Source organism: Zalophus californianus, chromosome 16 (genome assembly GCF_009762305.2).
Source record: "Zalophus californianus isolate mZalCal1 chromosome 16, mZalCal1.pri.v2, whole genome shotgun sequence".
Classification (NCBI taxonomy): Eukaryota; Metazoa; Chordata; class Mammalia; order Carnivora; family Otariidae; genus Zalophus; species Zalophus californianus.
In genome coordinates, this window is record NC_045610.1 from 39,911,008 (window position 1) to 40,054,122 (window position 143,115).

Consider the following 143,115-nt stretch of genomic DNA (forward strand, 5'->3'; position numbering starts at 1 on the left):
TTGCCAGCACTTAGAAAGTGTGCTTAACAAGTATTTATAGAAGGCAGGAGGAAGATTTAAAATTTTACAGAGATGTGAAAAAGACTCCAGCCAGTTTACCTGTTAAGTTTACTCCTAACTTGTGAAGGCCACTGAATTAAACAAACAAACAAACAAACAAACAAAATCAGATTCAGCTCCCCTTGTGGGTATGTTTAAAATGCAAAGATTGACCAGAACCAGTGAAAATGACTTGCAACAGGAAGAACTTTTATTGACACACCACCATAGAGAAAGTCAAAGAAATGTTACCATTCTACAAACAGCTTGTCTTAATTCATTGGAAGAAAAGCAGAAAAATAAGAGGGCTTTTATTTAGGAACCTAGCTTCAGTTTGGTATTTTAATTTAGGGGCTCTTCTTCTGGGGCTCAGGAAGGCACCCTCTGTTCACTCTTCACGTTGTTGGCTTTGGTGGCTTTCTCTTCCACAGTGTGAACTCTGGATGAGAGAACTTTGCCACGAGGATCTATTTCTTCAACAATTGTTTTAACCATGGTGGTTTTAGATGACTCTGAAATGACACATGAATTGTTAGAATTTATCAGATCCATGAAGGGGAAATAATTAACTCATCATTTGAAACTTATACAGGTACATTTTGAATGCTCAACACAGCTTTTGTTTACCTTTTATCTGATTTCCTGGTCCTCCATAGCCTTTTGATTTAACACAAGAGCTGTAACAATATAGAGAGCTTGCATTAATTATTTCACTCTATTTTGCTAAGGAAACTGGAAAACAAGGATTTAAGATGGGAGATCTCTGGATTCTGAAATAACACTAGAAGGGGTTTAGTTATACATGATATAGGTCACCAATACTTTGTACTTGGTTTCTAAAAACCTTTAATAACCTTAAAATAAAGTATAAAGTGTTTTCTCAGTAGAAGCTGTGCTTACCCATCCTCTCCATCAATCAGGCGGCAGTAGGTCTCGATTTCCTTCTCCAGGTGGACCTTGATGTCGAGCAGCTGCTCGTACTCCAGCTTCTGGCCCTCCGTCTCGGTTCTGACCTGGTGCAGCTGCTCCTCCAGGGCCCCGATCTGAGCCTGGATCTGGGCGAGCTGTGCACAGTAGTTGCCTTCAGTCTCGCTCAGGGAGCACTCCAGGGAGTGTTTCTATGGATCAGGAAGACATAGTTTAGTAGAAAGTGTCACAGTGTTGGCAGAGCACTTAAGAGATATTTAAAAGAGTTATCTTACACGATGCAAATAACCATATTTACCCCCAAAGAGTCCCCCTTGTTCAATATTAATTGTTGCCTTTATTAGATGTCATACTGTTTTTCTGTTTGAGAATGACACAGTTGGTGGTGAATGTCACTCATATGTCCAGGAGTGTTAGCAAAGATGAACTTGTTTCTTCATAGGGCACAGTCTAAAGATCCCTCTGCCCCACCTCTGCTTTGAGAGTCTGGCACAATTTGCCACATTTCCCAGGAATAAAAGTCACCCTACAGTTTGCTACTTTGTTTCTAATCACATGACAGTCTTGTCTCATGGAGATTGTAGCTCTTCTATAAAATTAATAACCCCATAGTGAACTGGGTAAACTTTCCCAAAGTAGACTGACCCAAAGAAAAGAATGATGTTTTTAAACTTTAAATGGTTTGTGAATCCAAATGGGTTTATAAAGTGTTTCTCCTAAAGAGGGATGCTTGCTATACTTGTAGGTGGAATGAAAATAAAAGTGTCTTCCTCTTTCAGCTGCAAGAATTTTTATGCCAAGTCCTAATTTTATATACATTCATACCCTCTTTTGTGGATAAACTCTGAAGGTTTGTCTACTAGCCGTAGCGGGAGAAGTATACACGCGGGAGTTAGGTAATTTGGAGAGAAGTTCAGGTTCCTTCGTATTCAACTGTGGGGCTCTGGGAAAACTGCCTAACTTTTTTTTTTTTTTTAACTGCTTAACTTCTTTGAATCTCAGATTGTTCTTTTGAAAATAATGATAGGAATTATAAAGTCTGCCCTGCCCAAGCCCCAGGGTTATTGTGGACTCAAGTGGGAGAAAGTGCTGGGCAAAACCTTAATGAAAAGGTTACTATTATTATCAAAGGTGTTTAGCTTTAGAGGCAACATTCATGCCTCCACTTTGCTTCTTGTTTATGCCACTTAAAAAGGAACTTCTAAGTGTTCTTAATTAAAGTGGCCCAAAGGAATGCCAGATGAAGAAGATAGGAGGGGTGGGAACGCATTTTTGCATTCCAGGGAGGATGGTTTATCTTTTGACTTGGGAGAGAAGATTCAGGGTAGAAACTATTTTCTTTTCCGAGTACTTCAAAATAACTGTACTTGCTAATTTCCAATGTTTCATAATTATGAGAACCTAGGTCTACTTTTCAGGCCAAGAGGGTTCTGCTGTGAAAAATGCAAATGTGGCTTATGTCAAGTCCGGCGATTAATGGATAAAAACGAAGGTAAGTAATAAGACGTGAAAGAAATGCTCTTTACATTTCTTCCCCACTTCTGAAACCAATCTTTTTTGATACTTTTTACTGACCATTGCCAAGAGGGACTGGAGTTCGATCTCCAGGGTTTGAAGAGTACGTTTCATCTCGGTAAGCTCATTCCGAGCTGAGGTGGTGGCACCAGCATCATCAGAAATCTGCTGCTGCAGGGAAGCGCTCTGAAAGGTTGGAGAGGTGGGGGGTGTTAGGGTGCTGCCGGCCTTGCATCAGCGCCCAGGGCCACGCAGGCGTGCCCTGGTGGGGTTTTACCTTCTCATTGAACCAGGCCTCCGCGTCCCTGCGGTTCTGCTCGGCCAGGTCTTCGTACTCCGCCCGCATGTTGTTCAGCAGGACCGTGAGGTCCACCCCGGGCGCCGCGTTCATCTCCACGTTCACGTTCCCTCCAGCCGCGCACTGCAGCGCCTTCATTTCCTGAAAGAAATTTGTTTGACCACGTTAGGAGCTGAATATTTTCAGAGGAACCAGACCGACAGGATACATGAGGTTAGAAACTTTTTAAAAAAGGTTTGTTCTTTGGAGGCCTATGGATAGAAACATTTCCAAACAATCTAAGCCACGCAGAGAAACTGACGAGTTCCTTCTGGAATATTGATGGCGGACATTGTTATACCTGTCACCTGAAATTCATTTTTAAGTTTTGGGAGCAAGGCGGATTGTGGAATCGGGGGAGACAGAGGACCTACCTCCTCGTGATTCTTCTTGAGGTAAGCCAGCTCCTCGCTCAGGGTTTCCAGCTGGATCTCTAGGTCGGTTCGGCAGAGAGTCAGCTCATCCAGCACCCTGCGCAAACCGCTGACATCCGCATCAACGCTCTGGTGAAGGGCCTGTTCATTTTCAAACCTTAGAAAATATTTGACAGTTGCATCACCTTAGTCCCATCACTTTCTGGGTCATCATAAAACGCCAACCATGCATCAAGGTCAAACTGTTAAAATACACTCAAAGCTTCAGTTAGACTGCCCATAATGCAATCAGCAAATTTCTTTGAAGCAAGAGAATGGGAACACTCAAAATTCTCTTTCATATGATCTTGACATTCATTTGTCTCGGTTCCTAAATTTCCCAAGTAAAATATATCATTCAGCTGGTCATTCTTACATGCATTTGGTTTAAAGCAAATAAACAAAGTCAAACAATTGAGGTGACCTCTGATAGCTTAGATTAAAGGGGGAAATGTTGAAATAACTTCTTTAGTTTCTCTTCAGCTCTACTCACTTTAGCCTGAAGTCATCAGCCGTAAGTCTTGCATTATCATTTTGCAGGATAACATTGGCATTGCTGGTAGTTGCAGAAATGATCTGATAAATGGGAAGTTAGTTAGGAGTTAGGAAATGTCACATTTCCTTGAAAGAAAGTCACCTTTGAAATTATCGTAATCTTTCTGGCATTCTGTCTCCAACAATAAGATGATTCTTTTGCAAATGGGAAATTAAGTATAGCCTTTTTTACTCTTCACCCCACCCATAAAAAAACCCTTTCTATGGAAAAAGTTATAAATAATATAGCAGGAGATGGTGGGCAGTTTTTGATATTTTCATATTACAAAAAGCATAAACATGCATACCTCGTACCAGGTATGGGTGAGCCATGTTCAAAGATTAGGATTTGAAAAGAAATTATTTTTAATATTCATAATGCACTACGGAAAATCCGAGGCTGAGAGCAAAGCCCTGCTGTGTGTGACAGCTTACGCATTTGTGGGTGCTTGTGTGGCTGAATATTCTTAGCGGTATTAACCCTCATGACATTGTGCTTCTTACCTGGTTCCTAAGGTCATCAATTATTGGGAAGTATCTGCTGTAATCATGATCAAGACCACGGCAAGAACCAGGCCCGAATTTCTCATACCATCCCTTGATCTTCTGCTCCAGATCGGCGTTGGCCTCCTCTAGTGCTCGCACATTCTCCAGGTAGGAGGCTAAGCGGTCATTGAGGTTCTGCATGGTCACCTTCTCGTTGCCCGACAGGAGGCCGTGTTCATTCCCGGTGAAGGCAGCGCAAGAAGCACTTCCCCCACCCAGTCCCCCACCATAGCCTCCTGCAGATGAGCTGCCCCCAAAAGCGCAAGAAAAGCCACTTCCAATGCCTGGCACACCGCATGCGTTTCCAGCCCCAAAACCTGCTCCCCCGCTGGAGCCAAGCCGTCTGGATGCAGAAGAAAAGCGCACAGACATGATGTCCAGACCCAGAGAGATTGTTCCTGGAGTGAAGCTCTGATGGCAAATGTCCTGCTCAAACAGTTGAGTTTGTCTTTATATACACATTATCAGGGTGTTTCTTGATGAACCTAGCTACCCATAGCAAACTGGTGTTTGCCAGCTCATCATGAATTATTCATAATTGGGTGATTTTTTTTTTTTTAATGAATGCCTTCACCCTACTGTGTCCATTTCTGTAGGTGGATAGTTACCTTGGGGTTATTTGTTATCTCCAAAATGGGATAGGGAGGAGTATTATCAAGATTATTACAGTGATGCATTTCAAATTTAGTATGAGCAATCCTTCCTGTCTTCCAGGTTTCAGGACTACAAAACTCCTATAAGAATAAAAAAGTGTGATAGACAGATTTCTCTTTCTCTTGCTCAAACCAGCGATATTACATTTTCTCCAGCAAGTGAGCCATCATAGTCATGGGTCTCAGTGGATAATATGGTCTTTCTTTCAGATATATTGAAAATGATTTCAAGACTATGGGCTCATAGTACCAGAGGAAGGAGCCATCTTAAATGAGAAATGAGGATTTAAATGGACTCTTCTGGAGTCCATTTCTGTCTCTTTCTGGAGACAGAAAGTCTTCCTTGATCCTTATCCCTCCTGAATTACCATTTCATCTTTGCTGGTTTTCTGTCTAAGGTATAAATAAAGGTATTGGTTAATTTCTCTGGGCCCAGTTTTCTTATCTGTAAAATGAAGGGACTAAAATGGCCAGCCTGTATGTTCCATTTCTATTCCCAGATTTCTTGTATTTTTACATTTCTTCTTTTCATTATTTCTGGAAAAATTTTCTGCGTTCACTTCCCATCCTACTCACTCCCAAATTGTGGTCCCAGCACTTCATTGAAATTAACTCTCAGCTTGCTAATTATCCCACATCCAATCCAGTCTCATGTTTATTCTCCTACACCCTCTTGGACACATTTGATACTGACCAGGCTTACTGAATTTTGAACAATTGCCTTCTAAAAATACTTCTATTAGAATATTTGTTCCCTCCTCTTCTTTCTTACATTTGGTGAATCTTTGCTCTAGATCTTGTCATTCCTTATAGTTTTGTGATTTGCACTCTTGTTTTCTACACATTGTCCTTTGGTGCTGTCATCCCTTCTTGTCACTTTGACTGTAGGTGAATCGTTTCTAAATATACATCTTTAACACTGGCCTGTGTCCCAGTCTAGACCCGCGCCTCACTATGCCCACCAGACATTTCTACTGGATGATTTCTAGCTCAACACTCAATCACCTTGTCATCAAACTTTGATCTTTTGTATCTTTTTTTTCATTGCCTGTTGGTGGAATTACCCTGAGTCATGCTCAGGGTAATGCTAAGAAATATATCATTTCTATCATCTTCTACTAGCCTGCATCCAGCAAGTCACTAGGTCCAATTGAATCTACTTCTGCAGTGTCTCTTGAAGCATTTTTCTCTTTTCTATTTTTCTTCTATCATTTTTTTTTCAGCTCAATGATTGGATTTTTGGTTCAAGTCTTTTTCCTTTCCATCCTGGTCAGTAGGCAGAGCAGTAAGTTGAGGTATCATTCCTAAAATAATACACCACCATTCATGTAACTGAAAGAATGTGAGTTCTTGGATCAAACATCTCAGCATTCACATCCCAGTTCTGCAACTTTCTGACTGTGTGACCAGTGCAAAGTTCCTTCTTGCCAAGCCTCCATTTCTAAGATGGAGACATGACTTGTGTTTTTGTGAGGCTATTAAATGGTAGTTACATTTGTTTTTGTTTTTGTTTTTAATTTTTTATTGTTATGTTAATCACTATACATTACATCATTAGTTTTTGATGTAGCATTCCATGATTCATTGTTTGTGGATAACACACAGTGCTCCACGCAGAATGTGCCCTCTTTAATACCCATCACCAGGCTAACCCATCCCCCCACGCCCCTCCCCTCTAGAACCCTCAGTTTGTTTTTCAGAGTCCATCGTCTCTCATGGTTCGTCTCCCCCTCCGACTTTCTCCCCTTCATTATTCTCCTCTTGCTATCTTCTTCTTCTTCTTTTTTTTTCTTAACATATATTGCATTATTTGTTTCAGGAGTACAGATCTCTGATTCAACAGTCTTGTGCAATTCACAGCGCTCACCATAGCACATACCCTCCCCAATGTCTATCACCCAGCCACCTCATCCCTCCCACCACCCATCACTCCAGCAACCCTCAGTTAGTTTCCTGAGATTAGGAATTCCTCATATCAGTGAGGTCATATGATACATATTTTTCCATGATTGACTTATTTCACTCAGCATAACACCCTCCAGTTCCATCCACGTCATTGCAAATGGCAAGATCTCATTCCTTTTGATGGCTGCATAATATTCCATTGTGTATATATACCACCTCTTCTTTATCCATTCATCTGTCGATGGACATCTTGGCTCTTTCCACAGTTTGGCTATTGTGGACATTGCTGCTATAAACATCGGGGTGCACGTACCCCTTTGGATCCCTACATTTGTATCTTTGTGGTAAATACCCAGTAGTGCAATTGCTGGATCAGATGGTAGCTCTATTTTCAACTGTTTGAGGAACCTCCATACTGTTTTCCAGAGTGGTTGCACCAGCTTGCATTCCCACCAACAGTGTAGGAGGGTTCCCCTTTCTCCACCAACATCTGTCATTTCCTGACTTGTTAATTTTAGCCATTCTGACTGGTGTGAGGTGGTATCTCATTGAGGTTTTGATTTGGATTTCCCTGATGCTGAGTGATGTTGAGCACTTTTTCATGTGTCTGTTGGCCATTTGGACGTCTTCTTTGGAAAAATGACTGTTCATGTCTTCTGCCCATTTCTTGATTGGATTATTTGTTCTTTGGCTGTTGAGTTTGATAAGTTCTTTATAGATTTTGGATACTAGCCCTTTGTCTGATATGTCGTTTGCAAATATTTTCTCCCATTCTGTCGGTTGTCTTTTGGTTTTGTGGACTGTTTCTTTTGCTGTGCAAAAGCTTTTTATCTTGATGAGATCCCAATAGTTCATTTTTGCCCTGGCTTCCCTTGCCTTTGGTGATGTTTCTAGGAAGAAATTGTTGAGGCTGAGGTCAAAGAGGTTGCTGCCTGTGTTTAGGATGTTGATGGACTCCTGTCTCACGTTTAGGTCTTTCAACCATTTGGAGTCTATTTTTGTGTGTGGTGTAAGGAAATGGTCCAGTTTCATTCTTCTGCATGTGGCTGTCCAATTTTCCCAACACCATTTGTTGAAGAGACTGTCTTTTTTCCATTGGACATTCTTTTCTGCTTTGTCAAAGATGAGTTGACCATAGAGTTGAGGGTCCATTTCTGGGCTCTCGATTCTGTTCCATTGATCTATGTGTCTGTTTTTGTGCCAGTACCATACTGTCTTGAGGATGACAGCTTTGTAATAGAGCTGGAAGTCCGGAATTGGGATGCCGCCAGCTTTGCTTTTCTTTTTCAATATTCCTCTGGCTATCCGGGGTCTCTTCTGGTTCCATACAAATTTTAGGATTATTTGTTCCATTTCTTCGAAAAAAGTGGATGGTATTTTGATGGGGATTGCATTGAATGTGTAGATTGCTCTAAGTAGCATTGACATCTTCACAATATTTGTTCTTCCAGTCCATGAGCATGGAATGTTTTTCCATTTCTTTGTGTCTTCTTCAATTTCTTTCACGAGTATTTTATAGTTTTTTGAGTACAGATCCTTTGCCTCTTTGGTTAAATTTATTCCTAGGTATCTTATGGTTTTGGGTGCAATTGTAAATGGGATCAACTCCTTGATTTGTCTCTCTTCTGTCTTGTTGTTGGTGTATAGGAATGCCACTGATTTCTGTGCACTGATTTTATATCCTGCTACTTTACTGAATTCCTGTATGAGTTCTAGCAGTTTTGGGGTGGAGTCTTTTGGGTTTTCCACATACAGTATCATATCATCTGCAAAGAGTGAGAGTTTGACTTCCTCTTTGCCGATTTGGCTGCCTTTGATTTCTTTTTGTTGTCTGATTGCTGTGGCTAGGACTTCTAAACTATGTTGAATAGCAGTGGTGAGAGTGGACATCCCTGCCGCGTTCCTGACCTTAGGGGGAAAGCTCTCAGCATTTCCTCATTGAGAATGATATTCACTGTAGGTTTTTCATAGATGGCTTTTATGATATTGAGGTATGTACCCTCTACCCCTGTTCTCTGAAGAGTTTTGATCAAGAAAGGATGCTGTACTTTGTCAAATGCTTTTTCTGCATCTATTGAGAGGATCATATGATTCTTGTTCTTTCTTTTGTTAATGTATTGTTTCACGTTGATTGATTTGTGGATGTTGAACCAACCTTTCAGCCCAGGGATAAATCCCACTTGGTCCTGGTGAATAATCCTTTTAATGTACTGTTGGATCGTATTGGCTAGTATTTTGGTGAGAATTTTTGCATCCATGTTCATCAAGGATATTGGTCTGTAATTCTCCTTTTTGATGGGGTCTTTGTCTGGTTTTGGGATCAAGGTAATGCTGGCCTCATAAAATGAGTTTGGAAGTTTTCCTTCCATTTCTAGTTTTTGGAACAGTTTCAGGAGAATAGGTATTAATTCTTCTTTAAATGTCTGATAGAATTCCCCTGGGAAGCCATCTGGCCCTGGGCTTTTGTTTGTTGGGAGTTTTTTGATGACTGCCTCAATTTCCTTAGTGGTTATAGGTCTGTTCAGGTTTTCTATTTCTTCCTGGTTCAATTTTAGTAGTTGATACATTTCTAGGAATGCACCCATTTCTTCCAGGTTATCTAATTTGCTGGCATAGAGTTGCTCATAATATGTTCTTATAATTGTTTGTATTTCTTTGGTGTTGGTTGTGATCTCTCCTCTTTCATTCATGATTTTGTTGATTTGGGTCATTTCTCTTTTCTTTTTGATAAGTCTGGCCAGGGGTTTATCAATGTTGTTAATTCTTTCAAAGAACCAGCTCCTAGTTTCATTGATCTGTTCTACTGTTCTTTTGGTTTTTATTTCATTGATTTCTGCTCTGATCTTTATTATTTCTCTTCTCCTGCTGGGTTTAGGCTTTATTTGCTGTTTTTTCTCTAGCTCCTTTAGGTGTAGGGTTATGTTGTGTATTTGAGACCTTTCTTCTTTCTTGAGAAAGGCTTGTATTGCTATATACTTTCCTCTCAGGACTGCCTTTGCTGTATCCCAAAGATTTTGAGCAGTTGTGTTTTCATTTTTCATTTTCATCGGTTTCCATGAATTTTTTAAATTCTTCTTTAATTTCCTGGTTGACCCATTCATTCTTTAGTAGGATGCTCTTTAGCCTCCATGTATTTGAGTTCCTTTCCGACTTTCCTCTTGTGATTGAGTTCTAGTTTCAAAGCATTGTTGTCTGAAAATGTGCAGGGAATAATCCCCATCTTTTGGTACCGGTTGAGACCTGATTTGTGACCTAGGATATGATCAATTCTGGAGAATGTTCCATGGGCACTAGAGAAGAATGTGTATTCCATTGCTTTGGGATGGAATGTTCTGAATATGCCTGTGAAGTCCCTTTGGTGCAGTGTGTCATTTAAAGTCTCTATTTCCTTGTTGATCTTTTGCTTAGATGATCTGTCCATTTCAGTCAGGGGGTGTTAAAGTCCCCCACTATTATTGTATTGTTGTCAATGTGTTTCTTCGCTTTTGTTATTAATGCCTTATATAATTGGCTGCTCCCATGTTAGGGGCATAGATATTTACAATTGTTAGATCTTCTTGGTGGATAGACCCTTTAAGTAGGATATAGTGTCCTTCTTCATCTCTTATTACAGTCTTTGTTTTAAAATCTAATTTGTCTGATATAAGGATGGCCACCCCAGCTTTCTTTTGGTGTCCATTAGCATGGTAAATGGTTTTCCACCCCCTCACTTTCAATCTGGGCGTGTCTTTGGGTCTAAAATGAGTCTTTTGCAGACAGCATATTGATGGGTCTTGTTTTTTAATCCAATCTGATAGCCTGTGTCTTTTGATTGGGGCATTTAGCCCATTTACATTCAGAGTAACTATTGAAAGGTATGAATTTAGTGCCATTGTATTGCCTGTAAGGTGACTGTGACTGTATATTGTCTGTGTTCCTTTCTGGTCTATGCTGCTTTTAGGCTCTCTCTTTGCTTAGAGGACCCCTTTCAATATTTCTTATAGGGCTGGTTTTGTGTTTGCAAATTCCTTTAGTTTTTGTTTGTCCTGGAAGCTTTTTATCTCTCCTTCTATTTTCAATGACAGCCTAGCTGGATATAGTATTCTTGGCTGCATATTTTTCTCGTTTAGTGCTCTGAAGATATCCTGCCAGTCCTTTCTGGCCTGCCAGGTCTCTGTGGATAGGTCTGTTGCCAATCTAATGTTTCTACCATTGTAGGTTACATATCTCTTCTCCCGAGCTGCTTTCAAGATTTTCTCTTTGTCTCTGAGACTCGTAAGTTTTACTATTAGATGTTGGGGTGTTGACCTATTTTTATTGATTTTGAGAGGGGTTCTCTGTGCCTCCTGGATTTTGATGCCTGTTTCCTTCCCCACATTAGGGAAGTTCTCTGCTATTATTTGCTCCAATATACCTTCTGCCCCTCTCTCTCTTTCTTCTTCTTCTGGGATCCCAATTATTCTAATGTTGTTTCATCTTATCGTATCGCTTATCTCTCGAATTCTGCCCTTGTGATCCTGTAGTTGTTTATCTCTCTTTTTCTCAGCCTCTTTATTTTCCATCATTTGGTCTTCTATATTGCTGATTCTCTCTTCTGCCTCATGTATCCTAGCAGTTAGTGCCTCCATTTTTGATTGCACCTCAATAGCCTTTTTGATTTCGACTTGGTTAGATTTTAGTTCTTTTATTTCTCCAGAAAGCGTTTCTCTAATAACTTCCACGCTTTTTTCAAGCCCAGCTAGTATCTTTAAAGTCATGATTCTGAACTCTAGGTCTGACATCGTACTAATGTCCGTATTGAGTAGGTCCCTGGCTGACGGTACTATCTCTTGTTCTTTTTGCTGAGGTGATTTTTTTTGTCTTGTTTTTTTGTCCAGAGGAGAATAGATGAATGAGAGAACAAAATGCTAACAGGTTAAAAACGTCCCCAGCAAATATACTCTAAACAAATCAGAAAAGACTTGAAACCAGGGGAAAAGAAAAGGAAAGAGAGAAAAAAGAGAGAAAAAAAAAGAAAAAGATAAAAACAAATAAAAACAGAACAAAACAAAACAAAAAAACAGAAGATGATCAAATATGATCAGGCTAGTGCATAGATCAGTGCCAGACAGTAGATTTTGGGTGTAGTTTGGTCTGTTAGAAAAAAGTGCCTCCTAAAATTTTAAAGGAAGAAAGAATTATATATGTACAAAATAAGAGTTGATACAATGAAGGGATGGAAGTTGACTGTAAAGATGAAAATTATAAAAGGTTTTATAAAAGGAATTGATAAGAAGTTGTTTGAAAAAAGAAAGAAGAAGATTAAAAAAAAGGGAGACAGTGTGATTAGGCAGACTAGAACAAAGCCATACAGTAGTGATTTAGGGTATATTTTGATCTGTTCGAAGAAACTGTATCTCAAAATTTTAAAGAAAAGAACTTATATATATATGCCAATAATAAGGGGAACTACTATGAAGGGGAAAATATGACTCTAAAAATGAAAAATAAAAAACGTTTTTTTAAAAAAGGGATTGATAAGATGTTGGTTGAATAGGGGAAAAAAATTAAAAAAAAAACAGGTAAAAAAATTAACTTTGAAAAACTAATGAATCATGGTAAAAAAGCCATGAATTCTATGTGCAGTATTCCCCTAGCGCTGGAGTTCTCCCGTTCTCCTTGATCGGTAAACTTGGTCTTGGCTTGCTGGCTGTTCGTGCTGATCTTCTGGGGGAGGGGCCTGTTGCCATGGTTCCCAAACCTCTTTGCCGGAGACGGAATTGCCCCGCCCTTGTCGGTGCAGGCTAAGCCATCTGCTCGGGTTTGCTCTCAGGAGCTTTTGTTCCCTGAAAGCTCCCGGCACAGCTTTGGAGGACGAGAGTGAAAATGGTGGCCTCCCAATCTCCGCCCGGAGGAGCTGAGAACTCAGGGCCCCGCTCCTCATTGCGCTCCCAGAGAAAAGCAGTCACTCACGTGTCCCCGGTCTCTGGCTGCACTCCGTGCTCACCCAGCCTGTGACCGAGCGTTTCTGTCTCTGGCACCCGACCCCATGTGGAGTCTCCAAACCCAGCAGATCCCTGCGGTGCGCTCCCGCACTGCATCTCCCCGGGGAGGAAGGGGAGTCTCCTGGATCTGCTGCTCGTTGGGTCCCCGCTGGAGGAGCAGTGGCCCGACTGGGCTGCGGATCACAGTTTATGGCAACCCCAAGCTGATAGCCCACGCCTTGGGTCCGTCTCTGCAGCCAGCTTCCCTGCTCCGATACCAGGGAGCTCTGCCGCACTCAGGCACCCCCGATCTTTTTGTGACCCCGAGGGTCCTGAGACCACACTGTCCCGCGAGGGTTCCACCCCCTGCTTAGCCACTGGAGCGATGTCCCTCAGTGGAGCCGACTTCTAAAAGTTCTGATTTTGTGCTCCACGGCTCTATCACGTGCCAGAAGCGGCTGATGGAGGCCCCCTCCCCCACTGTCTACCCTCCCGAATATTGCCTTGGATTCACTTCTCCGCATGTCCTACCTTCCAGTAAGTGGTCGCTTCTCTGTTCAGAGAGTTGTTGCTACTCTCTTCTTCGATCTCCTGTTGAGTTCGTAGGTGTTCAGAATGGTTTGATCCCTATTCAGCTGAATTCCTGAGAGCAGACGAAATCCAGGTCTCCTACTCCTCCACCATCTTGCTCCGCCCTCTGGTAGTTACATTTGTAAAGCAACTATGCTTGTCAATAATATGTAGTCAGTAAGTATATCTTTCCTTTTCCCACTTTCCTACAGTTTAAAGTCAATGGACTATAAGCTAGATAAAGCTCCTTTGCCTGACATGTAACTTTCTTCTTGAGGGAGGTCGTACCTACCTGACTTGTTCATTCTTTCATTTTACCGTTCTTCTCCCCTCCCTCCTTTTGGTCTTTGCTCGTGTTGTTCTCTCCAGTTGAGATTATTTGAGATCTTGCATTTGCCAAGAACAATGGACATCCCTTTCAATTATATAGATTGCAAATGAAATTGCTAAAAATATAAATTTTCATGACTTAATAAGTGAATTTGCAGAAAAGCAAGCCAGAAAAATCTGTTGATCAATCAAGAAATCATATTAATAAAGCATTAGAATTTATTGTATTACACTAAATTATGACATCAAAAGTGTTATTTTTTGCAATGTATAAGATTATATTATGTGTGTATTAGTACTACCTCTACTATATGTTTTAAGTAATAAAATATTTTTAAAGAAAAAAAATGTATGGGTTAGTACTTCTAACTGAACTTCTTCCTGACTTTTGAACAAGGGACCTGATTTTTCATTTTGCACTAGGGCCCACAAATTAGGTAGCTATCTCTGGTTGTTGGGTCCTTCTCTGGGGTAGCTGAAAAGTTCTAGAGAAAACACCTGCAGATACTTGAGTGTTTCCCACAAAAGAATGCTTACTACCCATTCACCCTGGAGTGAAATACACACACACACACACACACACAGACACACACACACACAGAGGCTCCAAATATTTTTAGGGCCTTACTCTTAAAGATGAGCAGAATTTTAAAAATCACCATACATTAAAAAACACTCCAACATGAAAGACAAAGACTCAAAGAAAGAAGCAAAAAAATGGCACTTGAGAAATAGACAATAAAGGAAGCTGAAGAAAACTTAAAAAAAAAAAGAAACCAGGGATGCCTGGGTGGCTCAGTCAGTTAAGCAACTGCTTTTGGCTCAGGTCATGAACCCAGGGTCCTGGGATCGAGTCCCACATCAGGCTCCCTGCTCAGCGGAGAGTCTGCTCCTCCCTCTTTCCTGGTCGCTCCCCTTGCTTTGTGTTCTCTCTGACAAATAAATAAAATCTTAAAAAAACACAACTACCTATGATTAATGCCCTTAGAAGTAACAAAAATACTACATTTTTGAAACATGAATACAGTATCATTAAAATTAAACAGCAGAGCACAAGAATGGGCTCTAAGAATGAAAAAAATAAGTCCTAAAATAACTTCAATGGATGGGTTGGAAAATAAGCTTCAAAAAAAAAAATCTCCCTAACAGTTGAACAAAGTTCAAAAAGATGGATAAAAGATAGGATTAGAAAATTAGAGGCTTAGTCCAAGAAGAGCAACCTTAAGTAAATCTTTCAGAAAGAGAGAAAGGAGAAATGATGAAGAAATTATTTTATAAACATATCTTCTAATACTACTTGGAACTAAGGGACTGAGCTTCTAAATTGAGAGAGGCTATCAAGAACTATGAGTAATAAATGAAAAAGAATCACAGCAGAGCACGTGCTCAATTTATTTCAGAGAACCATGGAGAAAAAGAGAACTCTTAAAGTGTCAGAAGAAAAGACAACACCCATTCAGTGATGGGGAAATCCGAACAGCCCTGGACTTCTCAACTACTCTGGAAGCCATGACTCCAGTGAAGAATATTTTGAAATTCTACTTGAAAATGATGTCCAATATAAAATTCTCTACATTGACAATTGATCGTGAGTGAGGGTGGAATAAAACTATTTTCAGACATGAAAGGTCTCAAAAAATCAATTTCCCTCACACACTTTGTCAGGAAACCACTAGAGGGAAAAATGAACAAGAAAAGAGAAAGCTTAGAATCCAAGAAACGGGGTCCCAGTACAAGTGCACCAAATGCATGACCCTGATGATAGCTGGGTAGCAAGTTGGGAAATCCAATACAAGGTGGGAGGATTCGGAGTGTGAGATCTGCAGGGGATAGATGAAAATGATCAATAGTTTTGTTCATGTAGGAAAGAGGCATGAGAGATTAAGATACACAGGAAACCAAGTTAGTAAAAATGTTAGAAAAATATTGCTTGTATGAAGAACAAAAAGTTGTACAAGAAAATGTGGCAGACACTGCTCAACACAACAATGAACACTATCTACCTAGTCATAATTGTGCGAAGACTGAACATTGATTTAACCAAAGATTGTGGTATAGTTATGTTAGGAAGAGAAGAAAAGTGGTAAAGGCAAAACTCTCAACTTTCTTTTAAGAGCACAATATATGATATGTAAAACTGGTAAATCAAGAAATATTGAATAAAGCATATTATTTAAAAGTCTAGAGGTAAAGATGACAATGAATAGCTAAAAGAGTTGTAAATGGTTGCTTGTGGAGAGCAGGGCTTGAGGTAGAGGAAGGGAGAGAAAAAGACACTGTTGTTTTTTATTTTTACTTTTAGCATGATATAACTGTTAAAACAAAGTGCATTCATTACTTTGATAAAAGGTAAAAGTTTATTTAAAACTAGCCAAGAAAAATAAAATCCCAAATGCATGTTTCACTGTAAAATTTACAAATAAAGTTGATACAGAATGCAGTTTAAAAAATAGACACTATGGCTTCTCCATGTCTAGCAGTTAAATAAGACTAGATGAAATACCTAATGCTGGATAAATTATTGTAAAATGCCTTTTAAATTCATATCTAAGGTCAAAAGAAAATAAAGGAAGACATAAAAAAAAAAAAAGAAAACACAAAGAGCTGAAACGTGAGTGGTGAGCAGACACAGAAGCTTGAGCTGCTCTAGAAATATGCTCAGAACAGAAACAGATTTTTCTGGTTAAGAGCCCTAGTGAGGAATAAGATTTGGACCTGACCAAGTGTCGTAGCTGAACCTGAGACCCCACTTAAAGCTGTATGCCCCAAAGTCTATGTCATCAGTAGAAAGGATGAAGTTAGAAAAATCTCCATGCTGGCAAAGTGGAGAAATCAGCAGGTCATTCTGTTGCCAATGGAACTGACTAAGAATTCAATACAATGAATATTATTAATACTTGATAATGACTTATAATCATAGCCTTACTCTGATACAGTCTTACGATTTGAATTTATGCCCACTTAGTCTGAGAACCCCAATCCAAGAAATTCATTTAAGACATTTTCAGGTTGGGGTGTCTGGGTGGCTTGGTTGGTTAAGTGCCCAACTCTTGATATCAGGTCAGGTCTTGATCTCAGAGTTGTGAGTTCAAGTCCTGTGTTGGGGTCCACGCTGAGTGTGGAGCTTACTTAAAAATAAAAAATAAAAAATAAAAAAAATTTTTAAAAGATGTTTTCAGGTTGGTACTGCTTCATAGTACCCTGGAGAAATCATCTCAGTTCTGGCCCTGCAGGACTCCCAAAGTTAAATTCTAACCACATACACAGTCATAATAAAATAAAATAAACATGTGAAGAAACAAACATGTATGACTAAGAGCCAACACTAAACACAGTCTACAAAATAGAATGTCAAAGACCAATGATAATGAGATAACAAGAAATTGTATGCAAAAAAAGTGTGGTTTTTTGTGTGTGTGTGTGTTTAGAGAAGTGAAAGAGAGAACTGGAAGTGTTCCAAATGAATAACTCTTAAAAATGACTAGGTCAATTTTAAATGGAAAAGAAATGGATGAGGAGGATGAGGAGTGCACTTTTCTAGATGAGCACTGAGCATCCCAGAACTGTTGTATCACCATATTGTACACCTGCAACTAATATAACACTGTGTGTTAATTATACTTGAATAAGAAAAAGAAATGGGAAATATAATGACTAAAATTAAAAATTTTAACTGAGGATTAAGCAACAGATAAGACACAACTAAGGAGGATAAGTAAATTGTAGGAAAAATAAAAGGTTATTATTCTAAATGAAAGAGAATGAGACAGAGGGAGGGAGTGAGGGAAGGAGGGAAAGAGAAAGAGGGAGAGAAAGGGAGATTGGAGAGAAACTCTGACATACGTTTCATTGGAGTCTCCCTAGAGACCATACTAATGGGGCAGAGGGTAAGATTTTCTAAATAGATTAGAAACAGTCCTCCAATTGAAGAGGCAATGTGAATTTAAGAATCTACTTCTAGTCACATTGTAGTGATGTGGAAGAACACCAAAGACAAAGAGAAGACCTTAAAGCAGCCAGAGAAAATAGAGTGCATCTACAGAGGAACCATAATTAGACTGTCAGTAGCTTCCACGAGCAACAACAGTGTCTTACTGGAATGATTTCTACAAGATACATTTTTTTAAAGATTGATTTATTTATTTTAGAGAGGGGGAGGATGAGCAGAGGGAGAGAGAAACTCAAGCAGACTCTGTGCTGAGAGCAGAGCCCGATGCAGGGCTCGATCTTACATCCTATGATATCATAACCTGAGCTGAAACCAAGAGTTGGATGCTTAACCAATGGCACCACCCAGGCACCTCTCTACAAAATATTAAGAAAAAATAATTATCACATTAAAACTGAGCACCAAGCAAAGCTGTCTTTCAAGAATAAGGTATGGATTCTGGGAAATCATGGCAATGGTTGCAGAATTTTTGAATCCTCACAAAGAAATCACACAGAACATTTATATCACAAAACCAGAGACCTGTGCACAACTTTTATAACAAATCTAGGTGACAAGGTATTACCATGAAACCCAAAATGTAAGTTGGTAGAACAAATTACCATTAGCCATTAGACTTCTGTGGGAAGGAGAGGGAATCCAGAGGCATCCGAAGGGTCTGATTATTGGAGAATTATGGAAAGCCAACTGAAAAGGACACCAGGTGAATTTGAGAAGATCAGGTAAAACTATAACTTGAAACTGGGTTTGCCTCTTGGTAGGTGTGGAGCCAAGACACAACCAAGCCAAAGAATAGGAAAAGAAAGGGTTTTACTTGCAATAAGTCAGGAGAACATCCTGGATATTTTCCAAAGCTGTGTCTCCCCAAACAACAAAATTAGGGAAGTTTTAAGGTAAGGGTGCATGTGTATTCACGGATGGGGCTTGGCAAGGGAGAATTCAGTAAAGAGTTGGGGCAAAAGTCATCCTAAGGGGACAGAGTCCAGGTTCTAGTTGATTGAAGTCATGGAGGGTCAGCATCACCAATTCTCTGTTCTGGTGAGTCTGGTGTTTGAGTGCTCAAAAGGGTTTAAGTCCTGTAAAAAACAACTCAAGGATGTGCGTTAGGTCAATCTTTATTTTTGAAATAGCACTGGAAGTCTTATCGTTGATTTGTTGTCTCTGATATGGTTAGGCTATTTCCTGGCCTGGTAGAGACTTAGTTTCTGCGTTCCCATTATTCCTTTAGAATCCTTAACTCCTGAGATTTTTGCACTTTGGGTCATTCCAACGCTTCCTAGGAAGTTCTGCAAGAAATGTGCTTGGACAAGGAGTGCTGGTCAGGCATAGATCACAAAATGGCTGGTCAGGCACAGACCACAGAATGGCTGGGGGCCTAAAATGACTTCTCTTACATTAAGAAAGCTATGACTTGTTTTTCCTTTTCTGGGGATCTCTAACCCTATCTACCTACAAAACTGGGAGAGTTTTGCCCATTCAGAAGTAGGTGAGTGGAAAGAGTCTTGAATGAGCTCAGACGGAAATGGTCTAGACCTTGTGAATTCTCAAAACCGACCAGCTGTGTCTCCCTTCCAGGAGAGTGCCCCACCATGAGAAGAAACCCCTGGAAGAAGAATCGAAACTGACCAGAATAAGGTCAGTAGAGATGAAGGGAAGAGAAGGTCCAGATACAGTGGAGAAGAGGAAAGGAGACAAGAAATTTGAAATCAAGCCAATATATTTTTGAACCCTAGATGAAAAATGAGAAAAGGGATCTATGTGCAGTTAGAAAAGCCATGTGGAACTATACTCATTCTAAGGTTAAGGAACATGAATTGCCTATAAAAATGAGCAGAAGAAAAGGATTGAGGTAAAATCTCACAAAATGGTAGCACACAAAAACAAAAAAGAAATTAGGAGCTGAATTACATCTCTATAGAAAATGAGAGGAGGCCAGAAAGACATGTCCACAAAACAGATTAAGATATAACTTACCATTTCAAAGTGACCTAAAATTCATTAAAAATGATGGAAGAAAAAACAATCAACATAAACCATAATTAGGACACTTAGAAATGAGAAGACAGAACTTAGGAAAGGATTAGAAATAAAACAACAACAAAAAAATCATTACACTGAATAAGAGCCAAACACAGGCAATGAGAAGTTTAGGGGAAATCAGTTCCCAGAGAAAAGACATATTCTGGTAATACACAATCTTAAGTCAAATGTTAGCAAATATAATTCAATAGTATATTAAATAGCATATACTATTCCAAGGGAGTGATTTATAGGAAATGAGGATGGTTAAATATTACATGTATAAAATGTCATATGACAAAAATCCTATGATCATCTCAAAAGTACTAAAAGAAAAACATGGGCAATTTTACTTATCATGTTGGAATGACAAAGGCCTTTCTCAGCAGATGTAAAACTCTGAATCTATGATGGAAATTTATCTATATTTATGATAATGTATTATAAAATTCTGTGTGATGACAAAAAATATTAAAAGAGAAACAGCAATAGCAACACATTTGCAACACCCAACAACAAACGGTAATTCACTTCTTTTGTAATGAGCATCCACAAATCTTGGGTGTTTGTTAAAAGAAGGGATATCAGTTTGGGGCTTCTGCTTTAACAACCTCCTAAGCACAGTATCTGAAGTCCTTCTCCTTCAGATAGCAACCAACTCCTTGGAAGCTCCCCACAGCAAAAAGTACCCTTCAAGGATTGGAGAAAAACGTGTCATTATTAGTAGAATTCTTGAAGAACTCAGGAGCCCTAGAATTCTGCCGAGTGAAGGAAAATCATAGACCTAAAGGCCACGGTGAATTCTTACTCTCCTCGAAAGGAAGAACAGATTTAAGACTAAGTTCTGAGGATGGGATATTTGCTTTGATCCTATGAACTCAACAGAACATAAAGGAAACCCACCCAGAATTTAATTTTACAGCTGTTCCTTTGCTAAATAAATACACAGGAATTCTGGTTTGTTCTCTTGGCAAGAAATTGTTAAAAAACAAAATCCAATGGAGTAAATCTGAAGATCTAATAGGCTTTATGAGGCGATGCATGAATTGGGCAGCATCCCATTCTACAAGCAGTGAAATGCTCTGAGGAGCTGTACAAAATGAAAGGCTTTTATAGGAAGGAGGGTGGGGCCAGCAGTTATTAGCAACAGAAAAAACAAAAGGATTGTTACTTCTTCTTTTGGGGGTGGGAAGAGAAGGGCAGGGTTTTTTTTTATAATGCAGATGACCTCTCCAGTGCTGATCAGGAAATTTCAGATTGACTGTTAAAATGTCACATTCCTGGAAAAGGTTGAAACTGTAGTTAATTAAGTCCTGGTTTGCTGTTGTGGGGGCATATGACTTCATTATAGGCTTGTAATTTCTTTCTTTTTTTTAACAAAATGATGACTTAGAGCTATTTGCTTTTCTTTTGAATCTTGTCACATCAAAAGTACCGTTACCACAAAGCGCAATGTGTGCTCCCCATACTACCTACCGCCAGAGTATAGTTCTGATTTCAATTCCAGGGTGTGGGTTTTTCCCCACTACACCAAGCAATTCTTTGACACCAGCAACAATTCTCCCCCACTCAATTCTGACACTGTCTAACTGGAGGTAGGTGAAGGGTTCAGTCAGTCCTGTAAGACTGCTTACTCTACCTCCAACTAGTTCAGACCCCAATCTCAAGTCTGGAATGTCATTTACACATCTAACACTGGCTGTAGATCAAAGGTTTTCCCAGGATCCCCTCCTTGGGTTGATTAATTTGCTAGAGTGGTTCACAGAACTCAGAGAAATATTTTACTCACTAGATCACTGGTTTACTATTAAAGGATAGAACTCAGGAGCAGTCCATATGGAAGAGATGCATAGGGCATGGTATGGGGAAAGGGCGTGGAGCTTCTGTGCTCTCTCCAGGCGCACCATCTTCCCCAAATCTCCACATGTTCATCAACTTGGAAGCCCTGCAAACCCTGTCCTTTTGGGTTTTTATGGAAGTTTCCTTACATAGGTGAGGTTGATTAAATCATTGGCCTTTGGTGATTGAACTCAAACTCCACCCCCCCTCCCCTCCCAGGAGGTGGGGTTGGGGATGGGACTGAAAGTTCTAAACCTCTACTCACATGGTTGGCTCGAAGGACAGCCACCCCCCTCTTTAGTTTCTTTATAAGATTTCCAAAAGTCACCTCATTAACATCACAAAAGAACCTTGATAGCTCTGGACATCTTGGCAGTTCCAAGGGTTTTAGGAGCTCTGTGCCAGGAATGGGACAAAAATATATTTCTTATAATTCACAGTATTGCACCATGAAAAGCTGATCACCATGAAGACAGTGTTTTTTAAAGTCAATGTGTTATGAGCACACCTGATAAGCAGAGCTGGCTTCATCAAGCGTGAAACCTGTGCAGGACACGGTCTCCCGTTCAGAAGTGCCCCACACTTGGTTTAATGCTCTTCTGTTGCCATCTTGGTATTCTTTTTTTTTTTTTTTAATTTTTTATTGTTATGTTAGCCATCTTGGTATTCTTAATAATTTTATCTCCCGAGCTTGTGTCTTGTAAGTGAAGCCTGCTGGGACAAACGTTTGAGCAAAGGAGTATGGACGGAAATAACCTTTGTCTGCAGTTTTTCCTTACTGCCTCAGCAGCATGTAGCATATGCAAAGCCCAGGTGCACAGCATTCTGGTGCACCCATCCTGCGGAGTTTGCTGAAACTCAAAGCAAGTGCAAGGTAAGTATGTCTGTGACTGGGTAAGTAGGGTTTCTGACAACCCTGAGAGGTTTTCCATTCAAATGGAATTTGTTTCAAATGCAGAAAGAAGGCAATGGTGTTCTAAGGAACAAGAATTACCAAGGAACCTTATCACATACTGTTACATTCCTGTATGAGCCAACCACTCAGGCTGAAAACAGTGCTACAGAAGGATAGGGCAACCCACAGCATCTTTTCCTGTCTTTTTTTACTCATCGGTATGCCAATGGTGGGTAGTGTTGGCAGAATGTGAGCAGATAAAGGAGTGAAAGAAAACCCATTGAGTTGGTTTGATGCAGTGTTTCCACTGTTTTGGTAAGAACAAAATACATATGCATGTGTAGGGGCCAACCAAAGGCAGGCTGCCCCAAAATATGCCACCTTGGCATATTGACTATTTTATTTTTTTTAATTTTTAAAAAATATTTAATTTATTTATTTGAGAAAGAGTGAGTGAGAGAGAGAGAGAGAGCCCAAGAGTGGGCAGGGTCAGAGGGAGAAGCTGACTCCCCGCCAGGCAGGGAGCCTAATGTGGGGCTCAATCCTGGGACTCCGGGATCATGACCTGAGCTGAAGGCAGATGCTTAACCGACTGAGCCACCCAGGTGCCCCTGGCATATTGACTGTTTTAAATAAAAGCTACTTAAGTGATAGACTGTACAAGAAGGACACTCAGACCTCCTCTGTCCCCCTGAAAGCAGGAAATAAATCTCCCATGTGAAACATACCCTCCCCTCTCTATACCAAGAGGTAAAGAGACGTCCTTATTACTGAAGATGGAAAATTTAGAGCCAAGAAGGTTGTATAAACAACTCTTCTTACTTTTTACTGATTTACTACTGCAGCCTGAATTCTGTTTAGAATTCCTTACTAATTGAAGTCCCCAAAGCTACATTTTCTTTCTACTGTCAATTGCTCACAGATTTATTTTCTCTTTGTCTAAAAAGTATAAAAACTGCCTGCCTTGGTCATTCTTTGGGTCTCAAATTCATTATTGGGTCTCTGTGCACACGTAATAAGACTTTGTTTTTTTCTCCAATTAATCTGACTCATGTAAATGAATTCTTAGTCTAGATGGAAGACTTTGAAGAGTCGAGGAAGAATTTTTCCTTCCCTTCACATATATCAGCCACAAAATATGGATTGTGTTATTTTGGTGATTCTGTACACAAGTTAAATGTTCTTATATTTGAATTTAAAATGGGTATCTCCCAATATAAAAATGAATGGCAAAATTTATGCCAATAACTTAACATTTTAATTTTTATTTACTTAGAATGACATTAAATGACAAAAAAGAAAAAAACAAACCATGACAAGTAGAGTGCATGACTGCAGAAGGAAGGAAAAAACTTTATATTTTAGTGCCTTTAATGACACTTTCTCCCCCTGATTTTTGAACAAGGGACTCCACATTTTCATCCTGCCCTTAGCCCTGCAAATTATACAGCTGCTCCTGTACATGGTATATTTGGGAGATTATTTCCCCATGAATTTCTAGTATTTGCTTCATTTGATACCTTTTGGCTCAAGATTGTGTAAACATCCTATCTTTGCCACTTCTTTGAACTCCCATGTGGCGGTTGCCTTGTTGGGTAGAAGTCCCACCTTCACTGGAGCTTCTCAGAATCAGGACACATATTACAGAAATAGGAGAGCTGCTCTCCTTTTAGGGAATTTAATGTTTGTTAGGACTCCTTACCATACATTTTGATCCGAAACATAGACACAATAACCATAATGTTCATCAACCTCATGAGATTTTAAGTTCTAGACCAGGTGTTGGCGGGTTGAATCTGGTCTGTCACCTGTTTTTGTACAGCTCATGAGCTAAGAATGGTTTTCACATTTTTAAATGGGAAAAAAATCAAAAGAAGAATAATAGTTCATAATACATCAAACTTAGTTGCAATTCGAGTTTCAGTGTCCATAAATAAAGTTTTATTGGTACATGGTCATGCTCATTCATTTACCTATTGTCTGTGCTGTTTTCTGCTACAATGTCTTAGCCGAGTAGTTGAAATAGAGACCTATGGCCTGCTAAGCTTGAACTCGTTGCTATCTGGGGCTCGATGGAAAGTTTGCTCTAGGAAAAAAGTCATTCACATGAGGCTCATTGCTGTGGATCTTTCTAGAGTTAATCCTGATTATATGGGGAACAGTATACTGGGAAGTACCCAGATCTCCAGAAGAGTTTGGTAAGGTCATTGGTAAAAGACTAAGAATGCGCCATCTAGTGATGGGATTTTTCAATCACAGAGGAATTTCTGATTTTTTCCCCCAGATTATTTGCCCATGCAAGGTGAGATATTTAAAGATTATACCTGGTGAATATTAATATTTAAATGCCACGTGGTATTGACTATTATTTAAAACTAGAGTGAAAGGCAATGAAAATAGATTCCATAAATGAATGCCCGTGAATGAGATGTAGAAAAAAAATAAATCTCAAATAATTGTTTATTAGTTATGGGTGAATGGAAATGAGTGCACATCTATTTTTTTATTTATTTGAAAACAAACACCCAAGACCCTGTAAAAGTTAACTAAGAAAACAAGTATTTTTGCTAAGTAAATTATCCGTAAGGGTAGAAAGTTTTTTTTTTTTTGTAATTTCCTTGATATTTAGAATAATGCAGTTGTACAGGATCCTTTTTCCCAGATTGTTTTTTCTCGACGGTGGCTAGAATGGAACCTTTTGCTCTGTTTTGCCACTGGCCACTTTAGATGTCTTTTCTTCAAAGGCGTGAACTCTCGATGAAAGAACTTTACCACGTTGATCTATCTCTTCAACCACTGTCTTTACCAATGTGGTTTTGGATAATTCTAGAAATAAAACACCTGTGAATACACATATTCCAGCTAAAAGATTACATGAGGAAGAATTCCAGTGCTGATTATGATGTAACATATTATGTACACTTTGGTGAGAGAGCATTTTGGTGAGAGAGATTTATTATAATAGTTTGGGATAATTTATCCACTTAAAATAATACTTTAAGTTCAGAGCACTTTAGTTAAAATTACTTAAATACAGATGTTGCCACAGTATATGATTGCCATTAACGTGAAAGTAGTTACAGCAGAAACAGAACTAGATTTTATTACCTTTAGGTGAATTCCCTGAGCCTCCTGATCCAAAGCCCTTTGATTTGGAGCATGAGCTGCAAAAAACAAAAAACAAAAAACAAAAAAACCCACCCCAGTTTACTCTTTAATATTTCAGGTTATCACTTAAGAAATATTCATTGAGTCAAATGATGAACATGAACTCAAGGGAACTTTGTATGCCAATAACAGATCTTAGTTTTCTGTAAAGGAAAATATTAAAATTTTTGTGTATAGGAGGTGAAAATAATTAAATATCTTCTAAAGAGAGGATATAAAACTACTTTGTTTTCATTTGATTTTTTTAAACTCAAGAATTTAAAACCTACAGAGAATATATATACATATTCATATACATATGTAATATATTCTATATACACATATGTGAATATATACTTTTTTAAATGAAAATAATACTTTTTTTTTAGAGAGGGAGAGAGGCAGGGGAGGGGCGAAGGGAGAGGGAGAGAGAGAATCTTAAGCAGACTCCTTGTCCAGTGGGGAGCCCAGTGAGGGGCTGGATCTTACAATCCTGAGATCAGGACCTGAGCCAAAATCAAGAGTTGGACGCTTAACTGACTGAGCCACACAGGCGCACCTACTTCTTTTTTTTTTTTAAGTGTTTTATTTATTTAAGTAATCTCCACACCCATGTGGGACTCGAACTCACAACCCTGAGATCAAGAGTCGCATGCTCCTGGGGGAGCATACAGATCCTGGGGGTTTGTATAGAGTACGTTTATTTCAGAGCAGCGATGATATTAGGAACAGAGTGAAAGATGGGTAAAGCCTGGTGGGGGGTAATCTTGAGACCTAAAATGATGAACATGGATACCGAATGGGATCTTCTGCAGGGACGACTGGGGTCATCCAAAGCAGATGAGGAAGGGGCTGTGATATATAAAATATGGAAGGGATGACTGCAGAGGGAAGAGGTAGACACACGTCTCTGCGGTGGGAATGAAGAAGAAGCGGCTTGGAGGCATGGAACATGGATGGACAGTCCACGGTTGTGGCTTAAAATAGGTAAAAACCTATCTGGTAAAATACCAGATTTTCAAATGGTGTTACTTACTTCCCGTCTCCATCAATCAGGCGGCAGTAGGTCTCGATTTCCTTCTCCAGGTGGACCTTGATGTCGAGCAGCTGCTCGTACTCCAGCTTCTGGCCCTCCGTCTCGGTTCTGACCTGGTGCAGCTGCTCCTCCAGGGCCCCGATCTGAGCCTGGATCTGGGCGAGCTGTGCACAGTAGTTGCCTTCAGTCTCGCTCAGGGAGCACTCCAGGGAGTGTTTCTGAGGACAGGGGATGTCACAGCAAGGATGAAGCCACTTTGAGGACTATGCAGACCAGAGCTTCTTAGCAAATGGCAGCACGGCTTCCTAGGTGAGTTTTGGAGATCTGTGGGCTCGTCACAACAACAGCGGAGGTGCAGAGGAAGGGGAAGTCACAGGCATTTCCCCAGGTGGGGGCCCGGCACGCTGGGGGACCTGATGTGGCATAAATGACCCTTGCCCACGAGACTTTTGACCGTTCCAATGGACTTTCTTGATATTTAGGTAATATTTCCTATCATGGTCAACCTACACATTAAAACTTTTTGGAGGACAGCGCAGTAAGAAATCATATTGGAAATTTTATAGATTGAAGTTACATACTTATTTTTGGGTTCGTTTTTGTTTTTCAATCTCATTCGGCCCCTGTCTCCAGAGACCTGCCCCACCACTGCTCCAAGGCCTTGCACGCTGCTTTTTGTTTTTCTGATCTGTCCGGGATTTGCTTGTTGTTATTCAGAGGCCTTTTCACGAAGCACTAGAGATAGAATGAATGCCTTACCAGGGGTGGGCTTTCAACACCACAGATATATTTCACAGCATGCTCCAGGTCGTTATTTCCCCACTACTCTTATGAATATTATACCTCCTCATTTCCTCTTGCATAGCCTGTCATCTGTCTCATCATGTGGTGTCTACTTCAATTAAAGTAATTTTCCTCTCCCCTTATCATAGGTAAGTACCTCTGGGTGGTTATTACTTCTCCTGATATTAGTTATTATCTGAAGGTCCAGCCCCATTCGCACTCTTTCATTTTCCTGTCCTTCTTGTGTGGAGCCACTCCTGATCTTACCTTGTTTAACATAAAAATTTATTTATCAAGGGAAGGGTAAGCCTCTGTCTCTCTCATTACATGTCCTGGGGTAGTTGGGCCCAGGTGTTTACATATTAAATAGATTTTATTTAAAAATACTTTTAGTTTTCCTTTTTATTGCAGTTATGGCATTATAGTGGTTTTAAAAATTTTTTTGTATTGCTAAATATATCCTCTATTGACTTCATTCTAGGATAAAGAGGGAGCTATAAAATATTCATCATAACAGGTGGACATGGGGTTTGATGGGGCTAAGAACCACTGACTTAATAAATAGGCCGACTGGTGCATCCCATGGGTGGTGCTGGGCTCTCCAGGGCAAAGGAGTGGAACGTGACCAGGATGGTGATGGGGAGGAGCAGGCACCAAGTGGCAAGACATCAGTGAGGTGTGTGCTCAGCTGTTCAAAACTTTAATTTCCCTGATGATGTATTCTCCAGGGATGAATACCATTCATATGGTATTCATTTTATTTCCATTTTTTTTTTTTTTTTGAGAGGAAGAGAGAGGGGGCGGGGTAAAGGGAGAGGGAGAGAGAGAATCTCAGGCCAGCTCCCCACCCAGTGCAGAGCCTGATGAGGGGCTGGATCTCACAACCCTGAGATCATGACCTGAGCCAAAATTAAGAGTCGGATGCTTAACCGACTGAGCCACCCAGGTGCCCCTGGCATCCCTTTTTAAGGTTGCTAATACTCTTCTTAATCAGAGGGCACAGCATCCCTATCTCTACAGCTGTTCACTGTAAAGGTTAGCTTGTAGATAAGGAAGGAGGACAGGATGAACTTGCGAGTTTGCATACTACAGGAAGCATAGGAAAAGTTTACATATTTAGACCAGTCCCAACTTACAGGTGATTTGTGTACTAAACTATAGAAGATCCTGCTTAGAATCCATCTATGACAAAAGAATCTCAAGCATGGTAGTTAGGTTCTACACCACCGTTATTCTAGAATTCAGTTACGTTGTGTGGATTATCTCTGGAGCCCAAACTATGGTACTCCCGGTTGCACAGAATTAACTACTTTCTAACATCATCTCCTATGTGAAAATGCTTCCATTTTGATCTGGGAACTCAGGAGTTCATTTGCTTCAACGTAGCTCAGAAATGCGAGGGCAGATTGGTGCTCAGGGATATAGCAGCTGGCACAGGTCCTCGGGGTCCTAGTTGCAAGGATGAAGGGAACGGGGCAGAGAGCAGGGCTCTGGGAGCCCAGAGTGGCAGCGGGAGGGTTGGATTACCAGCCAGCTGTGGGGACCAGGGTCAGGACGAGAGGGGTACCCTGGTTAAATTGGGGGTTAGTCAGTGGTCAAAATAAGTCTCTAATCTAAACCTCATAATGGTGAGAGAGCACTGTACCTTTTTAGGGTGGCTAAATCCAAATGGTCTTCCTGTAGTTTTGAGTCATCCTTACCTTCTCTGCTCACTGCACTCATTTTTATAATAATGGCTCTTTTCTTTGGGTTACAACTTCCTGTCCTCAGGAAGCATGAAACCTCTGATGAGGATGGGAACCCTTGGGTCACAAGTATGTGGTAATTCTCAAAATCAAGCTTTTTGGGTGTTGCCAGCTCATACACCAGAAGGGGAGCCATTTTTAGTCCTGGATTGTTTCCATGGTAACCTCTGAAATAATTGGCAGTGGGCGCCAAGGTGGCTGAATGCCCAGCTCTGTGAGGTGGGTGGGGATAAAGGGGCTGACCGGGCTCATAGCAATTCAGATATGTACCCTCTTTTCCTCTGCCTGATGACAAGCACCAAGTAGCTTTAATTGGCCTTCATCAGTACTAGGAGATGCTGATGATGCTAGGTCTACCTGTGTGGCCACCTGACATTGGCGTGACACTTAATTTTCAGGTGGGGTAATACCCCTGCTTCTTGCTCTTTGGCCTGAGGAAGGGACTGTGAAACGTGAGCCATTTTCATGAAAGGGACACTGAGCAGAGGCCTGGAAGGAAATCCTCAGTGACCTCAGGGAGGAAGAAACGCTCTGTCTGTCTCTCTGAGTGTCTGTGTCTGTCTTCCCTGTTCTCTTTTTGGAGGTAAAGCTCTAACTGGGAAGAAGAGGAGGGTTTCCACGAGAGTCACAAAATGCACGCTGACCCACGCGCTCTCGCCTACCATTGCCAGGAGGGACTGCAGCTCGATCTCCAGGGTCTGCAAGGTGCGCTTCACGTCGGTCAGCTCGTTCCTGGCCGAGGTGGCCGCGCCCGCGTGGTCGGAGATCTGCTGCTGCAGGGTGGCGCTCTGCAAGGTGGGGTGCAGAGGGGTGAGAGGGCCTGTACCCACCGGGCGGGCCGGGGGAGGCGGGGGCTGGGTGCGTGTCCTCACCTTCTCGTTGAACCTGGCCTCCGCGTCCCTGCGGTTCTGCTCGGCCAGGTCTTCGTACTCCGCCCGCATGTTGTTCAGCAGGACCGTGAGGTCCACCCCGGGCGCCGCGTTCATCTCCACGTTCACGTTCCCTCCGGCCGCGCACTGCAGCGCCTTCATTTCCTGCAGGGAAACGTGAGCAGGACTCGAGGGGCAGGTTATGGTCAGTGCACAGAATCGCTCTGCCTCGTTCCTGCCTTTCCAGCCCTCTGCCCTTTTTCTCTTTTCACGTTTCCTGGCCTTTCTGTCCCCCATAATTCTCTCCTTGGGGGCAAGTAGAGCTGGTGTTTTAGGCTTTTCTAACCTGTCTTAGAGTGTTTTCCGAAAATTTTTCATCCATTGTTTTGGAGACTATTTTGGGGATAGGCACTTTTTTTCCCCCTAGGGGGTTTGAAGCTGGCTGGTATAACATGTCAGGTAATGGGTTTATTATTGTGCAGGGTTCATCATTCAAGCAAAGCCAGGCTCGTTAAGTGGAGAAAACACATGTTTTCCTAGTCAGAGACGTCCTTAGGAGAAGGTGGACCTCAGGATAGGCTTTTATGAATGAAAGAAATAATCTAGTGCAAACAAAGACGGGTGTATCAATGCAAAAGCAATGCACCATTTTCAAAAGGATAGGCTGTTCTATCCGCCTAAAAAATGGAAGGGTACAGATCAAATGGTTAACATTTACAGCCTTGGGGGATGAGATTAGAAGGGCAGAGAGCAGGAGAAAGGAAATTCTTTCTCTGTATGCCTTGGCATTGTTTAAATTATTATAATGAGCACGAAATACTATTATAATTTAAGGTCCCCCCCAAAGTATTTAAAATGTACAGAATCACGATTTGACTAGAAGTATAGCTTCTCCTACCTCTTCATGGTTCTTCTTGAGGTACCTCATCCCTTCGCTCAGGGATTCATACTGCAGCTCCTGGTCGGTTCTGCAGAGTGTTAGTTCATCCAGGACGCGCCGCAGCCCGTTGATGTCAGCCTCCGTGTTTTGGTGAAGGGCGAGCTCATTTTCGTACCTTGGCGGGCATTAAATGAATTTCAGCACAAGTTAGACAACCTCAAGAGGCGGAAAAATAAAACCTCAGTCGCTTTAAGCAGCACATTGGAAATTGAAATGGGACTCAGAATGTTATAAAAGTATACAGTGAATGCCTTCCTCCACTTCTTTTACCCAGTTCTGTGCAGTTATTTAGTGACACAAATTCTGATAAAGGATCCCAGTTAACTAAAAATATGCCATTTTAGATTTTTTTAAAAAGATTTTATTTATTAGAGAGAGAGATTGAGAAAGACAGAGATAGTGAAAGAGAGAACAAGCCAGGAAGAGAGGGAGATGCAGGCTCCCCGCTGAGCAGGGAGCCTGTATCTGGGGCTCAATCCCAGGACCCTGGGATCATGACCTGAGCCGAAGGCAGGCGCTTAACTGACTGAGCCACCCAGGTGCCCCCCATTTTAGAATTTTATCTCAGTGACTATTTTTCCTTACCTGATGCATATTTATGAGCTACTACTTTGTGCTTGGCACTATTCCAGGCAGGCATAGAAATACAGTGATATTTTGTCCCAAGAATGTAATAAATATATATAAATTGCGAGTGTAGCTGATTGTAAGAACATGCCTTGTGTCAGGATATTGTCGTATTATAACATGCATTACTTCCTTTAATCTTTTATAGTTTATTCTACTTGGGATGAAATTGAAATTTTATTTAGCATATTAAAATAGACAGGAAACTTCTTCTAGAGAGTGACTGTTTTCTATCACTTACTTTAGCCGGAAATCATCAGCGGCCAGTCTGGCATTGTCAATGTGCAGAATTACATTAGCGTTAGCAGTAGTAGACGAGATAATCTAGAAGAAACCAAAAGGGAGGACACAACAAATAAGCCCACTCTCATAATTTATCTCGGGGAAATAAAAAATGTGACACGATTCACTTTTGCATAAAAATTTTATTTCCTTAAGTGACAACCAACATATTTAAAATGTTCATTTTTAAAAATTACAAATGTGGTTATTTCTTCTCATCTACTCACTTAACTTTTAGAATGCAACATTTTCTTATCAACAAATATATTTCAAAACCAGTAACATTTAAACTACTTGAAATTCATGCATCAAAGTGCCTATTTTGGACTAAGAGAAAGAATGATTTATGAAAATAAATCATAAATAAATATGAACATAAATGACAGATAATAGTTATGAAGCATTTCCTGTTCACGTTCTGTGTCTTTTGCTACGTCAATCTTAGTTTTAAATACTTTGAGTATCTTCAGGTTTGTGATTTCTCACCTTATTCTTAAGATCCTCGATGATTAGGTGGTATCTGCTATAATCTTGATCAAGTCCACGGCAAGATCCTGGTCCATATTTATCATACCAACCCTTGATTTTCCTCTCTAGTTCAGCATTTGCTTCCTCCAGAGCTTGCACGTTATCCAGGTAGGATGCCAAGCGGTCATTAAGATTCTGCATGGTCACCTTCTCGTTCCCAGACAGAAGTCCCCCTTCACTTCCAGCAAAGCCAGAACAAGCGGCGTTTCCAAGGACACCACCAGCATGGCTCCCCCCAGGAACACTGCCCAGGCCCCCTCCCAAGGCACAGGAAAATCCACTTCCAGCAACAGAGCTGCCACATGCATTGCTGCCTGCAAAGCCCGAGCCTCCACTGGATGGTCTGACAGATCCAGTTCCAGACCATAAGCAAATATGCCTGGACCCACTAGAAAATCGGAGAGACATGATAGAATGAGCAACGTTCACCTTGTCTGTAACAAGATAGCTGTAACTTCAAGGGAGAACAGAATATCATGGGCTGATGGTTTCTTTGAGCTTTTATACACAATTATTGGGGTGTTTCTATTTGAGTTATGCATGCCAGAAGAAAAATGGCATCATTCCGATTAGCATGAAATTATGTATAATTAGGTGATTTTTTTTTTTTTTTGTAAATTGATGTCTAACATCTCTGGCTGTTGCTTCAGGATATTTGTTATCTTAAATATAACAGGGTTCATTCTATATTAAGTTCATTATTTTAACTTCTAATTTTGGGTGAGTAATCCTTTACTTTCATCTAGACCCTAGGAATATACCGTCATTATCTGGCACCAGATATTATAAAGTTTTAAAAGTTAAGTAAGATTGTGATAGGGTACCTTCAGCTAGCTACAGTAGGGTCTTAATTACCAGAGAGGTATATAAAGAACCATTTACTAAAGAAACACATATTTTATCCTGCCACGGAAAAAAAAAATTGTGTTATTTAAAAAAATATGATCCTGGTAACTTCTCTGGTCTTACCATGATTGTGACATCTATGTATTACCTTGAACAATAACAGTAAGTATTAACTGATTCCTTTATTGAACATATATGGCCACTATGTCTGGTGTTCAAAGCTAAATGCAAAAATGAAGACATGGTGGTAAATAAATGCAAAGATGAAAAAGATATGGGTCCAGTCTTTAAGAAATGTATGGTCAGGATCAGGCAGAAGCTGGATCATGTTTAGCCTTCTGTGTCAAAGAGTTTGGAATGACTGGGTATGTGTGTGGAAGGGAGCGGGGGCGGGGGCGTCCCACCTGAGAGGGCAGGAGAGGTGAGCCGGAAGTGACCTGAGGAGCCTCCTCGTGAGGCAGTGGCCAGGAAGGTGCGGGTCAAGAAGGTGGAGAGGACAGGAAAAAGAGAGAGAGAGGAGGGATTTGGTCGGGCTTGACTGGTTCCTGGTTCTGTGGAGAAGACAGGTATAAAATTGTTTTGCCTCCAGATCAGTCAGGTGTCTCCTGGAACTGGGCTGGCACAAGCATTCTGAAGCCTGGCTAGCTGGCTCTGTGGCTGTCATCCGCATGGTCTTTAAATGCATTTTCTGGGCAAAGTTGTAGGATTTTTTTTTTTAGAGCAGCAAGGGGTCTTAGACATTACCCAATTCAGCCTCTTTGTCAGATGAGGCCACTGAGACCCACAAATGTTAAATGATTTGTACAGTCACCAGGAACATGCCGGGTGAAGACTTGGCATATGTTCTAGATAGCCTAGAGATTCTGTCACCATGAGTGTATTTTAGATACAAATAATTTCTCTAAATGATCCATGCCCATATAAATACCTATTTTATATATTGCCCTCAACAGTCTTAACATGTTATATTAATTGTGAAATTATTCTCTTAAGTTATTGAATTATTGACATTGAAATAGGAATTAGAATATTAAAATATCTGAAGAATTGTAAATTGTCAGTGCCTGATTAACTGTAAATAGTAATTAGACAAGTTATTGGTGTAATGTGTATGCATCCTGCATATGTAAAAAAATTTTTCCAAAGGACATTTTATGGCAAAAAAAAGGGAAAGAAGCTGTTTTTTAAGCAAATTTAAATTGAAATAACTTGTTTCCCCGGTTAGCTTCGCCCCTGGTGATCCCACACTGTTCACCGCAATTGTCCCTGCCCCTCTATTTCCACCAGGGGGCAGGACTCACCTGCAAATGGACGTTGCTTGGGGCTGAATCGCCACTTGAGCCTGGGTTCTCCAAGCCCTCAGCTGGAAATTACTAAGCCCCTAGTAAGAAGCAACCTCAACATTTATCTTCTCAAAGTTCCAGAGCACGATGAGTATAAAGACAAGATTTCCTTACATTTATATGGTGCTTTACAGCTTCCAAAGGGATTTCTTGTACATTATCTCGTTTGAACCTTATAAAGAATCTGGGAATTTGGAAGAGAGATTTCCTTCTTCTGATTTAAGGATGAGAAAATGGAGGACAAGGACTGTTCAGGGACACACAGCATGAAGCAGGGTGAGTCAGGCCAGAATGGGCCTTGGGATTCAGTGTGGCGGTCCTTTTGTTAAATACAGTTATCTTAAAGTCAGATAGAAAAGCAACTTCAGTGATGCCAAAATCTCTTTAATGAAAAACATAAGCATATTTCTTACAAAATTCTTTTCAGAATTTCTAGTCAATAGCAAAATGAAACTTGTGACTACAGTTATGCTGCCTATCAGGTGTCATTCATTCATTTTTTTGTTCATTCAAGAAGTATTTAATGAGCACCTACTATGCATAGGGCACTGTTTTAGTAGCGGGGCATACAGAGTGGAAGAAAACAAATGCCTTCCAAGTTTTTACTGTGGAAAATGCCGCTGTGAACATGACACATACAGATATTGCTTCTAGACCTTAGTATCAGCAGTGAAGCTTCTGGATCATATGGAACTTTTGTTTTTAATTTTCTGAGGAATCATCATACTGGTTTCTGCAGCATCTGTACCGTTTATTTCCACCAAGAGGGCACAGAGATTCCAGTTTCTCCACAACCTTTCCAAAACTTGCTGTTTTCTATTATTATTACTATTATTATTAATGGTAGCTTTCCTAATGGGTGTGAGGTGGTATCTCACAGTTTTGATTTGCATTTCCCTAATGATTAGTGATGTTGAGCATCTTTTTGTGTGCTTATTAGCATACCCCCTTGCTTTTATCTTTACAACTGTTTTCAATCTACTGAGATGCATTTGGTACCATTTTGTTTTCTAGTCTTCCCTTCAAATTTCTTACTTTAGAAAACCTTCCAGAGGCTCTATAGATCAAAACTTGAATGAGAGTTCTTCTTCCAGAAAGGTCATTAGCTTTGTCATGGCTCAGGTAGCCTGTGAACCTATTTATTCATGCTTTTCAAGCATTTCTCCTGAAGTGACTTATTCAGAGTAGGAAATTAGAAGCTTAAGTATGAGATTTTTTTTCTTTGCTAAAACCCTGAAAGACAAACCTATTTTCAGAGCACTACTCACATTCTTCCCCTAGGTAATATCTAATATTTGTACTAACTCACAGTAATGCCTTTTCTAACTGGTACTAGGCTGCAAAGATCTTTTATTCAGTGTTGGGGTGTGAGATTTTTTTTTTTTTTTTTTTAGAGACACTGAAAAGCAGTGTGATAACTCAGAGTCCTTCCTCCTTTGGCATGAATTTCTGTGGGACAATCTGGTTCAAAAAGTATCCTTAAAAAAAAAATATCCTTCGGGGCGCCTGGGTGGCTCAGTTGGTTAAGCAACTGCCTTCGGCTCAGGTCATGATCCTGGAGTCCCGGGATCGAGTCCCATATCGGGCTCCCTGCTTGGCAGGGAGTCTGCTTCTCCCTCTGACCCTCTTCCCTCTCGTGCTCTTTATCTCTCATTCTCTCTCTCTCAAATAAATAAATAAAATCTTAAAAAAAAAAATATCCTTCATACCTGGTTTCCAGACTGGACTTATTTTTGTTGTGATAACTTGTTTCTCTTTGTCACTCAAAGATGCAGCATAGGTCATTTGCCTCATGATGAGGGTGACCACAGCTGTAGCTTTTAGGGATGGTCAACTCTCTCAAACCTTTGGGACAATCATCTGGTCCTTCCCACTTACCTTCACCTCTGGCTCTGTTTTATTGAACCTCAGGTTCATAGGACTACATTCGTCCGAATCCCCTTTGTGACACTCTCACCACTATTCCTACTGTCTGGAATTTTGTTTTGCAGCCCCAGGACAGCAACCTGACCTTGATCTCTACCCCATGGCAGACCATGTTAATGATCACCTACTCTAAAAACCTATTGTTATGCTCCTGTCCATCTTTGGAGAAACTAGATTATTTAGTCAACAAAATACTGTTAGTTTTTTTTTTTTTGGCTTGTTTTATAAAACCCTCATTTATTTGGATTTATTTAATACATACCAAAAGCACACATTATAAAGGCAGAATAAAAGCAGATGTATTGAAGGAACAGAATTAAAAATTTATAGCAATTACCAAATTTCAGGACTTTTCCACTTTTTTGATAATATTTTGAAAATATTTTTCAAAATATATAGTATTTTTTTGTTTTTTAATTGAAGTATAGTTGGCACACAATATTATGTTAGTTTCAAGTATACAACGTAGCAATTTGACAACTCAATACTTAGGCTGTGCTCATAAGTGCAGCTACCATCTGCCACCATGCAATGCCATTACAATAGCATTGACTATATTCCCTATGCAGTACCTTTCATCCCTGTGACTTATTCATTCCATAACTGGGAATCCTGTATCTCCTATTCCCCTTCACTCAGTATACCCATCTCCCCACTGCCCTCCCCTCCGGCAACCATCAGTTTGTTCTCTGTATTTATGGGTCTGTTTCTTTTTGTTTTTTAGATTCCACATATAAGTGAAACTATATGGTATTTGCATTTCTGTCTGACTTACTCACTTAGCATAATACCCTCTAGGTCCATCAATGTTGTTGCAAATGGCAAGATAGCTCATCCTTTTTCATGGCCGAGTAATATTCCAGTAGTGGAATTACTGGATCATATGGTTTTCCTATGATTATTTTTTGAGGAAACCCCATACTGTTTTCCACAGTGATTGTACCAACTTACATTCCTGCAAATGGTGCACAAGGGTTCTCTTTCCCCACACCCTTGCCAGCACTGATTATTTCTTTTTCCTTCTAGCCATTCTGACAGGTGTAAAATGCTATCTCACTATGGTTTTGATTTGTATTTCCTTGATAATTAGTGATGTCAAGCACCTTCTCATATGTCTTTGGAGAATGGTCTATTCATGTCTTCTCCCACTTTTAGTTGGATTTTTTGTGTGTTTTGAGTTGTATAAGTTCTTTATATATTTTGGACATTAGTTCCCATTAGATATATCATTTGCAAGTATCTTCTCCATTTGGTAGGTTGCCTTTTCATTTTGTTGATGGTTTTCCTCGCTGTGCAAAATAGCATACTGTTTCTTCAGTGTCTACTCCATGGTGGGCATTTTTTTAAGGGTTTTATAGGCATTAACTCATTTTATCCCCACAATAATCTCTAAGTAGCTGTTGTCCCCATTGTATAGATAAGAAAACTGAGACTCAGAAGGATTGAAGTAACTTGTCCAAACGTTACATGATTTGTAAATGCCAGTGCCAGGATATGAAGAACGGGAACCGTTGATTTTGAAATGGATGCTTAAAGCCAGAAATGACCTCTTTCCCTAATTCTCACTCTCCAGATGCAATGTAGATGGGATACTGGGTGGACCTTATTTAGTTAACCTTACTCAAGCTATTTCCCTTATAAACCTGACCATAACTAAGTTACTTCACCATGCCCTAGCAAAATTGAGCCATCACAGACATCAGACTCATTGTGCAAAGCTTTAAGCAGCATGACGCAAAGTCTTCTGGCGAGACAAGCTTTTGCTGTTTAGTAGGATTCCACGTGAGTGCCAGAATTGGCTCTGCTAGTCTCACTGGACACTGTCCTGCTTAAAAACAACTTTAGAATTTGTAGGAATGTGTACAGGATTTTTTAAGCGGCTACATGATAAATCCATGTTGTAAGAATAGTGATCTGTATAGTTATAACAGTAATTTTTTTAAACTATAAATACCAATGTCCTTGTTAAAATTAAACTTGTTTAGACAGACTGTCTTTATTAAACTGTAGTTTAAGTCCAGTTCAGAAAGTTCTATTTAAAATTTTTTCAGTTCTATTGATATAATTGACATATTACACTGTTTAAGGTGTATAATGACTTACCTATACAGAGAAATGATTACTGCAGTAAGTTTACATTCAAAGAGTAGTTTTTTTTTTTTAAGATTTTATTTATTTGAGAGAGAGTGAGAGAGAACATGAGAGGGAAAGGGTCAGAGGGAGCAACAGACTCCCCACTGAACAGGGAGCCTGTTGCAGGACTTGATCCTGGGACTCCGGGATCATGACCTGAGCAAAAGGCAGTTGCTTAACCAACTAAGCCACCCAGGTGCCCAAAAAAGTAGTTCTTTATCAGAGAAAATGTAATATAAATAATTGTTTAAGAAGGTATTGGAAGACGGAACAGGTAAGAAGCAGGACTAGCAGGATTTAGACCTTTCAGGAATGGAGGTTTGGGTTACCACCCAACCAGATGAAGAACTGTGACCAACTGAGATCCTGGCTTGGGGTGGGGGGTCAGGTAGGTGGTGTTGGTGGGAATGGGTGAAAAAAGACAAAGTTTAATAACAAACACAACTATCTCATAGTAACATATTTATATTTGTGTCATTGAATATGTAACTACTTATTTCTTCAGAATAAGGAGAACGGCCATCTCAGATTATTAATGCTACTCTAAATCCTAGGACTTGGCTAACTTTGTTAGATATTTTAAAAGGTAGTGTTTCTGAACGGCAGTCAGTATATACACAGTGGCAGCTCAGAGGCCTTACCCAGCAACATCTCTGTTTTAGGGTTTTGCAGTGTGGCATGTTGGGACTTCAACAGTGAAGCTTAGGAGACTGGCATCCACATAAAAAGACACGCCAACTACAGTGAACAGTTTCTAAACTACGGTAATATTTGGTGCTAGATGGGCCACGGAGCCTTGACTATACGGAAGTCCATTCATTTTGAAATATGGCTTTGGTCATCAGTCTGGAGTAGAGGGTAGGGTTTACCCAGGAATCCCAAGTAAATGACTGGGGACCAAGGCTCAGGTCTTGGGGGAAACAAGCTCAAATCAGTAAGGATACACAGGAAGGCTGCTATTTGGTAGACATGGGTAATCTAGGAACTTACCAGGGAACACAAGGTAATCTTAGGGGCAACAAATAAATACAGCCTTTAATAAATCCACCTATTCCATATACTAGCAGAGTACCAAGTAATGTCAGTTGGGTTCTTAGTGGCTGAAGGATGCGACTGGGTTGACAAGTACCAGGTCTTTAGCCCTTATCACTAGACAGAGTTTGGCAAAGGCAGGGACCTTAGTTGTCCCTTTGGTAAAACTGGCATCATCACGTCTTGACAGTGTTTCTCCTGTTCATCTGATATACACCAAATAATTTTGTTGGGGTGATACGATTTTACTGGCCTGGTAAGTGGTGGATGATATCTCTTAAGCTATATAGCAACTGGGCAGAAATGAATGGGAAGAAAACGAGGGTAGGTAAATGTGAGAAGCCAAGTAATCAGAAAATGTGAAACTTCCGATAACTGCCTTTGGGGTCTGAGACATTTTAGAATTTTCAGGATTGAAATAATTCAAAGCCAGAGCACTAGGTGTTTTCCATATATTGTGTATCTTTAAGAAACAGTAAGACTGTCTCAGAGACTTTCCACTCTGTGAGATTACTGATCAACATACCCACTGATCCAACATACCCACAAGATTAAAACGTTTACTCAAGAGAAATCATAATGATAATTCTGTCTTCAGAATTTCTGGATGAATCAAACTTCAAAGGCTATGGTTCATCAATCTTTAAGGTTAAAAATATCAATTAATTTAAATAAAGACAATTCTGACCAAATTGGATCGCTTGCATCAGTAAGAAAGTTTATTGAAATTCATTAGTGAATGAGAATAGAAAAGTTTTTTTCATTAAAGAACACTTTCTGGTAAAGTGAAAAGAAGAAATACAGAAACCACAAAACACCTTTTAGACACCTTATTTTCAAGGAGTGAACCTATTTCCATAGACCATTAGGACTGAAGTGTTTTGGTGATTTTTTTTTCATGCATCTGTACATAATGATCTGTGTGAAGGAAGACTCTTTCCTCTTGATGCGGCTTAATAGTAGTGTTTCCTGGTTTCCGATTCAACAATAGATGAAAGGACTCTACCATCAGGTGCCACCTCTTCAATAATTGTCTTGATTACTCTGGGTTTGTTAGTATCTGTAGGTGAATCATGAAAAAAAGAATTCAGACTAAGCGATTTGTGGGGTCCTTACTAATTAATCAAAATTTCTAAAAAAAACCAAAAAAACCTACATAAAAAAAGAAAATTCATTTTTTAAGTTCTTAAAAAAAATCCTAACAATGTTTAAGCAACAGCATCTTGGACTATCACATTTTTCCTTCAAGATGGATGTCAAGAGTACAGTTTGCTAAAAAATGCAAGTGGGAATCTTGGAATTTATTTTAAAAAGCTCTAGAGCGTAAAAAAACAAAACCATCACAGAAAGTTAAAACTAATTCTGATTACCCCAGCTAGTTTCTGCTGACCTTGGTCCCTTAGAAGATGATTCTCCAACCGACCCAGAAGACGAGGATTTGTGACCTCCGCTGGAGCTGCCGCCACCGTAGCCGCCGCCGGAACTGCCGCCGTGGCCGCCGCCGCCGCTGGAGCTGCCCCCGCCGTAGCCGCCGCCGTGACTGCCGCCGCCGGAGCTTCCGCCACCGTGGCCGCCACCGCTGGAGCTTCCGCCGCCGTAGCCACCCCCGTGGCTGCCGCCGGAACTTCCGCCGCCGTAGCCGCCGCCGGAACTTCCGCCGCCGTAGCCGCCGCCGGAACTTCCGCCGCCGTAGCCGCCGCCGGAACTTCCGCCGCCGTAGCCGCCGCCGCGCCCGCCTCCGTAGCCGCCGCCGCCGGAACTATCAGGAGGAAGGGTCCCGTTCGGTTAACTCTAACTTTTTGAAAAAGGGTGGGTCACTTTCCACTTTACTGTTACTTTAAAAATAAGCAAAACGTGTTTCAAGAGAAAAAAAAGAAAGGAAAAAAAAAAAAAACCCTGTCAAGTATGGATTCTAAAACCCATTACTTAAAAACAGTTTTATGTTGCACACGACCCTAAGAATCATATCCATGGGAAGCGGAAGCTGTGGTTGCATACGCCTTTTTCTTGCTTTCTCCCTTCTCCTACCTTTCTCCCATCCTCTGGCACTTCTTTGGGTCTTGGAACAACCTGGCGATTTAGAACATTCAATAAAACTAATTGGGATAATTTAAACATGTTAATGATTCACCTTCCTTCTCCTTCTAGCAGGCTGCGGTAGGTTTGAATTTCATTCTCCAGTCGGATCTTAATGTCCAGGAGTTGTTGGTACTCAGCATTCTGGCACTCGGTTTCAGCTCGAATCTGTTGGAGTTGTTCCTCCAGAGAGGAGATCTGGGCCTGAATCTGTGAGAGCTGCACACAATAGCGACCTTCTGTTTCTGCCAACGAGGATTCCAGGGATTGTTTCTGAAAAAGGAGAGAAGGTGACTTAGCGACCTCACTGTTTAATTAAATACAGTGAAGATTATTTAATCATTTAATAAGACATCAAATAGAATAAAGAAAATGAATAGAATTTGTGTTTTATGTTTAATGGCAACATTTTAACTTAAGCACGTTTAGAGCAGGGCCGCTAAGACTTTTCTCCTGTTAACAAAGAGCTCCAATTTTATTTCTACTTTCTTACCCCCTCTTTTCTCTTGAGTTACATATTCTTATGTGGGCATGAAACTTTATGTGACAAAGTTGAAGTTATTTCAAGAGAGGGAATTATTAACATACCAGGGCTAGTTGGGACTGTAGTTCGATTTCCAGACCTTGAACCGTGCGTCTCAATTCAGTAATCTCAGATTTGTGGCTGGACATTTGTTCAATGTTACTATTGATTTCTGTAGTCAGTTCCTTGCTCTAGAGTTTTAAAAACAGGGGAAAAGATGAGAAAAGTCTGAAATGATAACCAAACGTCCACTGGCCTCATTGTGAAGAAATATGAATTACCTTTTCATTGAACCAGGCTTCAGCATCTTTGCGGTTTTGTTCAGCAAGTTGTTCATATTGGTTTCTCATGTTATTCAGAAGTTCGGTCAGATCAACACCCGGGGCAGCATTCATTTCTACGTTTACATCACCAGTGGACACATTTTGAAGGTCTTTCATTTCCTGTTTGAGGAACAGAAAAATTTAATGACTGCAACATGACCACAATGAACCCTTTTCTTGGCTGGGGGAAGTATAACTTTTTGCATCACCTCTTCATGGTTCTTCTTCAGGTAGGCCAGCTCTTCAGTCAGGCTCTCGATCTGCATCTCCAGGTCGGCCTTGGTCAGGGTCAGCTCGTCCAGCACCCTGCGCAAGCCGTTGATGTCAGCATCCACGCTTTGGCGCAGGGCTACCTCGTTCTCATACCTGAAACAGACATAGTACAAATAGTGGATATAACTTACATATGGGAGGTATACTTGGGCTGAGACTGTTTAAGAAGCAAATATAGAGTTGAGTTCATATCATGGCAACATTTCTTGTATACCAATTCACGTAGGGATATCAGTGGTTTAATGCAGAGAAGCTTAGCAGTTACTTTAAAATGCATTTTTTTCTTTTAATATTGCCCAAAAGGTAATATTGCCCCAAAGGTAAGATTGAAAAATTTTCTGACGACTCCCGTACTGTTTAACTTTGCATGAACTCAAGAAAATGTAAACACTGTTGTGGGCGTCCAAAGTCATTGTTAAAAGCAACTCATGTATCTGTTACAACAGTGTTGTGCCACGTTCACTTAGCTTACTTTAATCTGAAGTCATCAGCTGCCAGCCTGGCGTTGTCGATCTGAAGCAGGATATTGGCATTATCAGTTGTTAGATTGAGGATCTGGAGGGAGAGGCAAAGAAATCAGATACAGATATGGTTTTTATGGTGGCATAGATGACCTGCATTTTTATGTTCTCTTACAAAATCTTACAAAATATAAAATATTGCAGGATTACCCAGATACTTAAATTTGAGTCATTCGTTCTCTTGAAGTTTCTATACTTTGCTATTTATGTATTGTCCTTTTCTGAAAACTAACTGCAATTATAAGCTGTGTTCCTGCATGTGTGTCCCCCACTTTTATCCTGGGTGATTTCCATGTATTTCAGCCAACTTTTGACTGACTCATATCTTTCGGTTTAAAACTTGTTTTAAATATATATTCTAAAGGAATACACTCTGGGCTGGCTCATAGTAGGTAGAACTCACAAATTCTCTAGGGGCAGACTATCCCATTTCCATCCTGGAGAATTTATGTTACTTGTCATTGGTAATGAATATTTTTTTTTGTTATCAATCTGAATAATATTTTGTTTTGATTCACTTAATAATTCTTTTAGTTCCTGAATTTGTAAATGATCTAGTATTTTAGCTATGGACTCATATACTCATTAAAACTTAAAAAATTCTCAGTAATCCGCCATCCTGTAAGATACGCAACACATGTGTTGAAGATTTCAGTGACCATCTCGTCACAAATATTTACCTTTGATAAGACTAGATTGTTTTTGGAAGCAAGAAAGTAATATAGGCAAACACAGTGAATAGCTACATTGTGGTTAATTTAGATTAATCTGTTTGAATTACATGGATAAAAAATAGGCTTAAAGTTGGATTTTTAATATGAACCTTACCTGATTTTTAAGATCTTCGATGGTTTGGTAGTATTTGCTGTAGTTACGGGGCTGTCTCTGGCTTGAGTTGCCATGCTTTTCATACCACTCCTTGATTTTGCCTTCTAGCTCGTAGTTTGATTCTTCCAGAGCCCGAACTTTGTCCAAGTAGGAAGCCAGGCGGTCGTTCAGATTCTGCATGGTTACTTTTTCATTTCCGGAGAGAAGTCCACCATCTCCTCCAAATCCGCCCCCATAGCCTCCAAAGCTGCCTCCACCAAAGCCGCCCCCACCAAAACCGCCCCCTCCAAAGCTACCCCCTCCAAAGCTGCCTCCTCCATAGCCCCCACCAAAGCTGCTTCCATAGCCTCCACCAAAGTTACCTCCACCAAAACCTCCTCCTAATCCTCCATAGCCACCTGATGAGCCCCCAAAGCAGCCTCCACCAGAGCTCCCACGGCTAAAAGAGCCACCACTGAACCCCCCTGAGCTAAATCCTCCACCAATGGAGCCTTTGCTGCTCGAAATTCTGTAGGATGATCCTCCTCCTCCACCTCCTCCTCCCCCACTGCGGGAGGAAGAGTATTGCTTGCTTGAGCTGTATCGAACAGACATGGTGATGCTGTTTAGCCCAGGGAGTGCTTGCTACCAAGGACAGTGACAAGCCTTTATATACTGAGAGGGTGTGTCCCACATGTGTTAGAGTTTGCTTACTTGCATGGTTTTCTTTTTGCCAATTTAGCATCTTTACTTATGATTGCATACATTATCTTCAGTAATAACCAATTCCAATATGTATGGTTTTGAATTTGCCCTAAGAACAAATAGGAGTTTTACTATGTTGAAATTGAAAATGGGTGTTGTTCAGATGAGCTTATGTTTCATTATGCTTTTTCACCTTTTGAAGAACATTGAGCAACCTAAATCCAGTTTTTTTCTCAGCACTAATCTAGATTGCACAGAATGTTTGCAAAGTTTAGAAAAAGAATTTTAGCTACAGAATTATAGTTAAAATAAGATTTTTTTTCAAATTCATGTTTTAAACAGTTTTAATGAATTGGAACAGCAATTAACATGAAGTCTGCCAGAATCATGCTCTAATGGAGATCTTGTAGAAAATTGCAAGCAACCAAAAAGAAAAGAAAAAAAACATATGCTACACAATTTCAAAAGTTGCCACATATAAAAAGTTAAAGCCATAAAAACACAATTAGGAAATGTGTGTGTATATATTTATAGGGAATCTTTTAATTTATTTGGAGAAGGAAAGTATATTGATACTTTGCTTAGGGAGTTGGAAGTGAGTAATGATTTAGGAATCTGCTAATTTAATGGTGCTATTCTTTTTTAACCTTAAAAAAATCTAAAATCATGAAGTTATTCCAGATTTTTTTTAACTTTTAAATTCATCATAGTGAAGGCTTATTTGAAGACCATAATGCAGAAATTCTTAGCATGAAAAACTAACCTCCAGTACTTTCTTTACTCTTAAGTTTGATTGATCCCAAAAGGGAGAGTTTAGGTATGTTATGATTGTGATTAAAAATTTGCTTGCAAGAATATAAATCCAGATTTTTAAAAATTTAAATTAATGTATTAGTTTCAGGGGTCGACTTTAGTGATTTATCAGTTGCGTATAACACACAGTGCTCATTACATCAAGTGCCCTCCTCAATGCCCATCAGATTGGAGAATGATACTTGCTCCAAAAATTATGAACTGGACTGTGAACATATGTATCCAAGTTAGATTCTGTTTCTCAAAAAAAAAATTTCCTTGGATACACCATATGTAGAATTTGTCTAATGAAGTATTTAATTAGGACTTTAATACATGATATAATATTATTTTTTATCTACCCATAGGCTATGACATTGCTATTATTCAAAAATATGTTCATGTATATCATACACACATTTTATAATTACACAGTGCCATTTGTGGTCCTGTGATTTTATAATCTCTGAAACAAGCTGCTGAAATAGGGACGGTGATTATTATCTCTAATATATAAAAGAGGATGTTGAAGCTGTGAGAGGTTATGGTTTTGCCTAACAATATAAAATAGGTGGTTGAACTGAGATTAGAAACTTGGTCTTTTGATGCCTGGCTTTTGGCTCTTTCCTCCTCTACCAAAGTGTCTATATACTCTCTACTCTGGTGGATTTGATCTGATGGAATTGAATGCCTCTGTTTCTTACCATAAGCTTCTCCATAGGGGAAAAAAACAAAACAAAACAAAAAGTACTTGGAAGCAAGAAAATACTGAAATCGTGTAGTATTTGGCACATGCTCTTCTCTTACTAATTGCTTTTTCATATTAGATTTACAGTTGCACAGTCTATGAAAACTGTAGAAATAGTTTCTTCAGGGAAAGGGAATGTGGTTGGGAGTGTTAATGAAGAGCCAATTGTTAGAGGTTACTACCCAGCACACTGCAGCTCCTCCAACTTGTTAGCACATGCAAGTGGGGCAGTAGTTAAAAGAAATAATGAAACCCAACCATGGGAATTGATGCCTGTTAAAGATAGCCTATGGTAGAGGAAGAATCAGGATAGAAAAAAAAGCATTCCAATAAGTTCAGAAAGGATGTTGAAGCTTTGATATTAATGAAAGCAATTCAGAAAGAAACCATTTTAATTAAAGAGAGATTTTGATAGATTTTACCTGCAATTATCACAAATTTTGAATCTTGATCTTACCAGTTTTGCTTGAGTATTAGCTTTTACTTTTTTTTTTTTTTAACCTTGGTAGGGAAATACAAAATTTCAATCTATTTTCAGTTATTTAACAAGTGGTATGAAGAAATCTGTTACAATCATATTAAAGAGTAAGGGAAAGGAAACAGTTGCATAAAAGTACATGGGGACAAATACATGTGTAGAGACTCTTCTAATACCAACTGTAATATTTAATTTAAATCACCTTTAAGGTTATTATAGAAGATTACTTACTAACCTGCATACTCTAGAAAATGATCTGTTTTAATTTGTACCGTCATTTGTTGAAATCTGCCCTTGGCAGGAGTGAAATTACAGAGGTGCCATGTAACAATTTTACAGCTAAATTGGGTGAAAATTTATGACTGTCAGTTCTAGTCTTGGCACCATTTACACTTGATTGCCACAATCCACTGTAACTGTAATTTTGTTGCTGTTGATTTTTATTTTGTCTCTGTAAGGCACATTGATAGGTATTTAGCAGACAGAGAGATGAGTGAGATTCAGCTCTTACCCTTAAGGATTTTGCTAATCCTTACAATCTAATTGAGGAGACAAAACATAACGTTATCAACCTAAACACCATGTGAATGGTAAATGACGTGAAAGGGAGGTGGGGTGGAGAAAAGGAGTTAACATTTCCTGAACATCTCCTGTGTTCGAGATGGTTTACTCTTCTTTAATCCTCCCCAAATTCTCTATGATAGGTATCATTTACCTCATTTTATAGCTGAAAAAAAATTAAGCTTTAGAAGGCTTTAGGAATTTGCCCAGAGTAGCATATGCTAGAGCCTGGTTTTGAACCAGACCTATGTAGCTTCAAAGATCCTGTTTTCATGACACTGAACTGTCGTTGTAAGACTGATGAGCAAGGAGTCTTATTGGAATAGGGTCATCTGACGAGATTTCATGGTGCCAGTGGAATTTAAGCTGAGTCTTGTAAAGGATTGATAGGATTTTTCCATGGGTGCAGCAGCGGAGAGAGGACACTTCTGGGGAGTGGGGACTATGAAAATGCCAAACAGGTGGAGACTCTTAATGGACCAGTTTGGCCGGAACAGATCATCTATATTTATTTATTTCTCTTAACAGATATTATTGAGCGCCTGTAATATTCCCTGGGGATACACAGGTGATTAAGATACATTTCCTGCCCCTTAAGGACTTTGCAGTCTACTTGGGAGAGGGAAGCAAACATACCCACAAATCAGAGATTATAATCTAGGGTAATCTGGGCTACACTTGAGGCATGGACAGGTTGTTGAAGTAGTGTAGGGAGGGGTTCCAGCAGTCTGGTGTGTGTGTGTATGTGATGTGTGATGTATGTGAGGGCATAATGAAAGAAGAGTGAAGTTTGAGAAGTTAGTTTTAAGATGGGAATTTGAATTAATACCAGGATATTCATGTAAAAATGTCTTTCAGCAGTTAGGCTCGTAGGACTACAGTTCAGGAGAGAGATCCAAGCAGACTTCAGGATAGGTAGGAAGGAATTTAGAAAGAAATGAGCAGAAGGTCTAAGCCTGAACTTTGAGGGATGGCCACTTTAGGGGCTAGGAAGAAGAGCTAGAGAATAATACTGAGAAGGAGGGCACCTGTAATAGGGAAAGAGGAAGGATCATGGAAGCCAAGGAAGGAGGGAACCCAGATAAGTGGGCTGGTCTGCAGAGTGGTCAAGGAGAAAGGAGATTGAAGAAAGACCTGATTTGGCAGTTAGGAACCACTGGCATCCTTCCATGGGGGAGGTTTAGTGGAGTTTGGTGGGGTAGTCCACAATGTATACCCAATGTTAGAATTGATCACTTTGCTTATTGTATTTTGTTTTCATGTAATCCAGTGTATTAATTTCTTCTTTAATTGTTTCTGGATTTGGGATCATGGTTATCGCGGGCATAAATGCTATGCTCATAGGGTTAATTTGGTTGGGGCTCTTAAAGCATGTTGTTGATTCAGCTGTGTTACCAGCTTGACTTGTCTCACGGTTGGGATTTGGGTCTTTCTTATTTCTTCCTTATTTTGCTTCAAGTAAAATTCTCTTTAGAAGTTTCTAGTTGAAAATTCTATTTGCAAGTTTCTTTCTCTGATTGAGATATAATGAGTAATTTAGGTAGTTACAGAAAGATGACTCTAGTAATGCAGATTATGTCTCAAGATGGCAGGATTGATGAGCTAAATGTTTAGAATTTTCTATTGTTTATCACATAAAGTTTGAAAGTTAGGCATATTTTGCTTGAATGATCTCTGACTTTGTGTAAATTGCTGAATGTGCCTTTGTGATTACCACCCACAGAGTCAAAGCCAAGTGGAAAGTTGTACAACTGTCTGATGGATTTGGTACCCTCCTCCCAGAGGGCCAAGTAACTAGGCAGTAATTAGTAATTAGCTAAGATATTGGTAAAGCCCATGGCCTCTCATTGGAAAACATCTAAAATTCAGGGCTCTAAAATCTGCAGACACTCCCATATCACACAATTTTCCTGAAACTTCTGGGACTGCACTGTGATGGAAGCCACAAAAATATGGCCACTGCATGCAGGCTTTTCAGTGAATGTAGCAGAGTGGTTAAGTGGGTGGGCTCTGGAGCCAGACTGCTGGGGTTATAACTCATGCCCCACAACTCACTGTGTGGCTTTATGTCAGTTTCTTCATTTCTAAAGAAGGAATGATAATTTTGCTTACCCTGCAGTGTTGTAGTGGGAGTTAAATGAGTTAAAAAATGTAAAGCATTTAGAACAGTGTTTGATAGACATAGAATAAGTGCTTAAGACATGTGTTTTTATTATTGTTACTGTGATCTGCTTCTCAGAGCCTAAGCTGCTGTCTAACCCACAATAGGCCAGCAAAACATGAGAGAATGAAAGGATAAGGTTAGAAGTTGGAAAATGTCTACCGAAGAGGAAAAAATGGCCAGGCAGAGTGTGGACAAAGGAAAGGTGTTTTTTTTTTTTTTTTTTTTAATGTTATGTTAGTCACCATACAGTACATCATTAGTTTTTGATGTGGTGATCCACGATCCATCGTTTTGGTATAACACCCAGTGCTCCATGCAGTACGTGCCCTCCTTAATACCCATCACCGGGCTAGCCCATCCCCCCACCCCCCTCCCTCTAAAACCCTGTTTGTTTCTCGGAGTCCATAGTCTCTCATGGTTCATCTCTCCCTCTGATTTCCCCCCTTCATTTTTCCCTTCCTTCTCCTAATGTCCTCCATGCTGTTCCTTATGTTCCACAAATAAGTGAAACCATATGATAATTGACTTTCTCTGCTTGATTTCTTTCACTTAGCATAATCTCCTCCAGTCCCATCGTGTTGAGGTAAAAGTTGGGTATTCATCCTTTCTGATGGCTGAGTAATATTCCCGTGTATATATGGACCACATCTTCTTTATCCATTGGTCTGTTGAAGGGCATCTCAGCTCTTTCCACAGTTTGGCTATTGTGGACATTGCTGCTATGAACATTGGGGTGCATATGGCCCTTCTTTTCACTACATCTGTGTCTTTGGGGTAAATACCCAGGAGTGCAATTGCTGGGTCATGGAGTAGCTCTTTTTTTAATTTTTTGAGGAACCTCCACACTGTTTTCCAAAATGGCTGTACCAACTTGCATTCCCACCAACAGTGTAAGAGGGTTCCCCTTTCTCCACAACCTCTCCAACATTTCTTGTTTCTTGCCTTGTCCATTTTTGCCATTCTAACTGGTGTAAGGTGGTATCTCAATGTGGTTTTGATTTGAATTTCCCTGATGGCTAATGATGATGAACATTTTTTCATGTGTCTGTTAGCCGTTTGTATGTCTTCTTCAGAGAAGTGTCTTTTCATGTCTTCTGCCCATTTTTTGACTTGATTAATATTTTTTGGGTGTTGAGTTTGAGGACTTCTTTATAGATCTTGGATACCAGCCCTTTATCTGTATGTCATTTGCAAATATCTTTTCCCATTCTGTGGGTTGTCTCTTTGTTTTGTTGACTGTTTCCTTTGCTGTGCAGAAGCTTTTTATCTTGATGAAGTCCCAAACGCTCATTTTTGCTTTTGTTTCACTAGCTTTTGGAGATGTATCTTGAAAGAAGTTGCTGTGGCCGATGTCAAAGAGATTACTGCCTATGTTCTCCTCTAGGATTTTGATGGATTCCTGTCTCATATTGAGGTCTTTCATCTGTTTTGAGGTTATCTTTGTGTATGGTGTTAGAGAGTGGTCAAGTTTCATTCTTCTGCGTGTGGCTGTCCAATTTCCCCAGCACCATTTATTGAAGAGACTGTCTTTTTTCCATTGCATATTTTTTCCTGCTTTGTCGAAGATTATTTGGAAAGGTGTGTTTTATTGATAACTTCGTGATAAATTTTGTCATCTGTTTTTCTCTACAGGATATGTGCTTTCATCTTTAACTTCATTCTTTTCTTTACTTCCGACACCCACCAAATCGCGTTTTGTCACTATTTCTTTTATCATAGCTGATGTATTTGTTTCTTTCTGTCTGGTCCCACTGCAGCTGCCCTCATCCAGGCTTTCAGCACTTCTGTCATGGATATTACATCACCAGCTTTTGATGACGTTTTCTTGGCTCAGTGCTATGTTACTTAAGATCTTTCCTGTTTACCGCTGTAGGATTAATGTTCTTGAAAAAGTATTGTCATGACTTCATCAACGTACTCAAGCACCTATGATGGATTTCTCTTGTGGTTGGATTAAGTCTTCTCAACAGCCTTGCCTGACTCTGTCCAACTTAATGCTCCCTGCGGTGAGTAAGCATGGCGACATGGAAGGAGAGTTGCATTCTCCTCATGATGTAATTATGTGGCCTTGGGCAAGACACTCAGACTGTCTGTGTCTCATTTTACTATCCTATAAAATATGGGTAATAATGTAGGTTTCCCTGCTATTTGAAAGTAGAGTGTTCCTGTGAAGCAAAGAAGCAATTACTGTTAATTTATATGAAAAAAATTTGAGCATCCCCAGATCCCCAAAATAACCTCTTATAGACTTTTCTGATACTCGGGGATACATCTTGCTAACGGGTACACAAAACAGATTGAGATAAAGCACAGGTGCTCACAGATCCAGTTCAAAGCTGTGGCAGCTTGATGCTGAGATGCTGAACGTAGTTCTCAGGGAAGGAGCTTGATGGTACCATTCTTGCTACCACAATAATGGCTCACTTCAGGAAACACTGAGTGCTATTTTTGCTTTGTGCCTTTTGTTGTAAAAGTGAAAATCCTCTTCGGATTTTTTCCAGTTGATGAAAATAGGTACTAATGTAGATCTTTTGTAAAAGCAAAATCGCAGAGAGGTGCCTGGGTGATCAGTCAGTTAAGTGTCTGACTCTTGGTTTCGGCTCAGGTCATGATCTCAGGGTTGTGAGATTAAGCCCCCAGTCGGGCTCTGCGCTCAGCGTAGAGTCTGCTTGAGATTCACTCTCCCTCTCCCTCCTCCTTTGCTCCTCCCCCTGTTTGCTGTCTCTCTAAAATAAATAAGTAAGTAAGTAAATAAATAAGATCTTAAAAAAAGCAAAATTACATAAAGGTGAACTTTCGAAAAGCAGGGGATGCCTGTACTAGTAAATATTAAAATATGTATAATAATCCATGATCCAATGAAAAGCATTTCCATTAAAAATTTTTTTAATTATAAGCAAGCCTTTCTTTTAAATCTTGGCCAACATACCATGCTTTAATCTGTAAATTTAAGTTTGGTTTGGAATGTCTTTCTTCCACTTGACTGCTTATTCAAACATTCTACCTCAACTCTAAGCTCTGACTTAAATGCCCTCTCTTTCATGAGGTTTCTCACCATTAATATAGTCATGCCTGTCTCTTTCATTTCCTGTGTGTGTAACCTAGTATTTTATAATATGCTATGTTATTATTGTTCCCAATGAGATAAGGCATTTAAGTCCCTTTAGAGAAGGGAGGGTACTTTATACCCATTTGGTACCTGGCAGATACTTACTGTTCTTGGAATGTTTTCATATCACCCCAGGCCTTTTTCTGCTTTCTTTTCTTTGACTTCATTTTGTTCTCGAAACTCTTTCCATATGTTTTGGCAATGGTGCAAGTTCACAATAAAATAAAGGCTAATTGAAGACAACTAATTTTTCTTTAAAGTAATTTATAATACTTTTAGATGTGAGAATGTTGCATAAGAATGATAAGATATCCACTATTCTGCATAGAAGTTTTAAGATATCTTAAAACATATAAAGATATATACCTTAGACTATATATATATTTAATATATATTAAGAAAACATTTTGGCCCTCACTTTTTCCTCTTCATTAAAGATCACCTTTTTGGTTTTGGATCTGTTGAGATGATCTTGACATTGGCAAACTGCTAAAAATATATTTGTACTTTTAGTCTAAAATTTCAAAATTTTATGAGGAGAATTGGCTATTTTAGTTGGTTTTCTAGTTAGATAGCCCATGAATTTGGTGCTATGTAAGGATTAAATGTTATGTGACTTAGCTTTTATGTTTTGTTAGCATGGCATAGGTTTCTTTCTTTTGACTTCATTCCATGAAAGACAATTGGTCACTATGAATTACCTGCATTAGGAGGAGAATTTACCGATGTAGAACAGAAAACAGAAACATAATAATCCCTTTTGGTTTTCATAAAAAGTAGTAAAGATTAAAGTACAAGCCAACCAACAAACCAACCAACCTCTACAGGCTCCAGTCTGAAGATGTCAAAACAACACTGTAAAAAATACAGTGGCTGTTTTTTTCCTCATTCCTAAATCCAAGAAAATTCCTTTAGGTCCACTTGTGGTAGTTTATCAAAATTGATCATCTCAAAGATGGCTGGTAATGAGGGAAAGTAACTTTATTATCAAGTCTTGTTAATGTTTACTTAGGGAATCTGGGCAGATCCCGAAAAAATAGAGAACATTTTGAATTCAAAATGGTACACACAGAGGTTAAAAATATAATAAACAGTAATCCCCCACTCTAGTAATTTTAAATGAATATATGTAATGTACTTAAATTTAAAAAATCTTATGAAGTTAATCTCTTAATTTTATTGCTTAGAGATTTTTAAAATACTTTATTTTTTTCTTTTAAAGATTTTATTTGTTTATTTGACAGAGAGAGCGAGAGCACAAGCAGGGGAACAGTAGAGGGAGAGGGAGAAGCAGGCTCCCTGCTGAGCAGGGAACCCGATATGGGGTTCGATCCCAGGACCTGGAGATCATGACCTGAGCGGAAGGCAGACGCTTAACCGTCTGAGCCACCCAGGTGCCCTTAAAATACTTTAAAGAATCGAACAGTTTGGGGCGCTTGGGTGGCTCAGTCGTTAAGCATCTGCCTTCGGCTCAGGTCATGATCCCAGGGTCCTGGGATCAAGCCCCATATCGGGCTCCCTGCTCAGCAGGAAGCCTGCTTCTCCCTCTTCCACTCTCCCTGCTTGTGTTCCTTCTCTTGTTTTGTCTCTTTCTGTCAAATAAATAAATAAAATCTTAAAAAAAAAAATCGAACAGTTTGTCAGTTTCATAACAAACAGAATAGCTCTTTGTCTAAATTACTTTGTGTGTGTGTGTGTGTGTGTGTGTGTGTGTGTGTGTGTGTGTGGTGGGAATGGTAAGGAATAGATTTAAATTATTATTTAAATGTAACACAGAATAGTAATGGAGAAAATTTACCATGACCACTCTGTGGCCTCCCTCTACAAGGTTGATGAGAGATAACACCCAAAGAACTTTAATTTCTTGGATTAAATTTATTAAATAAATGTGTAAGTAACATTTGCAAAGTCAGTCCTCAGATAATTAAAGCTTATTGAGACTTATTCTAGGTTCCAGAACTCGTGCCAAGCACTTGACCTGAATTTTTGTCTCATCAAATCCTGACAGCAATTGTGTGAGGTAGCTTTTAACTGAAAAATTAAGTAGCTTGCCCAGAATTGTTCAGTGAAAGGACTCAGCTGGGATTTGAATACAGATCTATTTTTAGAGTTTTGCTTTAATGTAGCAAGTAACTTAAAACTCGAGGTGACCTAGAATTGTATATTCCAGTCTTGTAACTTAGAAAAGTAACAAGAATATAGGGATTCTATTTTCTTTCTCAGATTAGATAAGCCTTCTTTAATATAATTTCATTTGTGATGGAAAAAACAGACGAATAAAGAATTAATGGGGCAAGAATTCTGCTCTTGAAGGGTCAGACTTGTCTTGTACCCTGGCTAGACTCAGCCTTAACTTTCTGAGGGTCCTTCCTCTTGGGTTTCTGGAGGTTCCTACTTCTTTCCGGGATTGTCCTCAGCGCCAGACCAGTCATTAAAATAACAAATCAGAGCAATTAGCCACCATGCATAATTGCAGTGCTAATCCTTTTATTATGCTGGCTTTTCTGGACAGCTAACACCCATTATGGAGATTAACTGCTTTTAATAAGGTTTTTACTCTAAGTCTTGAGCAAGTGGTATATTATCTAAATTAATTTGAAAGTAAACTGTGCCATGAAGGGATTCTGTTGCTTTGGGATTTTCCAACTGCCATAATCCAAAAGGTACCACATTTTTTGGTGACTCACTAATATTTCCTATAGTGATCATTTTGGTTAAAATATGGAGCTAAGGTTAGAATTTTTTAGTCCTAGAGCTTACATATAAATGAGTGGATATTTATAGAACCGTAAGATGTTGTATTTTTTTTTTTTGACATTTAGAATATAAATGCTATAATCTAAATATAATCTAGTAGAATTGTTTTAAAAAAACAAAAACAAAAACAAACATGAACTATCCAGTAGCATGGACTCTGTAACCCTATGGGGATAACTGCTATAATAGTCACACTGATAGCCATCAAGCTGCTAAGCATAAGAATATTATGAATAGCAAGAATTTTCATCACTAACATTTATTTAACATTTACTCTGTGCCAGACACTGTTAAGGGCTCTATGTACATTTTCTCATGGAACAACCCTGTATGGCAGGTACTATTTTTAGACCCTTTTTAACAGAGGAGGAAACTGAGACATATGTATGGTGCTTACATGTCGGGCACAGGGTGATACAGCTATTGGTATCTGAGCCGGAATTGAAACCGACTCTTGTCTTCTCTAGACCCTGCACTCTTAACCCCTACCTTTCACTGTCGGATATTCAATTAAACTTTGCTTTGTGGTTTCAAAGACCGTCCCAGAAACTGTGGTGAGGAGGGGACCTTTTTATTGTAACCAGGCCTGTTTTAGGATGGGCTTACATGTCCTACTTGTAAATGAGCTAAATGGAATTTTAAAAAAGTAAGCAGATTTGAAGAACATTCCTTTTTGTTTAAGTGATTTTAAAATATTATTTTCACAGGTGTTCTGCAGACACCTTGTGATGTGGTATGTTTTGAGGGGAATGGATTTGATTATGTAGGAGTGGGTCAGTCACAGTGGTAAATTATTTCATGGCAAGTGCTGTTTGGCCTGATATTTTAGGTTTTAGTATATATACACAAGCAATTTAAGAACTGAGTATTTAATAGAGGGCTAGGGTTTTAGTGGATTATTTTATCACTTACCTAGACATTCTATTCATTAGTTTATAGTACTTCTCAATCTCATTCACCGGTCAAATCTCAGGAGTTGTTCATAGTCAACATCTGGCTCTCTACTTGAGTCCTGATTTGTTGAACTTGACCCTCCAGATTGCTCATCAGTTCTTGCATTTGTGAAAGCTGACCATAGTAGTTGGTTACTTTCAGTTTTTGTCAAACTGGATTCAAAGGATTGTTCCTGCAGGAATGGACAATAAAAGTGAAAAGATGATTCACTAAAAATTACAGTGGAGAAAAACAGAGCATTGTAGAAAAACAGAGCAATGTGGAAAAACAGAACATAATCTAAAACTACTACCAGACAGAACTTGATTTGTAATTTTAAATAAACTGTTCTTGGCACCGTGCCTTCCTCTCTTTTTCTGATTTACTGTTCCTCTATTGTTTAACCTTAAACAGAATCGCTTTTAGTTTTTACAGTGAAGAGATTATTCTATGGAGACCTAAAATGGTTTGAGAAATCTGTGATCAGTCTTGTAACTTGTCATATATGGAGAACAATTTGGACTTTCAGAATAACACATTGCAACATTCTTACTAGATGGTTGGGCCTGAAGCTTTAATTCCAGTGTCTGGAGGGTTTGCTGCAACTCAGCCATCTTATTCCTGCTGGTACTTGTCAGCAGAAGCCAGTGCATGCCCATTCAGTTCTTTACTCTGAAGCCTGAGAGTGGAATAAAAGTATAAACACTTGGTATCAGCTTAGTGCTGGATGATTGTTTTTTCATGTTGATTGGCTAACCTTTCCATAAACCAGGCCTCAGCCTTTCTATGGCTTTGTTCGGCCAAGACCTCATACTGCCTCCTCATCTGGTCCAGCAGGGCAGTCCTGTCCACTCCTGCGACACTGATTTCTACATTAACTTCAACATGAGATACTTTTCATGGTACCCTTCATGTACTGATCCAAAATAAAATAATTTGAAATGTCACAGGTTACTTGGTTTTTGCATCTGGAATATGATAATGCAAATAGATTAAAAAGATAAAACTGGAAATGTAGATTTTAGAGATCATTGTTAAGGTTTTAAAAAATTTCCAGGAGATTACAAAATTACCAGTGTTATCAGATTTAGTAAATAAAGGTACAGAATGCCTAAGTAAATTTAAATTTCAGATAAACAATGAATACTTTTTTAAAAAAAGATTTTATTTATTTATTTGAGAGAGAGAGAGAGAGAGCACAGTGAGAGAGGGAGAAGCAGACTCCCTGCTGAAAAGAGAGCCTAATGCCCTCTAATTCTCTGAGCTCCCTACAATGTCATAGCTTCCCCCAGGGCCTTAACAGACCATAGCCACTTCCAGCCCTGCTGTGCTGTCAGAACCCAGAGCCATAAGCCATTGTGTGCAAATGTAGCAGAGGTCTAAGGTCAAAGTATATAGCCTCAAAGTCAGTGCACTGTGGAGATGTTGCAGAGCTTTATATATGTAACAGTGTAACATTGCATCATCTTTAAAGAACAGTGTGTAAAAAATATCTAGTTTTTGGGCATCAGCTTAATTTCTCTACTTAATTTAGAGCTTGATGGGCCATATATGCTCAAATGGTGCCTCCCCAGGGTGTTGGTTATGTATGACAGGAAACTATGTGAGGCTGGGAAAAACAGAGTTCATTTCATGACTGGGTTTGAACCATGATAAATGATCATTTTTTACTGAAACCCTGCAGGCATGCCTCTCGCAGAAAAGCTTTGTTTCCTTCTGACCCCTGTATTCGTAACGTTCTCATGCTTGTGTTCATAACGTTCTCATGCTCTTGAGCCTTGCTCTGTTTCCTTTCTTCTTTGTGTAGCTTTGCAAGCCAACTACCAGTCCCCTTCCAGGGAGTCTGTGCCCGGTAGTGTATATACTTAGGAATCAAACAGATGTGTGTTCCCTGTTTTCCAGGCTGGATAAAGTTACTTATGAGGTTGTCTCAGTTTCCTCATCTGTACAACTTCCAAAAGATGTTGGAAAAACAAATGAGAAACAAGTATTAATGCCTGGTACACAGTAGGCACTCAGTAAGTGCTTGTTCTCTCCCTTACCCTCTTCTCCTCCCTACCCCCCCCCACGTTAATCCAGAGTGGTCTTTAAAACTCATAACCCTAATTATATCACACATTTACTCAAGACATACTTATTGAATGCTGAAGTATGTGCCAGGGGCCCTCACGGGACAGTTATGGGCTTTAGATTTTTGATGGTTGTTGTGCATGCCTCTTGACCAGAGTTCCTCCTAAGTTCAGCAACTGAGCATGTGCCGATTCTAGATATCCATGCATATCTCACACTCCTTTGGACAGAACTGTGGAGTTGCTAAATTTTGTCATTGGCTGTCTTTCTTCTTCACCCTTTCTTCTCTGGGTTGAAATCTCTCTGCCCTTCATCCGAAGCCAAGGGCTTTCTTTCTTTCTTTTAAAAAAATTTAAAAAAAGATTTTATTTATTTATTTCAGAGAGAGAGAGCACACAAGCAGGGGGAGTGGCAGGCAGAGGAGAAGCAGGCTTCCCGCCAAGCAGGGAACCCGACGCGGGGCTCCATCCCAGGACCCTGGGATCATGACCTGAGCCGAAGGCAGATGCTTAACCGATTGAGCCACCCAGGTGCCCAGCCATAGGCTTTCTTGTGTTTTCACCCCTTTTTCTGTCTAAGGAAAAGATATGATAGTGTTCATTTACACAAGTAGAAATAGAGCCTTATTCACTGTGCTATTCCAGATACCCAAGCCTTTGCATTTTGAGCTTGTTCTTCAATTGAGAAATGAGAAATTGTTCCCCATGATAGGATTTTCAGTTCTTGGTAAGGAGAAGAGAGGTTATTTTGGGCAGAAATCTGTTGAAAGCACAGTTTTGCACTTAAAAGGGCAGCCTTAAGCAAAAATGTGATTTAATCTGTCAGGATGTGTGTGGGGAAATAGACTGACGAGAAGGCACAAATTTTCTTACTTCTTAATGTATGCACGGATCTCTTCCTGCTTCCATGCCCATTTCTCAGAGTTCTGTTCCAGATGTCTGCTCCTAATTTCTGGAAGTCACCTCTTCTTCCGACTTTCTCTCTGGCACTTCTTCCTTCCTTATGTCCTGGTCCGTCCTAAGCATCCCAAATGTCTGCAAGGGGCAGCTCTGTGCCAGCCCACTCCCTCATGCCGTGATCTCCATGTCTGTCTATTGCACCCCCTTCCCAGAGCATGGGGATTGTTCTGCCTTCTCATGTCTTCCCCTAAGGGCCCGTGATTTTGTTACACTTAGGTGCACAGGAGGGAGGGGGTGAGAATGCAGGGAAAGACAGAAGAGTCTGAGCCTTCTTCAGGGTTTCAAGAGTGGATGCTGATTATTGGGAAGTTAGATTCAAGGCAATTGTCTTTTTTTTGACAATTGTCTTTTTAATGTAGGTATATATATTTCTGTAGCAGGGAGGAAGAAGAGAATTAAACTTGTGTGTATCAGGAAAACTGTCAAGTAAGACACTAATGTAGCTACTTGAGAACTAATAAGAGAAAAGCGAACCTAGAAATTGTCTGCATACATGTAGTAGTAATCATCTAATTCAGCAAACGTGTACTGAGTGCCAACCCTGCAAAGCCATTTGCCCCTCTGGATCCACCTTCTCCCTTTTATCTCCTGCTCTCCTGCTCCAGGAAGAGAGCTGCTCTCAGGCTTTCATTAGGTTTGGCCAGTGGGGACCCAATCAGTAGATGGGAGGAAGAGAGGGAGGAGAATGAGTTTGGGGTCTTTATTCCCCTGGCCCCTACCAGTTGGGTGTGGCCTTTCATTAAAAGCCACAGCTCCTTTCAAGATGACGCTCTTTATTTGACTTTCCCATTCTGAATGCCTTTCCTTTGTCTTTTTGGGCATGGGCGTAATAATAGCTTAATAATAGCTACTGGTGGTTTCCCTACACCATGCCCACACTTTTGCAAACAGTCCATGTATTAGACTCTCCTTAGTTTTTCCTAACGCCAGTGTGCCTGCTGTTTCCTGCTTGGGTTCTACTGTATGGCAGGCCAGGAGGTTAATAGGAAAGTGAATGATTGCAATACCATGAAATACATGCTTATCAGAGTATAGGCTCTTTGAAAGCAGAGACCATATATTATTCATATTTCTTTCCTGACAGCATAATTCTAGGTAGAGAACAGGGTGGTAGATTTATGCCTAGAGTATGGGGAATGGAGGATGGAACTGAGCATCTGTTCCAGGAGGATCCAGGTAAGCTTCACAGTGTAGCTAATCGTGGCAATCAGAAACAGAGTGGTCGCATCAAGCAAGGGAATTCACTGGAAGAATATCAATGCCTTCTAGAATCAAAGGAAGGCAGAGAACAGGGCTCGGAGGATAGGAACTGGGGTGCTCTGGAAGGCTAGTTTACCGAAACCCCGACAAAAGTCATACAGTCAGTATGAATCGGGCATCCTCCCATACAGCTCTTGGCTTTTAGTTTCTTTAAGGTATGTTGACACACGCTACGTAGCACTGAAAATGTTCCTGGTTACTTGTTACGTTTGCTCTGTGGAAACACTCTGGGCTTCTTCCTTCCAACCTTCCTCTCGGAAACCCTGCTTGATGCTGCAGGTAAGGGAGGAGAAAAGAGAAGGTCTCAGGTCATAGAATCAAATGAGATCTGATCCGCTGTGGCAGCCTAGGTCTTGAGACAACAGAAACCGGCTCACCCCTCCGTGCCTCACCTCCTCCCTAGATGAAAGGCAGGATAAGGGGGGCAGTAGGTGGGAACAGTACTCAGGTTACAAGAGTTAGCAGGAGTGATGTAACAATGGAAGGTGAGTTCTTTCCCTGAAGAGCCAAACCTGCGTTCACAGGTGGGGCTGCTTTTGCTGAGTGTGGGAGAGGGTGTTTCCCCCATCCCTGGGGAGGAGTGGAAGAACGAGTACCTACTGAAGTTTCTGTCACTGAATTTGGATTTTTGTTTTGCTGCTCTCTTCTTCTCAGCAGCCCTCCACCTCCAGCTCCCTGGCGTCCCATGCTCTGGAGGGGCCCCCGGCATATGCTAAAGCCTCGTCCCAGTTAATTTGTCCTCGCCTGATATGCTCCATTTCCCTGTTTCCTTCTCCTTCTCTTTGAGACTTTTCAGCCTGCTGTGGGAATAGGTTCTAGGAGGATAACCATCTGGTTAGTCTAATGCATCTAAGGTGTGACTTACTGACAAAGGTGGGTAGGGGTGGAGCGGTGTTCACCAAAGCTATTTACATTTAAAAAATGTATCTTTTACCTAAGTGGAATTTCAGGCATTGTGGTGGTAAAAATTTTGCAGGAAGGACTTTTCTGTATTCTCTCAGTTAGTACAACTGACTGTTACATCAGGTGAAGCAGAAAAGAGGGTAAAGAGGGTTCTTTTTTTGTCTCTAGGCCTTTCCCTTCACCCTCTGCAGGGAAGGGTCACCGGCACTTCGGCTCTGATTTCCCCATTTTTATACAAGTCACTCACTGAATATATATTATGTACCAGAAGCCCTTTATGGGGTTCTGAAGATGCAAAGATAAGTAAGATGTGGTCCTTGGTCTCAAAGAAACCATATCTTAGGGGGTAGAGGGTAGGGGATAAGATACAAATAATTACGGAATAGGATGATTTTAATAATAAAGATTTATGTAAGTATATGAAACACCAAGAAAGAGAAGCCAGTCTCTGGAGGACATAGGAGATGCCATTTGAATGATATCTTAAAAAAATGAGTGTGGGGGGGGAAATTTCGAGGCAGAGGGACCCGTGTGTATAAAGGAGGTGTGAATATGCATGTCATATTTGAAGAACTGAAAAGTTTGGTTTGGCTGAGGCATAAAGTTTGTATGAGTGACTTCCAAGAGATAAGACTGGAAAAATAGGTTGGAACCAGTTGGGGAAGGGCCTTTAATACTATCTTAAGGAATTTGGACTTGGTCCTATAATCAGGGGGTGGACCAATAAAAGTTGCTAAGCAGAGGATGAACATGACCCTAATTTTTAGAAAGATAACATTGTTGCCAGCAAACTAGATGGATCATAGGGAAACTGGAGGCAGGGAGATGAGATAGGAGGATTTGCAAGAGTCTGCGGGGAGGGGAAGAGACAATGAGAACTTCAAGAAAGTAGTGGGGTGGCAGGAAGGGGAAGATAGAAGATAGGAATGGTTGCATTTGATTATTGCTTAGTTTGGGGTTGATGAAGGAGAAGGAGGGAGTGTCAAATGACAAGAGGTTTCCAATTTTGGACTTTGAGAATTACCATTAACTGATGTGGGAATGCAAAGGAGGAACAGGTTTTGTAGGAAAGATAATTAGTTCAGGATAGGGAAGATTGGAGGTGAAACACCTGTCAGCACCAGGTATAGACATTCCAAAGGCCGTTGCAGTGTGGGTCTGGGATTCAGAAATTGTGGCTAGATTTGGAAGTTACTGGCAAAGAGAAACCATGAACCTGGATGAGATTTTGCAGGGAGAATTGGTAGAGATGAGGACCAAGGATAAAACCTTGAGGAACTGTAACATTTAAGGAGAAACCAAAGAGGTTGAAAGGTAACACAAAGGGAAAAGGAGAGAGCTAGGAGACAGAAGTTTCAAGAAAGCCAAGGGAGAGAATTTCAAGAAGGCGGAGTGCTCAGCAAATTGGAAGATTTCAGTAGTTCAGAGATGGCAAGGAGGACAAGGACTGCAAAGTCACTTTTCAGTTTGGCCGCTGGAAAGATCATGCAAGCATTGGGGAGTGGGTTCTCTCAAAGCTACTAGCTAAAATACATACATATTCTCAGTCTTTATAGTTTGCCGATTGTATAACATGACCATTTGCTCAAATTAAAGGAAAATTTAAGTTCCCTTTAAAAAGAGAATTAACAGAAGAATTTAGGCGAGTGCATGAGGCTAGGTGTCATCCCTATCAGGGTGATAGTTGAAGCCTTGAGAACAACTGAGTTTTTTAAGGGAGAGAAGAGTAGAAGGTTAAGACTGAATGATGAGGAAACCCTCAAAGTTAGGCTTAGCATAGAGGGAAAAGTAACTACCTGGTAAAGGGAGCGAATAAGGAGTGATCTGGAAAGCTAGAAGAGCCCCCAGAAGTCACATCATGGATTGAAGCATGAATGATTCACCTGCTGGGGTTTCTAGAACCTCCCAGGGGTTCTTCCAAGTCTTGAGTTTCAAAATCTGCAAGAGAGATCAGGGAGAATGAGGGCTACAACAATGTCCATGATATTGCCACAAGATGCTTGGGGTCTGAAAGCCAGAATTTTCCGGACAATGTAGGGCACAGAAGCCAGACCGTCTGTCATCAGGGAAGAAAGGATGGAGATGGAATGAAGACATCTGTGTCTTGTATTGCTGCAGCATCGTGAGTGGGCATAGAAGACAGAAGAATTGTGAGGAGGGAAACAAGGGTGGAGTGAAGATTGTTGGGTGTGGAATGCACTTGAGAACAGAAGCAAGTAGAATTTTATAGCTCCTTAGGGCATCTGGGGAAAGCAAGAAAAGGGTAACACGCAAAGAACCAAGAAGTGGTACTTAGGTACCTGGAAGGAAAGAGTGATCAGAAACAATAGTGATCCTGTTGAATCACTCTATTGTGCACCTGTAACTAATGTTACGTTGTATGTTAACTATATTGGAATTAAGATTTAAAACTTTTCTAAAAAGGATTTATTTGGGGGGCAGAGAGAGAAAAAGTAGGGGGGCAGAGGGAGAAAATGTTCAGGCAGACTCCCCACTGAGCGCAGAGCCTGACTTGGGTCTTGATCCCATGAGCCCCAAGATCATTACCTGAGCTGAAACCAGGGGTCATATGCTTAACCAACTGAGCTACCCAGGTGCCCCTAAAATTTAAAACTTAATAAAGAAATAATAGTGATCCAAGACACAGTGAAGCCTCAATGATGTAGGAAATGACCTGTTGGATGACTAATTTAAGCTTCATCACAGGGAACCTTTAAAGAACAGACACATGGTATTAAAAAAAATGACTGGAAAAATTCTATGTTTTAGGAGAGTCATGGTGGTAAATATACATGGAGCCTATAAGTTATGAATCTCTTTTGTACTTTTAAAATAATAAGGCTTCATTCTTATGTACAGTGGACCAAGGGGCTGCCCTTTGCTACTTGAAAGAGGTAGTCTCAGCTATAAATATGGATGTGACAGTGAGGTATCCCCATGAACTTGGGAGAAAAGGAAATATAGTTGCCTTCCTAACTGAACTAATAAAACCAAAATATAATCTATCTCCCAGGGCCAACAACTGGGTAAGGAGTGTGGTCAGCAAGGGATATCAAAAGGGGAGTCTGGGAAGCTTCCTTTGGCCTCATCTTAAGGAGAGAGATGCTGAATTTGGTTACATAGTCCAGCCACTAGAGGGGAGTTACCTAACATGTGGCAGAGATATCTTACCTGGCCTTGGGGGGATCTGGAGGAAATGTCCCTCAAGTCTTTCTGTTAACTTCTGTTCAAATTCTGTGCGTATGCAGCAACTTCCTGATTCCTAATTCATCCTGTCAGGTACATGTACAGCAGGAAAGTCAGTGTTCTGAGTGGCCTTGAATACCTGGAAAGACATGTCCCGTATTGTTAATTAATTAGCTGGCATTCTAATCTGTACATTAGTGTTGTGTGAATACACTCATTTTAAGTCGTCATGAAGTTCCACGTCACGTCTGAATATACTGGTAAAGTCCAGTTTCTGGACATGAAAGGCTGAGAGGAACAGATTCTGGACCAGGGTAAGCTTTCCATAATTCTAATTTATATTTTTTAAAAAGTACTTTGATAATCAGTCTTGTGGGCTGCTTTCTGTCTGCCTCATTATATATTCCTATACCCTCCATTAATGGTTTTAGGAATAATAGCAGGAAGCATTACTAAAAAGTGGAGCTTGTATCCATTCAAGAATTGAGGATGGAAAATAGAAAATAGTTTAAGAAATGTGTAGATTAGAAATGACAAAAACAAAATATTCATGCTGCTACTCTTCTGTAGTCATAGCAGACATTACTAATTGATAATGACACTCTTTCCTGCTGACTCTAGACTGGCTGTGTAACTCTTATTAATAACCTTAATCCAAGAAGCCGCAACCAGTTGCCTGGATTGGATCCATGTGAGCTAAAACTCTCTGCCCTTTCTAGTTTAGATGCGTTGTTAGGGATTCTGGTCATCAAAATTATAGAATTCATCTGGAAAGGACCTAAAGGATGGTTTATCTTTTGAGTTTGATGTCATGGGGAAAACTACTATGCCCTTTGACCAAAAGCCTCTAGATATTCTGACAGAAATAATATCAGACTAGAAAGATTGACAGAAATGATCAGAATAGAATCATCTAGGTCACTAACACATTGACTGTCATGGTGTCAACCAAGACACAATTTGCGAGGGACCTTAGATGTTCCCAGGTTGCAAATCCTAGCTCTGTCTCTTCGTGGGTGTGTGGTAAGTTACTTAACATCTCTGAGCCCTAGTATCCTCATGTGGGAAATAATACAAAAAATTAATTAGGTAGAGACTGCCCATTTAGATAACACATGCAAAGTGTCTTGCAAATGGTAGGTACCTACAAATGTTAGTTCCCTTCTTGCTTCTCTTGTTGATGATATTCAACACCAAGCAGAACTCCCTTAATCAAATATCTCCCATCTCTCCTTAAATATTCCTAGTGAAGAGAAGCTCATTATCTCATTGGGCATTCCATTTCTGAGCTGCTCTAACTACTAAAAACTCTCTCATTACATTGAACTGAAATCTGCCACACAGAATATAGTGTGCTCTCTGCCACCTAAAACTTAGCTTTGGAGTCTTTTGGATATTTAAAGAGTGTTACTCTACCCTCCTAAATTGTTTCTTTCCTAAGCTAAGGGGTCATCAGTTCATTCAATTGCTCCTTGGAGGACATGGTTTTCACTTCCATTATCATCTGGGTTACCGTTACTTGGATCACCTCTAAATACGGAGGATTGGTTGAACTTCTTTTTTTCTGTCTCTAAGTGTTAAAGAAATATATTTTTTTAAGGAATGCATGCTGTGTTTTATTACATTGCAATCAGTCTCCAGCATAACAGTACTTCCAGAGATAGAATACAGCACAGAATTTCTTGTTTTCCTCTTAGAGAAATTATTTAAATTTAATATATTAGTCATTAGTAACCTAACACCCTTGCCTCCCCCCCCCTGCCCCCACCTTGGTTTCAGGATGGCTCAGGTGTCTTGAACACATTTGTAATGGAAGCTTGTTTCATTCACATTTTGGGTTCACCCTCTTGGGTGTGAGGCCAAGGCTTGTCACTCAGACATTTCTGATTGTAGTGTTGATTAGCTAGTTGGCTCCTAAGCTATAATTATCTTCCTCCTTTAGTTAAAATCATATTTCTGTATTACAACATGAGCTATTGCAAAATCTCATAATACACATTGGATTTTTATTTCACTCTAAGCAGACTTTCCCTGACAATACATATTTTTTCTTCCAGGTGTGTTTAGCTGTTAGGTGTTACTGTTACAGCACTGCTGAGTAGGACTTTCTTCCTAAAACAAATTGATCAGTGGGCGCTTTGCAGTATTGTTGGTTTTGTTTTCCTGTGTCCTCACTTGCTGTAATGTAGTGATTAAAATACACTGATTATTATTCCCAGATTACAGAATTTTGAGTGACTCATAACTAGAACCATACCTGTGTGACAGCATAATTGGTGCCAAAATGAAAAATTCAGTCAACATATGCTTTATTTTAAACTGTGCTAAATGATGGGCTTAACAAATAGTTTTCTTTGGATTTCAGCACATCTTTTCCCCTAAATTTTTCAGTCGTTTTGACAAGGTATAGACTGAATGTGATGTTCCTAAACCTCACTCCAACCAACATGTTTGGCATATCTACATTCTGCCAGATGCTGCATTAAGTGCTGGGAATGTATTTCTGGATGGTCAATAATACATAGCCCTGCCTTTGAAGAGGAATCAGACACGCAAACTCATCTATAATATAAAGTTCAGACCACCATGGTCAAAGAACATAGGATTCTCAGAAGAAGGTCACTTAGTCTTGTGGGAAAGCATTCCGAGGGAGGTGCTTTTTGGTTCTGTTCCTGCCTGCCCATTTCCATTTAACACCATACGTTGAGATTTTTATATCCTCAAATGCTTTTCTGCCATAAGAGTGCCCCTGGTCTTCATGCCCCAGCCCTATATATTCTCTCCCTCACCAACTTCTGTAGCACCTCATCTGCATTTTCTTTCTGGTCTAGGCAGGTGTCTTTATACGTCAAGGTAATGTTATTTGCATATATGTCTATGTTTGCTCACAGTTGCTTCTGTAATGGCCAGTAAATATTTGAGAGAAAAATCTATTTTAGATAGACCACCTTGGTTAACGAAGGAGGAACTAGTTCTATTTTGGTCTAGATTGCCAGGAGTATTATAAGGATACAGTTTTTGTTTTTTTACACGGAAAGCCAATCTGTCTTCCGTCAGTTGCTTTAAGAGAACTCAGTTTTGTATCCATAGTGAGTTGATTGCCTGTATACAAAGCACACTCTAATGATGAATAAGAGGACTCTGGGGTTGCTTCATAAGTGAACTTTAATGGATACAGTTTTTGTTTTTTTTCTTATGAAGACTTCATAGAGACCGAGGTACTGTATTTTGTGAAAACAACTGCTGGCACTCCTTAGATATATGGGAAAAAGTCCTCAGGTTAATTTCCTAAAAAAAAAAACCCAAAAACAAAAACAGCATCATTAATGTAAAGACTGCTTATTGAAACTGAAGATCACTTTCTACTGAGTCATCAGATACTGTGTTGAGCAATATGATTTATATCAACATGCCTTGTGAAATTACCAAGTGGGAATTTGTGTATTCTAGTCTAGATAAAAAAGTTATGTCTCCATAAAGTGACAAGTATCCTGAAGGTTTTCTGCAAATATTAATTGAATTCACCACATTTCTCAGTAAAATGCAGGCAACTTCTTCATGGTGTTTTAGTCTCTGACAGTCTAATTTTTTTTATTAAGATTTAAGGAGAATAAAATAAGTGGAATTCCTTTCCATGTGACTCATACATTTTAAAAAAATAACGAAAATCAATAGATTCAGATTAAATATATTCAAAGCATCCTCTTTATTTATTCAAGTATAATTAATACATGGTATTCTATTAGTTTCAGGTATACAATATAATGATTCAACAATTCTGTACATTTTTCAGTGTTCATCAAGATAATCCCCTAAATCTATTTCCCCCTATTCACCTCCCCTCTGGCAGCCACTAGATTGTTCTCTGTATTTGAGTCTGGTTTTTTTTTTATCTCTTTTTTTGTTTGTTTGCTTGTTTGTTTCTTAAACCCCACATATGAGTGAAATCATCTGGTATTTGTCTTTCTCTGACTGCCTTATTTCATTTAGCATTGTGCCCTCTAGGTCCATGTTAGAGGGGATGTTGCAAATTGCGAGATTGCATTCTTTTTTTTTTTTTTTGGTGGCTGAGGGATATTCCAGTGTAGATATATACTACATCTTCTTTATCCATTCATCTGTCGATCGACACTTGGGTTGCTTCCATATCTTGGCTATTGTAAATAATCCTGCAAAGCATTCTCTTAATGCCTCTCATATCATGGATACTGCTTAGCTGCTGTGCATTGATAAATTTGGGTTTGTTTATTCAGTCTTACCAAAGGTAAGTTGTGGAAAATTTGAGTTAATAAATAAATTTTAGAGTTAATAAATAGAGACAAATCTGTTGAATGTTTCAAGAAATAATAGAAGAAATATATCAACACTTTTCAGTATTCATGCGACAAATGTTTATTGAGTGCCTCTTATGTGGTAGTCCAGTGCTGAGTCCTGGGGATCCCACAGTAGTGTTGTTCCACCTTTTATTGAGTGAATAGTCTAGCACTTGTACACAATTCCATGCACACATATTCAACAAATACTGATTTTTTCCTATACAGTGGGCTAGATTGTTCTATATACTGGGCTGGACACCAGGGCTACAGTAGAAGGCAAAACAGTAGAGAGCTTAGAGATCTTACAGTGGGAGAAGCAGGCATTAATTGAGTAGTCATGCAAATAAATACATAAGAAGACTACAGTGTACTATGAGAGCACATCGTAGGAGAACCTAATGTGGTTATCAGCGTGGGGGAAGGGGGAGGGATAGAGACTTTCAAGGCGTCTCAGAGGAGGTGATATCTGAATTCAGACCTGGCAAGGTGAGTAGGAGTTAGGCCAACATGGAGAGGAAGCACATTCAAGGCAATGAGGGGAAAGCCAGTGGGAAGGAGCAGGGTATAGAAAAGCTGAACTAGGCCAGCACGGGGAGGTGAAGGCAGGGGGAGGCACACAATTTGAGAGAAGGGAAAGGGGGCCAGGCCAGACCTTGCTAGATTTTGGTCCAAGGACTATAGGAAGCCTTCAAAGGGTTTTAAGCAATAGGGTGACAGGATCAGGTTTGTCTTTTCAAAACAATCTCTCCCTGACTGTGGCAGGAGGAATAGAAGGGAGGGAGGTGCACGTGGAAGCTGTGTGGTTTTCAGGCGAGGGGTGATGAGCGGTGGCCTGGACCAGGGCGGTGGTGGTGGTGGGGATGGAGGAAAGCAACTGGATCATAGATATTTAGGGGGAAGAATGCCAGATGTGGCCAGGATGTGCTTAGAATATTTGTTGAATGAATAAATAAATTGATGGACCCAGGAGACACGGAGCTTGACCTAGTTAAGTTATAATGGAAGGATTTTTAGACCAATATTGATGGAATAACTTTTCCTGGCTTGTACACTTTAGCCAAAGTACACTTTGACTTAAATGTATAAACTTGTTAAAATAACCCTTATTTCATGATTTTTCTGACTAAACCAAACATAAATGACCCACAAACATTCTAAACATAGACAAGTTATGATGATGTAGGGTGTTTGGATATATTTTTGTATAGCAAGTGTTTTGTGACACATAGCATGCATTTTTGGAATGTGGTTTTTATATGATTAGGTTTTCTGAATGCTGATGCTTTGGAAAATGCAGCTAAACGATCTCCCTCTGGAGAAATCAGGAAAGAATTGTGTAACCTGCTGCTTTAGCTTTTTATCTGGGCAATTGCAACGTTATATCGTTCTTTAACTCCTCAGAAATTATCTCCTCTGACATACACCCTTTGCTGTGTACCCTGGAGGTGACAAATGTTGATGATAATGATGACTAAAATGTTCATCGGGCTCTCCTCCCTGCTGAGACCTACCTTCCCCTAGAGCGATTCTCATCTTCCCACTGGTTAGCATTCAGTTCTTGCTCCTTCCTGCTCTGCAAGCTGTAAAAAACAAAAAACAAAAAACAAAAAACAACACACACACAAAAACCACCTTCCAGAGTCACGTAGAGGAAGCTACTACTGAAGGCTCCGCTGGGGAACCGAGTCAGATTCTCCCACCGTCCTCATCCCTTGGGCGACTTTTCCTTGCCCCCAACCTCTGTTTAATGAGATAGGGAAACTGGACTTCATTGTTCTGCTTTATCTATAGCACAGTGACAGTGAATTCTGTGTTAGTCTTGATCTAGTTCTGCAGTATTTGTTGCAGGATTCTCTCTTGATTAGATGCTATTCTATATGTTTGTTTTTTAAAACCATGATGAAAATTTACCTTATTATTTATCAACTACTGAGTTACTTATCAGTTAAGATAGGGAAGTTTAAGATTAAAATTACTCTGTCATTCCAGAATCAGCACATGAGGTTGTGTAAAATGGGTGTCCAGTGAAAACATCTTAAAGTACCTTGAAAGTACTTAAAATAATGGAAAATGTAATGTAAAATATAATTAAATATTTAAGAGTATCATAATTTTAAAAATATACCCCGACACCTGGCTGGCTCAGTTGGTAGAGCATACGACTCTTGATCTCGGGGTTGTAAGTTCAAGCCCCACGTTTTGGGTGTAGAGATTACTTAAAATATAAATATTTAAAAAATACTCTGAAAATACCTCTTTAACAGTGTAAGCTACCCCTTAAAAAAACTTATAAAACTCCTAAAAATGAATGAAGAGGTGTCCTATCTTCCAACAGGAATTGGCTAAGTCTCTTCATACTTCTGTTAAATAATCACATTTACTGTGTATGGAGCAATGACACTTTTGCCAATTAAGTTGAAGGCAACTTGCCTTATTCTGTTTGCACCAATGCGACCAAGGAGAATAATGTATGAAACTTTATCATGTATTTACCTTTAGTTCATAAAAGCTGGGTATTTTCAATATATTAAAACTTACATATAGTTGGTGCTAAATAAATATTGGTTGAATGAATGAATATATAAATAAAAATATGTGATTCCCTGCCTGTATACATAAATATACCAACTGATCATTGTTTAAAAAATTAAAAATTATACAACTGGTTAAAAAAGTTGTATTTGCAGCTCTGTTCATTTGAAATATGAAATTGCAGCCTTAATGATTAAAAAAAAAAATCCCATGGTATTTGCAAATAAATGAAATATCCCCAGATGGATGCACTTAGCAGAAACTTAATGTGTATATAACTTTAGGAGGTGTGTTCCAAGCTGACACCTTAAATGCACATATTCTGACCAGCCAAGTTCAGCCCGGGAAGTGGCATGGGATGAAGAGGATATATTCAGTTAGGACACTGATATTTTTTAGTTTGATTTTGAGTTTATGATACTAAAATTAAATGACATTTAAATCTTAGGTCCAGCTCCAAGTCTTAAGAAACATTTATTAGCCCATTAAAAAGTCATTTTCTCAGCTATGTGAATATATTTTTCAGTTGATGTTTGAGTGTGTTTTTAAAAGCTTGAGTAGTTCAGATTGTCTGTCTGGTTCTGAATAATCACTACCTTTCTTCTTTATGCCTTGAGACAACTTGCCTCCTTACTGGTGGACTTTCGGGAAACTAAAGCCACTCGTTATTTAAGTAAGAGCGTTTTAATTTATTAAGTTGATGCTTATAAAAAAATTTGCTTTTTTGTCTTTTCTTTACCTCTCTATTTTTTTTTTTTTAAGTGAAATTCCTAGGGACCCCTGGGTGGCTCAGTAGGTTAAGCATCCAACTCTTGGTTTCAGCTCAGGTCATGATTTCAGGGTTGTGAGATCTAACATGTGTCGGGCTCTGCGCTGACCATGGAACGTGCTTGAGCTTCTCTCTCTCTTCTCCCTCTGTCCTTCCCACCCCCCCCTTAAACAACAACAACAACAACAACAACAACAACAAAAACTTTCTAGTATCAAACATACCTCAAGTGGCTTGAAAAGCAGGGTTAATTTCTTTTAAAAGTTCAGTTCCTAAAATTCCAGTAGGTGGCACTCTTACAAAGCCTAAAGAAGTGACTGCTTTGGCAACCTAGGATGTTTTCTAGATGGTTTCCTTCCTGCTGGGACATACTTGCAAACCCATTTGTTCTGGATAACTAAAATTCATGGTTTCCCTAATATCAGAGTTATACATGTTCTTTGTTAAGCATTTTAAGAAATGTACATAAGAAAAAATAAAATAGTCTTCAGAGTCGTTGGTAATTTCCAGATTACCACTGTAACAACTTAGTATATACAATATTTTCCAGACCTTTCTGTGGCCTGTATGTACAACAAATGCATATAAAAAGTAAACATTTTAATTTGTGAAGGTTTAGATTTTAAAATGATCATGAACAATATGCTTGTCTTTGGTTGTCTGATCCTGTACTTGGAATTTTTCTTATAAGTTATTTTCTCTAAAGATAGACCTTTTACTTCTTCAGTTCATTAATTCCTGAGTCCAAAAGGACTTTTTATGTCTGTGTTGAATTAGGGCTTGTGGTCTAGTGAATGAGGGCTGGAATCTCATGATAAGGATGCTGTGCTAATTGGATTTCTTAACAGTGAGAATAGGGCAGAATGCACTTAAATAATAAACCTAATGTGTCCTTTGCCAACTGAAGACTACGGAATATTCTGAGATATTACCAGAAAAGGACTGCAATTTTGGATTTGATGGCTGTTCCATGAGATCCTCACCACTGGAGCTTAAGTGGGAAATTTTGTGATATCACTGATTTTTTTCAGGTAGTTCCCCCCCCCGCCATAATATAACTTTAAGGCCAGCTGACTTCCCCCAGAGTGAGCAATCCAAGAGACCAAGCCAGAATTGAAATGCTTTTTTTTTTTTTTAAGATTTTCTTTATTTATTTGGCACACACAGAGAGAAAGATAGCAAATGAGAGAGAGAGAGCACAAGCAGGGGGAGTGGCAGGCAGAGATAGAGGGAGAAGCAGGCTCCCTGCTGAGCAAGGACCCCCAATGCAGGGCTTGATCCCAGGACCCTGGGATCATGACCTGAGCTGAAGGCAGATGCTTCACTGACTGAGCCACCCAGGCTCCCCTTCTTCTTCTTCTTTTTAAAAAAGATTTATTTATTTTGAGAGAGAGAGCCCAGGTGTGGATGGGGTGGGGAGGAGAAGGGAAAGAGAGAATCTCAAGCAGACTCCACCCCGAGCGCAGACCCCAACATGGGGCTTGATCTCACCACCCTGAGATCATGACCTGAGCTGAAACCAAGAGTCAGATGTTTAATCGACTGAGTCACCCAGGCGCCCCACGGTTGGAATGCTTTTTGTGACCTAACCTTGGAAATCACACACGGTCACTTCTTCAGTAGATCTGTTCTGTTCATTGTGGGAGGGGACTATAGCTAAGGGCATGAGTACCAGGAGGTGGGAATCCCTGGGACCATCTTGGATGCTACCACAGAAGTCATGCATAGGTTACTTTGTTTTTTTACTGAGGTATAATTGACGCATAACGTTTATTAGTTTCAAGTGTACAACGTAATGAATCAATATTTGTGTATATTGTGAAATGATCACCACAATAAGGCTATAGATGGTTATTTTAGAACGACAGGATTAGTTAAGATCACCTAGGGAACGAGTCTAGAGAGAAAGGACAGGAAGATTGGGCCAACATTCAGAGGTCACAAAGAAGAGTCTGAGAAAAGTGGCAGGTGAGGTATTGTCTAAGGGAGCCCAGTGGAGAAATGCTTCCAAAAGAAAGGAATGCTGAGAAACTAGGATAGTAACTAAGAACCAATAAACTGGGTTTATCCTTGTGCAAAACCCCTTTCTCCTTTGAGTCTCACACAATTCAAATGTAGTTATAAGGAAAACAGATGTTATTTGAAATGGTAACTATTACGGCCACTTTTGAGGACCAGAAAAGGGGCATCCTATATTACTTGGGGGCTGTGGACCTTGTTGAGGAAAAGACCTTGATAATCTCTTTGGGTCTAAAAGGTAAAGTTGTCCACTGGGTATTTACCCCAAAGATACAAATGTAGGGACCCAAAGGGGTACGTGCACCCCAATGTTTATAGCAGCAATGTCCAACCATAGCCAAACTGTGGAAAGAGCCAAGATGTCCATCAACAGATGAATGGATAAAGAAGAGGTGGTATATATACACAATGGAATATTATGCAGCCATCAAAAGGAATGAGATCTTGCCATTTGCAACGACGTGGATGGAACTGGAGGGTGTTATGCTGAGTGAAATAAGTCAATCAGAGAAAGACATGTATCATATGACCTCACTGATATGAGGAATTCTTAATCTCAGGAACAAACTAAGGGTTGCTGGAGTGGTGGGGGGTGAGAGGGATGGGGTGGCAGGGTGATAGACATTGGGGAGGGTATGTGCTATGGTGAGCGCTGTGAATTGTGCAAGACTGTTGAATCACAGATCTGTACTTCTGAAACAAATAACGCAACATATTTTAAGAAAAAAGGAAAAGAAGAAGATAGCAGGAGAGGAAGAATGAAGGGGAGTAAGTCAGAGGGGGAGACGAACCAGGAGAGATGATGGACTCTGAAAAACAAACTGAGGGTTCTAGAGGGGAGGAGGGTAGGGGGATGGGTTAGCCTGGTGATGGGTATTAAAGAGGGCACATTCTGCATGGAGCACTGGGTGTTATGAACAAACAATGAATCATGGAACACTACACCAAAACAAATTATGTAATATATGGTGATTAACATAACAATAAAAAAATTAAAAGATAAAAAAAATAAAAGGTAACGTTGTCCTATGACATGTTCTAGAAGGGGAGAGCTAGGCAGAGAGTTGAATTGCTGTGCACAGTACAGGGAGATAAATGGAGCACTGGAAACCACTAGCAAACATTAAAAGGAAGTGTGACTTCAGAAAGCCGCATGCTGAAGCAAGTCAGCTAAAATGGCATAATAACCTTCCATGGGCTTTTGCATTCTACAAGGGAATTCCTCCAGGCTTGTGTGACTCTTCCCTCTCCCTTCTGCTCCCCTTGACACTCTGTGCTCATCAGTTCCCCTGGTTTCTGCATCCCATTTTGGTTCCATACACTAATAATAATAGAATGCAAATACTGAGTACTTGTTAGGTGCCAGAGAGTGCTCCTAGTGCTTTATGTATGTTATCTCATTTAATCTCCACAAAACCCACCCTCTTCAAAGATCAGGAAACTGAGACACACAGAGATTAGGTTACTTGCTATGAAGTGGCAGAGCCCGTCTGGCTTCAGAGCCCAGGCTCTTAATCATTAAATCCTGCTCTATTTTTCCTTTTAGGGTTTTGAATTTGGCATTCGAGATTGAATCCCCATCTACTCAGGCTTAGACTTTGGCCACCTCCTGCCACAACCCAGAACATGATATCTGTTGTGGACTTGTGGGTCTGATCCACCCCAAAAGAAACCCCACTCCGGGCCTCCCCGGTGCCAGACAGGAGAAAGGACATCGAAGCAATGTTCGTTTATACCCTTGTGTTTTTTCACATGTGTTCCTCTGTTCCCTTTTTCCCTTCTCTGCCTGGTTGATTTATTTTCTTTTTTAAAATTAATTAATTTGAGAGAGAGAGAGAGAGAGAGAGAGTGTGAGGGGAGGGGCAGAGTGAGAAGGAAAAAGAGAATCTCAAGTAGACGCTGCTCTGAGCACAGAGTCCAATTCGGGGCTCGATTCCACGACCCCGAGATCACAACCTGAGTCAAAATCAAGAGTCGGATGACCACCCTACTAAGCCATCCAGGCACCCCTGCCTGGTTGATTGTTGTACGAAGCAATTAGTGGCCCCCTGACAAATTGTTCACTTCTTCCTCCATGTGTCCTTTGAACTTCCATGTGCCCTATATCTATGTACCACCATCCCTAGTAGATGTCTGTCTCTGCCCTCAATTGTGAGCTCCTCCAGGGAGGGACCCTATCTTACTCGTCTTTGAGTCTCCAGCCTTGCACACTGTAGGGGTTCCATAAGTGTTTCTTGACTGAATGAAAGAAGGTCCTAGGAAATGAACAGGACAACTGTTATCCCCCATAGTGGACAACGTAATTTTGCTATAACCTTGATGTAAAAAGGACAGAACTTCTGAAAGAAACTTCTTAACTTAATTTCCAACCTCCACATCTTCATCCCAGTGTTTGTCTACTTTACTAGTAGTATTTTACAAACCTCTCTCTATGCTCTTGACATTATTGTTGGAATCAAGAAGGTACATATTTCACAACATTACCATTTATCTTTTATTTGATTCTATTAAAACAATACTACTTGATCAAAATCCTGTGATTAAAGTATGTTCCAGGTCACCAAAAGAAAGTTTATTAGAAGACTACACCAGGTCCAGAAAGATATAAGGTGATTTTGGCTTGTTATAAAGACCAACATGGCCATAGTGACTTGTAATTAAAGAGCAAAAGGGACTCAAAGTGAATAGGGAATCCAAGGAAAATGAAGCAGACTAAAGTAGAATTGAACTAATATAGTATCTTACTCAGAAAGGGATAATTTCTACTTGTAAATTTCCTGTTCCTAAGGAACAACTATGGGGCAGATCTTGTGAAATTTTACATTAGTTCTTCCTGAACTTGAGATGAGACCACTTCACCGTTCACCACTTCCTGCACAATTGTCTTGATTTTCCGCAATTTAGTTTGGTCTAAAGATAAAAATGGAATAAAGGGGCAAGAGTTAGTGTTTCACATATTCATCCAAAGTTGGTTGTTGTTTAACTTAAACCTTAAATGAGATATTGGCAGATAGAGTCCATCTAATTTAAACTTTCAAAAGTGACTTTTGCATTCTAAAACAATGCATTTTATTCAGTGAAAATGAAATGTATTCAATAGTGTCATCTTATGCACAAATGAAAATATTTTTCTTTTTAAAAATTTAAAAAGTGGTTATGATGTTCATAACACTTCTTCGTAGAGTAGATTGTTTTCCTTCTGGGCTTGCCAGAAGTTTTTTTTTTATAAATCTGTATTGAGATTTTTTTTTTAAAGATTTTATTTATTCATGAGAGAGAGAGAGAGAGAGAGAGAGAGAAGCAGAGGGAGAAGCAGGCTCCCAAGGAGCAGGGAGCCCGATATGGGACCCGATCCCAGGAATTCATGACCTGAGCTGAAGGCAGACGCTTAACCATCTGAGCCACCCAGGCGCCCATTGCCAGAAGTTTTAATACAATATAATCTACTCATTTTTCTGCAGGAATGCATAAATATTTTTCCTTGGCTCAGAATGCAAATATACTTTAAATTATTAATAATACTGCTGTATTCAAGTGATCTCATCATTTTAGTCATTAATAAGTGTGATTCTGACTTATTCTAAGTGATTCTTAGGGAATCTACATACCTTTAGAGGAGTCGACTGATTGTGTTTGAGGTTTGGGTTCTGTCACAGGTAAAGTTTCATCGACACCGTCACTGTAAAGAAAACAAGAGATGATACCACATGATGCTTTCTGGGAGGAGGAGAAATAAAGAGTTAGCTATTTAAGCTAAAAATGTACATAAAACTATGGCTAAATAGAGAAGGTAGTCTAAATTTCTTGATGAACAACGATTGAATAATGCACCCTGAGAGTAATCAGTTAGTGCAGTGGACTTTTTATCTTCAAACCCTGCCTAAAACAGGCTCTCAAAGTAAGCAAACTGGCAGAACTTAGATTTCCTGATTTACAGCCCTGGGCTCTTCCCACTAGTCCAGGCTGCTGCTTTTGGAAAGTTCACTGCAGTAGGGTCGTGAGGTGATTTGGGTGGCTGTTGTTTGATGTGTCATTCTTTGCACTGGGGCATTGATATCAGAACTCTAATGGGTGACTTCTCTAGTGCTTGTTTGCGGTATGCCTCTGTCTGTGGTGCCATTATCCCAGCATTTTATGAATGATCAAGTAAGATAATGCATGATAACACTTTGCAAAGTGTAGAACATTGAATAAATCCAAGGCACGCTGTTAGGAGATGTGGTGTTTCCCATCAACGAAAGAACCCTTCCTTCTATTGCCCCAAGTGCATCAGGTGGCCACTGTTGGTCAGCCACCGAGGTTATTTTCAACCTGTTTGAACCTGTCTATTCACCCTTGGGCCTCGCCATCTAGGAGGCAACGGTAGGTCTCGATCTCCAGCTCCAGGCGGGCCTTGGCGTTCAGCAGCCTCTGGTGGTCGGTGTTCTGGTGCTCAGTGTCGGCGCGCACCTGGAGCAGCTGCTCCTCCAGGCTGCCGATGAGCTGCTGCACCTGGGACAGCTGGCCGCAGTAGTCACCCTCCACTTGGGCCAGCGAGACCTCCAGGGATTTCTTCTGCACGTGGGAGGGAAATGGCAGAGACAGAACAATGGAGGGGGCCGTTCAGAGGAAGGCAGCCGGCCAATGACCTTACCAACGCGGATGCCACGTTTTCTTTGGAAGTAGAAATGATGCTGCGTATGCAAGCCCTACCGTGGCTAGCTGGGACTGGAGCTCGATCTCCAGGTTTTGAACTGCGCGCCTCAGGTCGGTGACCTCATTCTTGCTGGACCGAAGTTGCTCGGTGTTGGTGCTGATCTCCTTCCTGAGCTCCCCACTCTGCCAACGGCAAAGAGGGATGAAGGGACATGAGCGTGTGTTGCTCCTGTGGATCTTTTCTGCAAATGTGGCAAAGCCTTTTTTTTTGTTTGTGGTACCTTTTCAATGAACCAGGCCTCTGCATCCTTACGATTCTGCTCAGCGATGGCTTCGTACTGCTCCCTCATGTTGTTGAGGAGCCTGGTGAGGTCCACCGCTGGAGCAGCGTCCATTTCCACGCTGATCTCCCCTGGGCCATCTGCCCGGAAGCTTTGGAGCTCCTGGGGACAGCGAATGAGAAGAGGGGCACAGAGGCCTGTTATAACTTTCGTGGGTCTCTTCCAACAGAGAAGACATTAAACGTTATACTTTATGACCACGTTGGTGACCGAAATAATACAATATATTAAAACTTTTTTTTAACCTACAGATTCATATTTTTCTTTTAACTTAAAAGAACTTAAGACCTTGTCTTGGGTCCCTAAACTTACCATGGGCCCTCGGGGCTGTGCCTACCATGGCAAATGGATGAGTTGGCCCTGCTTCTTGGGGGTCCAGGGCCTTTACAAAGAAGGGAAGGCTTGGCGGAAAAGGTATAGTGGGGTTTCAACCACAAGCTGCCAAACTGGGGCTACAGACAGTGCCAAGGCTTGTGCACTGTTTGTACCATAGTCAGTGATTTCCAATAGAAAGCTCTTTGGAAGCCATTGCCAGGGTCCTGATTAATGTCTGTTTATACACCAGCTTTTGATATACTATGTGGCATACCAGAGTTTATTGTGTGTTTTACACTGGTCATAACCAGTTTCTCAAACGTATATAACATTATGTATTATTGGCAGACTTTTGTTTTTGAAAAATACTATATTTTTAAAAATCACTAAATTAGGACAATTAAAATTCTGGTTGTCCTTATCTAATGATGAAAATGACAAAATCAGAAAGCACCTCTAATCTGTTAAACTTTAACAGGAACCACCATCAATCCCACCACCACCACCACACATACATACATCCTGAAATTCAAAACAAATGGCCCACTTAACAGGGGTATCATGTATCATCCATATCTGTTCTAACTCTGGATTTGTAAATTTGAAATCGTAATTTTTGGATTCAGGAGGAAAAAAAGCAGCTTAGAAATCTGCCTACCTCTTCATGGTTCTTTTTCAGGTAGGCCAGGTCTTCTGTTAGGTTCTCGATCTGCATCTCCAGGTCGGCTCTGGCCAGGGTCAGCTCGTCCAGCACCCGGCGCAGGCCGTTGATGTCGGCCTCCACGCTCTGGTGCAGGGCCAGCTCATTCTCATACCTGAAAACCAAATGCAAAACAGTTTCCGGAGTCAACGTACCCATTTGAATAAGGCCCCTGCCATCATCTACAGGGTTGTTTTGTGTCCTGGTGGAAGTGATTATGTAGAAGGGGCAGCATTGTAATGTATGATGCTCTGTTTCCTTTTTAACATTTTTCTTTCCTTTTTTTTTCATAATAGTTTACTGCTCAGTTGGAAAGAAGTGAGAAAATTGTGAGGTGAGACTTTTCTCCCAGCAATGAACCTCAGTGACCCTGCATCCCAGGGAACAGTTTCCCCTTTTGGATGGCTGCCCTGGCTATAAACAGTAGTAGCCCCTCTCCAGGTGGAGTTTCTGATGGAATCCTAAAAGCAGTTGAAAATTAAAAAGTAATTTTTTTTTGCTTACGTTTTATTCATGATTTAATTTAAGACACTGATACTTCTATAATAGCTTTTATCAAGGTTTTACAGGTTGAGGATCATTCACCACTGCAACATCCTGCATGGAGATTTCATGGAGCAAAACGAGCGTTAGTGTTTCTTGTGTGTGGGAGGGTGGAATATGGGAAAAGAGGAAAGAATATAAAAATAGGTGTGTGGTTAATATTTTAGTGGTATGTGTCATTAGGAAAAAGATAATTTCACTTCTAGGTAAAAACATTATTAATTCATTTTGATACATGGAAGATTGAGGTTTAGGACATTGGTGTAAATATCAGGTTGCATTAAGAGCCAAAAGCAAATTACAAGCATGGTGGTGATTGTAGCGCTAGGTTTAAGTAGCTTATAATTAAGGATGTGAATGTGAATTGTGTTTGAATCTGCCTTCTTCCTAGAATGCCCAGTGTAAATTTACCAAACAACAAATGTGTGGAGCATGCGTACTGCAGAGGGATTGAAACATTTGCCATCAACAAAGGCAGGGAAATAGGGAGTAAGAAGAAATGATGAGGCATATCAATTATCATTAGTCTTTCTTTTGTTGTACTCACTTCATTCTGAAGTCTTCGGCAGCCAGTCTTGCATTGTCGATCTGCAAGATGAGCTGGGCATTTCCAATGCTGGCAGAAATGATCTGGCAAAATAGGGGAAAACACAAAAAATGAAGTTGTAAAATACTAGTATTATGCGAGTGCATTTCTAAAAAGCTTTTTAGGTGATGTTAACATGCTATTTTATTAAGAGTTTAAGGCAGTTTAACTTTTTAAAAGAAAACATGTTTATATCATTTTATTTAAAAATTGAGAAACATTTTTTTTTGCAGAAAGGTAGTGGAAATACAGTCACTTTTTATGATAAACGATAAAATGAAACTAAGTATCTTGAGATGAGAAATTGCTCCCAATACAGTCAAATTGAAAAGTACCTTAAGTTTTAGGCAGTTTGTCATTGTAAAATCTTATAATAGCAAAAAAGAAAAATAAAAAATAATTCCCAAAGCCCCTTCAAAAACCATATTGTTACCTCATTCCTGAGGTCTTCGATCAATAGATAATATTTACTGTAATCACTCTGTGACCCGGCGTCTCCAGTCCCAGATTCTCGTGTTTCATACCATTCTCTAATTTTGTTTTCTAGCTCAGTATTAGCCTCTTCTAGAGCTCGAACCTTATCCAGATAGGAAGCCAATCTATCATTAAGATTTTGCATGGTTTCCTTTTCAGATCCGGAAAGAAGGCCTCCATCATTGCCAGAGAGAATACCTCCAAAGCCACCTCCTGCGCTTCCCCCAAATCCAATTCCCAGGCCACCAAAGCCACCTCCCAGACCTCCAAAGCCACCTCCCAGACCTCCAGAGCCACCTCCCAGGGCTCCCCCATAAGCAGTGCCCAGTCCTCCTGCAAGGGAAATTCCAGAGCCACCACCAAAGCCAGAACTAGGACCAAACATGGAAGCAGTAGAAAAGCCTCCCCCAAAGCTGTCTCCAAAGCCAAAGGTGCTCCCCCCATAGCTACTGCCAACAATGGAAGCAGACGCGCCCCTGGCTCTGCTCTGGGAAGACAGCCGCCGGGGCAGCCCGGAGGTGGGCACTGAGAGAGACATGGTGTTGCTGGAAAGATCCACAGCCCTGGGAAGGGGGCCACAACCTGAGAAGAAGCAGTGTCAGTAAGGCAGAAAGGTTGGCCTTTTATAGGTCATGAAATGGGTGTTGCAGTTGAAAAGTTCACTCTCTTCACTCAAAATATCATGGCCCCCCTTTTTTGACCAGCTCAACCAGTAAATGATTTATGCATACTGAAAACTCATTAGTATAGAAATAATTGAATAATTGTGCTCATTACATATTTGTTATACGAAAAAGAAATCTGGGTGGAGTGGAGATAGGTTGTCACAAGATATTTTCTCTTCCAGATTATTCCATTGCTTGGATTCTCTGCACTGTCCAGTGTTTTATGCACTGTGTAGGAAAGCAATGAGTGATTGTTGAGTGGATAAATTAATCGTTCGTCACCCTCAGCCTTGAGCTTCTTAAAGTTCTTCACTTATATTTCCTACTTGTTTCCTTTAGAAAACTAAATGTAAACCATCTGACCATGATCTAGTCTATCTTCTAGTGGAATATAGTTTCAAAGCAGTTGTGAAATGCACTGGTGGAGGGTGGGGAATAAATGCATTTTCCAGGGGGCGCCTGGGTGGCTCAGTCAGTTGAGTGTCTGTCTTTGGGTCAGGTCATGATCCCAGGGTCCTGGGATTGAGCCCCGCATTGGGCTCCCTGCTCAGTGGGGAGCATGCTTCTCCCTCTCCCGCTCCCCCTGCTTGTGCACTCTCTATCTCTCTGTCTCCGTCAAATAAATAAAATCTTTAAAATAAAAATGCGTTTTCCAGATTGATACAGTAATTTGAACTCTCAAGGCTTTTAAAATCTCAGATTAGGATTGGGATGTTACATGGTTTCTTTCTTTGTAATTCAGAAAAAGGACCCCTTAAACATTGAAAAGTGCTATTTTTGAGTAGAGTGTTATAGTATTTTCAGCAGCTCTTCCTTTGCATAAGAATTACCTTCTTAGGAAACTCTGTGGAATCAGGAGCCTTGTCTGATTGTTTGCTGCTCAACCTCCAGCATTGCTAATGTATCAAAGTACAATTGATCTTTTGTATATTAAAATTCTGTCACTGCTTGCACTCTCAACCCCTGCCCCCCACTCTAATATCGATATTCTCTGCCTTGACTCTAGCTTCCCAGAAAGTGAGGTTCTCTAAGCCTGTGAACAGTCTTGAGCTGGAGCCAGCAGTGCCCCCTGGTGTGTGGGGGCAAATGCAGAGGACTTCACCCGAAGCCCATGTCAGGCCCCTATAGGGAATACTCAGTGTCAATTCTGGCAAGGAGAAGGACTGTGTGACCCTATTTATTTATTTATTTATTTATTTATTTATTTATTTATTTTCCCAGGGACAGGAATGATGAACCCAGGGTGAAATCCAATTCCAGCATTCCAGCTTCCTTTTACCTTACTGTAGAAGGGACACATGTGAAGGGACATATTTTTCCCCAGCCTATACATGTCACAAGGAGCAGGCCAATGGGATTTCTTTTCTTTCTTTCTTTTTTTTTTTAAGATTATTTATTTATTTATTTGACAGAGAGAGACACAGCGAGAGAGGGAACATAAGCAGGGGGAGTGGGAGAGGGAGAAGCAGGCTTCCCACCGAGCAGGGAGCCAGATGCAGGGCTCGATCCCAGGACCCTGGGACCATGACCTGAGGCAAAGGCAGATGCCCAACGACTGAGTCACCCAAGTGCCTCACCAATGGGATTTCTTTTTTTTTTTTAATTTTTTTATTATTATGTTAATCACCATAAATTACATCATTAGTTTTTGATGTAGTGTTCCATGATTCATTGTTTGTGCATAACACCCAGTGCTCCATGCAGAATGTGCCTTCTTTAATACCCATCACCAGGCTAACCCATCCCCCTACCCTCCTCCCCTCTAGAACCCTCAGTTTGTTTTTCAGAGTCCATCATCTCTCCTGGTTCGTCTCCCCCTCTGACTTACTCTCCTTCGTTCTTCCTCTCCTGCTATCTTCTTCTTTTTCTTTTTTCTTAAAATATGTTGCGTTATTTGTTTCAGAAGTACAGATCTGTGATTGAACAGTCTTGCACAATTCACAGCGCTCACCATAGCACATACCCTCCCCAATGTCTATCACCCAGCCGCCCCAACCAATGGGATTTCTAAATAAAGGGGTCTTGAGCAAGACATTTACAGAAACTATGTATTCTCACTCACAATAGATATAGAAAGGATGCAGCAATCAAATGCAGACTCAGCTTGATGAGAGATGCTGTAATCCATTTTTTCATTTCTTGAGAGGATGGAAATGTGTTAGGTGGGAATGCCAGGGACCTCGGCCTCATATGGAAATTTTTAGCAAGGATCCCTTTAATGTATATTACAAGCATTTTGTCTGAGCTTGTCCTTGTTCCAATTGTTGATAGTGATAGTGTGCTTACTATGTTGTAGACACCGGGTCAGATAAACTGCAGACATTATTTTTAACCCTTGTGGCAACCTCTTAAGTTGGATACTTTTGTCCCAGTTTTCCAAATGAGCAATCTGAGGGTCACAATGTTAAGTGACTTATACAAGACCACACAGCCAGGAGGTGGCAAAGATAGGATTCAGGTTGCAGTGCCTTTTACAGACAACACAGCCCTGCTTTTTACAGTGAAAACAGAAAGGGCAGAGCGTCACTCTGACCCCCCAGTGGTGAGACTGGGTTTCTGCCCTACACATCAACCAGGAGCTTTAGCTTTTCTCCTTGAATTTCATTTCTCAGTATACAGGCTGAGACCCAGAGAATGACACCACACATGAAATCCTGCAGACACATGGACAAATGTAGTTTTATTATATTTTTTAAAATTTAATTTAACTTTATTATGTTAGTCTCCATACAGTATGTCATTAGTTTTTGATGTAGTGTTCCATGATTCATTGTTTTTGTATAACACCCAGTGCTCCATGCAGTACATGCCCTTCTTAATACCCATCACCGGGCTAACCCATCCCCCATCCCCCTCCCCTCTAAAACCCTCAGTTTGTTTCTCGGAATCTGTAGTCTCTCATGGTTCTTCTCCCCCTCTGATTCCCCCCTTCATTTTTCCCTTCCTTCTCCTAATGTCCTCCACGCTATTCCTTATGTTCCACAAATAAGTGAAACCATATGATAATTGACTTTCTCTGCTTGACTTCTTTCACTTGGCATAATCTCCTCCAGTCCCAACCATGTTGAGGTAAAAGTTGGGTATTCATCCTTTCTGATGGCTGAGTAATATTCCATTGTATATATGGACCACATCTTCTTTATCCATTCATCTGTCGAAGGGCATCTCGGCTCTTTCCACAATTTGGCTTTTACTGACATTGCTGCTAGGAACATTGGGGTGCATACAGCCCTCCTTTTCACTACATCTATGTCTTTGGGGTAAATACCCAGGAGTGCAATTACTGGGTCATAGGATAGCTCTATTTTTAATTTTTTGAGGAACCTCCACACTTTTCCAAAGTGGCTGTACCAACTTGCATTCCCACCAACAGTGTAAGAGGGTTCCCCTTTCTCTACATCCTCGCCTACATTTGTTTCTTGCCTTGTCAGTTTTTGCCATTCTAACTGGTATAAGGCGGTATCTCAATGTGGTTTTGATTTGAATTTCCCTGATGGCTAATGATGATGAACATTTTTTCATGTGTCTGTTAGCCGTTTGTATATCTTCTTCGGAGAAGTGTCTGTTCATGTCTTCTGCCCATTTTTTGACTTGATTATTTGTTTTTTTGGGTGTTGAGTTTGAGAAGTTCTTTATAGGTCTTGGATATCAGCCCTTTGTCTGTAGTGTCATTTGCAAATATCTTCTCCCATTCTGTGGGTTGCCTCTTTGTTTTGTTGACTGTTTCCTTTGCTGTGCAGAAGCTTTTTATCTTGATGAAGTCCCAAAAGTTCATTTTTGTTTCTGAGGAAGATATTTGCTGTGGGATTTTCATAGATGGATTTTATGAACTTGAGGAATGTTCCTCTATCCCTATACTCTGAAGAGTTTTAATCAGGAAAGGATGCTGTTTTTTGTCAAATGCTTTTTCTGCATCAATTGAGAGGACCATATCGTTCTTCTTTCTCCTCTGAATAATGTGTTCTATCACATTGATTTGCGAATGTTGAACCATCCTTGCATCCTAGGGATAAATCCCACTTGGTCGTAGTGGATGATCCTTTTAATGTATTGTTGGATCCTATTAGCTAGGATTTTATTGAGGATTTTGGAATCCATAGTCATCAGGGATATTGGTCTGAAATTCTCCTCTTTGATGGGGTCTTTGCCTGGTTTGGGAATTAAGGTAATACTGGCCTCATAGAATGAGTCTGGAAGTTTTCCTTCTGTTTCTATTTTTTGAAACAGCTTCAGGAGAATAGGTATTATTTCTTCTTTGAATGTTTGGTAGAATTCCCCAGGGAATCCATCAGGCCCTGGACCCTTGTTTTTTGGGAGGCTTTTGATCACTGCTTCAATCTCATTACTGGTTATTGGCCTATTCAGGTTGTCAATTTCTTCCTGTTTCAGGTTTCCAGGAAGGCATTGATTTCTTCCAGGTTGCTTAATTTATTGGCATATAGTTATTGATAGTAATTTCTAATAATTATTTCTATTTCCTTGGTGTTAGTCGTGATCTCTCCCCTTTCATTCATAATTTTATTAGTTTGGGTCCTTTCTCTTTTCTTTTGGATAAGTCTGGCCAGTGGTTTACCGATCTTAATAATTCTTTCAAAGAACCAGCTTCTAGTTTCGTTGATCTGATCTACTGTGTTTCTGGTTTCTAATCCATTGATCTCTGCTCTAATCTTAATTATTTCTCTCTAATGCATGGCTTAGGCATCATTTGTTGCTTTTTCTCTAGTTCTTTAAGGTGTAAAGTTAGTTAGTGAATTTGGGATTTTTCTGTTTTTTTGAGTGAGCCTTGGATGGCTATGTATTTCCTCCTTAGGACCGCCTTTGCAGTATCCCATAGGTTTTGGACCGATGTGTTTTTGTTCTCATTGGTTTCCATGAATTGTTTAAGTTCTTTGACTTCCTGGTTGACCCAGACATTCTTGAGCAGAGTGGTCTTTAGCTTCTAAGTGTTTGAATTTCTTCCAATTTTTTTTCTTGTGATTGAGTTCTAGTTTTAAAGCATAATGGTCTGAGAATATGCAGGGAATAATCTCAATCTTTTGGTATCGGTTGAGACCTGATTTGTGACCCAGTATGTGGTCTATTCTGGAGAAAGTTCCATGTGCACTCAAGAAGAATGAATATTCTGTTATTTTAGGGTGGAATGTTCTGTGTATATCTCTGAGGTCCGTCTGGTCCAGTGTGTCATTCAAAGCTCTTGTTTCTTTGTTGATTTTCTGCTTAGATGATCTGTCTATTGCTGAGAGTGGAGTATTGAGGTCTCCTACAATTAACATATTGTTATCAATATGACTCTTTATTTTGGTTAACAGTTGGCTTATGTAGTTGGCTGCTCCCATGTTGGGGGCATCGATATTTACAGTTGTTAGATCTTCTTGTTGGATAGACCCTTTAAGAACAATACAGTGTCCTTCTGTGTCTCTAACTACAGTCTTTAGCTTACAATCTAATTTGTCTGAGATAAGAATTGCTACCCCAGCTTTCTTTCGAGGTCCGTTGGCATGAAAGATGGATCTCCATCCCTTCACTTTCAGTCTGGATGTATCTTTAGGTTCAAAATGAGTCTCTTGTAGACAGCATCTGGATGGGTCCTGTCTTTTTATCCAATCTGCAACCCTCTGCCATTTTATGGGAGCATTTAGGCCGTTCACGTTGAGGTGATTATTGAAAGATATGAATTTATTATCATCATGTTGCCTGTGAAGTCCTTGTTTCTATAGATTGTCTCTGTAAATTTCTGTTCTCTAGCACTCTTGGGGTCTTTCTCCTTTTATAGAACCCCCCTTAATACTTCTTGCAGGACCGGCTTAGTGGTCACATATTCTTTTAGTTTCTGCCGGTCTTGGAAGCTCTGCATCTCTCCATCCATTCTAAGTGACAGCCTTGCCAGATGTAGCATTCTTGGCTGCATGTTCTTCTCATTTAGCACCCTACAAATGTAGTTTTAGTTATACTTTTGACATGTAACCACAATGTCAGAGATCATGTAAAATACTAGTTCAACTTGCACTTCCTACACAGGAATTTGACATTATGGTCATTAATAATTAGTTATAAGCGGCATTTCCCCCCTTCCCCTGCCTTCAAGGGTGATTCCATTATTATTGCCATAGAAATGAAACAGGCTATTCATTGCTTACAGACTTGAGGGGATGTGCCAAATGCAGACTTGTAGCTTAGTGATATGATCACATAATATGGGAATATGATTAACTTGAATTCTTGAATTTGGAACCATGCTGAATTTTGTGCTGAAATGTATACTTTCCATCTCTAATGCCTATATGTAAATTTTTAAATAATTTTGCTCAGTGCCTATACATTATGTTTACATATTATACCTTCGTGTTTCTATATATATTATTTATTTTCCTAGACTGCATGTTTCTCAGCTGGGGACTATGTCTAATTTTTTATCCTTAGTCTTAGCCTAGTGTTTGCCTAGGCTTCATCCTTGCACTTCTGGAGTTATTTCACTTGAAAGAACTTAATCCTTGTTTGAATATGTCACTTAAAATTCATTTCATCTGAGAGTGACTTTGCTCTAATTTGCTGGTATGCTTTGACCAAGATTTATTCTGAATCCAATTATGAATGGGGAGGAACTTCAGAAGTTGAAAAGAGAGTTATTTCTTCTTCAGTGGCTGTTTTTTGGGAGGGAGGGCTAAGTTAAATAATAAAGCATGTACTTTAGAGGTTTTAGAAGTAAAAATAATTTTCTCTGACAGCTATGAAAATATAGGAGGGTGGGAATATAGAAAACAGAAACAATCTTGGGCTTTGGTGGCAAAGTGATTATGTAAGTTGAGGCACAGAGGAAAATGATGAGAAAGGGGGAACTGCTCAAAAGAGTCATGACTGCCTTTTCTGTAGAGTTTAGGGAATACTCAAGATAGAGACAGTTATTTATGTGGTATTTGTAAGTCTTTTGATTTATTAAGTAAAACTTATGCCCATCTTCTCATGTCACATTGGTTAGTTTCCTGCTCTTTGATTGCAGGGTTTTCCACCTGAGTTCTTTCCATTAAAGACAGACCTTCCACTTCCTGCAATTCACTGATCACTGGGTCCCTAACACCTTTCACTTTTGCTTTGAATAACATTTGAAGATCCTGTGAGTGACTAAAAGAATATTGGGCTACTGACATTGTATGTTGTGATTTTGAAATGAGAATGAAAAAAGACCTTGGTGGTCATGCTTGAGGGTGAGTTCTGGACTCCAGAGCTCAGTGTTCTCAAAGGCAGGGAGGGTTGCCTATGGTGAGAGAGAGGAGAAGGAATCTTGGAATCTTCCCTTGCCTGGGAAGGCAAGTCTTAGAAGTGAGTCTAGGGGAGAGAAGACAAATGTTTGAAGGGAAATTAAAAAAAATAGAAATCACTAGCCAGTGCTTTAAGTTGGAATTGTTATTTGAGACTGCCCCCAAGTTAGTGAGGGTGAGAGCGGAGGGTGTCCACTGGTCAAGTTTTGATTTTATATCATTCCATGGCATTCTTTTTAGATGTTATAAAGCTCTGTGTAGATGTAATTCCCCAAGGCCAGAAAAAGTCGTTCTCTCCAACCTAGCATAACCTCTAGGGTTTCTCTCTGAGTTTGATGGGTCCACTTGGATACTGATGATTTTGTATAAGGTCATGAAATTTATTGATAATGATTCTGTGTGTGATAAAGAGACCTATACTTAAGGACTATGAATCTTCTCTGGATCTGTATGCCTGCCAGAAATAGGATCATGCTGTTCTGTTTCTTAGCTCGTATAAGAAATATAGATACGGAGATTAACACTTTACTTTCACACAGTCACTACTGGTAGAACCGGTGGTATATACATAAATACATCTGGTTCCACATGTATATATGTTCTCTCCTACTTTCTTTGAAAGATTGCTTGGAAGAAACTAGAGATTGACCAAAAGGCAAGGATTAGTTTTCATTTTTTATGATAGGAAATTCGGTTAAAAATAACCTACTTTTGAACAAAGTGTCATTATTGTCTATGGCAAAAGGCAACAATTGTCATACTGACAATGGCCATGCCTAGTGAATTTCAAACCCACCTCCTGCGAGTTTTTTACTAATCAGACTCAGTCTTTGGCATTTGCATGTTGAAGTTACATACTGTTCTGGAATGTATTTTAGTAGGAGAAAAATAATTTACTTCTAAAAGTTCTTAACATCTTTAAAAGCAATTTACTAACCCGAGTGACTTGGAAGGAAATTAAGAAAAAAATGAGAGTGAACCTCTTTACTTTGAGGAAAGGAATGAGAATAGGTGAAGATAATATTTTTTTCTAACAAAAGTTGTGGTAAATCCAGTCATGTGGGATGCTGGCTGGTCCACATTTGTGACATTTGGCTGTTCTAAATGTCTGGCTAGTGAAAATGGCAGAAAAGAGCAAAACAAGTAAGAACAGGCAAATGCTCATTTCAGGTGTGACTCCGCAATTGTTTGTCATGTAATTTATTGCTTAAAAGAGTGTCGTGACTTCAGACAAACAGTCCTAAGGTTCTGTCCTGCTCCATTACTTGGTAACTGTGACTTTGGGAGAGTACCTATTTCATGTCTTCATATATAATCCTCATTTGTAAAATGGGGAGAATAGAATAAGATCAAACCAGATGAAATTGCTATTTTTTTAAAGGTAAAAAATGATTACCTATTGGCAAGTTCATATGATTCAACCTAATAGCTTCTACTTCATGGGGTTATTGTGAGGATTAAATGAGAAATGCATATAAAATGCCTGGCACACTGCTTAGCTCATAGTAAGTGCTCAATAGATGGTGGATATTATTATCCTTAAGCGAATCACATTATTATTTTCAATATAATCACACTCAAAATCCTATTTACTTACAAACTTATATATCAAAATTTAAATCCAAGCTATTGATTTACTAGAATACAATGAGAGAGGGCAAAATGATTTTTTCTTGTAAACATTTGCAAGGCAGTTAATGGGTGAGAATATAGTCTGTGTCTTTTTGTGTCTGACTTCCCTCAGTAAGCATAGTGTTTTCAAGGTTCATCCCTGTTGCATTATGTATCAGTACCTTGTTCTTTCTATTGCCAGATAATATTCTATTGTATGGACATACCCCGTTTTGTTTATCCTTTGATCAGTTGATGGACGTTTGAGTTGTTTCCGCTTTGGGGCTATTATGAATAATGCTGCTATGAACATTTCTGCACAAAAGAACACATTGTATGATTCCATTTGTAGGAAATGTCTGGAGTAGGCAAATTCATAGAGAGAGGAAGTGGATTAGTGGTAGCCAGTGCTGGGGGGGAAGGGAAATGGAGGGATGACTCCTGCTGGGTTTCTTTTCTCAGTGATGAAAACATTCTAAAACTAGGCAGTGTGATGGTTGCCCAATCCTGTGCATATGTTGAAGACCACTGAATTTTGCACTTTACAAGGATGAATTTTACGGTGTGTGAATTATATCTCATTAAAGTTGTTTTAAAAAAAGGTGAGAAACATTTCATAACACGTTTACCCCATAAAGAAAGAGAACACCTGATGATTTATGCAGTTTATTGTCATAAGGAGAGGCATTCTGCCTTGAGAAGGGTTTCACTAATTTTACATTTCATCTACTCCCACTTCAAGCATAATGTGCTTCATTCTTATTCTGCTCAGCATTTGTGTTTGGAGCCTGACTCAAATTATTCGAAGAGCTGAGCTGAGTTTTAAAAGACAGAGGAGACAATGGAAAAAATGCAGATATAACTTAAAGCTAGCAGGATTGTACCAATATCAAAAATCCAATGAAATTAACCAAGAAATTGGCTCATTTAAGAATCCAAGGGCCCCTGAAAGGAGATTTTGCAATTCAGAAACAGGAAAAATTAGAGAGAGCAGTTTATTTGCAATTTTCAGGGATTTTTCTGCTTTGTGAGATTTAGTGTAATTCAAATGTGCTGTAATTTTCAGGAACATTAACGAATTGGTATTAGGTGGTCTCTAACTTATAATTAATGTGGTTCATCGTAAAGAGATGGTGGTAATGATATTTTAAATGTCCTAGTGCTCGTTGGATTTCATTTTTGTAGGTGATTTGCAGCTCCTCTGAGTTAAACAATTTATATTCAATTACAGAGACTGATAAATGGGCTTTTGTCCCCTTCTGATTACCACAAAGCACTAATGGTGCTGTCTGATGGCTGCTTTCTTATAGGGAGCAAAAATTATAGCTACATTTCTTTCAAACCCTCAGCAGCATCTCCAGGTAGCTGTTTACAAATCTTCTTCCATCTCTTCGGTTTTACTTGACACAACCTTGCCGTCTACCACTTCTTTCACGACTGTCATAATCTTCCTTTTTCTCTTTATATCTGAGTTTAGATTTAAGTATGAAATATTAACTCAGGAACATGACTCTGCTGGTCTATAACATTCAACTCTAAATCATTATTATTTTATACATATTTTTCCTAAAAGAAAAAGAAACCCATTCTTTTTCTTAAATAATCTTGTCCAATTTATAAACAAATGCAGAAAATATGCCACTGTCCCCAAATTCACAAATTTTCTATGCCCACCCCCAAAGAGAAATATACAATATTGAATTAAGCCAAATGCACTTTTTCATCTTATTTTTTTTCTTTTCAGGATCCCGTGATGTCTCAGGACAGCAATAGCTTGGGCCAAGAAAATCACCCTGTTGTGGGAGTGTGACAAACTTTCCATGTTGGGCGTTTCTTTATGTAATGCGCCTGATTTTCAGAACCCCTAGGGTAGTATGTGCTCCCTTGAGAACTGATCTCTATTTACTTTTCAACAGTGGCATTGAATAAGTGGTAAGTTACTGAGTGAGGAGTCAGTCTCACAGGAAACACGTGAAATTAGAACACTTACCTTTCTGCTCTGGGATGCTTATCGCATGTTCTGGAATTCTGTTTTTTTTTTTTTTTTTTTTTTTTTAAGAAAAGAAAAAGAAACAGGAAAAGGTGTTATTGCCATGTTGAAAATGAAGGGCTGTCCTGCATTTTCTGTTTCAAAATAAAGTCTGTGTGATGTGTGTATTAATGCTGTGTTTGTATTTTTTCTGCTTTTACCATGCTTGTTACTTTGAACTTGAGTTTCTTACTTTTCAACTTGACATATTATTTTATATCTATCATCTATCTATCTATATCTTCAGAACTGACCTATTTCCTCTGTACTAGAAGCTTTTGTAATTAAAGTAACAAAATTACAGTGGAAGTTTAAATCTTGTGTTCTCTTACTGAGTTTCTTGGGTGTAGTAGTTGAAGACAGTTTCTGTGGCAATAGTGATGATTCTCAAACTGGTTCCCACAGACCTCTGTGGCCTGTTCATTTCATGACCTCTCAAGGAGAATTTCTAAAAGTTATTGTACTTCCAATTATGTATTAATCATAAATATTAGCAAAAGCATAATCTGTATCGTTTACTGTATAACCATCTTCTAAGTCAGCCCTACACATGACCTCAAGTACAAAGGCTGTACCTGGTATTTTGGAGATGGGCATACTTTTGGTATATTTTTGTTTTGTTGGTGGTGGTTGGTGTGTGTAATTGCTTTTGTGCTAGGGATTGCATTGGTGCTGGGGAATGAGTGACAGGGTTTAATGCACAGCATGTAGACACTGGCACATATTCCTTGATTCTAAGAGCCTTACTTGACGTCATCTCCTTCCAGAAGGCGGCGGTAAGTATCAATTTCCTGCTCAAGCAGGGTTTTTATGTCAAGGAGGATATTGTATTCGTTGCTCTGGCGTTCTGTTTCCGTCCTAATCTGTGTCAGTTGGCCTTCTAGGTTGTCCAGTACTGCCTGGATGGTGACCAATTTGCCACTGTAACGATCTTTGGTGTCCTCTAGTGTACGCTCCAAAGTTTCTTTCTATAAGCACAAGAAAAAGTGGATGTTTCTTAGTTGAAGACTTAAGAGGTGGTTCACTTTTAATTTCTTTTGAGGAGAATTCCCACAGCTAGTCACTGTGGGCATAATTTATATTTCTAGCTTTATCTCCCACTCTTTCCATCTAGGCGACCTCAGCCAGCTACTAGGACCACTAGCTCCTGAGCCCCAGCCAGCTGCTATGACCTCTAAGGGTCTTTTGTTTGTTTTTAGCTTCACACTCATTGTTCTCTTACTGTGGTATATTGTATTCTAGTTCTCCGTATTTACCTCCTCTCCCTGTGATTTGTGGTGCCCCTCCAAGGGGAGGATTAGATTTCCTCATCCCATTGATACCAGATTTGGTCATGTGACTTTCTTGGCTAATGAAAGGTAGGTAAAACTGACAAGTACCTTTTCTGAGAAGCTTTAGGAACTGTCAGATGGTCTGGCTATTGCTCTTTTCTTTCTGCTACAACACTGGCATGCCCTGGCCAGGGTCTCCTCCCTTAGCCTTACCCCTGGAGTGGAATGTCATGGAGCAGAGCTGCAGCCGATGGATGGATGATGGATGTAGTGTTGTAGTGTTGTTGTAAGCCATTGCAATTGGGGGGTTGTTAACACAGCATAGTTTTGTCAGGAGCTGACTGATTTGTTTAGCCTGCAGACTGATTTGTTTACCCCTATTCTCCCAACTACAAATTCATCTCGAGTTTTCTGATCTAGCTGAAATGCCACTTTCTGTGTGAAGTCTTCCAGATCTACTTGTTCCTCTGCATCCTTACAGCACATTGCTCTTGTCCTGGATTTCTTTCTGTATTTTAATTATAGTCAGTGGCTTGGCCTGTCTCCCTGCCAGCTCTGCAGGGATGAGGGGTTATTTCCTAGAGGTTTCTGTATTTCCAGAATTCCTCACACAGGCACTTAGTAAACACACACTGCGTTGAGAGTAGGAAGTTAGACGTGTTTTACCAGACTGAGGAGGGACTGGAGTTCTATCTCCAGGTTCTGGTAGGTGCGTCTCAGCTCCTTTATTCGAGCCTCATTTTCTTTTAACTCTTCATTGCTCACTGTGACTTGTTGCTGCAGAGTTTGAGTCTAAAGTTCCAAAAATGAAAAAAATAAATGAGTAAGGAGAAAGAGAAAGGAAAGAAAATGAGTTATCTTTTTTTGAAGGACAGCTTCTACACCTTTGCTTGCCCTTCAGAATTATGTTATTACCTGTTTCTCAAACTGTTCTTTGGCCTTCTGAAGGTTCTCCTGGGCTATTACTTCATACTTCTGCCTCATTTCATTCATGGTGGTGCCAAGATTCAGACCTGGAGCAGCATCCAATTCTACACTGACAGTATTGCCCAGGTGTCTGTATAGGCTGTCCACTTCCTACAAGAGTGAAAATCCTGATTATAGTCTGAAGCACGTTCTCACATGAGGCTAGGCAGAAAAGACATAGGTTTTAATGGCTTTTTTCAGTGGGGATGAGTAAAAAAGAAAGACAGTAACTTAGGTAGGGCTTATTCTAGTCTAGGTACTGCTCTGTCATTGAACCCTGACTGCTCACACCATTATTATTGTCATTTTCTTTACCAGCCTCCGCCCCCCCATTATCATTATTAGAGTCATTCTGTCATTCCCAACACCACTTCTGAATATTTCCTCACCTCCTGATGTTCTTTTTTGAGGATATCCAGGTCTTTACTCAGTTCTTTAAGTTGAATCTCCAAGTCTGTTCTAGTTATGGATAGATCACCCAAGACCTTATTCAGGCCTTGGATATCAGTCTCCACTGTTAGGCGTAGCTCCCTTTCAGTCTCATACCTGTGAATTAATTGGTATGCAGAGATAATTGAGTCCTTTTGAAGCCATTATAGAAGACAGAGTCTTAATATAATGAGATGTTTTTATGTGGTATAGGAGGATCTATTTCAATACACTGTGTCCCTCTCTATTTTTTTAAAATTCTACCAGATATTTATTTATTTATTTATATTATATTCAGTTAGCCACTGTATAGTACATCATTAGTTTTTGATGTAGAGTCCGCCAGAAAGGATGAATACCTATCATTTGCATCGACATAGATGGAACTGGAGGGGTTTATGCTAATTCAAATAAGTCAAGCAGAGAAAGACAATTATCATATGGTTTCACTCATATATGGAACTTAAGTAATAGCACGGAGGACCATAGGGGAAGGGAGGGAAATCTGAAGGGAGAGAAATGAGAGAGGGAGATGAACCATGAGAGACTATGGACCCCAGGAAATAAACTGAGGGTTTCAGAGGGGAGGGGGTAACAGGGTGATGGGTATTAAGGAGGGCACCTGTTGTGATGAGCACTGGCTGTTGTACGTAACTAATGAATCATTGAACACTACATCAAAAACTAATGATGTGTCCCTCTTTATACATTCCAAAAATGTTCATGAGAACCTAGGAATCAGATAATTTGCTCCATAATATAATCTTTGTAATTTGGAGTGATTGGTAAAAAAGCAGTCTGAAATAACTCTTAAATGTTTCTAAATTCTAAAATATATTTTAAAAGAAATAAAAAATATTTTGCTTTACTTAATGTGTCAGCAAAGGATTCTCATTATTGATATTAAATAATGGTTAGATTTACTTAATGCACATGATCTATTTATTTTTATTACTTTCTAAGCAGATGCATCAAAAGTGGATTATCTTAAAGAATTTATGATTCTCCCCTACAATCTTATATACTCTCATTTTTATTAAAGTAGCAAAACTTTAAAAAATGATAATGCAGTGGAATATCCAGGTGCTGACTTAGTAAAATTGGAATTAATGAATGTTTACTGCTTTAATCTTCAGATCTGCTTTCCTATTTCCTTCTTTTTGATCCCTCGTAGCATTCAAATGCTACCCTTCTAAACCACAAAAGACTTTTTAGTACCAACGCATTGTACACATTCAGAATGAGAAAGCCCTAGCATAGGGGCCATTTATGAGGAACAGCTGTGATCACATGTGGTGTGATATGGTTACAAGAGAGTGAACACAATCTGAGCTGGTTTAATCATAGTCTTAGTTCTTTGGTTTGTCAGACTCTATTATAAAACACCAGCAAACTCAGAAGCGTCAAAGGTCGCCCTCTGGAAGTTGGGCCATACAATTGGCAGGCACTTGAAGGAGCATGGATGACTCACTTGGAGAATCACCACACGTAGACACATGGCTCGCTTTAGATAACAGAAGGGCATACTGCAAAAGGGGATTGTATATCGCTTTGGTGTTACTCCAAAGGGCAGAATTAGGTTCAGTGGGCGAAAAGGTAGGTGTGAGGTTACTAAAAAAGAGTGGTCTAGCAGCCAGAGCTAACCAGCGAAAACAGTAGTAGTTACTGGAGGTGTTCAGTTACACGCTGGGTGGCAAAATGTTAGGAATGTGGGAGAGGAAAGTGTACCCCTGAGTGCTGGGCTAGACCAGATAGCTCCTAACAGCCTTCAAACTCCCAGATTCTGAAATTACTTAAGGTAGCTCCTTTACCAACAAGAATGTGGAAAGCTGAGTGTCATGAAGGACTACTACAGGGAATCCCTTTTCAGGAAGGTTTACCATGGTGTTAGAACCTACTTCAGCTTGAAGTCCTCAGCAGCCAGTCTGGTATTATCAATTTGCAGGACACAACGTGTATTTTCCAGTTGTGCGTTTTTAATCTGGAAAATATATGAGAAAGAATGACATTTTCAACTGGACAGGAGTTTCAAATGATTGAGTGTATCCTCAGATATAAACATTATTCTATCAAAGATGATATTCATTACAAGAATTTCCACATGAAAATAGAAAGAGTGATGATACGGCCATTTAACATATTGAGTCGTAAAATGTAACACTGTTCTCCAGGGTTTGGTGAGCTTTCTTATGGTTTTACAAAAGGAAAATTTCATTCAACTTGAGCCATCAAACTCTATTGAGTGCCTTCCCTTTGATGTTCCTGCTTAGAATATTCTTGTTAGCCCTTCTTGCTTGGTGAACTACTTCTCTTCCACATTTTGCCTTAGATATCTGCTTCAAGGAAACCTCAGTGATTTCCTCAAGGCAGAACTGGATGAACTGCCTGTGTTTTCAGTGCTCTACACAGCCTTCCTTGCTAGAATTTATCCCTCTGTGTGGGAGGTATGTTGCCTTTGTACCTATTTCACCCCTAAATCACATTATGTTCACCATCATACTCCCCAATGCCCAGCATGGGGCCCAGCACGTGGTATGTACTAAATATTGGCTGAGTGAATGGACAACTGTTATGTGAGAGTTGTGCTAGGCACTGGAGCTGTCAGGATGGATAAGCTCTCCATCTTAAAAACAGGGTTATCTAAGGGTGAGTTCTCTATGATGTATATGGATCTTTGCTTGTAGAAGATATTACAATGACATGTCTCTTTCAGCAGATCCAGTCCCAGAGAGAGCTGCCTTCATATACTGAGTCTGCCCTGCTAAATGGAATAGATGGCTGTGTCTATGTGTTTGGGCTGATCCAAAGTAGATTCAGAAACATGAATCATGAGACAGGTAGGGAAGAATAGTTTGCTGATTTTGAATGTAAATTTTAGTGGGAGCCTGAGAAGAATGACCTTTTGGCAGAAAGACAATTTAGACACCTTTGCCTCACCTCCCCATAGTTCCTGAAACCCCTAAAGTAACTTCCAGTGGAATCTGGTTCAAATTGCATTGATGTCTAATAAAAATGCAAGAAAAAGAGACTTGCTGGTAAGGAGGTGGCCTTTGCTCTAAAGGAATATGAATGTTAAAATAGAAATGAAAATGAAAGGGATTCTTTCCTTGATAAGAATTTGAAAGCAGAACAAGTGCTCCTGTCATATCTGAACTTTTCAATTAGGAACAAAGTCCACTTCCTTTATTGCACATAACTGATAAAACAGAACTCCACCTTCTGGTGGGAGTGGGTTGTGATATGACTGCAACAAATTTGAATTGGGGGCAATAGAACATTTTGTTACTGTAGAAGTGGTTTGTGAACTGCTTGTGATGATGATGATGAGATCATTAAACAGGGCATTTAAAAATCTGGATGTCATTGAGGCATGTGAGTGGCTTAGTTGGTTAAGCAGCTGACTCTTTAATTTTGGCTCAGGTCATGATCTCAGGGCCCTGGGATTGAGCCCTGCATAGGGATCCAAGTTCAGCAGAGAGTCTTCTTGATATTCTCTCTCTTCCTTTGCCCCTCCCCCTGCTCTCTCTCTCTCTCTCTCACACACACAAGTAGGCGGAGTGGCAGGCAGAGGGAGAGGAAGAAGCAGACTTCCTGCTGAGCAGAGAGCCCGATGTGGGGATCGATCCCAGGACTCCGGGATCATGACCTGAGGCGAAGGCAGATGCTTAACCAACTAAGCCACCTAAGTGCCCCTTAAATAAATAAATCTTTAAAAAAATCTGGGTGCCATTAATACTTACATCCCTTCCCCTTATTTCCATGCTGACTCACTTTGTCATTGAAATTTATGATAGTTTCTTAATACTTATATTACAATGTTTACATAAATTAAAGGAGGAATATCTCTAAGTTGACTGGGAATTCAAAAGTTAATGAGAACCAGGTGAAAAAAACCTGAGATTTATAATCACATAAAAATTTTAGCTCTTTTCAGAGAAAAAAATATTTACTATCCAATTAGACTTGTCCTGGTAAACTGACAAAAATACAGATTATATTTTCATATTTTCCATGTAATTAGATTTTTAAAAGTGAAAAAATATTTACAGTCATCTAATTATGTAGTCAGCTACTCTAGCACTAAGGATAGATGATAGAATGTACCATTTTATAGATGTAGCATTTCAGCCTAATTGCTTTATAACAACCGTTTGGACCCACCTAACGTATATGCCCTCTTGGTATATATCCTGCAGCTCAACAGTGGTGTAGAAAACACAGGTGTCATCCCTTACCTGCTTTTGCAGCTCTTCTATTTGTTGGTAATATGCACTGTAGTCCCTGGTGCTGGGCATGTTTGTTTCATACCACTGCTTGATCTGCAATTCAAGTTTGGAGTTGGACTGTTCCAGGGACTGCACTTTTTCTAGGTAGCTTGCTAGGCGTTCATTTAGGTTCTGCATGGTCATCTTCCCATCACCAACAAACAGGTCTCCTTTGGTGAGATCACTCCCGTAGCTCATCATGTGTCTGGAGTTCGAGATGCGGATGCCCTGACCTCCAGCTCCCCCATAGACGCTGGGTGCAGCTGCGAAGTGCTGTGTGCCCCCCTTCCTATACATGGAGCCACTCATGCTGAGTGCAGAGCCCTGCGAGGAGGAACTCAAGCCTCTACGGAGGCTTCTGCGAGTGAATTCCATTGAGGATTTTAGGAGGGAGCACCTGTAGCTTCTGGATGGCTGGAGCAGTCTGTCTCCCAGTGGTGGATGAGCTGTCTTTTATAGAGTTCATAGGAAAGAAACACCTCCTCTGCTGACATCTCACCTTTGGATTGACACCACTGTCCACCGTGCCTTGCTTTGTTTTTTTCTTCTTCCCCTTTGTACAGCAGTCTGTTTAGTTTCATTCTAGAAATTACCACTAGAGGCATTTCTTAGAGGCTTTTCTCAGGGGCAATTCCTTTTTTTAAACAGGCAACAAAAGGAAACAGGAGGATGTATTCTTTTAGCCCTTGCACCTGCCTTGGCAGATTTTTTTTCATCCTAATATACAGATAAAGAATATTGGCAAATCAGCCCTTCTCTGAGTTGTGAGCCTCTGATTTCCAGTTCCCAGCCCCCTGCCCTTTCCCATTCCACTGAGAGGCTAGGTGAGGTGCTTCCATGTTGCTGGGGCGCTGTCATTAAAGTCAAGGCTGGTTAGGGAACAGGAAGCCTGACTGTCTTCTCTCCACTACCTCCCTGTGCTGTTACACAGTGTCATTGTTGATGTTAAATTAATGTTCTTGTTTCTCTCCAAAAAAAAAAAAAAAAACAATATTGGCAAATGCTGTGAATAATTTAGGTACCTAAAAAGATAGACGTGGGTGCATAATAGTTACACTGGTGATCAAGAACAATGTTTTAAAAAACTTTTTTAGTTTATCTTTTTCTTTTTGATGAGAACATTTAAGTTCTATTCTTTTAGTAAATTCTTAGTGTACAGTGTAGCATTATCAACTATAGTCACCATAGTTTACGTTAGATCCTCAGACCTTATTCATCTTAAAGCTGAAAGTTTGTATCCTTTTATCTCTCCCTATTTCTCCTACCCCCCCCAGGCCCTGGCAACCACTGTTTCTATGAGTTTGATGTTTTTTTCTTATCTTAAGATTCCTCATGTAAGTGGTATCATGTAGTATTTGTCTTTCTCTCTCTGGCTTATTTCATGTAGCATAATGCCCCTGGGGATCTATCTATGTTGTTGCAAATGGCAGGGTTCCCTTCTTTTTTGTGACACAATAATATTTCAGTGTGTGTGTGTGTGTGTGTGTGTGTGTGTGTGTGTGTGAGATCTTTATCCTTTCGTCCTTTTGTGGACCCTTAGGTTGTTTCTATATCTTGGCTATTGTGAATAATGCCACAATGAACATAGGAGTGCAGATACCTTTGAGATAGTGACTTTATCTCCTTTGGATATATACCTAGAAGTGGGATTGCTGGATCATATGGTAATTCTATATTTAATTTTTGAGGAACCTCCATATTATTTTCCATAGTGGCTGTACCACTTAACATTCCCACCAGTAGTGCACAGGGGTTCCCTTTTCTCCACATCCTCAACAATATTTGTTATCTCTTGTGTTTTTGATGATGACCACTCTAACGCAATGAGGTAATATCTCATTGTGGTTTTGATTTGCATAAGAACAGTGGTTTTTAAGTATGGATAATCAGTCTTCAGAATCTGTTTTATGCTTTTTTTTGTTTTTAAGTTTATCCCTATTTAGAGGTTGTATTTTATAAAACTATTAAAATATTTTGTACAAACACAAAGCTTCAGGTATTTAAAACAGGAATGAAACATTTATACATTTGGAGATGTAGTTTGGGGAAGTGAATTAAGTGAATTTAGATGAGTGGTGGATAGATGATTTTGAATTTTTCCCCCCTAATTCTAATGTTTTAAGGCCAGATAATTCATTTAAATTTTTCAGTCACTACCTGGCTTTAGGTCTTTTTCCCTGCAAACGGAAAAAATAGCATAGTGCTTTGCACCTGACCTGGTGCATGGAGGAGTCTCTCTCCCCTGTTATAAGGTCAGCTCAGCACCCACCATGAGACAGATTACTTGCTCCATCCATTCTGAAACTATAGCTGCTCCCTTCTAGAATCCCCAGTGGATTTCCCTGGCAGAAGTTTTCACAGAAGCCTGATCTTCCCTACGGGTCCACAGGCTCATGGCATCAGCGGAGCAATGTATAGGCAGGGTGTGTGTGTAGTGCCTTGGGATTACACCCAGCCTCCGTGATTGGGCTGGAAGCCTCTGCAGGTGTGTAGACATCCAGACGTATGGTGAGCTCTGGGTGTGACCTCACCAGTGGAGCTCTGATAAACATTGTCGAACCTATGGAATGGAATCTATTCATTTGTTCTTCCTCATTCAAACCCCTTGGCCAAGAAATTCACTGTAACATTTAAATCGTTTCCTTAATCAGGTTACGTATTTCAAAGGATTGGAGAAGTTACTGAAAACACCTCAAATTAATTTTCATTTTGATATTTTGAGGTTTGTATATGATTAAAGCAAGCAAGCAAACAAACAAAAAAAAATAAAGAAGAGGAAATCTAAAACAAGGCATATCCAAAATCTCTGCACATTCTTTCTGAAGAATTTGGAATTTACTTTTTTAGTGCCTCAGTTTGTTGTCGTTCTTCCACTGAAAACCAATGGCTTTTTACTTTTGAGTTTGAGTTTTTTTGGTTACTTTTTTTTTTTTTACAAACATCTTTCTTCTAAAATAACGTGACTATATTATTTCTCTCTTATAAACAATGTACTTTATTTATTTTAAAGATTTTATTTATTCATTTGAGAGAGAGAGAATGAGAGATAGCACGAGAGGAAAGAGGGTCAGAGGGAGAAGCAGACTTCCTGCCAAGCAGGGAGCCCGATGCGGGACTTGATCCCGGGACTCCAGGATTATGACCTGAGCCGAAGGCAGTCGCTCAACCAACTGAGCCACCCAGGCGCCCAAACAGTGTATTTTTTTAAAAAATTTTCATTGTTATGTTAATCACCATACATTACATCATTAGTTTTTGATGTAGTGTTCCATGATTCATTGTTTGTGCATAACACCCAGTGCTCCATGCAGAATGTGCCCTCTTTAATACCCATCACCAGGCTAACCCGTCCCCCACCCCCCTCCCCTCTAGAACCCTCAGTTTGTTTTTCAGAGTCCATCGTCTCTCATGGTTTGTCCCCCCCTCCGACTTACTCCCCTTCATTCTTCTGCTCCTGCTATCTTCTTTTTTTTTTTCTTAACATATATTGCATTATTTGTTTCAGAAGTACAGATCTGTAATTCAACAGTCTTGCACAATTGGCAGCGCTCACCATAGCACATACCCTCCGCAGTGTCTATCACCCAGCCACCCCATCCCTCCCACCCCCCACCACTCCAGCAACCCTCAGTTTGTTTCCTGAGATTAAGAAATTCCTCATATCAGTGAGGTCATATGATACATGTCTTTCTCTGATTAACTTATTTCACTCAGCATAACACCCTCCAGTTCCATCCACGTCATTGCAAATGGCAAGATCTCATTCCTTTTGATGGCTGCATAATATTCCATTGTGTATATATACCACAGCTTCTTTATCCATTCATCTGTTGATGGACATCTTGGCTCTTTCCACAGTTTGGCTATTGTGGACATTGCCCAAACAGTGTATTTTAAAATATACTTTATGTTAGACTTTGCTTCAGTTACATTATAAAAGTAAAAATTGGGAGAGTTAAACCTACTTCATGCTCTTTATGATATATGTGCGGATAGCTCTTACTTATGTTTTCATCCATTCATATTCGCATCAGCCAATACTCACTGAGTGTTCACCACCAGTAACTGAGCATGTAATAAGCAGACCTTGCTATTTGTTACAAAGCTTTAAATTACTTTGTAAATAGTTGTCACAGCTAAAATCTTCAATGGACCTTTTATAATAAACACATGAACTGTGTTCTTTTATATATGTGTTTCCACAAAATTAATGTCTGCTGTTGTTGCTTAATGGGGGAGAAGGTCTTTTTTTTGTTATTATGTTATGTTAGTCACCATACAGTACTTCATTAGTTTTTGATGTAGTGTTCCATGATTCATTGTGGAGAAGGAGGTCTTTTGATTAAAGTCATTGGAAAATTGTACTGTTTAAATTACACAAGTTTTGCAGTGAATTAGTTTCAGCTAAGAGTTTAATACATTAACACATATGATCAAGGTGTGTAGAAGCATTATTTAAATCAAGAGTTAGCTTTCTAAGAGCTAGGAATATTAGTGCAGTTATTAAACATGATAATTTTTCTTTTCTTCTTTAGCCTAATTATTCCTTCTGGATAGACCCAGTTATGTTTAAATGAAACAGTTAAAGTCTCATTAAAATCATTAATATCATTTTTTAACTTTTTGGAAAAATAACTGTTATTCCAGTAGTTTTTGGCTAGTATTTGTATGTTTTTTGAGATTTCAAATTTAAACTAAAATATGATATAATAAGGCTATTCTTATTTTTAATTGAAGTATAATTAACATACAGTGTTATATTAGTTTCAGGTGTACAATATAATGATTCGACAATTCTGTTATTATGGGGTTCAGTCATCCACCTTAGAAAAATTCTTGTGAAGATTTCCACATGTTTTTTTCAGGGCAGGAGAATTTCCCAGCTCCTCTGCTGCACTGAGTTTTATGCTCTGGTAGATTATTATAACTTGTAATGTGACCAGAGGAAACCAGGCTTGTATTTCATAGCTATTAATTTTTCTGAATTATACCTGAGGACTAGATACAGATCCTGTTGACTCTTGTTCATATACAAGTCATTTAGAATTTAGAGCCCCTGCTATTCCAGGTTGTTGGATGACAGCATCTCAAATAAATATTTATTAGATTCGCACTTCCTTATAGCTAATAGGAAGTACATTTTGACCTCTGAGACAGACTCCGCTGAGGGTGTTAGTGATTAATATTAAGTATGGCCAGTAATTTGGAAAGTTATTATAAGCACTACATAGCCAGAGGATTTTCAACTCTTTTCCCCCCAATATGGACCGATGTGATACATATAGAATCTGCAGTCTTTGGCGGGGCGTGGGGGTCATTTTGCCCAGACATCTCAGGGTATATTGCTCTCATTGGTTGAGGAGGATGGCATATAGGAACTGTGGGTGTTTGTGGGCGTTGTAGTTCTAGATACCATACAAAGTTAATTCAGAAAAAAATCATGGCCTCTGTGTTTAAAACCTGTTGTATTTAATGAAATAGTTACAAGTGAAATGATATGGAAAGGAATAAAGTATTTCCATATTTATGAAGATGACTGTTGAATGCTCCGATCTGGAAAGAACTGGGTTGGTGGTGTATAATGAAGTAGTAGGAAAGGTTTCTCCACTCTCTTGGTTCTCACATTATCCCTCATATACAAATTACCACCATAACTCTAGTTCACTTGGTCTTTTCAGAACTCCAGAGTCAAACCTCTGCACAGATAATTTATTTATGTATGTATTTATGAATTTATGTATTTATGTATGTATGTATGTATTTATTTCATGGTGCTTATTTTTAAATACAAAGAACTGTAGGCTCTCATGTCTGGAAGAGACCTTGAAAATTGTGTAGGTCATGTTTCTCATTTTTTTAAAAAATATTTTATTTATTTATTTGACAGAGAGAGATAGCAAGAGCAGGAACACATGCAGGGGGAATGGGAGTGGGAGAAGCAGGCTTCCCGCTGAGCAGGGAGCCGGATGTGGGGCTCGATCCCAGGACGCTGAGATCATGACCTGAGCCAAAGGCAGATGCTTAACGACTGAAACACTCAGATGCCCCTGTTTCTCATTTTATAAACAAAAAAGCTGGGGTGTTCATAGTTAATTGTTGGGACATCTGTTGCCTATAGCAACAATACAAATATAGAAAGTTGGTCAACTTGATCAACATAATGTTTGCTCTCTAAATTGGTTTTCAGTAAATTTGCCTGACCCAGGAAAACTGCCTTGCAAACAGCATCCTGATAAATAAACAAAACTCTCACTGATTGAATTACTGCTTAAGAGACCAGTAATATAAGTTATATGCCCCATAGGTTCTAGTTTCCACCCTGGGCCTAAAGACCTGCTCTTTCAATATCTTCCCTCATTTGCTCCTAATAGCACAAAGCTGAAGTAGATGCTCTACAATGTGGCAGTGATCACTGGCCCCAGAATATTCCTCAAACAAGGCACAGTATAATATGGATACATCAAACCAGATGAGGAGATGTATTATTAATTAGTCTTTTGGAACACAAACAGCATATGTGTTCATATTTCAGGTTGGTTGGGTATGTCATTACTTTTTAATGTGCACACATTTAAGTTAAAAAAAAAAACTATATTGGGGAGGGTATGTGCTATGGTGAGCGCTGTGAATTGTGCAAGATTGTTGAATCACAGACCTGTACCTCTGAAACAAATAATACAATATATGTTAAAAAAAAAAGAAGAAGAAGATAACAGGAGGGGAAGAATGAAGGGGGGGAAGTCGGAGGGGGAGACGAACCATGAGAGACGATGGACTCTGAAAAACAAACAGGGTTCTAGAGGGGAGGGGGTGGGAGGAAGGGTTAGCCTGGTGATGGGTATTAAAGAGGGCACGTTCTGCGTGGAGCACTGGGTGTTATGCATAAACAATGAATCATGGAACACTACATCAAAAACTAATGATGTAATGTATGGTGATTAACATAACAATAACAAAAAATTAAAATAAAAAAACTATAGAAATCAGATTGTTGATTAAAAGAGAAGCTCTAGATGCTTATATTGAAAATATGTTGTAAGGAATAGGATAGAACTTGAAATGAGGGAGAGAGAGAAATAGAGATAGAGCAAGAGAGCAAGAGAGGCAGATTAAGAGTGAGCTTTTTCAACATCTAATTTTGGAAGGAGTTGTAAACAAGTCTTAGGAAAATGTCTATAAAGATCAATATTTTGTGAGCTAGGCAGTTGGCAAAGCACGAAAATGGCTTTTGAAAATAGAAAAAGAGGCCGCCTGGGTGGCTCAGTCACTAAGTGTCTGCCATTGGCTCAGGTCATGATCCCAGGGTCCTGGGATCGAGCCCCGCATCGGGCTCCCTGCTCGGCGGGAAGTCTGTTTCTCCCTCTTCCACTCCCTCTGCTTGTGTTCCCTCTCTTGCTGTGTCTTTCTCTGTCAAATAAATAAATAAAATCTTAAAAAAAAGAAAATAGAAAAAGAAATTAATCAAATCATTTTTTCTTTGTTGGATAAATGAATGGTGTATTCAGTCTCCAGTTATGTTTTTTTATTTTTTAAATTTTTAAATTTTAAAATTTTTTTATTGTTATGTTAATCACCATACATTACATCATTAGTTCTTGATGTAGTGTTCCATGATTCATTGTTTGTGCATAACACCCAGTGCTCCACACAGAACGTGCCCTCCTTAATACCCATCACCAGGCGAACCCATCCCCCCACCCCCATCCCCTCTAGAACCTGTTTTTTTATTTTTTATTTTTAATTTTTAAAAAATTTTTTTACTGTTATATTAATCACCATATATTACATCATTAGTTTTTGATGTAGTGTTCCATGATTCACTGTTTGTGCATAACACCCAGTGCTCCATGCAGAACGTGCCCTCCTTAATACCCATCACCAGGCTAACCCATCCCCCTACTCTCCTCCCCTCTAGAACCCTCAGTTTGTTTTTCAGAGTCCATCGTCTCTCATGGTTCGTCTCCCCCTCTGACTTACTCCCCTTCATTCTTCCCCTCCTGCTGTCTTCTTCTTTTTCTTTTTTCTTAACATATGTTGCATTATTTGTTTCAGAAGTACAGATCTCTGATTCAACAGTCTTGCACAATTCACAGCGCTCACCATAGCACATACCCTCCCCAATGTCTATCACCCAGCCACCCCATCCCTCCCACCCCCCTCACTCCAGCAACACTCAGTTTGTTTCCTGAGATTAAGAATTCCTCATATCAGTGAGGTCATATGATACATGTCTTTCTCTGATTGACTTATTTCACTCAGCATAACACCCTCCAGTTCCATCCACGTCATTGCAAATGGCAAGATCTCATTCCTTTTGATGGCTGCATAATATTCCATTGTGCATATATACCACCTCTTCTTTATCCATTCATCTGTTGATGGACATCTTGGCTCTTTCCACATTTTGGCTATTGTGGACATTGCTGCTATAAACATTGGGGTGCACGTACCCCTTCGGATCCCTACATTTGTATCTTTGGGGTAAATACCCAGTAGTGCAATTGCTGGGTCGTATGGTAGCTCTATTTTCAACTGTTTGAGGAACCTCCATACTGTTTTCCAGAGGGGTTGCACCAGCTTGCATTCCCACCAACAGTGTAGGAGGGTTCCCCTTTCTCCGCATCCCCACCAACATCTGTTGTTTCCTGACTTGTTAATTTTAGCCATTCTGACTGGTGTGAGGTGGTATCTCATTGAGGTTTTGATTTGGATTTCACTGATGCCGAGCGATATTGAGCACTTTTTCATGTGTCTGTTGGCCATTTGGATGTCTTCTTTGGAAAGATGTCTGTTCATGTCTTCTGCCCATTTCTTGATTGGATTATTTGTTCTTTGGCTGTTGAGTTTGATAAGTTCTTTATAGATTTTGGATACTAGCCCTTTATCGGGTGTCATTTGCAAATATCTTCTCCCATTCTGTCGGTTGTCTTTTGGTTTTGTGGACTGTTTCTTTTGCTGTGCAAAAGCTTTTCATCTTGATGAAATCCCAATAGTTCATTTTTGCCCTTGCTTCCCTTGCCTTTGGCGATGTTTCTAGGAAGAAATTGCTGCGGCTGAGGTCGAAGAGGTTGCTACCTGTGTTCTCCTTTAGGATGTTGATGGACTCCTGTCTCACGTTTAGGTCTTTCAACCATTTGGAGTCTATTTTTGTGTGCGGTGTAAGGAAATGGTCCAGTTTCATTCTTCTGCATGTGGCTGTCCAATTTTCCCAACACCATTTGTTGAAGAGAGTGTCCTTTTTCCACTGGACATTCTTTCCTGCTTTGTCAAAGATAAGTTGACCATAGAGTTGAGGGTCCATTTCTGGGCTCTCGATTCTGTTCCATTGATCTATGTGTCTGTTTTTGTGCCAGTACCATACTGTCTTGAGGATGACAGCATTGTAATAGAGCTGGAAGTCCGGAATTGTGATGCCGCCAGCTTTGCTTTTCTTTTTCAACATTCCTCTGGCTATCCGGGGTCTCTTCTGGTTCCATACAAATTTTAGGATTATTTGTTCCATTTCTTTGAAAAAAGTGGATAGTATTTTGATGGGGATTGCATTGAATGTGTAGATTGCTCTAGGTAGCATTGACATCTTCACAATGTTGATTCTCCCAATCCATGAGCATGGAACGTTTTTCCATTTCTTTGTGGCTTCTTCAATTTCTTTCCTGAGTATTTTGTAGTTTTCTGAGTACAGATCCTTTGCCTCTTTGGTTAAATTTATTCCTAGGTATCTTATGGTTTTGGGTGCAATTGTGAATGGGATCGACTCCTTGATTTGTCTCTCTTCTGTCTTGTTGTTGGTGTATAGGAATGCCACTGATTTCTGTGCATTGATTTTATTTCCTGCTACTTTACTGAATTCCTGTATGAGTTCTAGCAGTTTTGGGGTGGAGTCTTTTGGGTTTTCCACATACAGTATCATAACATCTGCAAAGAGTGAGAGTTTGACTTCCTCTTTGCCAATTTGGATGCCTTTGATTTCTTTTTGTTGTCTGATTGCTGTGGCTAGGACTTCTAATACTATGTTGAATTGCAGTGGTGAGAGTGGACATCCCTGCCGCGTTCCTGACCTTAGGGGAAGAGCTCTCAGCTTTTCCCCGTTGAGAATGATATTCGCTACAGGTTTTTCATAAGTGAGTTTTATGATATTGAGGTATGTACCCTCTATCCCTATACTCTGAAGAGTTTGATCAAGAAAGGATGCTGTACTTTGTCAAAAGCTTTTTCTGCATCTATTGAGAGGATCATATGATTCTTGTTCTTTCTTTGTTAATGTATTGTATCACGTTGATGGATTTGCAGATGTTGAACCATCCTTGCAGCCCAGGGATAAATCCCACTTGGTCATGGTGAATAATCCTTTTAATGTACTGTTGGATTCTATTGGCTAGTATTTTGGTGAGAATTTTTGCATCCATGTTCATCAAGGATATTGGTCTGTAATTCTCCTTTTTGATGGGGTCTTTGTCTGGTTTTAGGATCAATGTAATGCTGGCCTCATAAAATGAGTTTGGAAGTTTTCCTTCCATTTCTAGTTTTTGGAACAGTTTCAGGAGAATAGGTATTAATTCTTCTTTAAAATCTGAGAGAATTCCCCTGGGAAGCCATCTGGCCCTGGGCTTTTGTTTGTTGGGAGATTTTTGATGACTGCTTCAATTTCCTTAGTGGCTATAGGTCTGTTCAGGTTTTCTATTTCTTCCTGGTTTAGTTTTGGTAGTTGATACATCTCTAGGAATGCATCCATTTCTTCCAGGTTATCTAATTTGCTGGCATAGAGTTGCTCAAAATATGTTCTTAAAATTGTTTTTATTTCTTTGGTGTTGGTTGTGATCTCTCCTGTTTCATTCATGATTTTGTTGTTTTGGGTCATTTCTCTTTTCCTTTTGATAAGTCTGGCCAGGGATTTATCAATGTTGTTCATTCTTTCAAAGAACCAGCTCCTAGTTTCGTTGATCTGTTCTACTGTTCTTTTAGTTTCTAGTTCATTGATTTCTGCCTGATCTTTAGTATTCCTCTTCTCCTGCTGGGTTTAGGCTTTATTTGCTGTTCTTTCTCCAGCTCCTTTAGGTGTAGGGTTAGGTTGTGTATTTGAGACCTTTCTTGTTTCTTGAGAAAGGCTTGTATTGCTACATACTTTCCTCTCAGGACTGCCTTTGCTGTATCCCAAAGATTTTGAACATTGTGTTGTTATTTTCATGGTTTCCATGAATTTTTTAAATTCTTCTTTAATTTCCTGGTTGACCCATTCATTCTTTAGTAGGATGCTCTTTAGCCTCCATGTATTGGAATTCTTTCCGACTTTCCTCTTGTGATTGAGTTCTAGTTTCAAAGCATTGTGGTTTGAAAATATGCAGGGAATAATCCCAGTCTTTTGGTACCAGTTGAGACCTGATTTGTGACCTAGGATGTGATCAATACTGGAGAATGTTCCATGGGCACTAGAGAAGAATGTGTATTCCATTGCTTTGGGATGGAATGTTCTGAATACGTCTGTGAAGTCCATTTGGTCCAGTGTGTCATTTAAAGTCTTTATTTCCTTGTTGATCTTTTGCTTAGATGATCTGTGCATTTCAGTCAGGGGGGTGTTAAAGTCCCCCACTTTTATTGTATTGTTGTCAATGTGTTTCTTCGCTTTTGTTATTAATTGCCTTATATAATTGGCTGCTCCCATGTTAGGGGCATAGATATTTACAATTTTAGATCTTCTTGTTGGATAGACCCTTTACATAGGATATAGTGTCCTTCTTCATCTCTTATTACAGTCTTTGTTTTAAAATCTAATTTGTCTGATATAAGGATTGCCACCCCAGCTTTCTTTTGGTGTCCATTAGCATGGTAAATTGTTTTCCACCCCCTCACTTTCAATGTGGGGGTGTCTTTGGGTCTAAAATGAGTCTCTTGCAGACAGAATATCCATGGGTCTTGTTTTTTAATCCAATCTGATAGCCTGTGTCTTTTGATTGGGGCATTTAGCCCATTTACATTCAGGGTAACTATTGAAAGGTATGAATTTGGTGCCATTGTATTGCCTGTAAGGTGACTCTTAGTGTTTATTGTCTGTGTTCCTTTCTGGTCTATGCTGCTTTTAGGCTCTCTCTTTGCTTAGAGGACCCCTTTCAATATTTCTTGGAGGGCTGATTTCGTGTTTGCAAATTCCTTTAGTGTTTGTTTGTCCTGGAAGCTTTTTATCTCTCCTTCAATTTTCAATGACAGCCTAGCTGGATATAGTATTCTTGGCTGCATATTTTTCTCATTTAGTGCTCTGAAGATATCCTGCCAGTCCTTTCTGGCCTGCCAGGTCTCTGTGGATAGGTCTGTTGCCAATCTAATGTTTCTACCATTGTAGGTTACACATCTCTTCTCCCGAGCTGCTTTCAGGATTTTCTCTTTGTCTCTGAGACTCGTAAGTTTTAGTATTAGATTTCAGGGTGTTGACCTATTATTATTGATTTTGAGAGGGGTTCTCTGTGCCTCCTGGATTTTGATGCCTGTTTCCTTCCTCTCATTAGGGAAGTTCTCTGCTATTATTTGCTCCAATATACCTTCTGCCCCTCTCTCTCTTTCTTCTTCTTCTGGGATCCCAATTATTCTAATGTTGTTTCGTCTTATCGTATCGCTTATCTCTCGAATTCTGCCCTCGTGATCCTGTAGTTGTTTATCTCTCTTTTTCTCAGCCTCTTTATTTTCCATCATTTGGTCTTCTATATCGCTGATTCTCTCTTCTGCCTCATGTATCCTAGCAGTTAGTGCCCCCATTTTTGATTGCACCTCATCAATAGCCTTTTTGATTTCGACTTCGTTAGATTTTAGTTCTTTTATTTCTCCAGGAAGCCTTTCTCTAATACCTTTCACGCTTTTTTCAAGCCCAGCTAGTATCTTTAAAGTCATGATTCTGAACTCTAGGTCCGACATCGTACTAATGTCTGTATTGAGTAGGTCCCTGGCAGACGGTTCTACCTCTTCTTCTTTTTGCTGAGGTGATTTTTTCGTCTTGTCATTTTGTCCAGAGGAGAATAGATGAATGAGAGAACAAAATGCTAACAGGTTAACAATGTCCCCAGCAAATATACTCTAAACAAATCAGAAAAGACCTGAAACCAGAGGAAAAGAAAGGGAAAGAAGAAAAAAGAAAGAGAAAAAAACAAACAAAAAGAAAAAGATAAAAACAAAAACAGAACAATACAAAAAAAGCAGAAGATGATCAAATATGATCAGGCTAGTGCATAGATCAATGCCACACACTAGATTTTGGGCGTATTTTGGTCTGTTAGAAAAAAGTGCCTCCTAAAATTTTAAAGGAAGAAAGACATATATGTACAAAATAAGGGTTGATACAATGAAGGGATAGAAGATGACTGTAAAGATGAAAATTATAAAAGATTTTATAAAAGGAATTGATAAGTTGTTTGAAAAAAGAAAGAAGATTTAAAAAAAAAAAGAAAAAAGGGAGAGAATGTGATCAGACAGGAGACTAGAACAAAGCCATACACTAGTGATTTAGGGTATATTTTGATCTGTTAGAAGAAACTGTATCTCAAAATTTTAAGGAGAGAACAACTTATATATATATGCCAAAAATAAGGGTAACTACTATGAAGGGATAAAATATGACTCTAAAAATGAAAAATAAAAAATGTTTTTTTTAAAAAAGGGATTGATAAGATGTTGGTTGAAAAAGGGAAATAGAAAAATTAAAAAAAAACAGTTAAAAAAATTAACTTTGATGAACTAATGAATCATGATAAAAAAAAAGCCATGAATTCTACGTGCAGTATTCCCCTAGCGCTGGAGTTCTCCCATTCTCCTTGTTTGGTAAACTTGGTCTTGGCTTGCTGGCTGTTCGCGCTGATCTTCTGGGGGAGGGGCCTGTTGCCGTGGTTTCCACAAGTCTTTGCTGGAGGCTGAATTGCCCCGCCCTTGTCGGTCTGGGCTAAGCAATCTGCTCCGGTTTGCTCTCAGGAGATTTGTTCCCTGCAAGCTCTCGGTACAGCTTTGGAGGACCAGGGCGAAAATGGCGGCCTCCCAATCTCCACCCGGAGGAGCTAAGAACTCGGGTCCCGGCTCCTCAGTGCGCCCCCAGAGAAAAGCAGTCACTCCTGTCTCCCTGGTCTCCGGCCGCACTCCGTGCTCACCTGGCCTGTGACCGAGCATTTCTATCTCTGGCACCTGACCCCATGTGGAGTCTCCAAACCCCGCAGATCCCTGTGGTCCATTCCCGTGCCGCTCCTCCCTGGGGAGAAAGGGGAGTCTCCCCGCCTCTGCCGCTTGTTGGGTCCCTGCTGGAGGATCAGTGGCCCGACTGTCACCGATCACAGTTTATGGCAACCCCGAGCTGAGAGTCCGCGCCTCAGCTCCGTCTCTGCAGCCGGCTTCCCTGCTCCAATACCTGGGAGCTCTGCCGCACTCAGGCACCCCCGGTCTTTCTGTGACCCTGAGGGTCCTGAGACCACACTGTCCCGGGAGGATTCCACCCCCCGCTTAGCCACTGCAGCGACGTCCCTCCGCGGAGCCGACTTCTAAAAGTTTCGATTTTGTGCTCCGCGGCTCTATCACTTGCCAGAAGCGGTGGACGGAGGCCCCCTCCCCCGCCATCTATCCTCCCGAAGATCACCTTGGATTCACTTCTCCGCACGTCCTACCTTCCATTAAGTGATCGCTTCTCTGTTCAGAGAGTTGTTGCTACTCTCCTCTTCGATCTCCTGTTGAGTTAGTAGGTGTTCAGAATGGTTTGATCCCCATTCAGCTGAATTCCTGAGACCAGACGAAATCTAGGTCTCCTACTCCTCTGCCATCTTGCTCCGTCCCAACCCTCAGTTTGTTTTTCAGAGTCCATCGTCTCTCATGGTTCGTCTCCCCCTCCGACTTACTCCCCTTCATTCTTCCCCTCCTGCTATCTTCTTTTTCTTTTTTCTTAACATATCTTGCATTATTTGTTTCAGAAGTACAGATCTGTGATTCAACAGTCTTGCACAATTCACAGCGCTCACCATAGCACATACTCTACCCAATGTCTATCACCCAGCCACCCCATCCCTCCCACCCCCCATCCAGTTATGTTTATTGAATGTAATAAATATGACATTTGACTAGAAGTCAGGTTTTTAATCTCTAATTCAGATCTTTTTCCCTCCCCTAGACCCCACAGACAGGGTCTTAGCATTGTCAAAATGGAAGTACCATATAGCAAAATTGGCCCTTGAAACAATGATCAATTAGTCAGACACTGCTCTCAAGCAATGCATCTAGCAGAGGAAATACTGACATGGATTTTAATTTTAACTTTAGATTTTTTTTAAGATTTATTTATTCAGGGGCACCAGGGTTGCTCAGTCAGTTAAATGTCTGCTTTCCACTCAGGTCATGATCCCGGAGTCCCGGATCAAGCCCTGCCTTGGGCTCCCTGCTTAGCAGAGAGTCTGCTTCTCCTCATGCTCCCTTGATCTCTCTCAAATAAATGAATAAATAAATCTTTAAAAAAAAGATTTCTTTATTTATTTTTAGAGGGGGGAGGGGCAGAAGGAAAGGGAAAGGGAGTCCTTAAGCAGACTCCCTGCTGAGTGGGGTGCCAGACGCAGGGCTCGATTCTAGGACCCCGAGATCATGACCTGAGCTGAAATGAAGAGTCAGCTGCCTGACTGACTGAGCCACTGAGGTGCCCCTTAATTTTAACTTGAATTTTAATTTTAATGTGGGTGGGTAAGAAAGATGAACAAGGGTGGGATGGGAGAATAGAACATGGAGACCCGAGGGGCCCTGAAGATAAAGAATTGGATGAGTTAAGTCAGCTTTCGGGCTCTGGGGGTCCAGGTTATATATTAATTTTTGAGTTGGGATGCTAGCATATGGTAAAGTAATAAATCCTTAGGTAATTCGGCTTGGGCGTCAGAGGCTCAGGAGGAAACAACCCCACCATTTAACCTGATTTAGAAAAGCGAAGGCAGAGAACCACCATCATTGCAACAAGATTCACTAGAGACAATACCCAGTGCACATAGTAGAGCTTTTTTACAGTTTTGCGTTTTGTTCCTGTGCTGTGTTCCTAGCCTTGTAACCAGGGGCTTTACACCTTTCTGGGGGCTTCCTAGGTGTCAGTGGAGACCTGGTTTATTCCTATTTTTTTCCAAGAACGAGTTGCCACCATTCAGCTCTCACAACGCTACTAATATTTTTGATGCCTCATGTTCCACAAAGGCCTCCTTGTTTGGTGTTTTCTACTTTTTTAAGCATTGGAAAGCCTGGAGCAATTTCTTATATGTTTGACACATATGTTGAGGGATAGTTAGTAATTGCTGTCCAGGGCAAAACATAACAGGATTTTATGGCCAAGTCTTATGTTGATAGAGTGGATAGGCTGGTAGCTACCAGCTACACACACTTCTTCAAAATAAATCTGTCTCTGTGAAATGAGCTGTCAGGAGGACTACGGGTTTTGGAAGCCCTGAGTAATTAAGGAGCAATTAATTGGTTCTGAGGAACTGACATTAATGTTGACACATGAGGTTTCTGGGCAATTTGATTTGTAGCAATAATTCATTTTGTTCCCTACTGCAGGACTCATTTTGTTCTTAAGTCATTGGAGGCTTTATTAAAGATTTACCTGGTGGCTTTTTAAAGGCACAGGATTTACTGTGGTTTGTGTTCAGTCACCAGTTATGTTTATTGAACATAGTAAGTATGACATTCAGCCAGAGGTCAGGTTTTTAATCTCTAACTCATCCTCTGCCCCGACACCCCAGATTCATACCAACATAAGGCCTTCGCATTGTCAACATGGAAATACCAGACAGCAAAATTGGCCCTGGAAACAATGATCAATTAGTCATAGATTAAAATGGAAACCAATTATTCTGGCCTGCCACGCTCTCATGTTAGAGCCACTATCCTTAATCCACTTTGTCACGATGATTACATTTTGTCTCCATCGTTTTGCATTGTAGAATTCCAGAAATTTTAGCTCACGTTCTTAGTGTGGCCACTTGAATGAAATCTTTTGTTAGAACTATGAGAAATCTTTAAGGACTTTGTCCTTTTTACAGGTCTGTCAAAATGGATTCAGCAGGTAGTTTGCATATTATTTCATAGCTTTGGAGTTTTAAAATTGTACTAAGAGGGGCGCCTGGGTGGCACAGTCAGTTGTGTCCAGGTCTTGGTTTTAGCTTAGGTCGTGATCTCAGGGTCATGAGACACCTCCCTCTCCCTTCCCCCATGTGCTTTCTCTCTCAAATAAATAAGTCTTTAAAATTGTACTAAGATATTTATATACACCGGTGATAATCTCCAAGGTAAAATTACCATCGTAAAATCTACCTTTTGGGATGAACCAGCTCTCTCTCTCTTTTTTTAAAGATTTTATTTATTTATTTGAGAGAGAATGAGAGAGAGAGCATGAGGGGGGGAGGGGCAGAGGGAGAAGCAGACTCCCCGCGGAGCAGGGAGCCCAATGTGGGACTCAATCCTGGGACTCCAGGATCATGACCTGAGCTGAAGGCAGACACTTAGCCAACTGAGCCACCCAGGCACCCCGAACCAGTTCTCTTGATGAGGAAAGAATAAAGTCAGAAAAAAAAAATGGCTGCAAACCTGAAATCACTCAAAAATTTTAAATCCATCTTTCAAAGATCATCCCAGAACTTGTGCCTTCATCATAAAACAATTCATTATAATCAATTTGAGTTTATTCTTCCATATTTTTCTTTAGAAGCCTATTTACTCAGTGTTGCTCTGCTATGCCTCATATTAAAACTTGAAATGCTGTGTATGTGTATACACACATATCGTACACAATTCATAAATGTGTATACACATGTGCTTACAACATTTGGCTATAAAGGAAATGTCAGATTTACATATTCCCTGATTTGGAGGAATAAAAGATTGATGACAGCTTTCTACTGAAAAACATACATTTAAAAAATAGACTCAGTAAAAGAGTTAAAAAAGGGGCGCCTGGGTGGCTCAGTTGGTTAAGTGTCTGCCTTTGGCTCAGGTCATGATCCCAGGGTCCTGGGATCGAGCCCCGCATTGGGCTCCCTGCTCCGCGGAAGCCTCCTTCTCCCTCTCCCACTCCCCCTGCTTGTGTTCCCTCTCTCGCTGTGTCTCTCTCTGTCAAATAAATAAATAAAATCTTAAAAAAAAGAATTAAAGAATATCTTTGTCTTGGTGTGGATATTGAAAATCACTATTCAAAACCATCCAACATCACTTTTGCCTTTTTACTGCTCTCTGATCCAGAATCTGCTGCTAGTAATAGCCTAGATACCAAGGGTTGAAAGCACAGACTTTGGAGATCTAGATTTGAATCCTCTCTCTGCCACCTACTTGCTGTGTGACTGTGGGTAAGGTTCTTAACCTCTCTGAGCCTTACTTTCCTCTTATGTAAAGTGTGGGATGGTTAATGATGACTAGCATGGCATTGTTGTGAGAATTAAATGAAGTGATGTATTTGAAATGCTTAGCACAACACCTGACATGTAGCAAGCTCTCAGTGAGTTGTAGCTACTAGTAGCAGCAGTGAGCCTAGTAGAAGTGCAATAATTGTAAACTTGGTGATGGAAACAAGAAAATGGCCACTAACATTTACCACTCAGTGTGCACTAGACTAGCAGCATTGTGTCACTGATACTGATTGAGCCCCTGTGGCTAGTATTAGGTACGCTGAAGGACAGCCTTCTGGATGAAAATGTAATTGAGACAGCATGTGATAACTTTGAAATATGTACAGCGGCCCAGAAGTATTATAAGTGGGAGGAGCTATGAATGATTTACATAGAGCACCAATACATCAGATATTCTTGTGCTGGGCACTGAGGACGGAAAGATGCATAAGAAAAGGTCCTGTCCTCAAGTCTGGTCCACTGGTGTGGTGTGTGTGTGTGTGTGCGTGTGCGTGTGCGTGTGCGTGTGTTGGGGTGGAGGGAACCAGAGAAGCAAACTTAGTGTGGTGAGAAGTTGAGGGATAAACTCAGCTATCAGGTTGTTCCCTCCTTGGATGATGTCCAGGGCTGGTCTCATGTTCCCACTCCAGGAAGTTTATAATCAAATGGAGAGGATGGATAAAGGAAGCTCCATTAGCGCTCCTAGAACAGTGCTGTTCAACAGCAACCACAGATCTAAGTTAAAATTTTCTAGGGCCACATTTCAAAAGGTAAAAAAAAGAAAAAAGGTAAGATTAATTTTAATAATGTATTTTGTTTAAGCCGGTATATCCAAAACATATAATCTATAAAATTATTAACAAGATACTTTACTTTTTTCTTTAACTTTAAAAAAAAATTCATTTATTTGAGAGAGAGATAGAGCACAAGCCGGCGGGGTGGGGGGCAGAGGGAGAGGGAGAAACACTCCCCGCTGAACAGGGGGCCTGGTGTGGGGCTCTATCCCAGGACCCAGGGGTCATGACCTGAGCCAAAGGCAGACGCTTAACCGACTGAGCCACCCAGGCACCCCCTTTCTGAACTGTCTTTGAGATGTGGTATCCACTTAAACTCACAGCATATCTCCATTTAGACAAGCCCTCAGTAGGTCCATGAGGTTAGTGGCTGCCTACTGGCAGTTCTAGAGCTCAGCTACTCAGTCTCACAGTATAGGTGTGCCCTGGGTCCCATACTTACCTCCTGAATCAGGATCTATGTTTTAACAAGATCCTTGGTGATTCACTGATGCTTGAGATGTGCTGCCTGATGACTTGAAAAGCTGATTATTTGAGATCACACACACCCTCACCTCTAATCATACTCATGCTGTACATTTCCTTATCAGCGATTAGGTAAACTATCTTATCATAACCAGGCCAAAGGTAGGGTTCATTTTAGCTCTTGTTGGAATCAGTGGCATCTCATTAGGTTTTTCTAAATCAGAAGGTTGAGATATTTTAGTGAATAATGAAGGGTAGGGCCAAAGATGAGAGAGGGTCAACTTTTTATTCAACAATGATGCTACTATTTGTCATCATGGCTATTCTTTTCAGACATATGAAGTGTTTTGAGAGGGAGAAAGAGGAGGAGAGGGATTGAGAGGGTCTGGTTAGTTTCCTAATTCATGGGTTTTTCATTATGTCAGAGTCCTTCCCCCCAGGGTTGGTTTCATGGGCATATGACCTTAGAAGGGTCTGGTGCTTTTTAAAAATTTTAATTTAATTTAGTTTATTTATTTGAGTTAGAGAGAGAGAGTGTGTGCGTGCATGTGAGAGCATGCATGGGCTGGGGAGAGGGAGAGGGAAAAGCAGACTCCCTGCCAAGCATGAAGGCTGAAGTGGGCCTAGATCCCAGGACTCTGAGATCATGACCTGAGCTGAAGGCAGATGCTTAACCCACTGTCTGGTGCCCCTGTCTAGCCCTTGTTTTAATGCTCTGCTGTCGCAGTGTGGAAATTCTTAATAATTTTGAACAAGAGGTCCTGAATTTTCATTTTGCACTGGGCCCTGCACATTATGTACCTTGTTCTGTTCTCCCCTAAATGTGTTCTTAATATTCACCTGTATGCAGCTGTAAGAGAGTAAGTAGGGTTTGGGAGGAGCTGAAGATCTCTTTCACTTCCCCATCACCACAATCTCTTTATAGCCCAAGAAATTAAAAGAGATAACCCAGGCCTTGGGGGCAACTAGGCTCAATAATGCATGACATAATGATGTTTTAGAACCTGACGTCAGTGAAGGCTAAATGCCGTGACTATATAACAAAACACCATTCACCAAGGAACAAAGATTAAGTTCCTAAATCAACATGTATAAATAGCCCCACCCTCCCAACCATCTCCACCAAGTTTACTATTATTCATCCACACTGTTTGTACAGAGCTCAGGTCCATCTGGGCAATGCCAGTGAGTCAGCTGGGTCCATCCGTGTTGAAAGTCATATATGGGTGAAAGTTAAAAGGTTGACTTGCTTCTGTTTTGTCAGAATTTTAATAATAAAGTGAAATGATAAAGTATAAAAGCTTATTGGTAGTTTTAGTGCTTAGACCCAAAATCAGATGCTTTGAGCCAACTCAAAACTTTGAGACCTAAGAAATTCATTCAATTTTTAATGCTAATCTACTTGGTATAATTTGTAATGCTTAAACTCAGCGTTTGGTCCATGGATCTGCAACATTGGCCTCACCTGAGCTGGATATGAAAGACCCACAGTGAATATTATCCCCAGTGGGGAAGAACTGAGAGCTTTTCCCTAAGGTCAGGAACAAGACAGGGATGTCCACTCTCACCACTGTATGTTGTTCAACATAGTACTGGAAGTCCTAGCCTCAGCAATCAGACAACAAAAAGAAATAAAAGGCATCCAAGTTGGCAAAGAAGTTAAGTTTTCACTCTTGGCAGACATGATACTCAATGTAGAAAACCCAAAAGACTCCTCCAAAAAATTGCTAGAACTGATAACAGGATTTCAAGGAAAGTCGCAGGATATAAAATCAATGCACAGAAGTCAGTTGCATTTCTATACACTAACAATGAAGCAGAAGAAAGAGAAATTAAGGAATTGATCCCATTTACAATTACCAAAGGCTGTAAGATACCTAGGAATAAACCTAACCAAAGAGGTAAAGAATCTGTACTCTGAAAACTATAGAGCACTTATGAAAGGAATTGAGGAAGACACAAAGAAATGGAAAAACATTCCATGCTCATGGATCAGAAGAACAAATATTGTTAAAATGTCTATGCTACCCAAAGCAATCTACAAATTCAATGCAATCCCTATCAAAATACTATCAGCATTTTTCACAGAGCTGGAACCAACAATCCTAAAATTTGTATGGAACCAGAAAAGACCCCGAATAGCCAGAGTAATGTTGAAAAAGAAAACTAAAGCTGGAGGCATCACAATTCTGGACTTTAAACTTTATTACAAAGCTGTAAGCATCAAGACAGTACAGTACTGGCACAAAAACAGACACATAGATCAATGGAACAGAATAAAGAACCCAGAAATAGTCCCTCAACTCTATGGTCAACTAATCTTTGACAAAGCAGGAAAGAATATCCAATGGAAAAAAGATAATCTTTTTAACAAGTGATGTATTGGGAACATTGGACAGCCACATGCAGAAGAATGAAACTGGATCACTTTTTTATACCATACACAAAAATAGACTCAAAATGAATGAAAGACCTAAATGTAAGATAGGAATCTATTAAAATCCTAGAGGAGAAAACAGGCAGCAACCTGTTTGACCTCGACCACAACAACTTCTTGCCAGACACATCTCCAAAGTCCAGGGAAACAAAACAAAAATGAACTATTGGGACTTCATTAAGATAAAGCGCTTTTGCACAGCAAAGTAAACAGCCAATAAAACTAAAAGGCAACCAGATGCCTGGGTGGCTCAGATGGTTAAGCTTCTGCCTTCAGCTCAGGTCATGATCTCAGGGTCCTGTGATTGAGTCCCACATCGGGCTCCCTGCTCAGCGGGGAGCCTGCTTCTTCCTCTGCCGCTAAGTATATAAGGTGCAGGGGCTCTGGAATGCTCCTCCAGAAATATTCTGTCCACCTTCCGCACTGTGAGTACAAATGTACAAGTGTACCCCTACAGCCACGAATGTGACCCTGACAGCCACATAAGGACCTGGCACAATGATACCCAGCACTGTATCCCACGAAGTGGGCTATCTGAAGAAGGGGCTAAAGTATCCCCAGCTTCAACATAAGGCTGTGCAGAGATCTTAGGTGAAGTCTGGATACAAAGTCTAACATAGTATGTGCACAGTTGATAGTTAATAAATGAATGAATGAATTAGCATGAGGGGTCCAATTTATCTGTTTTAAAGAGGAAGGCAATTCTTTGTATTTTTCTTTAAACTCTTTCCTGTTTTTATGGTATCTACCACCAATTAAAATGTATTTTACTATGTTCCTTATTCAGTGAAAGAATTTTGATTGCATGAAACAATCATTTCATGTTAGCTTTATCGTGGGAAAGAACACAGAACTCTGAGTTAAGAGATGTAGGATTTTACTCTCTCTTTGCTGTGACCAAGTTTTTTTACTTTTCAGGAATTAGTATCATTGAAGATAAAATGAATCATTTGGGCTCCAAAGTCTTAAATTCCACGTTGCAATTTTATTTTTTTCCCAAAGGTTTATTTATTCATTTTAGAGAGAGTGAGAGAGTGAGAAAGAGCATGCGGGTGCGCACAAGCCGGGGTGGGGGGGAGGTTGGGGCAGAGGGAGAGGGAGAGAATCATACTCCCCGCTGAGGGTGGAGCCCCACATGGGCTTGCTCTCAAGACCCTGATATCATGACCTGAGCCAAAATCAAGAGTCCAATGCTTAACCAACTGAGCCACCCAGGCAGCCCTCCGTGTTGCAACTTTATTATTATTATTATTTTTTATTTTGAGTTGCCGTTTATTCAGTAGTTCTGTTTTAAGGTCAAATAATTTTCACGGATGAACTATAGAGAAACTTGAATTTGTATTGTAGGAATTTGAGGTGTTAAGACAGTATCTCTAAGAAATACAGGAATCTATTTTGAGGACATGCTAAAACATATCAATAACTTTTTTGTTAAAGATTTTATTTATTTATTTGGCAGAGAGAGACACGCGAGAGAGGGAACACAAGCAGGGGGAATGGGAGACGGAGAAGCAGGCTTCTGCTGAGAAGGGAGCCCGACGCGGGGCTTGATCCCAGGACCCTGGGATCATGACCTGAGCCGAAGGCAGTCGCTTAACGACTGAGCCACCCAGGCGCCCCTATCAATAACTTTTTATTTAAATAGAAAAATTAAAACTTTAAAGTTGCACTTAAAAAAATCATCATTCATGGAATTAAAACAAAATTTTACAGATTCTAAAATCTCTTATGAAACACCACACTAATATTTCTGCCAATATCATAAGCATTTTGAAGATTTTGCCACTGACTTCCATGTCAAGTGTTTGACATGATTAGCAATATTAACTATCATTATGAGACCTCTGAAAATTAAATCTATGCAACTCCCTATTGCCAAAGTTGTTATATTTTTTGGTTCTAAAATAGAATAAGAGACTAACCTCAAGCTAGCAACTTGATTACTTCACATCTTCTGAGATAGTGATTCTCATTTTCCACAGTCATGTCAGTTTTCACAGCAGAAAAATGATTTGGCAGAGAAAAGTTTAGAAATAACTCCCCGCCCACTTTTTTTGAGGCTTTCAACAGTGGATGCTAGATTTAATTCAAACAGTAGCAAGGGATGCGGAAAGAGTAGTCCTGGTCGTTTGAACTTCTCAAATTCATTAGAATGGTGAAGGAAAAATAAAATGAACGTTTTGTTCTTCCAAATCCCAACTTGAAATAGGATCGCTCGAAGTGTCCAAAATAAAAAAAAATCTAATGCCGAAGACTATGTGCTAAAATTTACTTGTTAAAAAAAATCTCCTGCACTGAAGGAAAATAGTATAAATTACATTACCAACCTTCAAAAGTTAGCATGTAAAGAGTATTCTAGCTTCAAACCATTGCCTCTCTAAAGTTTTCTATAGGAAATTGGTAGATCAAAAACGAATTATTTCTGATTTGAATATTTTTGTACATTTTTATCAATTATTAAACCTTCTCTTCTAGCGTGTACTAGTATTTATTTCTACTTAAACTACTCAGCTCTAAAAAAAAAATTGTATGATCATTTAAATATACTAAGTCCTTGAAATTTTGCTTCATCGTGTTGCAACTTTAAAAGTAGTTATCTCTTGCTCCCTCTGCTGGATGATTGGCTTTGTGCTTTGTTCTGATAATGAATCTATTGAATTACGGCTGTGGGATTTTCTTTCTTTTTGTACTTAAAAATTCCCAAGCTTATATTGAACTATAATTAGATTCGAGAAATCCTTTAACTCAGTGGTTCCTGTCATTAAGCTGCACACTGGAATCTCCAAGGGGTTTGACGTTATAGGCTAAGGATATAATTCAGGCTTTTACTGTGTTCAGTGTTTTTGTCCTGGAGGATGGCATTTGGCCACAGTTTTCAAATTTAAGAAATCAGAAGCCATGACCCTTTGTGTTTTTAACCTAGGGACCATTGCTTTAAATCATCACAGACATTTTAAGGAATGCATCAAAATATCGAACTAGCTCAGGGTATGGGCATTCATATTTCTCCTGACTTGATCCTTCAAATAAGTCTACTTGGAACTTGCCTTCAAGGTCCTACCAGGTTCTTTTAAGAGTATTGTGTGACTGAGTTGCTTTTCTATCTGTCTTCTTTCACTGTTATTTTTACTTCAGATAACTCAGATTACTTCCTATACCTCTTATTATGGTTTTTGTAGCTAACAGCAAACCCTGAAAAATGGTTGTTGTTTCAGCCACTGTGGTGAAGTAATCCAGATCCACATCGATTTTATTGCAAAACTCAGATGCATTAATGAGTCCACATTCTTATTTGCTTGGTATTCAGACCTTTTGTTTATTTATTTTTTTTAAGATTTATTTATTTATTTGAGAGAGCGAGAATACATGAGAGGGGGGAGGGTTAGAGGGAGAAGCAGGCTCCCCGCTGAGCAGGGAGCCCGATGCGGGACTCCATCCCGGGACTCCAGGATCATGACCTGAGCTGAAGGCAGTTGCTTAACCAACTGAGCCACCCAGGCGCCCGGTATTCAGACCTTTTAAATGTTTGCTTCCCAGATTCTCTTTTTTCAAATCAGAAGTCCCTGCCCTCTTAACGCTTGGTCTTTGGCACTGTCTGTGTCTGTCCTGGCCCCAGTGCTTGACTGCTCCAGGTCTGCATGGCATAGACACCACTGTGGTCCCACGGTCATGGTCAGTGGGGGTTTCACTTCACTTCACTGACTGGCTGACGTTCCCGTTCCTGTAGAGCCTCAGAGAGCGAGGCGATGCTGAGACCACGATTTTAAAATCTCCTCTTCCCTGAAGCTCTTTAATTAGGACACTTGTGTTAAAAAGAGAAGACTAACTTAAAAAAATCCTTATGTATCATGTGGAGCAGAGTTGCCTAAAGGACAAGAAAGATACTTTAAAATCCCAGCCTCTATTTTTACTGGTCAGAGGAATTCTGAGGATGTCCCAGGGGAGAATTGTGAGGCCTGTATGTCCTGTATTCCCAGCCTCTAACCACTGTGTTTGTCTGTCAAGAAGGGAAATCTGCCCCCTGACTTCCTACCTGCGGGCTCTCTTGTGTATCTTTGTCAATTGTTGATGGACTCATTACATTCAGTCTGAACCATATGAAATTGCCGTTTTTTTGTGGGTCAAACAAGTGGAATATCAGCAGTTTGGTATGGTTTGGCCTATTTTGAACGAAACCCTTTTGATTTCAAATAAGGAGTTAAATTCTTTGTTGTTAAAGGAATTTGTGTTCAATGAGCTGTTGTAGAAGGCTGTATTTTTATTTTTATGTTTAGTGGAGAGGGAAGCTTAGGAAGAGAAGGGAACATCTGGTGATTCTGTTTTGGTGGTCTTTTTTTTTTTTTTTTTTGCTACCGTACATGTTATGCAAACTACTGAGATTTAAAGTTGCCTTGGGCATTAATTGTGAACGTTTGGTATCCCTTTATTCCCTCAGGGGGCTATGTGGATATTGATCCTTGTCCAACCTGAGAGCCCTGATGAGGAAAAAGAATATTGAGTTGCCTAAGTTGAGAGGCCTAAGTTGCCTCTCTGGGCAGCAGGGGGCACTCTTGCCCTTCTTATCTAATAAAGGCTACTACACCCTTTCCGAGGCTCCTGGGAAGGCAGCGCGGGGCGGGAGCCTAAGCTTGTGAGTCACCATTCCCATCCTTCCCACTCTGTGCAAACGGGCATTTTGCAAAGAACAGCATTGTTCGTTGGTAAGCAACAGTTGACCGGTCATCCTGAAAAACCTTGGGGAAACTCTACAACTTTAAAAGTAAAAAACAAAATATATCCTTTATATTATTTTTGCCATTAAGCATGAATCACCTGGGGGAAGAGCAGATACTTTTCAATCTCTTCAGTTATTACACCAGCCCTAAATTATTCAGGTGTTCTTTAAGTTAGCCGTGTTCATGTTTAGCAGTGTGCAAAGGGTCAAAAGCAATCTCAATTGTCAAAAAGGTACAATAGTCTTCCCCCTTTCCCTGGCAGAGATGTTGTCATAGTTGGGCCTGTTTCTGCTCTAATTTCAACTCATTTTCTGCTGGTCTAATGTCTATAGACGAGGTTGGCAGATTTCTTTCTGTAAAGGCCAGATGGTAAATATTTTAAGCTTTGTGGGCCAGAGAAACTCAGTTGTAACTATTCAGATCAGCTGCTGTAGCATAAGCAGCCATAGACAATGTGCAAACAAGTGGTTGTGGCTGTGTCCTAATGAAACTTTATTTTATAATTTGGCCAACCTATAGGCATCTGTAGATATTTAAAAACCCGCTAATATCTTCCATATACCTGTTATTTTATGTTCTTTATAAGTGCAAACTCTTTTCTAATGAACAAGAGAATAATCAGAATTTTTTTTTAAACTTTTAATTTAAATTCCAGTTAACATACACTGTAATATTAGTTTCAGGAACAAGAGACTAATCAAATCTGAATGTCTGCCATGTGGTTCCACTCCTGTTTAGAATTGATGCCTGGTCCCCCTTACAACATTCCTGACCAGCATCGTTGCCCTCTGCTTGGAAAGCTCAGAGTTTCTGTTTTCCCTGTAAGCAAGGCAGTGCCCCGAAGAGCAGAGAAGGTGATAAAAACCCACGGAAGTTTATAAGGAGATGATACAGCAGTTTAGAAGCCAGCACTGCTGGATCTGTGAACTTCTAATCTGTTCATTTGTCACGCCATTTAATCCATATTTTAAAAGAAAAAAATGCCACAGTATAGAACAACAGGCACTGACTGGCCTGAAAGATCCCAGGAAAATCTGGTTTAAGGTTTTTTTAGGAGTTGAGCCAAGAGCATTTTTCTTTCTACCTTTTGATCTGTTGAAAGATACACGAGATACTTGGATGCCTTGAGGACACAGATGCCCATATGGAAATAAAGTCTGACAAGCTGTCTTGCAGAGGGAGCCAGCACTCAGAGAAGGGTCATTGTGAGGGCAGAAGCTGGAACTTTTGTGTCTACTGCCTGATCTCAAACCCATCGTTGTACTTTTTCTTTGAATGATTCTGCCTCTCTTGAGTTTGAGTGGGTTTGGGGGAAACTGAGGTAATATAATGGCTGCCTGTGGTTTTAGTCCTTTTTCACCTCCTCTTAAACTCCCCCTTCCCCTCCTGGCTTCTGATAGCTACATACCCCTCTCCCACCCTGCAAAGAAACCTTCATCTGGGGCCTCTGCAGAGGGGAAGCTAGAGGCCACCAAGAGCAAGAGAAGCTTTTATATCAAGACGATTTTATGTAAATACATAAATGCCAGAGATTTGCTTCGAGGCACCAACACACAGCTGGCGGGCAGGGAGGAATATCTGAGAGGCCTCCAAGCCTCCCCCTGCTGTGGGACTCACACAAACACGGGAGGGCCTTCTAGTTATCTTTTGGACACTTTAAGCATAGCAGAGCCACTTAGAAAGTTTTATTTCTGGAGGATTATGGGGGTGGGCCTTATGTGCTCCTGGTGGGTGAGGTAGGGAGGGTTCCATTCCAAGGACTACCAGGAAGAAACTGGCAGATCATATTTGTGTATCAAAGCCTTGAACTCAGCTTCTGACCCTACCCTCCATCATTCCCCCACTTCAGGTGTCCTGTGGGTCCCTCCCACCCAGCCTGCCCAGTGTCTGGACCCCAGATTGGTGTCTGGCTTGCCCAGAGGTGCTTCCTTCTGCCAGTTGCCTGAAGACATTGCAGGCATCTTACTGGAGGCTGTGGTTTTAACCCTTTGCCTGCTGTAAAGATAGCAGGCCTGTGTTTGTCACTAGGTGGGGGGGGGCTTATTTCTATCTTCTGCTTCCTGTGATCAGGAAGGGAACATGTTCTGGACATCTGCTATTCAAAGGTGGCCCCAGTATGGTTTGATACAGAATCTGTTCCTGGTCACTCTGACCTCTGGCTGGCCTAGGAACAGTGTGGCTGGGGTGGAAAAGAGAAGACTTGAATGCTGTCATCTCCTCTCTTGCCTATTGGCCTCAGGTGCATCCATATTAGAGGTGGGGGCAGAGGAGGAAGACAGATGATAATGCCTTGTCTCCTATAGAGAGGCTTCTTCCAGAACTTTCTAACCACCTAACATTGTAGAGGGAAGACGAGAGGACAGAGTGAGAAATGGAATTACCCATGTCCCCGTAACATGGCTCAGCCTGCTGTCCATGTAGGAATGATTAAAGGTGCTACCTCCTTCACCAGAGCTGCCAGCCCATACGTGTGTAACTTCTCCCAACTCTCAGCATTGTAGCGGGTGTAGTTCGTAAACTTGTAGGTGACTATTATCGCTATGTGTATGTTAGACCTTTCTTTGAATAACTGAAAGATAAATAAATTTAGATTTTCCATGGCTTCTCCAAACACTTGAATTAATGAGTTTTCTTGGAATGCCCTTTTTTGGTCTGCCAGCTGATTATTATTTTCAGAGGACACTAATGACAACCCAGGCGTGATGTCTACAAAGCCCTACATTAAGGCAGCTTGTGTCGAAAACCTGCCATTCAGGTAATGACTGCCGCCCTCTGGAAAAACAAGCTGGGCCTCACGAGGGGAAGGCCACGTGGTAATGCCTTGATACTTGAGAAGGGTGTGAGGCCCAGTCATAGGAGTTGACTTGGAAATGGGCGGAAAGGTCATGGATGACTTTACAAAGTTTTTGTTGAGTGTGGGAGAAAATTTCAAGAGGGTAAAAAGAACTTTACTGGAGAGACATGCTTTCTTTTTGTCTCTCAGCTCAAATCAATTTCCTTATCATAACACCAGCAAAGGTGTAATTATTATGACTACTTACTATGATTATGGGTGACAGGAATTACAGTTGGGCAGAGGGATGGTTTTGTGTATTTTAATTTCCTTCTCAGAAGTTCTGACTTCATGAACTTCCTTATTTTGTCTTCCTAATAGTGACTGGCTTCCTAGCAGACATGTGTTAGAAGCTTAATAAATGTGTCCTGATTGGTTCTTAATTCCAACTCATATGTGGATTTCTTGAAAAAAAAAAGAATGATAGAATTAATAACAATAATGAAAGTCACCAGGTCCAGCTGGTTTTGTGGAACAGGACATAATTTCACAGAGTTATTGTTTGGGAACTTCAGCCATTGGTTGGTTCACTGAATAACAAAATGATCCTTGAAGAGAATTTAGGAAGAATTTTATAGGTGAATACTCCTATGTAAATAGTGGCATACTTTTTAGTGCTGTGTAAGAAGCATGATAGACAACTTCTGACAGGTGTTTTTCACCCTCTCCAGTGAGTCTGGTTAGTAGTGAACTTTTCATATCATGGACTCATGCAACGAGGCCAGTAGTAATCAATCTTCTTGGTTTCCTGACTTCATTCTGTTTTCCACTCTTGACCAGAACGAAGAAACCCCTTCTTCAAGGCTTTCCTTAATCGGTGAGTACTCTTGCAAGCCTCACTTGCCTTGAGCAAGACAGTGCTAATTGGATTCTAATGATGCCACCTTTCCTACTATATTTTTCATCCAGTTCAATCTATAGTTACTGGCTTGTGGATAAGACATTCAGTCTAGGGGATTTATCAATGGCTAATGGATTGAACTCATCTTGCTACTTAAAGTGTGGTCCCTGGATCATCTGGGAGCTTGTTAGTAATACAGAATCTTGGACCTCCAACCCAGACCTACCAGAAACCCAGAATCTGCAATTTTAATAAGATCATCAGATTTTATATGTACATGTATATGTATATGTATATATACACATACACATACACATACACACACACACACATTAAGATTTCAGAAGCACTGATATACATTTTAGTCTTGGGATTAGATGGTGACCCCAAACTACTGCTTCCCAGAATGTTGGAAATGATAAATGGAAATCTTCACAATATGTTTTTATGATGACACTCTGGATAAAATATTTCCAATTGATGACTCTCGAGCATATTTTGTGTAACTACGGCTCATCCATCATTACCATCTTCTCTTTGTCCTTCTTTTTCTTTCTTATTCTCTAAGTGTATGGGAGAGATAACTTTGATAGAAGTGAGTGTAAGGTCTAACTGGACAGACTAAGGGGCGAGTTTTGGAACTTGCTAAGCCCTTCCCTGGTGTTGACCTCTGTGCACAGAGGATTGAATGCTTTGAGGTTTGGGTAATGGGAAGGTAGCTTTTAGTCATAAAAGCCTGTCCCTCTCTAGTCCTGAGTGTGTATTTCTGACTCCTTTGTATTATTCTAGTACAGTGTACATTCAGATTTCACACTACATTCTGGACTCTCACCTTAGATAAAGACCATCAGCAACAGTTCATCAAAACATGTTGCCTGTGTTAAGGTTTTATATAACTTTTTAGCAACCATTTTTTTGACTGCAAGATACAATAAGAAGAGCAAGTACATTGGGTACAAATTCTGGTTCCATATTTCTAGCTATATGACCACAGGTCACTTAATTCATTTAGCCCCAATTTCCTCAGCCTGAAATAAGGATAATAATACCTTGCAGGGTTGTGACAGGTGTTAAATGAGATTGTGAATGTAAAGGTCAGTCAAGAATAGTTGTTATTGTTAAAGTTTCTTCTAGTATATGTGTGTAAATAATGTTACATGCATGAGTTTACACTGTGTATGCGTACTTAAAAATTAGCATAAATTGACACATAGTTTTGATTCAGTGACTTATAATATTTTTAGATGATTTCTAATTTAAATTTTAAAGAGAAGTTTTGGTGCATAGGAAAGTCCATATACTGGTATAACAAACACACACACAAACACATATACTCAGAGTTCTTCAGTAAAACTCCTAAGTCTCTTTAGGTCAGATCATGAAGTATGTCAGAGACACTGTCATCTTTTCCTTTTTGCATGACCTCACTGCAAATATATTTTAGAAACCCTCTAATCCTCTTAAGAAAGAAGGTGACATGTAGATGTTGTGATAGAATAAATGAGATGGGGAATGAGTCACCCACATGGGAATGATCTCAGTCATGTAGTAAGGCGGAGAAACCAACATTGTTACGATACACAAATAACCAACAAAACACTTCAGAGGGTATAAACAAACACCAAAAATCTTGAAAGCATTTATTGATATAAGAGTATAGCATAGTGAAGAGACATGCCTAGAACAAATGGACAATATTTAAGGGTCTTAATGACTTAAAAACTTAAACATTATAACTAAGAGCTACCTGATAATCATGATCATCTTAATCTGTAAGAGGCTTTATAGTTTCTAGGTGAAGGAGAACATTGTTTGCCTACATTGAAAACAGATCACCTTTCCGCGAAGCTCTTGATCTGCATGATACTTACTGTTAGCATATTCATAGAGAAGTTGTTAATGTCCCTGGAATGAGGAACTTAAAGACAGAGTCAGAAGGAATCAAAACTGAAAGATAAGGAGAATTTACGTGGGCATCCCGGCATGCTCAAGTGAAGAGCAGGGATGTCCCTTCTTCTGGGTTGGAGTTACACTGCTTGGTCCCCATTTGTGAAGAGGAGAGCTGTAAACATACACACATGGGCAATGGCTTTACCCTCTGCTGTCTCTGAAGAGCGAAGATCTTGACTTTTCTCTTGGATCCTTGGTGTTTCATCTATGGTTATTGGACCAGGACTTCCATAGAGATCCATTTCACTGTTAAAATGACTAAAATCCTGGTTGAAAGGTTTGGACTAGACTTAAATCAGCTATTGTCATATAGCAATAATAGAGCAAATAATAAACTCTTATTTAAATACTCTGTTTTGTTATCCATGGTCACATGAAAAACTACTCCCAAACAACCATTTTATTCATAATTTCATGGGTCAGAATTTCAGATTCAGAATATTGGGTCTGGCTTCCCTCTGCTCCATGATGTCTGGGGCCTTAGCCTGTTTGGCTTGAATGGCTGGGAACCAGCTGCAATGGGCTGGAGCAGAGTCATATGTCTGGAACTTCAGTTATGGCTGTTGGCTGGGTTCCTCGGTTTTCCATGGGGCCTCTCTGTGAGGCTAGCCTAGACTTCCTCCCAGCATGGTGGTCTCAGGGTAAATGAGCTTCTCATATGGCAGCTGGCTTCCTAGAGGGAAATTCTAAGAAGATATAAGCCCCAATGTGTAAGCATTTATTAAACCTCTGCTTGTGTCTTGCTTGCTGATGTTCCATTGGCCAAATCAAGTCACAGAGTCAAGCTCAGCATCTGTGTGGGAAAGACTACAGAAAGGCCTGAGACCTGGTGGTGTGGGTTCACTGGGGCCACCAGTATCTACTACATGGCCAGAAAATGATGCTATTATTTAGTATCCATTTTCTATTGTGAAAGGCTACATGGGTGTATATGTAACTATGGTACAGCGTTGCTTAATGTCCATAAAATGTATTTTTAGAATTATGTTATTTTTTATCCCAAAGAAATGGTATGCTATATCCTTTGACACAAGGTAAACTTTAAAAAATCTCCATGCTACATAAAGCTGTAATTAAATAATTTATATGTAAGACCATCTGTACAGAAAAGAAAAAAATTCCAACCTTACTTAGTACCTATTGCAGGCTTACTTTTCTGTGGCAATTATTGGCATTTTTACAAATTGGTTCTGGCTTAAAAGCTCATACCTTAATTATTTTGGTTTTTCAATCATTCATACATTTAGGATTATTATTTTTAATTTGCTATGAGTTTTAAAAATTATATGGTGCTTTTTTCAATTCTGATGTTTCCGTATGTCAGGGATGCTACATATAGGTAAGAATGAGATCTGAGTCCCAGGAGAGCTGGGCTAACCTTTCTAGACTTTAGCTTCCTCATCTCTTTAACAAGAGGGTTCAATCAATTGATTGCGTTTTCTTCTAATGCTACTATTTTTTTGTTCGGACTCTGTGTGATGCCTGATTAACTATTAGAGAAATGTAAAATATGCTTTGGGAAATACTAAAACAATCTGATATTACCTTAAGGAAGGATTTACTTAGGTGTTCCTGAAATTAAATTTTTTAGTCACTTGGCTTAGGGATGTTTTCCCCATGAATCTCTTACCTGCATATGTTACTATTTTGCTTTGCTATATAAAAAAAATGTAAGAGGTAAAGGAAATGAAGAAGCTAAAGTAACACGGCAAATTTTCATTATAGAAACGCATTATAGGAGCATAACACTCTGGGGAAATATTTGATTAAGCAACTGAAAGGGATTTTACTAAGATTATGTGGAAGTAAGTTTGCCGAGTTTTGTGAAATACATTTTAGTATTTGTCTTACCTTTAAGTTTTTATTCAGCTATCCTTCCTGGAAGGACCTTCCAATCTGGTAAAATGAAACTCTATCTTCACAAGCATTTGGAACCTTTTATTTTTCTATTAGCTGTCATTCATTCTTATGAGAGTATTCAACAATTAGTAATATGGGAAATGTACAAACAAATACAGAAGTACTCACCTGAAGCTACAGAAGCAGTAGGTTCTCAACCTTGTCTATATGTTGTAATTACTTGGGGATCTTTCAAATGTAGTGATGCCTGGGTCCCAACCTTCCAAAACCATGATTTAATTGATCTATAATGGTCTGGCCATTAGAATTTTTAAATCTCCCCAGAAGATCCTGAAATGCAGCCGAGTTTGAGAACCTCTACCCTAGAGAAACTTTCTTGGATCTCTTGCTCTTACCATTTTTTCCCTACAGTCCTTGCACTCTTCTCAACTTTACGACCAACATACAATTGCTACATTGCTCAATAATGAATTTTTATAAGTTTAGTTCCCAATTTCACACATGATTAACAGGGTAGGTGTATAAGAGTATTATTGGAAAAATAAACCTTTAGTAAAGGCATGTATTCCATTGGATGGACACATATTAGATGGATCTAGCCACTCAACCATGTTATGGTACTGTTGGAAAATATGTTGCCATAAATATTAAATTCCAAAGTAATAATATTTTGTATCTCTCTGGGTTAGCCAACTATCTGTTTAGTTGGGTCTTGGGTAATGCAATAGGTGCTATTTGCTCAAAATGTTTCTGGAATGAAAACAATATAACTTACTGCCAACTCCTTTATGTGGTTTGGGTGTGTGTTGGTCAAAACCAAACACAAATGAAAACTTCTGTGGTTAGTAACTCACCTAAACATGCAGGCACTAATCAATTTGTAATGGGTATTTTGAAATATTTTTGGGATGATTTAGATGCAGGGGAGAAGTTATTCTATGTTGCCCTGCATATAATTGTCTTTTTTTTATTTTAAGATTACTTATTTATTTGAGAGAGAGAGAGTGAGTGGGGGGAGGTGTAGAGGGAGAAGAAAAGGGAGAGAATCTCCAGCAGACTCCATGCTGAGCATGGAGCCTGACATGGGGCTCGATCCCACGACCCTGAGATCATAACCTGAGCTGAAACCAAGAGTCAGATGCTCAACCAGCTGAGCTACTCAGGTGCCCCACCATTGTCTCTTTATTCAGGCAAATGGTTTAATTTTTCTGCTTGTCTCTACTTAGTGAAATAGAGATGGTATGGCCTAAAAAATTCATATATTGAAATCCTAACCCCCACAGGTGATGGCTTTAGTAGGTGAAGCATTTGGAAGGTGCTTAGGTCATAAGGGTAGAGCCCTCATGAATGGGTTTTCTTACAAAAGAGACCCCAAGATCTCCCTGGCCTTTTTTCCCATTTGAGGACACAAGCTGTGAACCAGGACACAACCATGCTGGTGCCTTGATTTTGAACTTCCCAGCCATCAGGACTGTGAGAAATAAATTTCTGTTGCTTAGAAGCCACCCAGTCTGTGGTATAGTTATAGCTACTTAAATGGACTAAGGCGAGAGCAATTAATTATTAATAGAGTGACCAACCACCCCAGTTTGCCTGGGACTGACGGGTTTCCTGGGCAAACTGGGATGAATTGATCACCTTAATCGATACAGGGAAAATTAACAACACTTTAAGGATATTTTAGCCCCTTGACTGAAAAATTATTCATTATGTTATAATTTCCTATTACCAAATCATATATAAATTATGATGGTAAATGGAAGATTAGTGATTATTTTCTGGGCATAGTATTATAACTTTCCCTTCAGCTTATCATATTTTTTTGGATATACTTCAAAATATTTTGCTAGCAATGCTCAAACTTCACCTTGAGAAAATAGGTATATTTAATCCATAATTTCTAGATTTTAAGAAAGAGATAATAGTGTCTAAAATTGCAGAGTGAATTGGTGCTAAAATGGAAAAAAATTAATTTTTAGGTCTGCCTCGAGACTCTAGTACCCTATTAATGTAAGGAAGTTCTTGTAGTAAAATGAAATAGAAAAAGAGAAATTATGAAGTCTAGTATGAATCCACTCTTGTCCCCCAAAACATCAAATGTCTCCACAGACAAATACTGCACAAAGAAAACTCACTGAAGCTGTTAGTGTATTGGTTATTTTTGAGATTCTTTGAAGTAATCACATAGTACAGATAAATTTATAATTTTACTCCAGAGAATTAGTATATTTCAGTTAAACCAGTAACACATTTTTGCAATGATGTGATTATCCTGAGTTCCTTTTGCCTAATTTCAGATTGTTAGGGGTTGGTTTTCCACTCTTTGGGCATTAAGAATCAGAAACACCAATTAATTGCCTTAAAGGGAAGACCAATTCAGTTTTGACAGATGCCCAGTTCAGAAAATATCAAAAGCAATCCTTTCCAAGAAAGTATTAAAACATAGAAACAAAAAGCACATGGGGCATTGCCAATGTGGTAGATGGTAATGGAACTACATTACACCACTTTTAGATTAATAACTGTTAATGGAGTCGAGAGAGCTGGATCTAGACTAGCAAGGATCCAATGAGTGTTTGAGTAAATGCCTTTATTATTCTGGGCCTCAGTTTATTTGTCTGTAAAATGGGAGAGTTTGACTAGCCTGTGCCTGTGGTCCCTTAAATTGTGAATATCCTATAATTCCATGTACAGCATTGTGATGATGCCTAGAAGATATATGGATTTCTATCTTCCTTTTCTCCAACACTACTCCTCTGTACTAGCCTTGGAACAGTGGCTCACACTGCTATAGTTTGAAAAAAAGGGCATCTTCTTGAGAGGACAGAGGTGCATATTCTCTGTGCTTCAGCCCCTACTCCACCTCAACATAATACTCCCAATCCTAATATTTGCATTTTGGATCTTGGACAAGTCACTTCCCCTTTTAGGGTCTTAGTGTCTGTTTGTAATAAGGATTTTTTTTTTTTTCTGAATTCCCTTTCCTTAACTTTCTTTTAGGCCCTTAAGGTTATGTATGTATGTATGAATGTGAGCTAGAATACTTTTTGGTCATCTCACATTCTCAGTGAAACTTTCTAGGCCTCCCCTCCTCTGTTTCCCCCCTTCCTGTTGGCAGAGGTCTGGAGAGCCTCATGAGCCACATCTTTTCCCTAGGTTGCATGGCTGCAAGGTAGTAATTCTGCCCAGCGTTTGGCTGCTGCAGACATGTTCAAAGCATTAAGGTCCCTTTCTTTCATGGACAATGCCCTGAGAATCCCTTGTTAGGATGAGACCTTGATATAAAAATGACATGAATATGATGTGATATAAACAAAGACATGATGCAGCTGGTATAGAGTTTTATTGGCTACAAAACAGATATGTAGTGGTGGCAATCTGAAGATTGTAGTAGAAAAGTAGAGCTTTAAAAAGCTCATGAACTCATACTTTGATTCAAAAAGTGCAGCAATATATTAAGATCATTATGGAATGTCTGGTGAGATTGTTACAGAGAAAAAAAATAAGTTTCTGAGTTTGATAACTCCAAGGATACATCTTAGGTCTCACCCATTTGTGTCTGGGCAAGGATTTCCACTGGAGAAAAGTAGTTCTTACAATAGGCAGAAATTTTATTGGCCTTATGCACACTTTTGGATCTCATTCACTTGAGAAAGAATTATTCTTCCATTGACACTCTCCTGTGTGATGGCCTTGATCTTTGGAGCTGAGGGAAAAACCAATGAAGAGGTCACTGCCATGCTTCTCCCACCATCTGAAATACTCATTTTTAGTTCCCTGCTCTCAGTACCTGAAGCTCCTCTGTCCCTTCCAAAATGATCACTCAGCAATATGGCAAGCTCTGCTGGAGTGAAGAGATCTCCCCAAGGAAGGTTTTTCCTCCTACCCTCCAGGAAATGAGGGTGTGTGAATAGTGTCGTCTTCTAGAGGCCAAGATCTGCATCCTAGGCTTGCCTGATACAGAATCAAGGCTCTAACTACATATACTTGAGGAGGACTTCCTGCTTAGGCAGGCTTTATTGTGCTTGTACCACAGATTCTGTGAGCTAACAGAGCACTCAACACTATTCTGGGCACCTCATTTAAAGATATAGAAAGCACATAGGATGTGTGAGAAGCCAGGGATGTTTATCATGGTCACTGTTTTCAAAGTTATGGTTTATTTGAATGTGTTTTGTTGACACACCAGGACACTGATTCAGACCAAAGGGAAGACTTGACATTAAGAGAGATACAGGGAGAACTTTGTTAAAATCAAACCTCTCCAACAGTAGATTGGGCCGTTCCTTCAAGTAATGGGTTCCCCATTCCTGGACATGCATAAGGAGAGGTTGAAGGACCATTTGTCCATATCTCACAGAGGGGTAGCAGTTAGACCAGCTGATTGTGATGGTGCCTGGAACCCTGATTCTCTGAATCTCTAATGCCTTACAACACTTTTACCACAAACTAATCAGAAAAGTGCCACTCGTCCCAGACTGTGGTTTCTTAGAACTTCTCCATGAGATGTTAAAGAAAATCTGAGAAAGTAGGGTTCCCAGGTCAAAGACATTTGGTGACACCAAGTTAAGCAAAATAAAACTTTTGATGTTTCTTTCTCTTTCCTGTTCCTTTTCTTCCTCACAGCAGTGCCTGGTCCATCTTTAACTTACTGAAATGCATGACTGTTCATGAAGAGGGTAGTGGGACCTAGTATTTCAACCATTTCTGGCCATGGGACACATCTTTCCGTAACACACAATTAAAGTCTTATGGAACACTAATGTTCAACAGAATGTAGTTTGGGATATTATGTGAAATCATTTTCTTGTAATCTCCTAGGAGTTTAGTAAACAGACTCCATAACTTAACAGAGATCTAATAGTATGAATGATCATTGCTATCTGCTCTACTGCTGGCAGAGAACTTGCATATATATTATTGAAGACAATACTGAGAGCTCACTTTTCTCTTTTTTATCTAATTTAATTCAAAATTCCTGGCCATCTGGGAGTAAAATAAAAATCGAACACAGGATATTTGTACACTAAGTACACTAAGTACATTTAGTACACTAAGGATTATGAGTACTATAGAATGAATAAACATGTTGATTCATTTTTAAAAAGTAGATTCAAACAGTGAAATATTTTTTTTACCTTTCACACTTGACTTTGATTCCTCCTCCATTGTCCTATAAAAATGATAAGAGTTACAGCTCATTCTAGTGTTAGTGACAATCATAAAAACTCCTTAAGGTGAACTAACTTCCTATGCCTGCTTGTAAATTCATAGCTCTTTAATAAGGATAATTGAGCTCTGTAGTCTCAAGGTCATGAGTTCATGGGAAACCCTTCCTGGATCCAGAAGGAAGGGAGTACTGCCTCCCACTGACCCTGGGGTCAAGGGAAGTCCACCAAACCACCTCCATTATTTCAGCTGGCTGCAGGCTTTGCCTCCACTGGGCTCCTTTCCGGGATCTGCGTTTGAAGCCTGGAATCCCCCGGCTTTTCAGACTGTTCAGGATTTGGTCTGATAGTCTTTTATTTATGTATTTTTACTTATTTTATTTTATTTTTTAAAGTTTATTTATTAGGCAATCTCTACACCCAATGTGGGGCTTGAACTCATGACCCCGAGATTAAGAGCCACATGCTTGGCTGACCGAGTCAGACAGGTGTACCTATTTATGTATCTTTAAAAAAAATTTCTAACCCTTTCTCTTGGGTCCTAGAATGTATGTTCCCCCTCCCTCCCCTTTTTTTTCCTGTACAGGTTGGTCAGAAATACCAGACTGAAGAATCTAGATTTCTCAATTTCTTAGGAATCTTTTCCTGCTCTCAGGCTAAAATATTCCCTTCTGTTGTGGTGATGGCGGTGTTTTTTTGTTTTTGTTTTTTTTTGAGCCAAAATTATGTGCATTTCTAGTGGAAAACACTATAGCCAAGCCTTCCTAGTTGTTTCTTTCTAGAAATTTTAATATATTAATTTTAACTATTGACCTCAAATCTTAGTGCCCTGGGAATAATAGCTGAGTAATTCATACTTGCTACTTAATAAAATATAACCTGATCTAAGTATCCAGAAGAAATTCAACATAAACATCTCTTTCTCCGGAGTGATGATTGCTCACAGAACCCTGAGGTATAGGAATGCACCCACAAAAACTCGATGCTCTTTTCGTCCTCTTTCCCTGAAAGTCTTTGCCTTACCCCTCACTCTCTCCCTCCAGGAGCTGGTGGTAGGTGGCGATTTCCTTCTCTAGGTGGGTCTTGATGCCTAGGAGGACTTTGTATTCATTGTGCTGACGCTCCAGGTCATGGCGTAGCTGCATCAGTTCATCCTCGTAGTGGGAGATGATCCGTTGCATGTCCTGGAGCTGGCAGGAGTACCGAGACTGGGTTTCCGATAACATGTTCTCTAAAGCAGATTTCTGAAAGAGGAAATGATATTTCTTCTATTAATTGACTGACAGCTTGATTGCTTCAATAATGTGGGCTTGTTGAGTAGTTAGAATATAGCAACCACTCTGCTAGGTGTCTTGGTGGCTGCTGGGGTGCAAAGGTGGGCAGCTGGCTGACTCAGAGGTTTGGAGCTTGGGCAGTGAGGAGTGGACGAGAGTCAGGACTTTTGAAGCCCATTTTCTGGGCATTTCTTTGTGTCGGGGAGCTCTTTGCAACTTCACTACGTTCCTGCAGTGTTTATTGTATATGCGACTCATTTGGGATTGGGCGTATGGTGCCTTGCCCCGATCTGTTCCTTACCTCCTCATGCTTACATTTAGTCTGTGGCCAGATGGAAGACTCCTGGGGGAAACAGTAACTGGACTGCTGTCTCTTTGTATCTTCAGAGAAGGGTCTCAAGTAGGAGTGCCAGATAAAATAGCACCTATTTCCTTTGAATTTCAGGCAAGCAATGAGTAATTTTTTAGTACAATATGTCCTAAAAATTGCCTCAATATTGCATGGGACATACTTATACGAAGAAAAGCTTTGTTTTGTATCTGAAATTCAAATTTAACCGGATGACCTATATTTTAATTTGGTCAATCTGGCAACCATAGTCCCAAGCAAAGCTTGTTGATTATGACAGTGGTAACAAGTTGTCGTTATTGAGGAAATTCTAAAAGCTGCGCAATGAAGTTGCTACACTAGGATACAGAGAAGTGAGTTCCAGTCCCTGTTCTTTGGATTTCCCACCTGCTTTTCTGGAGCGCATAATTTTAATCCTCATGAGAAACTCATGACTGTGTTGGATACTCTCACTTGATGATGGCTGTTAACTTTCAGGGGGCACTTAATGTTGCCTGGCCTGTGCTCATCACTCTCCTGTTCTCCGAAAGAGCTACTGCATTCCTTCTCCTCTGTCCTCAGATCCCCTCCTCACTCTCCTTTCTCTCAGCCCATGGCCTTGCTTCTTGTGTTATGGAGGAGATGAAAGCCATCAGAAGAAGATTCCCACAGGCTCCCACTATTACTTCCACATACATGAACCTGTGTTCTTGTTTCCCTCCTGTTACTGTGCATGAGCTGTCTCTGCTCCAGTCGTTTTAGCAACTGCCCACCTTCTTGCTTCATTAATATTTTCCTCTCTACCAGATTCTTCCCATCGGCTTTCAAATAGAATAATTTCTCCCACTTTAAAATTTTTCTCTCTTGAATCCATATCTACCCTCAGTTGTCATCCACTTTCTCTGCTCTCCTTCACCTACAGCAAAGCTCCTCAAAGAGTTGTCCATACCCGCTGTTCCAAATTCCTCTGGACTTCCTTCCAAGGGGACAAGGCTACACAGTCTGACTCCATCATTACCCCAAGGGCCTCCCCTTCCCTTCCATCTTCTTCTTACCTTTCTTCTCTTTGTTCGCTCACCACAGACACATTGGCTTCTTTGCTGTTCCTCCAACCCATCCAACACACCTGTGCCCCATGGCTTTTGCCTTTGTTTTTCCCTCCACCTGGAGCCCCCTCTCCATGGCCATATAATGCACCTCTTTACCACTTCCAGGTTTTTGCTCAACTGTCACCTTAACAGTAAAACCTTTCCTGACCCCCTTGTTTAAAACGGCAGCTCCACATTCCAGAATGCCTGACCTCCCCACTCCATGCTTCATTTCTTGGTAACCCATTTCTCCATCTCACATGTTATATACTTTGATGATCTGTCATTCACACTAAAATGTCAACTCCCTTATTATAAAGTCCTTAGTACTTAGAATAATGTCAGATAGTAGAATGCACGAAAACGAATGTGAACGTCTTGCTGACCTCACAAGGTTGTTGTGAAATACTATATGTCCAAATGTTTTGAAAACCATAAAACACTATAATTATTTCTGTGCTCATTATTATCATCTTGACA

The 143,115-nt window shown here is 40.0% G+C and overlaps 6 protein-coding genes and 1 long non-coding RNA gene across 11 annotated transcripts in view; 1 reads left to right on the plus strand and 6 right to left on the minus strand.

Annotated features, from left to right (window-relative positions):
* Nucleotides 1-228: 228 nt before the first annotated feature.
* Nucleotides 229-4,727, minus strand: LOC113939712 (keratin, type I cytoskeletal 27). Its single transcript, XM_035724651.1, has 8 exons — nt 4,270-4,727; nt 3,725-3,807; nt 3,193-3,349; nt 2,759-2,920; nt 2,542-2,667; nt 940-1,157; nt 667-716; nt 229-551 (listed from the first exon to the last, which is right to left on the minus strand). Exons 1-8 carry the CDS (start codon nt 4,681-4,683, stop codon nt 409-411), a joined length of 1,353 nt encoding a protein of 450 aa, XP_035580544.1. The 5' UTR covers nt 4,684-4,727; the 3' UTR covers nt 229-408.
* Nucleotides 4,728-24,846: 20,119 nt separating this feature from the next.
* KRT28 (keratin 28) lies at nt 24,847-32,778 on the minus strand. Its single transcript, XM_035724484.1, has 8 exons — nt 32,329-32,778; nt 31,802-31,884; nt 30,892-31,048; nt 29,997-30,158; nt 29,787-29,912; nt 26,597-26,814; nt 25,522-25,577; nt 24,847-25,239 (listed from the first exon to the last, which is right to left on the minus strand). Exons 1-8 carry the CDS (start codon nt 32,776-32,778, stop codon nt 25,097-25,099), a joined length of 1,395 nt encoding a protein of 464 aa, XP_035580377.1. The 3' UTR covers nt 24,847-25,096.
* A 7,569-nt stretch (nt 32,779-40,347) lies between these two features.
* Nucleotides 40,348-44,788, minus strand: KRT10 (keratin 10). 2 transcript variants are annotated; one of them, XM_027624839.2, is made up of 8 exons: nt 44,195-44,788; nt 43,318-43,400; nt 42,782-42,938; nt 42,531-42,692; nt 42,315-42,440; nt 41,782-41,999; nt 41,021-41,301; nt 40,348-40,710 (listed from the first exon to the last, which is right to left on the minus strand). In XM_027624839.2, exons 1-8 carry the CDS (start codon nt 44,786-44,788, stop codon nt 40,604-40,606), a joined length of 1,728 nt encoding a protein of 575 aa, XP_027480640.2. In that variant the 3' UTR covers nt 40,348-40,603. The 2 variants fall into 2 exon arrangements, with proteins under 2 accessions (XP_027480640.2, XP_027480639.2); XM_027624838.2 differs by having other exon boundaries at nt 41,021-41,409.
* Nucleotides 41,351-93,544, plus strand: LOC113939192. Of its 3 annotated transcripts, XR_003525163.1 has the most exons (5): nt 41,351-41,459; nt 41,802-42,016; nt 51,495-51,627; nt 80,722-80,910; nt 82,188-82,324. It is a non-coding gene; the product is annotated as an uncharacterized LOC113939192 (long non-coding RNA). The 3 variants fall into 3 exon arrangements; XR_003525162.1 differs by lacking the exons at nt 41,802-42,016; nt 82,188-82,324 and adding an exon at nt 93,305-93,544 and having other exon boundaries at nt 41,361-41,459; XR_003525161.1 differs by lacking the exon at nt 41,802-42,016 and having other exon boundaries at nt 41,361-41,459.
* KRT12 (keratin 12) lies at nt 76,914-83,218 on the minus strand. Of its 2 annotated transcripts, XM_027624840.1 has the most exons (8): nt 81,988-83,218; nt 81,516-81,598; nt 80,384-80,540; nt 79,351-79,512; nt 79,127-79,252; nt 78,768-78,988; nt 78,043-78,113; nt 76,914-77,344 (listed from the first exon to the last, which is right to left on the minus strand). In XM_027624840.1, the coding sequence occupies exons 1-8, from the start codon at nt 82,564-82,566 to the stop codon at nt 77,253-77,255; spliced, it is 1,491 nt and encodes a 496-aa protein (XP_027480641.1). In that variant the 5' UTR covers nt 82,567-83,218; the 3' UTR covers nt 76,914-77,252. The 2 variants fall into 2 exon arrangements, with proteins under 2 accessions (XP_027480641.1, XP_027480642.1); XM_027624841.1 differs by lacking the exon at nt 78,043-78,113 and having other exon boundaries at nt 76,914-77,367; nt 78,771-78,988.
* On the minus strand, nt 92,211-100,958 carry KRT20 (keratin 20). The gene is made up of 8 exons (XM_027624844.2): nt 100,491-100,958; nt 98,154-98,236; nt 96,216-96,372; nt 95,776-95,937; nt 95,527-95,652; nt 94,337-94,557; nt 93,551-93,588; nt 92,211-93,027 (listed from the first exon to the last, which is right to left on the minus strand). The coding sequence occupies exons 1-8, from the start codon at nt 100,893-100,895 to the stop codon at nt 92,930-92,932; spliced, it is 1,290 nt and encodes a 429-aa protein (XP_027480645.1). The 5' UTR covers nt 100,896-100,958; the 3' UTR covers nt 92,211-92,929.
* A 36,030-nt stretch (nt 100,959-136,988) lies between these two features.
* KRT23 (keratin 23) overlaps nt 136,989-143,115 on the minus strand; it is a 16,311-nt gene continuing 10,184 nt past the window's right edge. The window contains exons 6-8 of the mRNA XM_027624845.1: nt 140,969-141,189; nt 139,916-139,950; nt 136,989-138,483 (exon numbers count right to left, since the gene is read on the minus strand). Coding sequence (XP_027480646.1) covers nt 138,398-138,483; nt 139,916-139,950; nt 140,969-141,189 — 342 coding nt within the window. The 3' untranslated portion in view covers nt 136,989-138,397. The remainder of the gene's footprint in view (nt 138,484-139,915; nt 139,951-140,968; nt 141,190-143,115) is intronic.

Coding starts and splice junctions, on each gene's coding strand:
- LOC113939712 (XM_035724651.1), bottom strand. CDS start 4,683: ATGTCTGTGCGCTTTTCTTCTGCATCCAGACGGCTTGGCTCCAGCGGG. Junction 1,158..2,541: donor TCCAGTCCCTCTTGGCAATG/GTCAGTAAAAAG, acceptor CCTGATCCATAG/AAACACTCCCTGGAGTGCTC. Junction 717..939: donor CTGATTGATGGAGAGGATGG/GTAAGCACAGCT, acceptor ATATTGTTACAG/CTCTTGTGTTAAATCAAAAG.
- KRT28 (XM_035724484.1), bottom strand. CDS start 32,778: ATGTCTCTCCGATTTTCTAGTGGGTCCAGGCATATTTGCTTATGGTCT. Junction 29,913..29,996: donor AGGCCAGGTTCAACGAGAAG/GTGAGGACACGC, acceptor CCCACCTTGCAG/AGCGCCACCCTGCAGCAGCA. Junction 25,240..25,521: donor CTCAGGGAATTCACCTAAAG/GTAATAAAATCT, acceptor TTTTATTTCTAG/AATTATCCAAAACCACATTG.
- KRT10 (XM_027624838.2), bottom strand. CDS start 44,788: ATGTCTGTTCGATACAGCTCAAGCAAGCAATACTCTTCCTCCCGCAGT. Junction 43,401..44,194: donor TCGAAGATCTTAAAAATCAG/GTAAGGTTCATA, acceptor CTCTCCCTCCAG/ATCCTCAATCTAACAACTGA. Junction 40,711..41,020: donor GTCAGCAGAAACTAGCTGGG/GTAATCAGAATT, acceptor ATTCACCTACAG/ATACTAACAAACCCAGAGTA.
- KRT12 (XM_027624840.1), bottom strand. CDS start 82,566: ATGTCTCTCTCAGTGCCCACCTCCGGGCTGCCCCGGCGGCTGTCTTCC. Junction 78,989..79,126: donor TCCAGTCCCAGCTAGCCACG/GTAGGGCTTGCA, acceptor TCCCACGTGCAG/AAGAAATCCCTGGAGGTCTC. Junction 77,345..78,042: donor ATCAGTCGACTCCTCTAAAG/GTATGTAGATTC, acceptor TTTTATCTTTAG/ACCAAACTAAATTGCGGAAA.
- KRT20 (XM_027624844.2), bottom strand. CDS start 100,895: ATGGAATTCACTCGCAGAAGCCTCCGTAGAGGCTTGAGTTCCTCCTCG. Junction 96,373..98,153: donor GCTGAGGACTTCAAGCTGAA/GTAGGTTCTAAC, acceptor ATTAATTCACAG/GTATGAGACTGAAAGGGAGC. Junction 93,589..94,336: donor CTGGAAGGAGATGACGTCAA/GTAAGGCTCTTA, acceptor AAAAAAAAACAG/AATTCCAGAACATGCGATAA.